Source organism: Ostrinia nubilalis, chromosome 4, assembly GCF_963855985.1.
Source record: "Ostrinia nubilalis chromosome 4, ilOstNubi1.1, whole genome shotgun sequence".
NCBI lineage: Eukaryota > Metazoa > Arthropoda > Insecta > Lepidoptera > Crambidae > Ostrinia > Ostrinia nubilalis.
The window spans coordinates 535593-679771 of NC_087091.1; the positions used below are offsets into that span (position 1 = coordinate 535593).

The 144179-nt window shown below is 36.5% G+C and overlaps 1 long non-coding RNA gene and 2 other non-coding genes across 3 annotated transcripts; 2 read left to right on the top strand and 1 right to left on the bottom strand.

Moving 5' to 3' along the window:
- Positions 1 to 21443: 21443 nt before the first annotated feature.
- LOC135088472 (uncharacterized) lies at positions 21444 to 102368 on the top strand. Its single transcript, XR_010261044.1, has 3 exons — positions 21444 to 21808; positions 81340 to 81494; positions 100683 to 102368. It is a non-coding gene; the product is annotated as an uncharacterized LOC135088472 (long non-coding RNA).
- Positions 25474 to 25545, bottom strand: Trnam-cau (transfer RNA methionine (anticodon CAU)). Its single transcript has one exon. It is a non-coding gene; the product is annotated as a tRNA-Met (tRNA).
- Trnaa-ggc (transfer RNA alanine (anticodon GGC)) lies at positions 47659 to 47731 on the top strand. The gene has a single exon. It is a non-coding gene; the product is annotated as a tRNA-Ala (tRNA).
- Positions 102369 to 144179: the final 41811 nt, after the last annotated feature.

Consider the following 144179-nt stretch of genomic DNA (forward strand, 5'->3'; position numbering starts at 1 on the left):
GATTACATGAGACGCTCGCGAGGAACTCTATTGTGAGCCAATAAAACCATCTCTGATTGATGAAGTCAATTTTTTGTCAAAACTCGTGCGTCCATTTAATTTCGTCGTGAAAAAAGTCCAGCGTGCAACAATAGGTGATTTTTTCATCACAATGCGAGTCTGTTGAAGCGATCATCGATTACTTTTTTATCGTTAGAAATATCAATAATCTGTTTACGCCCACTGTTAATATCGACGTTAGTAAAATTGAAACTTGACACGTGTTACGGAGCGAAAATAATTTTGTGGGTGCGTGATGGTGCGCTTTTGTTACTTGTGTTTGTTTCTTTGGCCGACGCCTCGGCGCGGCTAGAGGCATTTAGTGCGTGACTAGCGCTTTTTTATTGCCTTACGAGTTAAAAAAGTGGCCATATCTCTGAGTGGCGCACTCCACCTGACTATCTCCCATTTGATCCGCTCAAAAAATTGACGTTTTCTCCCAATAATTGGCACCCAATTTGCCGAAATGAAGGCCGAACGTCTTCGCATCTGTTATTAGTGTCACATCTCGTAATGGAGTTGTCGGGGTCGGGCAATAATTTCCGACGTTTTACTAGCATATTTAACAGTTTTTATCGTGTTAAGGTATTTTAGAATATGGCAGCTCGTTCCGATGGTATTTTTATTGCTCTCTCGTGGTAAAAGTGATTCGTTTTTCAAACATTTACCTAGTGAGATTGAATATCATCAGGGTAAAGCCGTAATAGCTATCGGTTGATAGGTAATGATGGGCATATACAGTTGGATGTATCGATATTATTTCAATTGGTAATTGATCGCGCGGTGACGTCCCGCTTAGCGGCGCTCATTGCGGTGAGTCGCGTTCACACGGCTCATGCCCCGAAAACATTCAATAACATAACTTATGCCTCGAAAACGAGCCTTCAAATTACACAAAACTGACAGCTTTAATATTTGCCCTTAGCCGTGCATCGTGGACGGCCAGCACACCTCATGCTGAGCTTTTAATTTGTTCCATATCCTTTCACGTGGTTTTTTCTGTGTTTTGTTTGAGGCCGGCGGTGATCGATCGTTTGCCCGCTTTTTTACCTTGTTTAATTTTGGAAGGAGTTTCGGTTTCGCCAAGTCATTAGGTGTGCTATGTGCCTCTCCATGGGACTTGTTTCTCGCTTTCTATCTTATTGTTCTGATTTGACAGCGCCCGTTGTTTCGTTTAGTATACAAACGTTTGTACTACAAAGGTTTGGGAGGTGGTGTGTTCAGAACCTCCTTTGAAATTCCACGTAATTTGGAACACTCGTTAAAATGTTAAGTCGTCGGTAGCCGGGAGATAACATAACCCAGATGATCTTGACAGGAAAATTGGAAATAAATCACGTTTTAATATCTTAACCTTTGCTCGATCTCGTGTCGATTTCTACCGATTATCTGGAATAATTCATGGGCTTTCTCGTTGTCAAAATGCATCGCGGGGAAAATGTCAATGATTTGTTGAGGATAATGATTGATTTGAGCGCGTTTCGGAAAAATGGCCGTCGCAAAGGAGTGCGACGAGGATAAATGGCGGCCGCGGGCAACCGCTGATTTTACTCGCGAATTTGCCAGTCTTAAGTCTTAACTGATGAGTGATACCGAAACTCAATAATACCATTTGCAATCCTTTCATTATTATGTTCAACTCGTGGTACCTACTCAGTCAATTCTACTTGAATTAAAGTTTAAATTTGGGAAAATATTCGTTAAAAAAAATTAAGAGTCGTATTATTTGATGGTTCATGAAGTCTACGACTAGAGTAATGTCTTCTTCAATACCTATGCAGGGCTTTTAGTAAATCATAAGCAATCTGGCTGGACTAGATAACTAAATTTACAACAACACAATGTAATAACAGGACTAAATAAAAGAATTAACAATATCGTGTGGGTTGTTTCAACAAAAATAAAAATTTTCCAAGAAAATTACTTAAAATAAAACCCGTATCATATTTCTACAGCTCACACATTGTACAAATCTTGTTTAAACACCCGCACGATTTACAGCCCAGCCGCTTGACGCAATTACCGAAGCGACGTGTGCGCAGTTTATTTGACTGCGAGTGGTGCGCAACAAGCTTTACGCAAATTTAAGGCCGGACGCGTCTCGTATTATTTACTCTAGCCCGGTTGTTTAGGGGCACCTATAACTTTGCCTGTAAGGAGGCTGCCAATAACCTAAAAAACAAACTACGCAAATGTAGAGTTGAAAGAATTTAAATTAAAATAGAAAAATACTGGTTTCGTTCTTGTGACTACGACTGCAATATTACTGCTGAAACGTCAAGCCATGAGTAGGTACATTATATGTAAATCATATAATAAAATTATAATAAAAAAAAAACTTAAAAAAAAAAAGCTTTATTCTGAAATGCAGTTGTACTAAAACGAAAAAAATAATTGGAAGCTATGTTCAAAATAATTTCAAAAGCTTGTATCGCGCATGGAATTTATTGTTCTTTTTCAATTGCATTTCAGAATAAAGCTTGTTTTTAAAAAAGAATTTTTTATTATAATTTTATTTTACACTTTTTAGTTGTATTGTATCTAAATCTGGGCCCTGGTCATCATTTAGTATCAAAGTGCTCAGGAAGACGAATCCAACGAACCCAAACTTGATGAGTTTCCGCCGTTTCGTTTAGGAGTTCCTATGGCCATCTCCCGAATCCATCATCAGGACCCTGGGCATCATCTAGCACTAAAGTGCTCAAAAAGACAAATCCAACGAACCCAAATTCGATGCGATTCCGCCGTTTCGTTTAGGAGTTCCTATGGCCACCTCCTGACTGCATCATCAGACCAGCTCAATGGTACCATAACATTGCATTGTCATCGTACTTACATAAGTATACCAAATTTCAGCTCAATCGGTTGAGGAGATAAATACAAAATACAAAATGTAAAAACGAAATTATCTTCCTTTATCTACGCGCTAAGAGAACTAAAGAAAACAACGGACAAAAAATCAGCTTTAACTGCGTATTATGCCTACGCGTACGGATGGTTGCGATACGGAGTAATCATGTGAGGTAATAGCACACATGTAAATGATCTGTTTATACTCCAAAAGAAATGCGTCCGCATTATAGAAAATATTGACGAATCTGTTAGTTGCAAAGATTACTTTAAAAAACACAAGTTATTAACCCTTACTTCGATTTATATATTCGAAATTTGCAAATTCGTAAGGAAATACCCAGCGTTCACTACGAAGATCGTGGACCAAACACACCGTCGTTACCCTACACGATACAAGAACAACCTAGCATTACCACAATCCAAGTTAACACTACACACTAAAGGGCCACTTATTATGTCAATAAAAATATACAATCACCTACCTGAACACCTAAAAGCTGAAACAAATAGCAGGACATTTGAAAATAGATTAAGGAATATACTTAATCAGAAAACTTATTATAATTTGAAAGAATTTTTAGACGATAAGTTTTTGACATGATTTAACATTTTGACATGATTTTACATTTTTGACATTATTTAATTTATACACATATTTATTTATATTTATTTTGAAAATTTCTTGACATTTAAGGATTTTTAGGTTATTATTTATTAATGTTGACCTGAATAATAAATTAGTAGGACCTAACTGCTTACCACTTGATATTTAACATGACATTTCAACACTTGACAATAATTAGCATGACATTTTAACAATATTTTTCCATTTTTAATAATTCATTAATTCTAACTTTATTTTATAATTATCGAAACGTTTAATAATGACATTTCCACCAAACTCAATTTGTACATTAATTTCTTTTGACTAGTAAGATCGTCGTTCTGTCTCCTTCCTAAAGTTGCTGTGCCCTAACTGGGTCCACATTGTATAACTGCCTAAATTGTAAGACCTATAAATGTGAATGCTAATGTGGTTATGCAATAAAAGTATTGAGTATTGAGTATTGAGTATTGAGAACTGGTCTTAATTTCAGTTGCAAGATTTGTCCCACACATACTAACAAGTGAAGTCAATTTATAGCTTGTAATAAAAATATGGCGTTGAGACTCGTGTCTCTCTATTTTAAAGGAGAGTGAAAACTGGAATCAACTGGAAGTTGATATTTTAACAAAATTAATGCCGCTAACATCTTTTAAAATAATATTAATAAGTATAATAACAGCATTTAGGTAGACCCATAGCGATTAAAAGATACGGCGAAAAGATACGGCCACTTACAAGTTTAGGTACGGACACTTTAATGACACCATGAATATTACCTACCAGTGCAAAGATTCAACACTAGCAATTTTTTTCTTTATTGAATTATTACGTAATATGCTATTGTGTTAGAAAGATCTTAACAAGATGCATTAATTAGACCTATTTTATTTGTTGAAATTAAGTAAGCCTACTATAAGGATAATAATTATTTTCTTCACAGTTCATACGATGAACATTTTTCTGTCGGACAATTATATCATCCGAGTTAAATCGTCAGGCTAAATGCTATGCGAGTGCAATGCAGAAAGAAAGTTTATGATGCTTTAATTGCCTGTACGAATTTCAAGCCAGATAATTCATCATCCAAAATTATTGGTTCAAAAGCCTTGTTTCGTCAGAAATTAATCCCAAATGTCGATTGTCTCAGTTCTTGGCATTCATCAATATGTTTTGAGTTTCGCAAGATGGAAAGTGGGCCTTGTAGTCGCATGGAGCCCTCCAATTAATATCGTATCAGGGCGATAGCATCGGCGCGCGCGCAGGCTGCGTTATTGAATATTACGGTAAACGTTATGACACGCCGATTAATGGAAATATTCGTAATCAATTATATTCGAAATCGAAAATCGGTGGGAAAAGTCGAGCGGGACAGAAGCGTGGAAATTTTAAATTTATACGCTATTTTAGAATCTTCTTGATTTAATTATTATTTGAATGATATCTATTGCCTCATTGTTTCTAGATAGAAGGTGTCGTATATTGCAAATGTCTCGTGAATTACTATGGTAAAAATGACAATGGTTATAGCATGAAACATGAACAACTGACAATTAGTGGGAGGGATTGAAGCCTAGCATAGGATAAAGATAACAAAATGACAAGTAATGTTTGCCTAATTGAACAGATGATTAATTAAGAGCTAACGGGAGTCATTGGATGACGACAGTTATTGGTGATGTTAATTAAGGCTCTTCCAATCGTAATACCTAGAGCTGACAATTTTTAAATTATAAAACATTCTACAACTTACTGAAAAACAAGTAGGCATACTTCAATAAATTTTAATTCGAAATGAAATAGATTAGGTATAAGATTTTACAGGGCACAGAAAGAATCGAAGAATCGTGGCGATAACGATATTTAATTTTTGATGCCTTCAGAAATCAGTTCAGATTTTGAACAGAACACAAAACTTTCATGTAACATCGGATAGTAGCGTTTATGCTAATTTCCCCGAGCAAAACCTTTCAGTACACTCTGACATATTTCATTGAGCCCGCCAATCTCCCATCTTTCCGTGGAAGCTCCGCATGTCTCAGCTCAAATGTATTTATTAACCGCCCACTCATTACCGCTATCAGATCCCGATACTACCTGCTTATTATTTCATTCACTTTTCACCGAAACTGGTTAAGAGGTGAATGAATAAAGGCAGTGAGTTGTTCTTAAATTATGCTCATTCGGTAGATGTAAAGCAGACAGAGATGAATCGTGTGCGAGGTCTTGGGAGTGGTAGAATAGTAGTAAAAATAGAAAAAGTTAACATGAATTCTGGGTTCTCGTAAAGCGGTTATGAGCTGAAAGACAGTGGGTAGGCCGCCGGCCGTCGTGCGTCGGCGGTATCCACTAGGATATGGAAGTGGCTATGTCCAGCCGTGTACTTTTACAGGCTGATTGTGTTGTGATGAAACGCAAATAAAATGTCAAAGGCAATATTGCTAACAAATATAAAATTAATTGAGCATTGACATAATACGTGTAACGGATTAATGAAATAAAAATTTAATTGTGGATTGTAAAGCTGATAATAATAATTTGCAAACTTATTTCAGTAAAATTCAGCAAATTATATGTATAATAATAATATTTCGAATACTGCACAAACCTAACTCTACGGATTAACCGTCTACATATTATTTACTGTCCCATTCGTAAACTATGGGGATTTAGGGGATTATATACCACCACCTACACCACGTAGGCGAATTGGTGAATTGAGTGGGTAAGCTAAACAGCTAATTCGCTTCTTATAGAGCTTATTCTTCACTCAGGCCTTGGATCAGGCTTAATTACTAGATAATGCCACGTTATCTAAGCCTCAGTAAACTAAAGTTTGAATACGCTCACTGAAGTATGATGGCGCTTTTTCGAACTGTAACAAAATTAGAACATTTGCTTCTGAGCTTTTGTCACTGCTGGATTAACCACAACTTCATAAGTATACATTTTTATCGTAACGCGAATACCATCTTAAAATTGTTAAAGTATGGAACTGCTGTTTTGAATGAAGAATTTGAGAAAATCATTCTCCATACAAAAAATTTTGGGAATTTTTAGATAACTACAAATCTGAATTTCATGAAATTTTTAAGAAGAAAGAATGTGGCAACACTAAGCTACAGGACACGTAAAGGTAAAAAATATAAAAAACCTAAAATGTTATAGGCTTCCGGCGACTGGGACCGCAATTAACTGGGACCGCGGTCCCAGTCGCCGGATGCGTAAAAATTAAATAATTTTCTTCCGGCGACTGGGACCACTCATGGATTTTAGTACTGTACCGATTTTGGATTGAATAATATTTTCTTTAAAGTTGTCTATGAGTGGTCCCAGTCGCCGGAAGAAAATTATTTAATTTTTACGCATCCGGCGACTGGGACCGCGGTCCCAGTTAATTGCGGTCCCAGTCGCCGGAAGCCTCATAAATACGAGTACCATTCAATTAAACGAAATTTAAAATATAAATAGAATAATGCCATAGCTATTGAAATAAAGGAATTATGAACTAAAATCGGCAATTTCATACTTTAGTTACTAGTAGGTATAATTGGAAATAAAATATAAATAGAATAATGCCATAGCTATTGAAATAAAGGAATTATGAACTAAAATCGGCAATTTCATACTTTAGTTACTAGTAGGTATAATCTATACTTATAATAAATCTGTAGAGAGGTCAATTCTGTACATGAAATATATTTTCAAAATAACTATCAGGGGGTGATTAGTGATCGATACTGATGCCAAAAATGCAATCAGTAAAATTTTTGTCTGTCTATCTGTCTGTCTGTCTGTCTGTCTGTCTGTCTGTCTGTCTGTCTGTCTGTCTGTCTGTCTGTATGTTCCTTATAGAAACAAAAACTACTCGACGGATTTTAACGAAACTTGGTACAATTATTCTTCATACTCCTGGGCAGGTTATAGGATACTTAGGAATTCCCACGGGAACGGGCATTAGCGGGAAAATCCTTTTGTATGAAAAATCTAAACCGCTTAAGTTAGACGCTTGAAATTTGGTATGCAGGTCCCTTAGTAAACTTAAAGCTTAGTTACAACAGGATATTGCGAAATTCCAACGGGAACGGGAGTTAGCGGGAAAAAACATTTGTATGAAAAAATCTAAACCGCGTAAGATAGATGAAGGGGGTAAAACGGGATCCACGCGTACGAAGTCGCGGGCGGCCGCTAGTTGGAAATAATTTTATATTTTTCCTTAAAATTTGTAGGTTAATCCACAGTCTGATTGTTAACGAACTCGCTCACCGAATTCAAAATTGCATTTAATGCATTCTCGATTCCGCGAAAACATCATCTTCGCCACGTTAAACGTGTAAGCACCTCTTAAAGCGGCAGTATAGTATCGATACACGGCCTATTTGCTGCCCACGGCCTTATAAATATCATCCAACATGGATATGGTGGGCAGTCCATCACCCGACCTGCTGACAGAAATAGTACCGAGAGACGTCACCTGCGAGGGGACATCGATATCGATAAATAAACGGTGTGCACGAGTGGTGCACATGTCGCGGTGTAAAGTGATATCGATTAATTATTTTCAAAAATTAATTTACATGAAAGTTGTTTGGAATACTTGTATGAAAACAAGGTTTCGGACTAAGTCCCAAATAAAAACAAAACGGCAAAAGGACAGAAAAATGTCAGATTGCCATCTTGCTCCATTTTCTCCGTCAAAGTAAAAAAACTCCGTCAAAGTTCCGCGTAAAAGCAAACACCCACACGAGAAATTCTAAACATGGTTACGCATTTGATTTTTCCCCTGACAGCTTGCCTCTCTCCTAGCGCTAGGTTCTGCATATGCATGAACGCGCTCTAATTATGGCAATCTAGTTCCAAAAGTGATTTAATTTTCAAAACATTTAAAACCTCAGCATGCCAAAATATTTGCTCTCCCAATTCCCAGTTCCAATAACGTAATCCGCATCCTTAATTAATTTGATCATTCTATTTTTAGTTGCGGCATCACGCGACGCGATTTATCGAGTGTCGACACAACAGCGCACCACTAGGGGGCCTCACGCGTTGTGATACGTTGCTTGTACCTCGTAATTTAAAATCTCTGATTTATAGTCCAACAGTAGCATTAAATTTGTAATCATATATTGATTTACAGTCGCGATAAGGCTCGCCCGCTGCCTTCCCGGAAAGCGCTCTATAGTCGCGAGGAGTCGCTGAAATTGACTTTTGAACATGTGGGATGCTATTCGATGACTATTGTGCGCTATTGTTTTGAACGCTCGAGTAGGAAGAGTTATTGGCCTGATAATGCTGGCTTCGGCTCCGTAATGGCTTGTGGGGTGCACTGAGATTTGTGTTTTGAGGTGGGCAGACACTTTCATATCAAAAGTCAATAGCAGTGTCAAACGGCTTTATTTATGAGACTATGATTTTGGAACTGTAATCAACTACGAGTAACTTGATTCTGGCCAATCATCATTAAAATACTACAATTTATTGATGTGGTGCTGTTGATGACAGAACCCTTAACTGTTACAAAGCTTTCTACGAGTATATGCTCTATCTCTAGCTAAAATTGTTTATAAGCTTTACCAATGGCTTCCTGGTAAATTATTATGAATGTATGTTAGTATACATTCTGTTGTGATTTTTGTGTTACCTATTTAATAGGTTAAAAGACTAATTGCGGAATGCACATTATGACAGTACGATTACAAATAATTTATTTTTAATTTAAATGCAACGATAGGTGCCAAAAGGGTTCATACTTATTGCGAGTTGAAAAATGAATTATGAACCTAATTTATCTATCGCTTGTAACTAAAAAAATGTATACGGTGACAATGGGTTAGCCCTTACAGCGCTGCTTTACATTAAAAACAATGTTTAATTTACTTTGGAAGATGTTACTACTGATTTCTAATTTATTTTCCATGTTAGCACGAAACGAACCAAACAAAACGATAATTTCATCAACAATGATGGCGTGACAATCGAACTTAGGGCAAAACAAAAAAGGCGGATTCAAATAAAAAGGCCTTCAACGCGAGACAATGGTGATATTAAAAATTAGTCCGTATGTCCGCGCGTGTAATTCGATTTAGTCGACACTTCCTGCGCATTGTTGCTGTCTGCGGCGCGGGCGCAGCGGCAAAGAGTAGGCTAGGACAGAAGACAATGTATAAGGGTAAATAGACTATACTCCAAAACATACTGAAGTTTTTTTTTATGCTAGACAAGGCAGGTATTTGACCGCAATCGCACCTGGTGTTAAGTGAGATGCAGTCTAAGATGTATCTTATAAGTTATTGTAGTTAGTATGCAGATTCTTATTTGTAATTGAAGCAAAATATAAACGCTCATTTTTTCAATTGGAAAACTCTACAAGATTTAAAAAAAAAACATTATAATAGAGTGTGGAGTGTAAGTATAATTTTTTACCCTAATGATAATAAATACCTTGGCAGGGTTAGGGGCCTATGTAATAAGTAAGAACTTTTATATACCAATATGGAGTAATAAATAACATTTGAATTTACCTTACTTGCTTTCTCAAAGCCAAAATAAAACAAAATGGATTTTAGTAGTAAATTAATTAGTCGGTGATGATGATTTATATTTTTTGCCTTGAGAAATATTACTGTATCTATAGAACTTATTACTTTTGGTTTATTTTGTAAAAAGTCCAATCTATGCTTCTTTCATTAATCACATAACACACAAAATTATTGCTTAACAAGCCGTCTCTATCTATCCTGAATCAATTATAATGCCTATCGGACCTTCTAACAAAACAGTCTTTGTCCCGATTGAAAAAGGACCCAGCGGGATGTGGGTGTCAGTGTGACGCGCGAGGACTATGATTTGCGCCATGCTCCGCTTGCGCCCGACAAACGATTGGGACTAATCTTCACATCGATGTAATGGTGAAATTTAAACTTAATTCTTTTGTGGCCTCGTTAGTTCCATTGTCAGGTTGATCAAAAAACGTTCGGAAATTACTCTTTCGACTGCGGTCATTACGCGATTTTAGATTTGTATTGTAATTTTATAGAGGCATTTTGGGGTTTTATTTTGGTCACGCCCGTGACGCGAAAGCCAATTTAATATTTGTGAACAGTGAGATACATGATCATTTAACTAAAAATAATAGAAATCAAAATGGAATACCGGATTAAGCTTTATCGGATTAACGTTTTATGAGTTTGAATTTGAACCGCTTGCAAAATTACGTAGACGCTCTATACAGTTGACCTAACCCAGCATTTTCTGCTGCTGGATGTTGTGAAATGCCAAAAAACAATCGACATAACTTTGCTTATTTATTGGAGTATCTTTTAGATACGTCCGCGATGGTAGCTGTCAATGGGAATCTTGCACCACAGCCATAACTACAGCCCACGCATTCGTCTTTAAATCTTCGATTATAATACCAATACGCGACGAAGATAACCGCTTCTCGGAACAGATGAAAACATTATCAACGCGGCGCTAACGCGTGAAGTCGTAACCTCCAATAATAAAATATTATATATTCTCGACCACGTGCCTGTAATGACAAAACGCGCCGCGAGGTAACAAACGTCGGCCATTGTGCGCTGCAGCTTTATACCGGCACCTCGCGCCGATGGTACACTCACATCGCTAATTTCATCACCGACAACTTGTAGAAGTGCTTCCTCTATTACTCAACAAGCTAGACGCCTCTGTGGTCAAGTGGTAACAGAGTTATAAATAACCAAATTCAAAAACTTTCGAGTTACTAGGCAGTGCAAAAAAATTGCCCAATGTTTCCAGAGATGATGAACATTATTCCATTTATACTTAAGTGGTTGGTTAACGTTAGTAGGTTTTCAGTCAGTTATAGTCAGTTAGGGTCAAAGATCGGATTCAAGTCGCATACTTAGCGAAATCAAAGAGTTCCTGTCAGCTAACAAAGTAGTGGTCTCTCGTACTTACACAAAATGTACGCGCTACCAAAGACAAAACATGTACCTATTATGCGGCACAAAGCAGGTATTTGTCTGCATCTACATCTGATGTTAAGTGCGATGCAATCTACGATGGTATGGATAATTTAAAATCATTTACTTAGTAATGAGTGTCAAAAGTTATATGAAAGTGATATGATGTACCTACAAGTAATATTGCAGAAATTAAATTAGCAGCGTGTGAAAGTGATTTCACAAAGCACACTTAATTGTGCAATGGACTGTACGAGACGCGGCCTAGCGATGTGCATAAACAAAAGACGACAATTTTTAAGAACTCTGCGGTCTTCATTGAAGTCGGGTCATAAAGTTGTATGTAATACAAGTCTTTGATGCATTTCAGAACGATCAGAAAGGTCCTGGGTAAGCCAGCTTATGATTTCTAGGGTTGTTTATAATATCTTGACCATGTGGTCAAATCACTGTTATTGAGACCAGGTTTTGGTTGGGATTCCCTGGCAAACATTATTATTAAATACGCTTATAATATAACAATACTAGTGCTTTAGTTTTTAAGGTTTCATTTGTCCAGGTAATTGATTTATACCACTCTCTAGACTTTGCGAGCTTTCCTTTGGGAGACGATTACTATTAATGATGTTCAAGTCATTTTATAGATACGATTCAACTGTCACTTTAGAAATACGATTTCAGTTAGTATAGTAGCACAATCATCCTTACTTAGACAAAGAGGTCTTAGATTTAGGACAAACACCTATTTGCTACTCTACAAATAAGGGTCACATTTCATTAACGTAGCTTTAACAGCATCATAATTAAAAGGGCAACAACTTCCTTAAATTATATTTTACGGCGTAATTACGAGGCAATTTGTGGACACGGCCCGTGACGCAGCACGCGTGGTAATTGACCAATAATGTCATTCTGTTTACTCGCCAAGTTTTTGTGGAACGATGATTGATAAGAATTACTAAGTAGTGGTAGTGCGATAATTGTACTACCGTCACCAACAGGCGTGAAGAGTAGGTAGGACAGTTAAGTTTTTCCTGAATAACAACAGAGAAAACCGTGTATGATATTATGCCCAGTTTTTCCTGAGTTAGAACGACTAATATCGAAAACCGTTACAATAGATCAGTAACACTTTATATCTTTGTATTTTAATAAATATTGGTCTGACATACGAGTTCTAACGATAGAATAATTGATTTAGAGCTTAAATTACCTTCAATTTTAAGTTTTCTGCAAGCTTATTTTGTTGCTCATTAAATAAATAAATAAATACACTAGCGAACTAACTCTTATAAGGCTTTTCCTAGGCTGTGTCTCTACAATTCAAAATGATTTAAAATTCTTCTGTGGAAGCCACATACTCAAAGACTGATATAAGTATCCAAAAGAAATATCAACAGAACTGCTCCTGCTTTAGTTTTAGATGCAGGTAAAACTTTAAACTATAAACGCTACGATACTACTTGAGGTTGGTAAAATAATAGTAGTTATACAGCAGAGAGGTTTATACAGGTTGGAAACGTTAAGTGATCTCACTCGATTATTTCTAAACTATACAAGATATCGAAAAACTGATTACTGATTCTGAAAGTGCTTCACGAGCTCCATCCAACGATACCAATATACGTCACAAAATAAACTGGATCCATCCGAAAATTCAATGTTTCCAGCTTCCATACATTTAGTACAGCCACAGTCATGGCACTCAAGTCTTGATAATATTAAAGCAAATAAAGCCTAAAACAAATGTTTTCCGAGAATCATTTTAAATAAGAATGCAATTGACGAGTTAATTTTGAATGTTTTTTATTTAATAAAAAAAATTATACTTCCGATATTGTTTGGCTGGCATACATTTAGTATGGAGGCTGAAAACATTTAATTTTCGGATAAATCCAGTTAATTTTGTAACCTATTATTGGTACCATTGGATAGACCTCATAAAGCACTTTCAGGATCAGTAACTAGATTTTATATATCTTGTATAGTTTAGAAATAATCGAATGAGATCACTTATCGTTTCCACCCTGTATACAGCATTAAGCTGTAATAAGGACTGTGAGAACACAAGTTACTACAACCTTTCGTCACAAGACAAAATCACTAAAACGCGTAGTGTTCCAAGGGGTGATAATATCATGACTCCGCCGTACTCGATCCCAAACACCATGAACAAAGCTTAACCTCCCATCAAACCTTCGCCTTGCCAATCTTGATGGCTCGCAGCTCATAACGATCGCATCTGAAGAGGTCACTTCGGCTGGGGCGGGAAGGGCGTGATAACCGCGTGCTAAATGCACTAACTGTTTAGTGGGTAGTGGGTCCTGGCTGGTGAGGGTGGAAGCGGCTTTTTTATCAGTAACATAAAGGGCTTCGCGTTAAGAAAATAGTATTTCTGTAAGTTAGGCAACGCCGTTACACGAATTATTTTATAGTAAATTTAGAGCTCACATTAACCAGTTGAAGTAAGTAACACCCGTATTCGCAAACATTACTAAGAGGTCTCACAGTGCGCGTGGACATACAGGGTTCCAAAAATCTATTCATAGACGTCATGTAAAATTTTTACCGCAGTAATAAACTGCTGTTTTACAATTTTCTTACCGCGAATGGACTATAGTTCTGAATGTATCCTACTACGACAACATTTGGAACTTTGTTTTTCACTTTAATTTTTCATTGCATAAACTGAAGATACAGAACCTAACATTATTCATGCCAATAAAGAGACCCGCTCCACACTAACCAACTGCGAAAAGAAAGCAGTCTTAAACGACAGCCAGGCAGATTACAAGGCCGGTGTCAATAAGCGATCCGGGCTTATCAATCTCTATTAGGAGTAGTGCTGACCGGCGCCTCCCCCGATAGTTTTAGAGGGCGTTTGACTCCTGCTCGGGACATTTGATGACAGTGTCGGATAAGAAATCGTATTTTCAGGAGTCGGAAAATCTTGTTCGACTGCAAAAGTTCTCACGCGATTGTTTTTGGAAGTGTTGATAAAATCGCAGCAAAAATGCATACCGTTCTCAAATAAGAAGTAAAATATAAAGTTAGGAAATAAGTCAATGTGTCTTTTTAAATGGTTTAAAAAAGCTCTTAAAATGAAATTAGGGAGAAATATCACATCACAGCTTACGTTAAAATTACAAATAGCAAACGATTAAATAGTAGGTATGTAGTAGGTTTAACGTTTAACCGAGTGAGGATGTTTTTGTAAGGTCAAACATCGGCGAGACTTCAGATCTCCTTCAGATATGTATGCTCTGTCTCACACTCAGTTATGTACTATACTTACTCGTATATTAACCTATATTTATGTCGTTCACTCATGACCATTGTTCAATGCTAAGTGTTCGTCACACTGAAATTTTCCCTAAAGGAATTCGCTATGGTGGCCTATTTATTAGCTTTTATGTAATTAAATTCCTAAACAATTGTCCTTACATACTCGTAGATTGGATACTAATTACAATTAACGGCTTGCGAACATTTTCATACCAGTTATTTTCTACAATCTACATAATCTGTTATAGTGATACTATCCTTTCCAAAAAAATACAATCTTATCGACATCCTGACTATCCTCCGCAATCTATCACCTCTCCTTAGGGAGCTAAGTCAATCCTTAGGCCAGTTGCAATAGATATCTGGAGCATTTGTCAGGCGCGGGCAGTCGGCTGTCCGGCTAATAGAAAAGGACGGCGGTAAATTTTCGAGGTGTGAGATAAACTGGTGGTTTTGGTACGGTACGGAATTATGAAAAACTGATATAAATGATTTACATTACCGATGAAACTACAATAAAATAATATCGTATTAATTTTAAAATATTCGTAGGTAGGTATTTGCTATTAGACTCTTATAAGAATGTTGTAAGAACTACATAATTTAAAACACAATGTCACGATTTAAGTCGTAGGTAAGTATATGAAATCATTTTTATTTTTAAGATTAATAAAGTGTTGTAGGGACAGATAATCTAACGAAAACGCATTTTTCAGTAAAACATTTTTGAGTTTTCTTAACCCAGGAACAACAAACCAAAATTATATTTAGAAAAAACAATTAAAATAATTAATTCACAAATATTGGGAAACATTGGCAATTTTTAGGTACCTAAGTCCTGTTATTTAATTTGATTACCTAAATAATTATTCTATTTTTGTACCTAATTAGGTATCTTATTTATTCTTTACGTTGGCTAAAACACCTGAATACTCAAAACTCTTTCAGCCGACAATCGCGACGATCTCTACCCCCGCCATCTGTCATGGCGGCAGGACAGGACAGGGCAGCCTGCCCAGCGGCTTCCGCCGGAAGCACTCCTATGGCCCGCCCGCCTTCCGCCCGCCCAGCCTTTTACAATAATATGTTTATTTGTCCCGTTTATTTATTGTTAGGGAAACCAGGGGGTATGCAGAGACTGGTTTAGGTTAATTATAGCATAAAATGAACTGAACGTATCTGAACAAGTTACTACTGCAAAATTATATCGCTTAATCTTAGCACGTAAAAATATAAGACTTGAACAATAGTGATTTGTAATCTGTTATAATAACTGTCGTATAATTTAGTATGTAATTAATAAAAAAAGTCTGTCCCTATCTAAATAAATAGGTAATCACATAAGTGGAACTAAGAAAATGTTATAATCACAACAACAAACATTTCTAAATAGGTATGTTTAATTTCTCTAGATATACTCTTGTCGCGTGATAGATGCTAATAGAGGTATAGGTATGACATATAAACAAGGATGGAGTCGCTGAGACAAATCAAGTTTTCAGTTCTAAGTTATTCATTTCAAGCGCTTCTGATAACTTTTCGTGCCTTTACATGGTTCGATACAAAATAGTTAAAGACAAATTTGATCCACCTTTAAGTAATGTAAGAGGCTAACTTATACGAGTACCTACATATTTGATTGGTACTAATAAAAACTATGTCAGATAATCATAACTTAATTATAACTGGTAAAAGTTTAAGAACAGTTAAGCATTACTTATTTATTATTAACTATTAACAGCTACAGTATGAGCATGAATACAAAATTCGCCTATATTTTGGGAAGCATGTCAGTGTCGAACTATGGAAGAATCAAACATTTAAATGCCGAGAGTTTTCCAGCCCACACAATTAATAGCACAAAAGGAATAGGTACGAGTATATTGTAAAAATCTCTACTTTCTTATTTCTGGGATGTTGTTATAAACAAAGGTCGAAAATCTTCCAACTGATACGAATGCAAAGTAATCTTGAATCTAAAACGAAGCATCTTAAGTACATAAAAGTTATATCGAACCATCTAAAGGCACTTCGTACATAAGCCGACGCGAGCACCTGTCTCTACCCGAAGTTAATACATAACCGTCTCTATGGACGGATTTGTATTGAATCCGGGCGATAACTTTCATAATTACCCTGAAGGCAATTTATGTCTTTGGCACAAGTCCTGGGGTTTTAGCTGTATTGAGATAGAGTGATGTTTAGGCAACTTCCATTAACCTGAGAAGTCTATTAATAGAGAATTAGAAGAAAGTCTAACCAACTTTTAGAAAAGAGTCAAGCCTATTTAAAAAATGGACAGAATAAAACTATTTTGTGTGGGAAAATGACTATGTAGAGTCAAACTGTTTCATTATTCGATATTATATTTTGGGGTCACATTTCCCATATCCTCGATGGCCAACATTATTTACGGCCAATGTTTGAACAATCGCGGAGGTCTCTCAATACGGGCACATAAATGAGGGCTTTTTGTCATGCGCTTGGACCCTAAAAACAGTATCTCAGCTCCAAATATGGCCGCAGTAACTATCCTAACAATTTTCACCTTAAATTACGAGTGCTTTGGAACAAGGGTCACGGATTTGATTCTAAGTTAAAACAGTTCGGGTAAGACAGGTACGGGTTTACGTATAAATTGATTCAGTTCTCATAAAACAACTAAACAAATGAAACATATTTTTAGCAATTCATTGTTGAAAAGAGTTTAGGTACCCATTATTTGTAAATATATCTATATCAAAAAGTATATTTTGTGCATTGTCCTCAGTTTAACGTCTTTAAGTTATCGAATTTTCTGTAATTGTAGCATTTACCCAACCCATTTCCACTTCAGCCAACTTATCTAACGCTACAGCAAAACATATAAAAGGCATTTTCATTGTATTATTTACATGTCCAAACATCACATCCGCGCGGTCAGTAGTGACGCGCGTCCCTCTCTATCGACATCGATACACGCTCGCGCCGCGTACGAGCCGCGCGTGACGTGAATATTAAATAACCACCCCCTCCCCTGCAGATTTTAATCAGCGGTTGTGACTGTGACGTTTGATAAGTTTAAAATTCGAGATGAATGGTGTTTGCGTGTAGATGGAACGAGTTTTTAAATAGAGGTAGTTTGTCAAGAGAGTAAATTGGGCGATTGTTGCAGATTATAATGGATATTTTTTATTGTCTCAGTCATAGTGAAAAATTTAATTATTTGTAGGTATAGACTTAAAAAGTGCTTACAAATCGTCAAACTTTTAAGAAAATAAAAATAAAAGACTAATGAAAAAACTTACAGTTATGCTCTTAGGGAGCCTACATATCTCATTTTTCTTTTTGCCCTACGAGTACTAGCGCTTCGAGACCAACATTTGGCAAGTGCTGAGAAGAAGCGTCGCTACAAAGTAAGTGAACATCTTTATATTGTTAGGCTAGACAAAATTACCTAACACAAAAAAAGCTTTCTACGAGAAGCATCATTTTAATTTCCAGATCACTACTGAATTAAAAAATCATATGAACACAATTTGTTATGTCGTAAATTACACGTGTCTTTAGTCAGAATGTTGCCTACTTATTTTTCCTGCTATCAACGTTTTTTCTATCACTAGCTAAGACATAGACCTCATTTCTTTTATCTAGAGACGTAGGTACTTTGAATTGCACACAGTCCCAACACCATCAAACATTACACAGGCCTTTAACAGCTATTCTGAAAAAGTAGCGATCTCAGCGCCGAAGCACGCGCCCGGCTTAGGCTTAGCGACCGATTTGAATACATTTTTACTAGTTTATTTTCAAATATTAATGGCGCTCGCATTAAGAGTATTACCACCCTTGTTTTTGCAGCGCATTTGCATGTTGTTCTGCAGCGGATCAAAGAGATGCATTATGGGAATGTATGAGCCAGCACGTAAATAAATAAAGGTAAACATTGCTGAGCGGTTTAGATCCGCTGCGTCGTGATAAAAGTGCGCACTTATCTGTAGGCGCGTATGCAAATTACGTCAGCAGTTTCAAACTCAATAATAGTGGGAGTCCAAACATTTCGTTGTGTAGTTTTTTTTTGTCAAATAAAGATACTTTTGAATGACGCAGGTTGTAGGAAACTCTATAGTTGCAAAACGTGACTCTACACAGATGTGTAGATGCGTTGAGATCAACGTAATGTCCTTAATTTGTGAAAAGCTTATACATTGTTTCCGGGGAAGTAGTGATCAAACTCTAAGAGTCTATGGACAATTTTATCGATGAAAATACTAACAAATTACCCTTTACACATTGTATATTAAATTGTACTGAAAAAACATATTTCATATTTGTCTAGAGTTCTCTAAGTACCATAACGACATTTTCATTGCACAATTCCTCATCACAATGATTACGCCGCAGTTAAATTTAATATCTGTTTCAAAATGTAAAAGTAAACGTTAGAATTGAAACGGGACTTTTGCATATTAAACTTGCATCTCCCACTTACTCCCAATGTGGCCCCCGGGACGCCGCGGATTCAGGGCACTCGTGCGACGAAAAAAGATGCGTAACTTCACTACGAATATGTTTTTAAATTAAAAATAAACTCGAGTTGTCTGCCAAAATTTTGGAGATTTGAATACTTTTAGCAATTAATATGAATTTATATAATTCATATTAATTGCTAAAAGTATTCAAATTACGGCTTAGTGCGACTTTACATCACACGTCATCGCTAGCGACTACGTAATAAATGAGATTAAATGTATACGACGACGTTCCTAGCAGATACTTTCAAGAACTAAAATCTTCATAGATTTTTTTTGACTGTTTGACTAAGTTCATTGCAAACTCGCACTAAGCCTTAATTAAGTCAAAATTAATAAAAAAATCGTTTTATAAAAACACGGGCACATGAATAATGGTAGAAAGTAATATTTCAAACTTTACCGTGTGTAAGATCTGAGAAAATATGTTGAAAACTTTCCTTGAAAGAAAATTCACCTGGGTGAAATAAACTACTTGATTTGCACTCCATAAAATGTTTGGCAGTAAACAATATTGACTCTACATTTGTGACAAAACTTGTGAAAGACACCAACTCAACAAGTTTTGACCTGACAAATAGCTACTTATCTCAATTTTTATTCATTTTTGAGATTTTTCTTCTTCTAGATACAGCTAGCAAACGTTGTTAAGTAAAACAGTTTTTTGCTGGGGACATTGTGATAATTGTGACAAAAGGTTTTAGTAAAAATTTACTATCAAACATTTGTATACTACTGAACCAACTATCAGGAAAGAAACATGGCAGCAGCGCACAAACCGCCCCAGCAAAACACCGTTTAATAAAGCAAAACGAAAATCCGACCAGTGTTCGGTTAAAAGATCAATAAAGAGCCGATATGAGCCCGTGGATATCTCCGCGTACAGCGATATATCTATCCAGCGATAGTGGAGCTATGTCTGCCCATAATATTCTTTGGGGTGCATCTCATTTACTGTAAGAACCTGCCTTTGTCAACAAAGTTGGGGGCGGACGAAAAATCGATACTGCCCGCAAAACGCCGCCTCGATCATCGCGCGCTTGTCTCAGTAATTCGCGTCTCAATTTAAATTGAGAATTGTCAAGATTTACCGACGTTTTCACCTTTAAAATCCTCCATCGAGACATCGTTTTACTCGAATATTTTTATCGATGTCGGATGAACTCGGGTGTTAGTCGACAGACGGAAAATTTCACATATTTTTTATTCTATAAAACCGGCTGGTAAAATATTTTAATTTAAAGTATGTAAGATTCTATTCAACTTCCTAGAACATTGTTATCTCTAAACATGATCGAGCGAGATACTCCGCCTAACATAGCATTTACAAATAGCATTTTGATATCGTATTTTATCTGTGGCTATCAATACCAACATAAACATGTTGCGCTTCTAAAGATACCACATAACAAGCCACTTGATATGCCGGTTAAAAATCACAACACTATCTAACAACTCAATACAAAATTTGAATTTCAAATCGTAACAATAAAATTTGTTATGCCATAACAGAAGCCGAGCGTTTATAGAAAAACTTTATCAAGTGATCTTGCACGTTATTCAATAGTCTAATAGTTCTTAAGTATAATGTAATTATGCGGCCATTAAGGTGATCGCTAATCATCAGTTATCTTGATGTGCTTTGCATAACTGTGAATTATTAGCCGTAATTATGCGCAAACCTTTCATTAAGCATTCATCGATGTTTTTGTTCAACGTGGGCGGAAATGTACATTAAATGTTGCTTACTAGACACTTATTATGTTAAGAAATTCATTTATCTTTTGTCTGACACTGGATGACTTTATTTCTTTGTAAAGCTCAATTTGATTTGATTCATCTTTGAAGCACTTAATTTATAATGAATCTACGTTATTATTATTCAAAAGTTTTATATGAATCTTTTTACAAACAATACATAAAAGATATAAATTCATTTGCTAATGAAGTTATATCAACAATTTACCATTTCATTATCTTACGAACGACAAGCAATCCATATTCGACGAGAAACCTTAAAATAAACCAAAGAAACCGACCTAATAAGCGAGCGTTTTGCAAAATAAAAATCCATATAGGTACGTGTTCAGAATTCAAATCAGCACCCGCCTGGTTTATTACGTCGATATGTAAATTTTGTACAGCGTCACTACCCTTATAAAGACCCTGTTTGAATTGAAAATTTAGTTGAACGAGCGAGAGTAAGCCGCATTCAGCCAGTACGGCCACGTCTTTCAGCCAACTCGCTGCTTTTCGACGCTTCTACCGCGCGAAAACAAAGAAAAAATCTCAAATTCGACCACTGAGAACGTTTGAAGTGATTACACGAAAGAGTGACGCTCTACTCCTTGAAAACTGACGGTTTGTGCGAAAAAAACAAATGACAGGAAAATGCGCGCCAAAACTGACATTTCACAGTGCATAGATTAAAATGATTTATGTTTTTTCCGACGCGCGTTTCCTGCGAGCGATACACTGCAAGTGACGTGTCACGTGGTGTTTCGATCTGTCAAAATGTGACAGAGATAGAAGATAAAGGTGGTGGGGGGAGTTCGCGTGCTGCGTCGATCGTAAGTAAACAAAAATATAGCGTTTCAGATAAGACCTTTGTGATTCGATGTCATAAAGGCGTTGTATTTTAGTTTGCCGTGGAATTTTAATAAAAGGGAAGGTATGTGTGTTTGGAAGGAGGCGTCAGTGGTAGTGGATGACCTCATCTAGGTTCGAGAATGGCATTTGGTATGCGTCATGGAGTACGTGACATGCTATGCAGGCTTTGTCCTAGTTTTCGTTCATTTGTGGCGTTGTACGGTAGCCTTGTGTTTATCATTTTTTAGATAAGTGAAGCTAGAGAATGGGTTTTCAATTCAGCCTTGGAAAAACATCGACTCTATCGACAGCTAGGATTTTTTTATATTAAGTTATTGTTAAAAAAAACCCTATCTTGCTAAAATTCCTAATTTTGACCTGATGATGTAATTTGTAAATAATAGACTCCAGTTATAAAATCTAGGCACTGTAAAAAGTTTACTACGGGTACTAAAAACAAAACAAAGTTTTAATGACATCATTGAATCTAACACGCTTATAATAATGTTCGGCCATAAAACTATAATTAAATTTAATCCCCAGTAAATTATATTGGCATGAAATATAAAGATGCTCCGCCGATCGGACATAATTTCAGTCGTCAAGGGTTCAACCCTTCGCTGTGGGGAGGCCTGATGTACCTACGGAAATATTAACTAACTTTTCAACGCCATCCGTCATATTTACCCTGAGGATTAATTTTCAGCATTTTCTTACTCCTATTGTTTTAGATTTAAGGTTACAAATAAACGATTGTTTACTACTTACCTACCTACTTACCTAACATTATTGCTTTTTACAAAAAAAGCTGTTTTACATAGACGTTACCTAACTGAAAATGCGTTTTATGTAAAAACGAAGCTATACCCTATAAAATTCATTCAGCAAATCAATATTCAAAATTACCGTATTAAACAATTGCAAAAAAGCAGAATGAACTTTTATATTTAGTTCGTTGTTGTTTTGGTATCAGCTAAGTTTCTGAACGTAAGCAAAGTCAAAGTCAAAGTCAAAATTTCTTTATTTGTTTGGACTAATAAATAGTTCTTACAAATCGTCATTTTGCTCTTAAGGAGCCTCTACATGTCTCATAATCTTTTTACCCTACCAGCGCTTCGAGACCAACATTTGGCAAGTGCTGAGAAGAAGCGCCGCAACAAACTCAGTCACCACTGTCTGCCGGTTAATATAAATAAATAGAAATAGTAGTAGTAGGTACATTCGATTCAGGAGCAGTTCACTGAATTTACCATGCATTCTTGTATGGTGTATCAGGTATCTTATAAGAATGGGTATACAAGATTGCGTGGTATATTAAACAAGGTAGTGACGTGCTAATATCTAGACTTACATATTAAGATACTAGTAGAAATGACTCGCATACATAAATTTGAATAACTTGGATTGACCAGTCCCCGAAAGCAGCGCCTGTTCACAGACATGACGAGTGAACCAGCCATCGCTTCACTCGACCATATTAGAGGGAATGTAACGACCCGCCTCACTACGCCACCACCCCAGAGACATTTTAGTGAGAATGACAATTCCAAGTTATCTCTTTAAAATAAAAAAACTAATAATAAAGCTAAGTAACAGTCCAGATTGAGAAGCATGACACTATAACATTTGAGAAATTATTATGAGTTTATACATTACTTTTCATTTTAATTCTTTTTAGTGCGAGCATGAGAGGACCATAATCCTACTCCCAGGATGACTTATCATTAAGAAAATCTCGAGTTGTATAATAGGCTTTTTTAAGCATGTTTTTTTAAGCATGCGCAATGCGTTTTGCAAGCACATAATAATAGCTGTAAGCACTATAATCACACACAAGAAATAAAACACAAAAATAGAGAAACAACAAACCTGGAAATATTAATTGAGGAGCATGCCCACTTACCTGAAACAAAAAAGAAATCACATGAGCGGTGCTTATTAAGAAAAAAATACAAGTGGGTCTTTATGAAAACGTCCTTCAAAATTCGCCAACATCCAAGAAGAGTGCTTATCGAGCGCAGTCGAATCGATTAATTGAGAAATCGATGGCCACTCCGATAACCGTCTTAGGCAGATGCACATCCCTTGCACGCCCGAGGCTACGATTACCATAACAAGCACCCATTACGCATCTACGGCAAAAGCTACATTCGCCACCACCAATTTGCATTCGAAAATATCCCAGCCATCCCTTATTATTTAGGCGATAAAGTCTAAAATAAAATTTCGTTGTACTTTTTCGAATTTGGCGGTACCTTTTGTTATATCGAAAACTAGAATTTGACAGTCCAATGCTTCGTTTGTCAATTGGCGTAGATTATACACGGCGCGGTAGGCAGCCGCAGGGTAGTGGGGTCGGTAGGTATTTTTCGTAACTAACTATGTAACAAGTGGTTTAAAATTGGAATCTACATAATAATGCGGGAGGTAACAAGGTTGGGGCGAGGGCATGTCACTCCGAACGCTTTCTCTGCACACAAATGCAGTGTAATTATGTATGCACATCGACAAATTTGATTTTGATGATTCAATAGACGGTGATGGAACAAAAATACATTTTCTTGACGTATTCGAGTTCAAAATTTACGGAATGTTTTTTGCAATATTACGTGAATACTTAAAATTTCACTACATTGGTTAGCTAGAAGCTTGTATGGTTGATATCAATATTTACCTACACAATGTTCATTGGTTATAGATATAGTTCATTGTCTTGGTTGGTAGTATTGGTACTGAAATATACATTACAAACAAAAATATTTTGACCGATGTTTTTTTTTTCGATATACCTAAGTCACCGTTCGTTTTTAATTGAATTTCATCTAACAAACTATTGTTTTTTTTATTTAAAAAAAGTAAATAATATGAGTTTTTTTTTTCATTTAGGTAGCTTACAGTTTTACATAAAAAAAAAACAAAAAAAACACCGATAGTCTGCGGAACCACGCAATTAACATAAAATGTTACTCGTCCAAAAAAAGAGCATGTAAAAACAAACTATTTTACCCTGCAAAATTATTTTCGCGAAAAACGCACCGGTGTGTGGCGCCCTCCAGCGGCTGTGAAAACACGCCTCTGGCCGCCGCGTGCGCTAAATTACCAATATCCCATGATAAAACAAACCAACCTGCTTGTTTGTGGGTTGTTTTTAAATACAACTTGCCGTCGTGCCTGCTCATGTGGAGGAAAAATATCGCAGAAATAATACGAAGGAAATAAATACGCAACAAATCAGTTTGTGTAAAGCGAAACGAACATTAATTGATAAATTCACGGACAAAATTGTATTTGTTTTAAATGTTTAAAAGATTTTCTGTTTATAACAAGTCTCTGAAAAATACTCTATTAATTTATAACGTAGGTAGGTAATATTAATTTATTGTTATTTGACATAATTTTATTATAAGTTTTTTCTTCTATTATATTTTGTCAAACAAAATTAAATTATAATTCCAACCAATTTTCATTCCAATTGCCTCATTGCTAAAAAAAGTTTTTATTTTGTTCCAAATAAATTTTAAATTTTAATAACTTACGGTTTGTGGTTAACTCAAAAAAATAAAACTTAAAATAATGACAACAATACAAAAACAAAAAATAAATAAACAAAAAAAAACAACAAAAAATCAGCACCCGCTGACATTCATAGCAGAGCGTAGTTTCGATCTACGGACCTCTGGGTTATGGGCCCAGCACGCTTCCACTGCGCCACTCTGCTCTGTCGGTGTCGGGCGAAATTAACGTACGGTTACTCACTGCGTTACGTCAGCGATTCTTCTACGAGTCTACGAGCGAACTTCGATAAGAATTTCTTATCTTTTTTGTAGGCGCGTTATTTTTAGATAAGTAGGTATGATAAGTATGAGAGTTTTTATAGGTCAGTGCTAAAAATAGAAAGCCATTAATACTTAGGCTTAGTTGCACCACCTAACTTTGATCGTAACTATAACGATAACCGGTGTTTTTTGTATGGAGTTTCACAGATTTTTGACGTTTGTCAGAGTTAAAGTAAAATGGTGCAACCCAGGCTAACCCAGCCTTTAAGGGTTATTTTTAACGGTGCCTGAAATATGTAGTATTAGATTAATAAGTAATCTGTAATGTAAGGCCATCTAATAAATAAAATTTTGTCGATTAACGGTAACTTCATCTTCTGTTTATTTTTATCTCTGTCTCTACGAGTTGTATTTTATCTGATAGATAATTGCGCTATCAGGGACTTTATCAGCAAACCATAATGGCGAAATATCTAGCTATGCCCTACCAATTAAGAATACGAGAATAATTAAACATTTTTCTTCTGTACTTTTCCATAATTCAGAATAATAACGACTATAGAGTCATAAGTAAGTATTACCTACTCAAATACACATAACTAAATAGCATAAAGTGTTTCCCAAACCACTTCACATCCATGTACGAGGCACTAGTCCATCTGGGAGCGAACCTACGGGACAATGTATGTGGCCTGAGGCGGTCACTCGACTATGAGTGAATGGACGCGAATTAATACTTTTAGAGCCAATTTGTTCGATTGCTGAATTTTATTTGTGGAATAAGTACCTACGTTACTCGAGCTTTTAAATAAAGCAGACGTTAGTTTTTGGAATTTTAACTATTGACGTCGTTCTTTGAAGTTGAAGAATGTATCGTTTCAGCCAAATGACGTCCACTGCTGGACAAAGGCCTCCCCCAAGGTTTTCCACAATGAACGGTCCTGCGCTGCCCGCATCCAGGCTCTTCCCGCGACCTTTACCAGAATTATAGCAGAAGAATACATATAATTTCAACATTTTAATAGAAAATATTGTTTTTAAAGTTAATTAATTACACAGAAACTAATAGTTGTGTAGCAGAAAAGCTGAAGTTAATGCTTAATTAATCTACGAGTAAAAATTGTTTTCGAAATAATTAAAAATTAAACAATTGAAAGATTTTTTGATAAATGGGAAGAGTTATTTAGTGATTGTAATGTAATATGATGACAATGATTTCAGATTGGTTATGTTATTAACAAATAACTGGACAAACCTCAAGAGGATTTATGACTAAAATAAATAAATAAAATTGAAAAAAAAAACTCAAGGCTAAATCGAGATGTTTACAGACTACAGAGCTTTTAGGTGTCTGTTTTGATATTGACCTAGGGCCTTCAGCATGCTACAGCGTCATTGCCTAATCAGGTGATGTTATTGTCAAGAAAGTGATACCTACCTATCTTACCGACAGTCTAAGAGAAAATGTACTAGACAACCTTCAGCCTATTTATGGAACTACGAGCGTCAATGTGCAATGTCCAAAACAATATTAGACGTCATTATGATCACCCATAAAATATAACAGCCAGCCTTTATTAGCGTCATGCGAATTAACAAAATACGTATCATTTCCCAAATTAGGGTAAAGGCGCCTATGATCGTCCTAACAATGCCGGGCACCTCTGGGACTGGTGCCAATAAATGGCACAAAGGCACCCCGCGGGGCTCCACTGCCCGGGGCAGCCCGGCGAGAACAGCCACCTAGACTGGAGTGCTCTTACCCGCACATTGTGTGGATTATATGAATTTTGAAGAGTCAAAAGCAACGAGATGATACCTATTCAATAAAAAGCAAAAAGCTACTCAAACTTCATACAATGCAAGGTAACAAGTGGGGCTAAAAATTATTGATAAAAAGGTTAAGCAATGTTGCAAATCTTAAAAAACTGCTAAAACCTTAATAAATGCATTTTTTTATTTAAACTTTCAGCATAAAATGCACTTTGATTTATAAACTAACTAGAGTTAACATTTATTTGGAAGTAATAACAGGTTAATATTATAAACGCATATTATGCAAACATCTTTATTCTTTTACATACAAACATACAGCAAAAGTAAGTGACATAGACCAGCGTTAGTGGCCTGGCTGTCATTTCTGTGCTGCGCCAAGTCCTGTATGGCTTAGAACGCTTAATCTTGCCTAGGACGAGGGTGTCGACATTATTGCTTTTCGCCAGAGCTCATTTGGGTACAGCGCCGATCACCCGCGATCGGACCCTATCGGCAGTGGGCTTAGCGATTGGAGTTTTAATTTAATTTAACTGTCTCATCAGTTTTGGATGTGTCACGGTGGCTTATTACTAGTTAGGATGATTGAAGATAAATATTGCTGGTGGCAGATAAAGTAACAATGTTATCATGAGATCTTAGAATCGGCAAATCATCGTAAAGTACTGATACATACTGACTACATAATAGTTTTTTTAAATAAAAAGCACAAAGCTCTAAACTACTGTAGGTTTTTAAGATTAAAGTAATTTAAACACCATTTTATTTTTATAGAAACCATAGCAATATCTTCAGCCAAAGTTAGCGACATACGGTAGACTTGTTCAAATTATCCACGGGATAAGCAATCGCAAAGGGTTAGTGCTACCATGGGGCATTACGCACGAACCATAAACCAAAATTAAAAGTTCTCGTTACATTGCCCTCGCACAATGCAACCATTCCTGGGGGTCAATCTTACAAAAAAATTGTAATACAGCGACTCTACCCTTCTCTCTTACTATGCCAGTGACGCAGGGTGAGTGAAAGAGACAGATAAAGTCGATATAGAAATAGTATTTCAGAGTGGGGTCTCTGACTAAATACGCCACATTAAGGTGTCGTTAGCCAAATGACGTATTTCTAAACTAATAATGACATTAAACCATCCAACAAATTTTCTAATTTGAGTCTTCACGTTGAGTATTTAGGTTGAAATTCAAATGTTATCTGCTCTGTATTTTGGAACGCGTTTGTTGTTTATACAGGCTGATAAAAAATCTTTATGAATGGGGCCGCGTGTGTCGATGTTGCCCTATTTATGTAAACGATTTCTCTAATTTTGACGATTGTTTTATTGCTACTAGACTACTTTTGTATAGCTACTACTACTATTTTAAACCTACCACGTTTTTTAAACTTAATAACTATTAAATTGCAATTAAAATTAATCAGTCACTTTACTAAATAAAAGCATACGACATTTAGAATTTTATTTTAGTTTTGCATTTTGGTGTGCAAACGTAACAATCCAGTAATTAAAACCTGCATTTATTGTCCACTCTAAACTATAAACAAAGACCTAAAAATCTAATAAAACACGGTCACCATTAATTATTTTCTTTTATCGCGTTTGTCGTACATTCGAGTCGCAAAGTCGCGGCAAAACGCTTCACTCACCCGGCACACTCGCCGACATAATTCATAAAATAATAGTTGCCGTCGTCAAAAGGGACGTTTAACAAATGATACGGCGGACTTCTATTGTTAAACCTTTTGTTGTTTTGCTCGTACTTACCACCCTGTATAACCGAAATGTCATAACTGGTGCTTTGTCATTAATTGAATTTACTCTTTATAATATAGTGTGGAAAGTCGAATTTAGATTGTATACAGATTTGCAACGAGTATTTTTTTATTTGCGCATGATACGAAATGTGTACAGCTAATAAGTCAGATGTGTATAATTATTATTTTATTGCGAGCGATTCGAATGCGAGTCATGGACGCTTGTGTTTTGGTGCAGTGTCTTTACTTTTTGCTTGTTCCAGGGTTCAGAGTATACGGTTTAAATTATTTATTATGACATGATGATTGTGGTCTTGCTGTTTTTTACTTGGTTTCGCTTGAAAGGAAGTGGATAAAATTATAACCTCAAAGGCTAACAAAATTGAAGATTAAATGTACGGTTTAGTTGTTTACATTCCTCGAAGCAACTGGGGAATACGTAGAAATCGTGTACCTACATAAATACATAAATTTTATCAAAATGTACGCTGTAGTGTTCTCGGGTTTCAGGCAAGATAATATTAATTCTAGAAATTAAATCAATAATACCAAGATATAATATAATTTAGACCATTTTGATTTAACATTTGTATTTTTGAACGTAAGACTAACAATATACATTTGGTTTGTTGTTTTATATCTATTTTTAAATAGTATACACAAACGTAACGGGTCAAAATATCCATAAAGAAACGAATAAATATAGTTCGCCTTGTTAAAAAAATCACCCTATATCCTACAACTACTTTGTTGTAACTATTTTGAATCATATTTACTTAAGAAACAATCTACCTACCCTGCATTCTTTACTATTGTCATTTAAACGAAACTGAAGTCACTGATATTGACCTCTATGAAAAAAATCAGGGTCAAGGGAGTTTTTTCAGTTTTTTCTTAAGTTACATCACATCTGTGTTAGGTATTTATGCCACTCTATTGCAGTCTACGGAACCCTGTTCCAAAAGAAACCCATTCATACTTGGTCGGTCCATTGTTTACTCGCGCGTAGGCCGCGCCCGGTGTGCGTCGGCGCAGTCGCATGATGATTTTATGTCTCACTCGATAATGGAGTCTGGTGGTTTGATTACCTAACAAACTGCATAATAATATGCAGGTTCTAATCCCGTTAGAGACAAGAAAGTTACTTTAAAAACTTCAGGAAAAAAATGTGGTGTAGCTGCAATTTAAGACGTTACATCGAGGGGTTGTTCCCAACCCAGTTTTGCGGGATTCTGTATTACTATGTGTATATGTCAAAATAAATAATCTTCTAGGGTTGTGTTACACCATCTTACTTTGACTTTAACAAACGTCAAAAATCTGTCAAACTCCATACAAAAAACACCGGTTACCGGTTTAAAGTTACGATCAAAATTATGTGGCGCAACTCGGCCTTACTTAGCTGGTTTTTTGCGGGACACTGCAAACGGGATGCTCGTGCGAACATTCCTTAAAACACGTATACTATACTAAACAGGATCCTGCAAAAAACGGTATGTCCCGGTGGGAACAACCCCTTTATGTAATTATCTAACTGAATAAATACGCGTTTTTAGCAAAAAGTAAACATTACAGATCCCATCTCTTTAGATGTTTAATTGGTATTGATTGTCATGGTACTATTTTTACTCTAACTACCTACATTTTTAAGGAAAAAACAAGAGTTATCAATGACTTAGTAAACGATTGTTTATAAATGCTTTGTTGCTGTTTTTATTTTAAGCTATCTGTCGTTCAAGATGAAAAATTTTCCACTTCACGTTATGTTATTTCATATTTTTTTCCGAGGCTTTTTTGTATATTTTTATAATAATAATAATAATAATAATAATAATAATCATTTATTCGCCTTAAATAGGTGGTTACAGAGTAGTTCTTATTTGATTACATATAATGTTACTTAAGACCTATTTAGTCATAGACTATGACATGCAAATATACAGAGTGGTTACAGAGTGAGAAAAATTAAATATAATGTCAATTATGATAAGTCAATAAATCCATGCATCAACCATATTATCCATACAACATTTCAAGTTATTCTTTGTACTTCAAGAATTCATCCACTGAATAAAACGTATTTTTTATAAGCCACTCTCGAAGAACTTTTCCAAACCGGGATTTTGGTAGCAGTTTAATGTGTTTAGGTATCTGATTATAGAGCGTGATACACATTGCATAACAATTTTTTTTATAACGCGTTGTTTTTGGTATCGTGTCTAGTACTAGTCTATCTGGGTTTCGAAGTTGCCGGTTTGTTTGATCTTTTGCCTTTACGAACAGTTCTTGGTGTAAGTTTACGAACTTTCCTACCTCGAAGATATAGAGGCATGGTAGAGGAAGTATATTCAAAAGTCTGAAATACGGTTTGCAAGAAACGTCTGGGGCTATATGGCATATTGCACGTATGCAAGCTTTTTGGGCAATAAAAACTTTCCTGCTATCCGTACCGTTTCCCCACAAAAGTATTCCATATCTTAGCACCGATTCCACGTATGCAAAGTACGTAGTTAGCGCCGTGCTCTTACATGCCACGATTGATAACTTATACAGAGCGTATGCAAAGCTATTTAATTTATTGCACACCTTTCCTGTTTGCTCTTTCCAATTAAATTTGTTGTCAATAATTAAGCCTAAAAATGTCACGCATTCCGCATTCTTGAGAAATTGTCCGTTAAATGTAATGTCAATTTTATTGAGTTTAAAATTATTGAAGTTAATTAAATTTGTTTTTGATAAATTGATTTTTAAATTATTATTTTGAAGCCAGTTAGTCAATAATGTCAGTGTGTCACTAATATCTGTTTTATGTTGTTCGATAGAATGCTCTGCATCAGATGTCACTACTATAGAAATATCGTCCGCAAACAGGATCGTCTCGTGCTTTGTAATGTTGACAATATCGTTTATGTAAAGCAAAAAAAGCAATGGCGAGATAATTCCACCCTGTGGGACACCGCATTTGATTTTTTTGTAGTCAGATCTGACAGTCGTGTTGCTATTTAGATTAAGATAGTCGATTTCCACGCATTGATACCTATCTTTTATATATGTGTAGAGCCACTGGTATGCGGGTCCCCTAATACCACAGGTCTCTAGTTTTTTCAGTAGTGTGTCATGGCAGACGCGATCGAAAGCTGAAGACATGTCCAGGCACAGTACTGTAGTTATACTTTTATCGTTTATGTTGTGCAAAACCTTATTTACTAGGTGAAACGCTGCGTGAGTTGTGTTTTTATTTTTTTGAAAACCATATTGGTTTTTCTCAATAATATTATGATGACTTAGGAACGAAGCAAGTTTATTATACATTACTTTCTCGAATATTTTGGAGAGTATGGGTATAAGAGTGATCGGTCTATAGTTGGCTACTTCGGTTACATCACCTTTTTTATGCAATGGCTTCACAATGGAATATTTCAATTTGTCTGGAAAAGTACCCTTTTCTAATGATAGGTTCATTAAATAAGTTAATATACGCAGGAGGTTTTCTCGACATGATTTAATAATTTTAGTGTTTATCGAATCATAGCCCTCAGACTTTGTATTTTTTAACGAGATTATTATCTGGCTTATGTAGTCTTCACTAACAGGAGTTAAGAAAATTGAGTTTTTGTTGCACTGAGCGAGTGATGTTTTTTTTAGGTCTCTATTTGCTATGTTGTCATTTTTTTCAATAAAATAATTATTGAATAAATTTGCTATGTCTGAGGGATTCAGTATGTCCGATCCATTATATGTCAATTTATTAATTTGTCTTTTTGTACTGTTTTGGCCCATTTCATTTTTTATGACCGCCCATGTTGCTTTACCCGTATTTTGACTATTTATTACAAATTTTCTGTTTGCGAGCTTTTTTGCGACTGAGGTGCATTTTTTTAATAGTTTATTGTAAGCTAGGTATGCTTTTCTATCACTTAATTTTTTACTGGTGTAGTATTTATATCTGAGTTTCCTATTTGTTACACAGCTATTTTTAAGGCCCCTAGATGTCCACTGCAACCTACGTGACAATTTTATTTTTATTTTCCTTATTGGAAAACAGAGCTGATAGATTAGGCAAAAGGTGTCATAGAAACCGTTGAAAGCAGCATTCATGTCGGTAAGTGTGTAGACCTCCGCAAATGAAATGCTCCCCAAATATTTTTTAAAATTTTCTATATTGTCCTTATTGTATGTTCTTTTGTAAATATAATATTCCTTTGGGGCGGCTTTAAAATTTTTTAACTGAAATTTTAGTATCTGTGCCGTATTGTGGTCGGATAACCAAAGAGGTATAGTAGATCCGCACCCATTTGGGATGTTTATTTACTAATGCAAATAATGAATAAAAATTGCGTTTCTTGTATTTTGTGTTTGTGTGGTAAAAAAAATAGTATTGTTATACGTGCGTGTCAAATACAAGCAGTTAAAATATCTATCTGGGAATTAATTATTATTGTTTTTCAGTTACAACAGTGTTGATGTAAGTAAAGTATTAAATTCTGCCTTTCTAGAGTAAAAAGATTGTCAATGCGTTCGTAACATTGCATCCAAAACCATACAAAAAATATCTACCCCAGTAAACAATCTGATATCAATAGCGGGTGCTGCGCCCCTTCATCAGGCATAGCAAAATATTGGCCGGGCCGGTGGGCGGACACTATTTATTATTTTTGTCGCTTTGTGCCGGGATTAGAACCGGTATTTAGATGGAATTGGGGATAAGGTCGGCTAATCTCGCACTCGCTATTGTGACCGCATCGATTTTTGTGACGCTTTGCAGTTATAGTCGGAGCGCGCGCGCATGTAGGTAGGTTTTGGTAATCGAAATAATTACGAGTTAGTTGGTGTAAGCGACTGAGCTTAAACATAATAAAAATATTGCAAAGACGAAAGTACGTAAAAATAAAGAAGAAATCAAAAGAATAATAGGAAAAACATACGATTTTGACGATAAAATAAAAACAAATTCGTCAAACCTAATCGGCTACAAAATGTGCTAAATAAATGATTGACAAAATTATTATGCTCAAGAAATACAACCCTTCTTCGACAGTTTGAAACCAAAGGAAAACTCTCAAAGCAACCCAAATACAATGACAACTAATTAAAGAAACTGACTTGCAAAGTCAAAATGTCAATGGGTATTATTTTTTCCGTCAAGATCTATTATTTAAATCATCCCTCCTTGCCAGGACAGCTTGAAGTAGCTAGGATCGACAGCTTCTAGCTGCGCCTACCAAACTACAGTATTCAACGTACACACATTTTACTAGCTAGATTTAACACTCAAAGGAACTATTTTACATAATACAGCACCAAAAGCCAATGCCCAAGTTTCATCAGCACTAATAAGCAATGGAGCTTGAACAAATCGTCAATTAAGCGCAATTCCGTCATAAAAGCAGTCGAATAAAAATAAAAACGATTCCGGACACCTCCCTCACGCCTAATCTCCTAACAAAGCGATGTTGGAACATTTTGGCGCGAAAATAATGAAGTACACGTGCCAATGTTGATGCCCCTGTCCCCGATGCTAGGGGGCTATTTCGAAAACGACATCGATATTTTGGCTGTCACTGACAACTAGTTAGATAGAACAAACTTTATTGTACACACAAGACAAGAAAAGAAATAAATAAACGAAAGAGACGGCACAATTCAAGCGGTCCTATCGCTATAAAGCGATCTCTTCCAGAAAACCTATACAACTGATGCGATTTCGCATGTAAAATATTTTAAAATATTGCAGGTTTTTTCTAAAATTTTCCTGAAATTATTCCTACAAGCATAGACATTTTCTCTTCTACAAGTTTCATTTAGGTTTGCTATTTCTACATCGAAATCGGTTTCCAGAGTAGGACCCTTCTTTCGGGCGTTCCCCAATCGCGGACTTTCGCCACGTGCCGATCGCTATCAATGCGAGGCTGTGTCGGACGCGCGCGTTCTTAAAACATTAGAATTATGGCCGCCAACAAAATGCATGGCGTTGTTTTCGCGTCGCATTAATGGCGTGGGAAGTGCTGTCTGTTTGGGGCAAAAAGCGCCATGGGAAATGCTGTGGCTAGTATTAATTGGGGCGGTGATAAACAGATTAATGTCGACTCCTCCTCATTGAGACTACAATGCCCTTTCTCAGTAGCTCCGCTTGTAATTCATGTTTGGCACCAGGATTGTGCCCTCAGTAACCCTCACACTACATATAAAAGAGCAGAATTAAAAGACTTTGTGAAATTTGAGGCAGTGATGAAGCGAACATACCCAGAAGAGGCCTATCTACTTTTGAGGATGTTTGATAGCTTATCAGTAAACAGATCTTAATCTAGTGAAGGTCGCAAGAAAGAACTTGACGTGGGCTGCGCAGGACCGGTCATTGAGGAAACCCTCACCTTTGTCCAGCTGTGGGCTGCTTTTAGTTGAAACGATAACAAACCAGATTTTCCAATAGAAAGGTAAAACTAACAAGACGATCCTAGCTTGAACAAACAAAATAGAACATAAGAATCAAATTGATTTCTGAATCAGTGTTTAATATGATTTTGAAACGACTTCAGCACAGATCGTGGCAATCTGTCGCATCTGGCCAGCTGAGAAGTGACATTGACGTGACAGATGACAGACGTCAGGCGCGTGCGACGGCCCGCGCTAATTGCCGTTTGTGCGATTGCCAGGCATTTATGTAAATATTATGAAAATATAAGCGCTAGTTAAGAGCCGGTGATTAAATTATCCAGGTATCACGATCAGCCTTATTATGAAATGACTTTCTAAGATAAGGTTAATTCAATTTGTAAATGATTTAGTTCGAATGTACTAAGTACTAATCTATTCTCGGATTCATTATGATTTCAAACAACAGAGGCCTAGTAGTCTCGATTGAATCATATTTAAAGGATATTATGGTAGCTCTAAAGCAGTGGTTCTTAACCGGTGGTCCGCGGACCACTGGTGGTCCCTGGAGGCATTTCAAGTGGTCCACGAAGACATCGTAATAAACAAGTGACGTGACGTGATGAATCGAGTCAACACAACGCAAACGGCGCACAGTGGGTGAGAATTTCATAGGATTTTGAAAAAAAAAAGTGGTCCCTGACAAGACAGAAATTTGGTAAAACGGTCCCTCGTGACATAAAGGTTAAGAACCACTGCTCTAAAGTCTGATGCAAGGTTTGCAACTTGATACATTAACAATAGTCATTTATTATTTTCAATAGTATTTATTTACGTAACAATTAGCCAACAAGTGACAGCCCAATATTTGTCTCCAAGCGCGGCACTGGCGGGGCGCCCAATTTAATTTCATAGTTGGACGTTATCCGACGCTGCCCGCGGAGTTACGGGCACGTACTACATCAGCGCTGCACCAAGCTGCCCTTGCTGTTGCGACGCGGCCATCTAATAGGCCCTTCATTTCATTTGCTATAGTTTAACTATATTGTCACAATCGCATTTCTCTTAAAAACTTGTGCAGAATAAAGTCTATCAAGCAATGTTTTCTACTACGCTAAGTTTTGGCCAGTGCCAAACTAAGTATGTCTGGTACTATGTAAAGCAAAGAAGGGAATGGCAAACATACCATAAAAATACGAGAAACTTGTAAGAAACGAAATAAATACGTTTTTAAAGCTCAATTTTTTTTTTTTTTTTTTATGTGATAGGAGGCAAACGAGCAAACGGATCACCTGATGGTAAGTGATTACCGTCGCCCATAGACACCCGCAGACCCAGAGGCGTTACAGGTGCGTTGCCGGCCTTTAAGGTAAAGATACGCTCTCCTCTTGAAAGCTTGCAGGTCGTATCCGTCCGGAAACACCGCAGACGACAGTCCATTCCACAGTTTGGTTGTACGGGGCAGAAAGTTTCTAGAGAAACGTACTGTTGTGGACTGCCAACCATCTAAGTGATGGGGGTGGAAGTGCTGTCGGGTAGATCGGTGTCGAAAAGTGGCGGCAGGAATAAGTCCGGATAATTCTTTGGAGCACTCCCCGTGATACATGCGATAGAATATGCACAGTGAGGATACATCTCTACGCAGCGCCAAGGGGTCAAGCCGATCCGAAATGTCCTGGCAGTCAACGATTCGAGCTGCTCTCCGTTCAATGCGGTCCAGAGGGAGAAGCTGGTACTGGGGCGCACCTGCCCAAAGATGAGAACAGTATTCCATATGAGGCCGAACCTGCGCCTTGTAAAGTTGCAGACGATGGGCTGGAGTGAAATACCGTCTCGATCAATTACCACTCAATGACTAAAATGTAAGGCTGGGTTGCACCATCTTATTTTAACAATAAAAAACGTCAAAAGTCTGTCGAACTCCATACAAAAATCGCCGGTTACGATCATAGTTACGGTTAAAGTAAGATGGTACAACTCAACCAAAATTTTATAGACAAAATAATTAAACTAGGACTTTTGTAGGTTACTACCGAACTACCGATACTAATTTTAATACGAACTACATACATCACATTCCGTGCTAAATCCAAAACCCCACTAAATCTAAAACATAACGAAACCTGTCACAAATTTGGCACTTGAGACAGTACGTAAAAGGTCACTGTTGGTTAACACCACACCAGTAGTTATTTACCTACTTGTGTAGTTTAGCAGCACATTCAGCCACGTTAGTAGTACATTAGCGCTATTAACCCTTACGTCGCCCGGGTCGCGGGGACCCTTCGCGCACTATCAGATCTGAGACAGTCTTAAACGACAGTTACGAGACTTGAAGGTTCTGATCTCAAAGGGTATCTGACGTAGTTATGTGCGAGTGTCTAATGAAATAATAGGAGGCTATGAAAATTATTTAACAATTCACGAGACACCAAAGAAGACTGACTTATCGAAGGCATCATTATTCTGTGTGACCCACATAAAATTAATAATTAATGAAAAATCTTACTAATAATAATTTATGCTCATGCCGATATTTGGTTTTCTATTGTATTTGCCACGCACACGCATATCGTTTTAAATAAATTATTGGATAAGACTTAATTAAAGACTTTAAGCTTATCCATTCGAATGCTACGAGTCTTCGTAATATAAATTTTATTGAAGTTAGAACATCAATTTATTAGTAGAAGACTAATTAAACAACACAAGCAACTAAATCTTCAAACAATTAATTGTACAACTTTTATTTGAACTTCAATCTTTGCAAATATCAGTTCGCGATCTTTTCCAATCTAACTTTCATGTCGTATCATTGTGAAGACGATGCTCCATCAAAGTAAACCCTGTGGCATTTATGCTAGTAGCTATATTAGGTTTAATTTTGCAAATAACATCTAATGTTATCGACTGTACTTTATTAAGCCCAAAAGAATCGAACTACCCTAAATAATGTAATTAGACAATTGAACAGTTCCATTAATATTTTCACAATTAACGACGGACTCGGCAGGTCGGGACAATCGAGTTAGCTGATATCTCAAGGTTTACTTTGGTTGGATCCAACTATGAATTTGAGATTGGCTTCTTAAATAAACAGTTGTGAATTAGTATCAATTAAGCGCCAAGTTTGTGAAATATTAGCAACTTTATGATAACTAGATAACTCAATAAGATATCTGCACAGTAACCCTATAGATTCAATAGATCTAAATATGAATGCAGGATGATTATTACCAAACCATGTTCGAAATAGAATCTAACCTAACCATTTAACTATGCAAGGTGGATTTTTATTGGTGGTCAAGCTGTAGAACCTGGCTATACAGAAGTTTCAGTGTTGGGAATAGTCCCGTAACAATGTAGGTAGATCCTCTAACATCAGAAGCTTTAGTTATGTTTGCTTCAAAACTTGAGGGAGTGTGAACAGCACTTTTAATTCGCCACCTATTCCAAAGCCACTGGCGTAATTAAAGGTTAGTGTCAGATAAATTACCAGCTAAATTGTCCCTTAGAAGGTAGAACCACAGAATAAGTAATAGTACAGGTACAGAAGGATTACTCCGCAAGACGATTTAAATAAATGCGAGTCTTGCTACGACGCGATACAGTGGAATTCAGCTCGCACAGCACTACGTACCTACAATTTTATTCACCTACAAGTTTTGTCTCTTTCTATCGCGTGCCTCTGAACTCTTCTTACGTTGTTAGGGTTGCTGTCTAGTGAAAAATTAATTAATCTACTTATATGTAATGAGGTACGTATGTAGGTAAGTACGAATTCATTATGGAAAACCTTGGGAGAGGCCTTTGTCCAGCAGTGGACGTCATTTGGCTGAAACGAACGAACGCATTCTGAGCAGTAGTCATGGTAGGTTAGGTTCCTATACTATCCTAAGAATTATTGATTACCTACATGACCAACATACCTTTCAGCATCTTTGGGAAGCGAAAAAAAAGATAAATCCGGTGTAGATTTCTTTTCGAATTTAAACACCCGAACCCCGCACAATATTTATTTCTCTTTATGTCCATTTTTAAATAATACTTCGATCATAGAATTAGGTACTATCGGGGACTCTTCCGCCTGACCACTTTGTAGAAATTTTAGCGTAAGCGCATCGCTCCGGTCACGTGCTCACCCCGTCTCTAATTGGTTACGCATTTTACTATATTTTTACTACGACCAATAAGAGACAATCAGGGCTTAGATTGCAATACGAAATACCATTGTGCACTTTATTGTCATACGGTTAAGGTCTAAAACGAAATGTTTCTTTTTCTTCAATCTTTCTTAGTTTTAGGCTGAGTTGCACCACCTAACTTTGACCGTAGCTATAACGGTAACCGGTGCTTTTTGTATGGAGTTTAACAGATTTTTGACGTTTGTCAAAGTTAAAGTAAGATGGTGCAACTCAGCTTTAGAATTTTAATAATAGAATTTGTTTACAAACAAATAGATAATAATACATATTATGTAAAAAAAAATACATATTATGTATTTTTTTAATATTGTATTTTTATACGAGGTCTGTCTGCTTTTTGCTTTGGCGAACTGTCGACATATTCTCTCCTTTGTTTTTTGTGAAGTTTTGTGATCCCTAACCGATTGATTTTGTTTTGTGTTGACCCGTGCTAGTAATTGGACTGTTTGATTGCCTTTTTATTACTGAATCATGGCCTCTCAAAATAATTCTTAATTCTTATATTTAATTACAAACTTATCTATCTATACATTGTTAACTGTTTAAGTATTATTTAGTTTGAAGTTTAATTTTTATTGATTTAAAACCTTGTGTAAAGACACTTAATGTGCAATAAAAAAATTAATTTGAAATAAAACTAACTTAATATTATAATATTTATAATAACCAATTACCTGGATCATTGCTACCTAGTTACAATATTTGTATTAAATTGTAATAACGTAGATAAGTGTTTCTTTTAAACGGAAAACATAAGTTGCTAATGTATTAAAAATAAATAGAAACCTATTATAGGTTTTTATTTACATTCAAGGAATTAATAAAGTTATTATGTAGCCAGATCTTACAATAATTGTTTTTAAGCCACAAATATTCCTTAACTATTTCCTAATTAATTCAATAACATATAGTTTATAAATTATAAGTTCCGAATAAATTGAATACCTATTACACAAGTAAAATTCGAAAGTGACTGTATGATTTTGCATTTCTCGCCTTAACTAGCTAAACTAATAACATGAGATTTACAATCTTAATATCAACAATAATTATAGAAAGGGCTACTTTTTTCTCAGGAAATTGCAGTTACCTCGGAATGTGCGATAGCAATTTTGTGACCCGAGCGGGCAATCGCTAGTTCAATTTTTACACGAAGCCCCATATAATATTTTGTAGCGATTCTTTATTGGGTTTCAAATTTACTAAAATGCGACGTTGCCAAACGAGCGCTACGGATGCGGGTAAGCTAAGCAATACTCAATCCTAAACGCTTTACATAGAGCTTGGTTTGCTAGGGCAAACATCTACAGTGGTGCGCCGACGCTGCTTAGACCCGAAACATGAATGAATGGGGGCGTAGCTTAATCGAGCGTGTGTGTGCAAACAATTTAGGCCCTTAAGGTGTCAAGGCGTCCGAGTCCCCGATAGTACATACTACAACGCACGCCAGCTTCCTGACGGGCGCGCGCGTGACACTCGACTGATATAATACCCGCCGGCGGGGCGCTTCGCTGTAGGTAATTATCGGATGTACCGCGCGGAGTGAGCCAGGCCTGGTAGAACTTCGTTATTTATTCGCAGCAAAACATTGAATACGTTCCATTTCAATAATTCCGGCAACATTCGTCCAGTCGGAGGAAGAAAGCAGAAAAATCATTACTCTGTGGATTGTTTTGAAAAAGGCCTCCCTCCAAGGGCCGGGCAATCAATACGGCCGCACTCCGCCGGAATACTAAGCAGCCCTGCACGCCCTAACGCATCGATGCAGATACTGCTGTTGAGAGGAAAATGCTTTGGGCTTTGAAAATGTAGTTCGTGGATGAAGAAAATATTGTGTTCGTATTGGCAAAGATGCCGACTATTGTGGTTATCCCCGCGTCACTTAAGCACTTAGAAACGGCCATGAAGGTTGAGGTTAGACAATGATAATTATGTAACCGATTAACTATTAACATTTTAGCCCATATTATGTTGTCCCGAAGTGGTGGAAGGGCAAGCTATATTTGGGACGTGTATAAGTGCCCTGGAAAGGGACTATGTACTAAATAAAATATTTGAATTTGAACAAAATAAATGTGATTTAAATGAAACGATGTGGAGACTTTCAGTGAAATGTATAGTTACTTTATGTGCATCTATTTACATGAAATCCTGTCTCTACTTATATAAAAATTTGGTTTAACGGCCTTGTTAACAACGTAGAGATATAGACATACTGAGGGAAACTGCAAACCACAGAGATATCTAATATACAACCATAATACGAGTACAACAATAAAAATAACCGTCAAAGAAATTCTTTCCAAGAGAAGTCTAGAAGGCTCATTACTGTATTCTCTCAAAACAGTATCATCCTTCTCATCGATAAATAAGAGCTCAAAGCAAGCACTATCCACTATTCGGCAAACAGCGAGGAACACTCATCTCGCCAATCCAATCATCTCAAACAGTAACTGAGATAACAACCGTAACCCTTGAGACCAAATCAACTTAACGTTTCGTTCGCCCTTGTTGACTTTTGACGTTACTGTATTGCCAATGTTATCTTAGTTGACTTAATCAGGAACGCAACCGATGCTAGTGATGGGATCGCTCGAGTAGTACACTATCGATTTCACTTACACTAGATAGCTCTGCCTATTGATAAGAGTTAAATGGAAGTTTTTGCATTCTATAGGTTTATGGAAACACTACTGCGCTTACCTATTACAACCTAGGTCAGCATTATTTCGATCTGACTGAATACAAAATAAATATGAACCCATAAATTATGCTTAGGGCCAATGGGGCAGCAAGGTTCTGGAGTAGAGGCCGCGTACCGGAAGACGCAGCGTGGGACGTCCACCCACAAGGTGGACCGACGACATCATAAAGGTAGCAGGAAAGCGCTGGACGCAGGCCGCTACCAACCGGGCAACATGAAAAGCATTGGGGGAGGCCTATGAGGAGGGGGAGCATGGCTGAGATGATGAAATTATGCTTGGATGTTAAAACTTGATAGTAGGATAATTAATTTATAGGAAATCTCTTTTAATGGTTATCGAAGAAACGGACAGACTTCGATTGTTATGCTAATTATTTTTTTATTAATTTATGCAGCGTCTTACATAATTTCATTCAAATTCTAAAACTCCATAAAACAAAACTCGATCCCTTCCGCTCTCGATTCCTACCGAACTCGATTCATGCGAAACTATCCGGCGCATCCCTAGCCCACAATCGCAACCGATTCGTGTGCAGTCTCTAGGGCGTCGCTAACGCTAACCGGCCCCGTGCGACCCCAGCACGCAAAAGGGGTTTCAGCGAAAGGAAAATATTCCTTATCTTTTTAATTATAACGCGGGCCGTTCCGCTAGATCATCTGTTTTAATTTTCCTTCGTCCCCCGGGAAGATGGAAGCGATATGTGGACGCAGATAGTCGCTGGCTGTTAATGTGCGCTCTTAAATAAACATAGTCGGCCATTTAGGAGAAGTGTAGCTTTTAAGCTTTGTAGATCAAATTTTAATGAAACAATTAAAAAACACTCTTGACGTAACAATAACACAGTGACGATGTGTGGCATAGACTCTACATTAATTAAGCTACCACAGGAATTTGAAGAAGACTACAATGAAAACGTGTCCTTGAGAAATACCTATTGCCCTGAAAGTGTTATGGTGTTTTAGACTGACTTAAGATACCCTACCTTATGGAGAAGACACCGTGATAATTATTCTGTAGTTGTCTAAAAACGACAGAGTCAAAACAAGAAGAAGACGTTCGTGTCAAGAATGGATGTCCTACATCATAAACTATCTAGCCCAACCATAAAAAAAAACTCCCGATTAGAAACGGCACTAGCTCCTTCTCTCCTTTCCACGATTGATAGTCACTAATGAAACCCAATGAGAACCGATGCTTACGTCACTTTCGCAATTGAATTCTGGCCTTACAATCTCACTCAGACAACATAACAAAATATGACCACTATAAATTTCCAACAATGTAAAAAGCCGTCAAAGATTTACGCGTACAAATAACCGGGTGCAACATCGCGAGCGATTTGTTCGCATACCCTCAAATCTGGTGTCAAACTACATCCCATCTGTCACTGCTCGCGCCACCATAAAAACTTAATAAGCGATCCGTCACCATAAAATGGCCATTAAAAAGCCGTCGGACGCTTTTAAAAATGCATCAAGAAATGAAATCGGTAGTTAATTACCAAGAGAGTTGAGTATCGGGTTTCGTTGGGGCATGCGAGGGGACCCTAACACGCAGACTCGATTCGACTTCGCAATAGTAAGTGCTAAAATGTCACCAGCTACATTTAAAACTAGGGAATGTTCTTTGCGGACCGTCACTCCCGCGGGAGTTGAATTTGAAAGCCCTTCTTTAGTGGATACCTACGTGACGCAATGAATCTTTACTTGACTAGAGGTACAGGATTATTTGGAACTCTAAAACTGTGTACTAGACGTCAATAAATTCTCCTAAACCTACTTAAAAATCAATTGCCATTTGTTTTTTTTTTTAATAAACTTATTATATTGTCACTTAAACTTTTGTTTATTTCTGTGTGCTGTGTAATTATAATGATAGACAAACTTTGATGTTAAAATAATTTGTACTCTTTTATACCCTATTTCAATATTTCGATTTTAATGACGCTTAAATTAGGCTGGGTTCCACAATCTTACTTTATCATTAACAAACGCCAAAAGTCTGTCAAGTTCCATAGAAAAAAACTAGGTTATCGTTATAGTTACCGTTAAAATTTCGTGGATTAACTTAGTTGTATAAAGAAGTACCTATACCACCATAGTGAAGTACCATATTTAGGAAAATTGAAAAACAGACTTACATAGCGCTGATACACTCTTAACCCCTAACAACCCACGTATCGGCGTATGTATGCAAATATTGACTATTTACTATAGCACATAGCGACCCCGCGCGACGGTTCAGTGGCTTCTAACGAATCCTCCGGCCCTCGGCCTGCGTGGCAGACGCAGGTGTTAAGGGCAGGACGTCTGCTGACGAGGTAGTGGATCAGAAGATTAGAAATAATGCGAAATGACGCTTTCAAAAGATAGGAGAGTGACCCATTTTGGATACAGTTACGAGTAAGAAGCAAGCTTTGTGCTGTTCCAGAATAGAACATGCCTAATACTAACATTTCAGGCTAGGCCCTAAAGTTGATTTGTTTTACATTGGATACCACAGGAATCATCAGAAATCCCCAAAAAAAATTTCTTTAATAGCTAATTCCTCGACTGCAAAAGGCTTATTGCGGAACGGTGTTTAAAACTCGACTATAGATTGAAGCATACGATCAATTGGCCAAATAATTTTTGGACCACTGACAGATTTAAGACTATTTCCAAGGCTTATATTCATGCTTTCATCATAACACTATCTTTGATCTTGATTAATCTATAAGAATTAAACTTATTTACACGCCTACATATTCATTTACATCATGGAGATCATCGAGTATTTCGCATAAATCTACATCCTACCCTTAAAAGCGGGTATTTACCTACGGGAGCACGAGAGATGCAAGCTCCAATTTGAAATTTGCACGTCTCGGTCGGAGCCCGTCCAATCGGAGGGTAGGGTGTTAATTGTGTTCTTGTCGGTAGATATGATTTATGCTGCGCACTGTTTTATTTACCCTTTAGCATTTGAACTTCAAGATGACAGCCACAATTAAGTTAGCTGAGTATGAGAAAATATTGAGTTTGTTGTTTATGTTTTAGAAGTGACAAAAACGTGCAACTTTTTACACAACTAGGTATCTACTCTTTGAGCTTACAGGATAAAATAAATTTAAAAGCTCACAAATCTGTACTAAAATACAGTGTGAGTCACGTTAAAGTGTACATATGAAAATATATAAAACTAGACCTATTTTTATCGACAGAAAAGAGGTCAAAAATTTTTTGAGATTTTTTTTAAATTTTTTATAGAATTTTTTTTCTTCCAATTACTTATTGTAAAGAAAACGTAATAACTTTTAAACTAAGCGGTATATCCTGATAAAATAAAAACAGTAATAATGCTAAATAACAGGCAATACTAAAAAAATACATAAAACACACAAAAAAGGCCAACAAATAATAAAAAATGACACTTTTTGAAAAAAAATCTGCTTTTAAATTCGTATTATTTTGGTTATTTGATAAATTTCTCCAAAAAAATGCCCCCATAACCAGTAGTTTTTATTACTTTGTATTATTCTCTATCGTATTACCTTCGTAAAACCAAAAATCGCATGTCTCTATCTCTATCACAACGTTTACAATGATCGTTTGAACTAAGCCTCTCCGGGCGCGCCATTCAACGCTTCGTTAGCAACGAAACTGAAAATGGCTCTAGATTTGTAATTTTGATAAAGACGAGTTAGATTTCAAATAAAAACAAAAGATTTCGAAGTAAAGTAAGCATTTTAGTTAAAATTAAAATTTTCTCTACCTGTAGCGGAGAATAATGTTGTGGCAGGCCTTTGTTCAAACGATCATAGCAAATGTTGTGATAGGGATAGAGACATGCGATTTTTGGTTTTACAAAGATAATACGATAGAGAGTAATACAAAGTAATAAAAACCACCTGTTATAGGGGCATTTTTTGGAGAAATTTATCAAATAACCAAAAAAACACGAATTTAAAAGCAGATTTTTTTTTCAAAAAGTATCATTTTTTATTATTTGTTGGCATATTTTGTGTATTTTATGTATTTTTTTAGTATTGCCTGTTATTTAGCATTATTACTGTTTTTATTTTATCAAGATATACCGCTTAGTTTAAAAGTTATTACGTTTTCTTTACAATAAGTACTTGGAAGAAAAAAAATTCTATAAAAAATTAAAAAAAAATCTCAAAAATTTTTTGACCTCTTTTTTGTCGATAAAAATAGGTCTAGTTTAATCTAATTTCATAATGTACACTTTAACGTGACTCACACTGTATAGTAAAGTAACTAAACATATTTTTGGAGCTTTGAAACGGACTAAATTTGAAATTCTCACTTCAATTTTGTATTCTGAATTAAATAACACGAACCCATAACAAGTTCCTTTGATTACACAGAACTATGATTAGAAATTGGTGTTAGCACGTAATCCAATCGCGCATCTCATTATCGGTTGTTTTAAATAAAAGCCCAAAGTCCCTTTGAATTGACAAATAACACCCTGCCGACTTTCTTATTAGCGGATCGACTAGGGGACACTGATTCGACAGTGACAAGGTTCCATTACGTGCGACACAAACATGTAAATTGAAACATACTGCGTTACAAATAAAGTTTTATGTCCTTTGAAGTGATGGGACGTGGGAGGACTAAAGCGAAGTGTGGGCTAGTTATTTTGTGGTGAACCGAAATAGAGGTTGTTTTTAGCAAAAGGCGTCAGCTTGTATGATAGGATTTGTGTATGGAAGTATGAACTAATCTCCCTCCGCAGCGTTTGATAACTCAATAACGGCATAATGAGAGCGGCCTTTGATGGCCTGTGGGGGAGGTGACGAAATCCTAATTGCAGATAAAAAGATAACTCGAGTGTTGGGATCAGGAATATTGATTAGGGCCATTTTCGTCTGCTCTTTTGAAAATCTCATTGGGTTCTATTCCCAGTGGGAAAGCACAGCCCTTTTAAAATACATACATATAGATGAAAAACACGAAAAACCGAATCTCATTTAGATGATATATCAACATACTGTAACAGTAGCCATGCGAGTGGTAGAGAGAGATACGAATTACGAAGTCATAGTTTGCGGTAGTACAGTCTGAATGTTTTTAAAGGATCGTTCACAAGTCGAAACTATAGTTATTTAATTTTTAGCGTTAAGAGTCGCATCTCAAACTAATTTGAAAATTATAAATAACTTGAAAAAATCGAACTGTCTAAGGCGGGAATTGAACCCACGACGACGACGACGGGTTCATCCAGTGTCTAAGTAGCTCAGTTGGAAGAGCAGTCGCCCGGCAAGCGAAAGGTCGTGGGTTCAATTCCCGCCTTAGGCAGTTCGATTTTTTCAAGTTATTTATAATTTTCAAAAAAAGTCGAAACTAATTCTGCACTGACCTTAAACATGGCACTTAGCATAGCAGCTTTCTAAGCAAACCAATTTTATCTTAAAGTGCTTAAGGTACACCACCCCATCACCGTCCGTACCAAACCGTGACACTTTCCCATCGGTTCTTCACAGCTTCATAAAAAGGGATAAGACTATCAGCAAATGAGATCTAAAACATTCGCGCCTGCATCTGTCCGTCTGTCACGGGCCGGCGACAAATTGCAAAATTAAAACTCCCATGATAATATCGGTTGGGGGATGCAGGATGACAGGCGACGTCAGTGCGTGATTTAAAATCATAATTTAAAACATATTACAGGACTCGTTAGACAAAAATTATGATTGAAAGCGATGACTTTAAATTTAATCAATAACTAGCATTCTTAAAAAAATTAATCGATATTTTCCAATGATATCTTTATCAATGGAATGAAAAACTAAATTTAAAAGTAGTATTATGGAATGATTTGAGCTACTTATTTCCCTTTCCTATTAACTTTAATATAAATAAATAAAATAATACTACTTATACTAGGCTAAAACATCTGTCAAACAAAAATCTATCAAACAACACAATTTACACCTTAAAATCTTACGAAACAAAATAATCCGTAAAATCTGCTGATCTATCCTCTTATGCCGCCTCATTAGTTACACGCCCTAAAAAACTATCGGCTCCAAGAAGAAGAGTCCTCGAGCCAAGTGCCGATATCTGGCTTTGCTCGCAATTCGGCTCGCCCATAAAACACACGCCTCCAAAAAACAGTGTCAGCAACTGTTCCCGCGTGGGACTGACGTGGACAAGTGTAGGAGTTCTTACCCTAATGATATGCAGAAATAATGTATTCAGTTTTAGTTTCGAATTTGCGTAATAGAACTCAAAAGCGAGAAGTAAGTGAATCAAAAAAGTCAAAAAAAAAAAATGTACAGTAGTGTACAAGTAATTACTAAGCAGTGAGCATATACGAGTCACGTTATTGTACTAGCAATCGTGTAAATTAATTAAGATAGAAAAGAAATTCACTCTCAAAGCGATTGATAACCTTAGTATCCATTTCAATCAACGATAGTATAGTCACAAGTACTCAAATCACAGACCATAATACACAAATATAATCATCTATACTTAGTTTATTTGTTTGCAAGATTATCTATTTCTATTGGCACAGGCTTTACGAACTAACACGACCCCCTCTTTTTTGTTTTCTGTAATAATACTTAAAGAAATTATAAAAATACGGCTATAGAACTGACCTCTTAAAAGTGAACTACGTGCGAACTTTGTCCCTCACCGACTTTGACCAGCGACTCTATCAAATCAAAGTAAATTAATACAGTGTAAGTTAGGTATTTTCGTCAGCATGACTTTCACATTTCTGAACTAATATATTCCACATCAACGTTTATTACTTTCCACTCGGTACCCGTGACCGGCTGTCGTCGTGCCGTGTTCCTTACGCCTAATAATGGGGGGCATAAATTAAGCACGGTGGAAAATATAGTTGTCACATAGCGGGCGATATAATTAGAAAACGCGACAATCTTTGTGTAACGATAGCAAGGGATTTACAGGGCACGCACGACTTCATAAGTAGGATCGGACCCTGTGACAGTAGAAAATTACTCAAATGTTACTGAGGATGTGTAAAATTTAATTGTAGCTCATCGGTAATTTGCAGTTCAATCCAAAATAAAATAAAACTTGGTAGTGTGGCAGATGTTCATATTATGCATTATGCCAAAGAATGAGTTGTTTTGATTCTATGATGATATAAAAATGAAACCTAACTACAACAAAAATAAACAAAATAGTTCGTTTATCAAAATCAATGTTCTACAAATCGTACCGTGTAAACGCCTGTTTACGCACAGTTAGCTAACATTCTGAATACATTACCGTTATGGTAATAATTACTACTTATTTTTGGCGTTTCAGAAATTGTTTTCTGATACGAAATCTTTTGTTGCGTGGACTAATTAATAATGTTGTTCTTAGATGGCCGATGTGGGGTTTATGGTGTACTTTATGTTTAGGTTTATTTTGTTTGATTTTGATGTGAATATCGTACGAATACAATTTTTTAGCCATGAACTGTATTAATTTAACCTTCAGTGTTTTCAAAAAAATGTTATTTTAGAAATTTAGGCCTAGAGAAGTCTAGTCTATAGTGAAGTCATATAAGAATAGAAGACTCTAGAAACTATCCAAGAATATAGAGATGACAATAGCCAACGGTGTTGTGTTAGACAGCTATTTCGAAGTTCTCTAGTTCGATGCCTACTGACTACCTGGACCCACCTGGATTTTGAACCCACTTCAATATTTTGCTTAGAGACTTAGACTTAGAGACCTCTTCACTACTATTTATGGAAAAAGGAAGAATAATGCATAAAGCGTATTCAACAAACCATTGACTTATGAATGGTCACTGCGCTTTGTCCTATCATAATGGCATTTCTATAATATTAATGTGCTTCGAAACCGCGAGCTAGGATGACTGGCGGCCGTGGGCGATCATGGACGTTATTTTTCTCATTATTTTCCAACAGACTCGCCGCTCCATGTCATTTCCCGCTCCTATAAGCCACGGCTAGGGCTACCGAGTCGTGGAAATTCTGCTAGGTTACTGTACGTAATGGTATTTTCATCAACAAACTGCTTTTTAATTTGGAGAACTAAATGGAGTTAAGCCCGTTTACTTAATACCGAAACTAAAGAATTGAAAGAAAAACGGGAGTAACAGTTTTATTCAGTTTATCGTGTTATAACTGGCACAACCTGTTTCCACGCCTGCCATTTCCCGCCTGGCTCGTCAACCCTAAGCTACCAAATCAGCCGTTACACAAATTCAAAAAACGAATCTCGCCAGAACGTCCTTTTATTGCCGGCGTGTTATCACGTGTCCGGCGGCGGACGCGTCCGAAAACACGAATCGGGTTCATGTTAATATTTGAGGTATTTTTATTTGAAATTTCCATTTACACGCGCCCGTCACCCCCACCCCGCCCCCCTCATCCATATTCATGGGATGCACCCCACTTTCTCTGCACGCCACACTTTACGCTATATTTCGTGTGATCTGCTCTCTGGAATCTCGACGACTAATGGCAATGATTTATGCCTTTTTTCTCTTCTGTTTCATTATTTTCCCGTCTTATTATCTTTAGATATGTCGGAGGTATCCCCACTTCGGTTAGATTTATTGGTGCAAAATAGAATTCGTAATGCCAAATATTAACGGTTGCTGTTTGGTATAAAAAATGAATTAAGAATTTGAAATTTTCATTTCAGGAAATTTCACTTAACCAGTCTAAATAAGGGACCCACTCCTATCCCTCCTACCTACCATTGCAACTACTGTATAACCATATAAATGTACAGTTGGTACCTTTGCATACAATACACAAAGTTATAACCAATAACTACCTAGTATTGAGAAAACTAGCCGTTTGAAACAGCAATAAATAAATAGCAGAAATAGGACGAGAAATTTTAATTTCAAAAAGTTTTCTATCTCTAATAAGTCTAAATAAAAGCCTATTCCTACCCCTTTTTCCTACCACTGCAACTCCTGTATGATGATAAAAAAATTCAGTTTATACTTCTGTATAATACAACATACAAAGTACAATCAATACCTAGTATCGGGAAAACTATAAGTTTGAAATAGCAGTATGCATATAAATAATTATGAAGAAACTAATAGACAAAGAACAGGAATACAATAATTTCTCAACTATACAAGACAAAATGTTTACCATACCTAAGTCCCGCGAGCTTTGGACTGAAAACCGTTCCGGGACCAACAAACAGTACAAAAGTTCCTCTGTTTATTTATTACCAAGTGTGTTTGTCCGAAATCAGCGTCGCAGCCAGTCCACCATTTAATATTTTAGTTTTACAACACACATGAATCCGCGTTTTGCGCCGCGAAACTTCCTAACAGCGCAAAACAAACGCCCTACAAACCGCCAACAAGTTAGCGTATCTCCACAACATATACGTTGAAACAACACTTAAAAACCGACTCTAAAATTGGGGGGTAGGGTACAAAATTGGGTGTACAAGAAAAGGGAAGTCGTAAGCTATAAAACGGCCCGATATCGCTCTCCAAATGAAAAACCGCAACATGTGGCTGCGGCGGAATATAAAATAGTTGATACAGCCTTTGAACATGAGTTTTTTGGCTAAACGCGCGCGCTGTCACTTTCAATCGCGCAGGTTTGGGACACAACTGAAAAATACAAAACGCATAACTATCCTGAAATATGGAATGAGAGACAGCTAACATGATTTCAGCCTGTGATAACTACTGCTGCCTACCTCAAGGACGACGCCACAGACATACAAATGAAAATATACCTACGACTTCGATGAAAATTCATTCAGTTAAAACTGAAAATAAAATATAAAACCTCAGCTTGAGCACCCAGGGAGCGATGCGTTTATATGAACATGTTTTACGAAACAAAACAATACTCGTAGATTTATGAATCTCTTTACAAAGGCACCTGAAAAAGCTTTACCGCTACCCTCATTTTACTACCTTACGGGGAATTCCAGTTATTTACCCTACAATTAATGCATCGCATATTACAAAGGCTTCAAAGCCGAGTCCAGCCGGAAGTGCGTCACCGGTGACGTCACGGACGACGCTGCCGCGGCCGGAAGCGGAAGCCGCCGCACGTTATCGTCTTGCGGGTGAACGGCCGAGGCTAATGATGATGTACGGCCATCCTTGCATTGTTGTTAGGAAGTACTAATGTGAGTATATCGCACATGTACATCTAAGCTCGGAGAAGTCTAAAAATTTATATGTATTCAGGAAAAACATTAAAGTCAGCTATCTCAGGTCGTAAGATTAGATAGGTTACTTGGATTTTTATTTTACTTGGACAGTCGAAGTGAATGAAGGTAAAATTCAAGTGGACACTGCAGAGAACTGAGAAGATTGCAAGATAGCTTATTGTAAGATTCAGGCAATTTAAGCCCAAATTATGTAATGAGAAATATGACTTGGATTCGCACATGTGAAGTTGTCATTATACTGTTATTTCTGCATTCGCAGCGCTAATTATACGTCACTTGAAAGAGGCGGTTATGAGTTTAATGCTCACCGGAGGCTCTCGATTTTTCAAGAAATTGTCGTGTTAAGTTGTCAGTTTCGGTTACTGCCTCCGGTATACTACACGCGAGTCAAGTCACACCTCGTTTAAAAACTGTTAACAGGCCCGTTTATTGCGGATACGTTTTATTTCGGGCTGAATGCAGTTGTACGATCAGTTTTCAGAATAGTAATGATTGAATTTAATATGCCGGCGCGATAAAATTTGACAATTCTTTTGTTCGCAAGAAGTTTAACGGGAATTTTAAATAAATTAATATTAATTGTAATTTGTGAATAATGGAGAAGTGTGAGCTCACACATAATTTAATTTTGTTATGACTAAATAGATGTCTACTAAAAGCCACGTATGACCTATTTAGGCAGACTTCTATGAACAGTAATAGTTAACAACAATAACAGTTAAAGATCAGTAATTTGCGAACTCAACTTACTATTTAGGTAAGCAATATTTAAAATGATTGTAACACACAAAGTGTAATTTTACAGCTGAACTCAACTATCCAAATTTTAAGGTACACTGATAAGCAGAAACATAGCATAAAGCACCCGAAACGACACGTGAAAATGATCCTGAAAGTTTCTGTCAGAATCGCACACTCGTAAACAATGCACACACTCAAGTGGTAGCATTACCTCTTTATAACATATAAAACAACTACGTCATCATAAACCTAAGACTCAGTTCAATAACCCGCAATCTCGAAATAACAAATGAAGACTACGACGACACAACGTAATCTCTACGACAACGAGCCGATCCGGGAGTTAGAACTCGCAGGTCGTAAATATTGTTCGCGATGCCGAACAATAATAGCAGGAAAAGTGCGAGTCGGATCTAAAGAAAAGATAAATAAAAGTTCTTTTATAGGAGCTTTTATTTAACTCTCACCTGAAACGAAATGAAAGCTCTCTACATTTTAGAGTCTAGAAAGGAATTGCAGTTTCAGTGGGAAAAACAGTCAACAGCACATAAGGCGATTAACACTCAATAAAACTAAATGAAAGCTAGACCAAATAATGTACCTATTTCCAGAGGCAACGCCAAATCGTTATTCATAGCAAGCAAACCAGTATAACAACTTAAAAAAAGATAATGCAGAACAGGTTACTATAATAAAATAACGAATTCAGAACTATTTTGATTCAGATGTTTTAATTTTCCAGCGGAAAATAAAATCATTTTTGATTCAGAATCCATAGTCAAGTTGTCGCCAACCTGTCACTTGCATCCGCTATAAAGGTAGGTACTTATTAGAAGTTCGATCCAATTAATGATAATTGGAAATAATAATTATTATCTTCGTTCCTAGAGCATTGCATCCTATCTTTTAGAACAGGTTACTAGACTACCACAATTAAGTGGGTGTATTTTTTTTCGTATCACTGATATTAAACTATAATAAAGACTTCATTAAATAAGGGAAGAATAAAAAATGTTTTGAACCTATCACAAATATCCGTGTAATTTCAGCCTTCATATTTGAAATCGTACCTAGCCATCGTATATAATTAATCCATTTGATCTTATCTCTAATTAGCTAAATATGTAACTACGAAAGAAGTTACATAACGTGTTTTTTATAGAAATTATCAAGTTCTAACCACAAAATCTAAAATGTAAACAACGTATATGAACAATTTAAAACTTAGTGGACTATCAAAGGATTTCTTAGTAAAAATATCAGCACGTCTATCTAAAATAATAAACACGTTTTCCTGTCTATTTCATCGGATCACTACAACGTGTACTGACAAGAGAAAATCCCACAACAACAAAACCAAAGCGAAACTTAGCGTAATTAATTTCGAGTACCTACTCAACGCTTTTGTAATAAGTCGTTTCATCCGAGTATAAATTTTGTCCGTTCACACCGAACTTCGCGAGGTCCTCCGTCCCTGTCGCGCGCCCCGCGATTTGCATAATATCATATCGGCCGTCCTTTTCTAGGATTCACAAATGATTTCCAGTTTCCCGCTTTTCGTTAATCACTCGTCTTAACAGCCGTGTGTCGCGGACTGGAAACTGAACTCAGTCGCGTGGGTGGTAGGTTTGGGATTCGTGTGGGAGGCGCGGTTCCGTCTGAGGGTGTTCGCCGGTTAGGTAAAGTTTGTCGAAATAATTTCACTTAGATATCAGAGAGCGAATAGACGAGTCGTCGGCTCAGTGTGTAGATAAGAGGCAATAACTCTCAATCTCGGAGGGAGCGGGTCGCGGCCAAGACATTGTTTCGGAACAACCATAATTTCATACTCGCCGCGAAGTTTCTACGTTGAACTCAAATAAATATTGCTGTACAAAAATAGACGTAAATTTGGGGTACGTTTCGGCGAAGTCGGGAAGTGCATCCGTCTTTATGGGGTTTTATTGTTTATCTTTTAGTAAGTAAGGAAAAAAGTAAGGGAATCGAAAAGAAATATTTTTAGTTTACTATAATAACTTTCATGAAATATTATGAACATCATCATAGTCGTTAAATAGGACTTTAAATATTTGTAATAAGTTGATCTGAAACAATGTATTCGCCCCTATAATATCTAATAAAATATTTTCAGATACTGAAATGTTGCCTGTACCAACCGGGTAACATGGAAAGCATTGGGGGAGGCCTATGTTCAGCAGTGGACGTCCTGTGGCTGAGATGATGATGATGACGATGATACATAACTAGCAATCAAGTAATGAAATTGGGTCATGGGTTATCACCGATTAAACCTATGCTTGAATTTGAATCGAATTCGACCATTGTTTCACAATACGAGCCTGGAAATCCTTCACCTAAAACTACACTATCCGAGTGTTACAGGTCGCTCTAATATTTTAATGCCCTCGGCCACAGTTTACTGAAGCGAAATTGCGAGCTATCGCATTCCTGCAAACCTTTGTTTATACCTAGGTTACGAGGCTTTATTTATACCTGTAAAACTTGCAATACACGTTGGCCGAGCGTCGCCGAGTGAACGCCAATACCAAAGTGTAGACAGTAAAAGACAATGCCGGAAATTGTCGTCTTTTTTTTTCGCGCGGTCATCGACCAAACTTAGTTTTTTTATTACAAAATAGTGAAATAAACCAAACTTACTATGGCATGTATACCTCTAAACTCAGTCTGAACTGAGTTACGAGCATTAGAAGTTGATGATTTAACTAGATTTGCTTTTTGCGCGCAAGTTTTGTAAGAAATTGCAACAAAATATTGCGCTGTTTTCTTATTGCGCTGATTCTGCTCCACACTGATATCTGGAGCCTTTAATGGATGGCATTGTTTGTTTACACATACAATGTCACTATTTTGTTGCAATTTCTTACAAAACTTGCGCGCAAAAAGCAAATCTAGTATGTAAAATCATCAACTTCTAATGCTCGTAACTCAGTTCAGACTGAGTTTAGAGGTATACATGCCATATTAAGTTTTGTTTATTACACTATTTTTTAATCAAAAAATAAGGTTTGGTCGATGGCCGCGCGAAAAAAAAAACGTAACCTTCCATACAAAATCTGGCATTGCCATTTGCATTGTCTTGCCGTCGCTCGGTGTCGCTCGCCTAGTTGGCCGAGGCAAGTCAACGGCCAACGCGTATAGAACTCATTTGGCGAAGCTTGTTACAACTTGCATCACTCGCGACCACTTGCCGCACTTCGGAAAGTTGTCGGTTTTTCAGCACAAATCAAAGGCTCGCACGCACTCGGCCAATAGTGTTCGCATGTTTGTCCGCGTATTTTGGTTCTATATTGGCTCACATAAAATTCTAAATCCTATTCTTTGTCTTACTACCAATTTGTGTTCATAATAATCTCTCTTCATAATTTTATTTTTCATACTTTTTTTATTCATACATTTTTATTACTACCATCGGAGCTCATAACAGTTAGTAATCATAATTTTTTTATCAATACTGTTACTACCAAGAACCATTTAAAATACATAATTTTTATTTTCAGATCTTTTTTCTTCATAACATTCATGGATCATATTGTTTTAATTAATAATGTTGTTACTAAGAACATACTTCAACTCATAATGTTGTTGTTCAGAATAATTTACTTTATAACAGACATACTCGTATCTTTAAAAAAATCATATATAATCTAATAGAGTAGATAAGCATGCAGAGCATGCAGCATGCATTGGTATCTCCTCGTCTCCGGCGCTGCGGGATGTGCAGCCCTTCCGCCCTTGCGTAACGAGGCTCAGGCACCCACGCTTGCTTCCGCAGCTTCGGCTTTTTGGATCGCCATCGGCGCCTTCGGCGCCTCGGCGACCAGCCTCAGCCGCTCCAGCTCACCCGGGCGCGTCTCGTTACAGCGGGCGAGGGCTGCCCTCCCTCCGCGCCTCCGGCTTTTAAATTACACTCTAGGGGTAGGGCAGACAAGACTACGTGGAGTCGGTTTTGCAGCGATTCGTTTCTGTCACGTTAGTTTTGTGGCACAAAATATTGCCTGTTTTGGACCATTTCAAATTAATTTAATGTTAAAATACGATTTAATACGAATATAGACATCATGATTTTCAATAATATGGATAAATACACGTATGAGTAATAAATTTATGAAAATAAATATTAGGATACATCACATTTATGAATATTATAGTTATTTATTCGAATGATTATGAGTTTCGATCATTAGTATAGAAAAATATATGAAAACAAATATTAGTAAAAACTAAGTGTATGATTAGTGATATTATGAATATCAATGATTATGTTTTTAAATATGTAGGTTTTAAATTTTTTATGAAGAATGATCATTATGGTATCAAATTGTATGAGAAATATTTTCGGACCTCCAATGATAGGAATTGAAAAGTTATGTAAGAAAACGCGCTACCCGTATTTTGTATTGGTTTTCGACAAACTTGCCAAACGTCGAGGCAGTACCACAGAATAATAATAAGTATACTACGGTATTTAAAAAAATGTATGCTCAATGTCATTAAAAATATGGTGTAATTTAGCCTGTCTCAAGAGTCAAGCACCATTTTGTTGACAAACGTCAGTGATCGGTACTGCGCCGAAGCTATAGGGCTGACTTCGGTAAAATGATGTGACGTGAGGTGCCAAACTGCGGAAAATGGTGGAGGAAATACATGATTTAGCATGAATTGTCATGAATAATATTAACTACTTATTTACCTCTCAGTGTCTTGAGGCAACTTAAAAAAGTACATTCTGTGTTTTTATTATTATTTACGCAGTTAAATACTGCACAGTATTTAGTACACCATTTTCTTTATTTTCTTCCATCATACACAAGAATACGCGTGCGTGAGTCAATGTTCGCTCGTATGTGAGGCCTTGTCGAATAGTATCCTGTAGGTGGGCCATCGTGCGTGTTTTGTTTTCGATGTGAACTCGCGGAGATGAACAGGCCTGGCAGTACCACTTGCCTTGTATTAATTTGACTACACTCGCATTGGCCTAAACTCGGCCAACGTGTGTTGCAGGCTTAATGTAACTTTGTTTGTACCTAGGCTATGAACCGTTTAAATTGCTTGCTCAGTGCACCGGGACGATGGCGCCGGCAAAGTTATGGAGAGAAATTAGCTTCGGTAAACTGTCCTCGATTAAAAAGCGGTGCTATGAAATACTAACTGATTTCATAGTGAAATTAAAAAGGTTACAGCTACTTAGGCCCGGTTTTTTTAATTCGTAGTTAAAAATAACCAATAGTCAAATTTGACAGATGTCAAGTGACAAGTGGTTAAATAAAAGGAAAAAATGATTTTCGAAGAATGGTTAACTTGACTCTAGTACAGTTTTTAACTTAATTTACATTTTGTTAATATTTAACTATTAGAAGCATAATTTGACAAATAGTTATTTTAAGTACAGATCAAAAAACTGGGCCTTAGAGAAGCACTAACGTCAATAAAAAAGCTGGTTATAGGATAAAAAAAAGCTGTCAAAACTTTAAGCGCCTAAACAAAATAAGCTTTGGTTTTTTAGCTTGCATAGTTTTAAGTTCTAAAAGGAAAGTCAGCATATACCTACTAGGTACCTAGATTAAAATTACACGCAAAGAAAGAATAATATTATCTCAAAGTACACATAAGCGATCTAACAGAGCAACCGAAAACAAGCGTACTTGTAATTCTTAACCCACACAAGAATAACGCACGGCGAGAGGTCTCAATTCCCCGCAAATTGCCCGACGCTCCTTCAGAGCAATTAAAGCCGAATTTGAGAGAAGAATCAACCCACAGGACAACCGGAGGGCACAAGACATAAGATAAAAGCTAGAAGCCTTTAAAATGTATCCTACTTCCTACTAATATTATAAATTCGAAAGTTTGTATGGATGTCTGGATGTTTGTTACTGTTTCACGCAAAAACTGCTGAACGGATTTTGATGAAACTTTACAGTACTATTGTTTATAACCCAGATAATTATAAATAGGCTATAATTTATGCCGATCTATGACACTAAATTTCACGTGGGTGAAGTCGCGGGCAAATGCTAGTCAGCCTATAAGAATGTATATTTAACACCCTACCCTATTTAAATAAGCAAATAAAGAATCTGAAAAGCTCGTTTGTAAACAAAAAGCAATAGAAGCTTAACAAAATAAAACCAATGAGTCGTGTAGCAAAATTGCATGTGCAAGAGTAGTACATAAATACAGTAAAAAATGTGGCAGTTAATATAAAAAGAGCACCTACCTTGAATTCTGCATACATCGCAGCTACAGCGACCTGCTACTTGCTACCGGCACTCAATCACTTTCATGTGGCCTGAAAGTTAGAAATAGACAAAAATAAATAAAAAGGTAATATTCCAAATGTTAGTAAAATATAGGGGTAGAATTCAGCAATCGTACAGTCACTTTGGTTAATTCTGAATTTCAGGGTATCTTTCAGGGCAACAGCGTAAAAAGTTGCCTGAAATTTAACTTTGAATCCAATGAGTAATGACAGCTTTAAAACTAATTTGACTTAAACAGTGAAATCTACTCTATAACTGTTAACAACGAAATATAGAATCAATATAGAGCACTATTCAAATTTTAATAACTACCTAATTACTTTAGGTAAAACCGGTGAGTTAATGTCGCAAAATTAGACGTAGGTTAAGTGGTAAACATGCAAATGCAAACCAGAAGCTTCTTCATTATCTATACTAATATTATAAAGAGGAAAGATTTGTACCTATTTTTGTATGTTTGTAATGAGTAGGCTCAAAAACCACTGAACGGATTTTGATGAAACTTTACAGTATCATTGTTCATAATCCAGAATAACATATAGGCTATAATTTATGACGATCTGTGACAAACGAAATTTCACGCGTGCGAAGCCGCGGGCGGAAAGCTAGTAGTAGTTAATAAAACGAATGTGTTGACAGTTGAAAGGTAAATTATTATGATAAAAAGAGCACTCACATTAACATCCACATAAGCAGTGCAGCAGCGACTAGCAACCATTCAGAATTTTATATTCTCAGCTCAATATTAAACAGTGCGACCTGAAAATGAGAATTAATAACTTTATACAAGAAAGAGTGTTAATTACCGACGAAGTCAATATGTAATAATATTCTGGACGTAAATAGCTAAAACCAAATTAGAATTTTTTGAGAAATGAGAAAATGCTTTTGACATTGGACAGACAAAAATAGAATTCATAAAAGTATAAATAAAATAGAAAAAAATATGAATAATTATTAAAAAAAGAATTGCTCATGTAACGACCAGACATGCCCGTATTCACAAACATTACTATGAGGTCTCACAGTGCGCGTGGACGCACAGGGTGACACACGAACCAATCACAGAGCTCCATTCAATGCCGTGCGTTCGATTTGCTGCTTTACTTAGGCAAGCATCGTTTGTGAATACGGGTGTGAGTTCGGCTGGGGTAGAAAAAATAAAACATTTACCTTGACTACTGCATAATTGCAGACCAGTTGCAGAGACTCGCAACTTCCTCAACAAGTTCCATCCTTTTCAGGCCTGAAAATGAGAAATAATTTAAATTTTAGTTACTGCAAGCACATAAAACTCGAGTTCTGACTGTTTATGGATTTAATATCCTATTATATCAACAAATAATTTACATGGTTGTTATAAACTATCGTTTCAATTAAGACTTATTAGTAAGCAAAAATATTTTCCAATTGAAAACTTTAAACGATAATACTTAACTTACATAAAGTATTATTCTAAAATTATTTCCCATAAACTAGCACTAAGTAATTTTCAAACGCTAGCTCCCAAGTAAGCTAAATAGATAAGAAGGCCGAGCCCCTACGATGGTTCAGGCATATCATGAGACGCCCCAAAGACCAGGTCGTTAAACAGGCTGCAGCACTGGCAAAAAATAACAAAGCCACCTGCTTGTCCACGGTTGCCAAGGACTTAGTTTGCCCAAACAAATATTTCGACAATCCAGGACAAACTATCCTGACGCTGCAGAATAAGGAAAGCCGATCCCAAATAATGGGAAATGGTTAGGACAAAAAAAAAGCACAGAGTACGAATTAAACTAATACTAAACCTAAAAAACAAGCAAATACTATGAAATTATACAAGTAACTCAGTGATCAGTCGAAATTTAATTTCGAACTCCTCCTATGTTCTTCTGATTAATTTCGTTGCGGGTCCAATGACAGTTTAACTCTCCCCCGGGACAAACTTGACCTTCATTGGTTGGGTTTTTGTGGCGGTCAAGCTGTAGATCCTGGCTACACAGGAGTTGCAGTGGTGGGAACGAGAGGTGGGAACAATATAACCTAATTCAATGATACAATATTCAATTACACTTACCTAATTTGCCATGCAGTCGATGATAAGAAAGTACTTCATTGAGGTAGGAGTACTCTCAACTCGCATTGAGGAAACTGATGTTATAAGACAATGCAGTATGGCCTAAAATTCACGAAAAAACATGTTAAAATGTAAACAGTGCAGTGTTCTAGGCATAATTTTGTGGGTCTAGGCAGTTATTATACTATTTTAGCAAGTTAGTGTGTAGAAGAGAGAAGTGAAAAAATTAAGAAATTAATATCACTCACAAGTAATGTTAGCAATTCAAACTGTTAGTAAGTAAAGACCTAAGATTATTGTCCCGAATCAATGGTGGGGTTAATACTGGGACGTGTAAAAGTGCTTTTTAAAAGCCTATTTGCAAAAATAAATTAGTTTTCATGCGTTAACTTTAACTTCCAAACTGTAAATTGACTAAAGCTGGTTTACTAAATCCCTGTTCAAATCCATAATTTAACAGAACCTTTTCGATCAAATTAATGTACATAATTTTCGATGCTTTTATACTTTCATATAGCTTAAATAGTCTTATAACAAAATGAAAATGTAAAAACATTGAAAACTGAAAATATTTTGATCAAAAACATTTAAATTCAGTTGATGGACGGATTTGGTTAAGAATTGGTTATAGCAACCCGTCCTATATGAATATAAAAAAACAAGCGATCACCATAAAATTCTTTAACGAAGAACTATAGCAAAGGTATGAAATAATATTAATTTAGGTACACTAACCTTATTTTACGTGAAGTAGATAGGTAGTACTCGGCCATGGTGATCTCGTCAAGCCGCTTTGAAGCAGAGCAGTCTAGCAATGTTTCATGCGATAGTGATTGGAAGAGGATGTTTTCAGCAATGAAGCAGTATGGCCTGAAATTCATGAAATAAAAGTTTCAAATGCTAGCATGTAAGCAGTGCAGTGCTCTAGGTATATTTAGGCTTAGGTACATAGTTATTTTACTATTGTAGCAAGTCAATAAGCAGTGAAGTGGGATGTGAAAAAATGAGAAATTAAAACATAATGAGCAGCGCGCGCGTGTAACGCGTATAACATTTATAACACTTAATTAATGTCAGCAATTCAAACTTACAGTTAAAAAACAAACAATTTCCAAACTGTCCACTGAATCTAATATAAGTCAATTACAAAAACAAGTAATCACCATAAAATACTTCAAGTAACTCAGTGAACTATAGCAATAGCAAAGTTATGAAATAATTTCAATTACCTTATTTTACGTGAAGTAGATGTGTAGAACTCCACCATCACATGGTGATCTCCACAAGCCGCATTGATGAAACAGATGTTACGATGTAGAGCAAGCAGTCTTGCAATGTAATGCCAAGGAGGATGTTTCAGCACTGGAACAGTATGAAAAAATGTTTCAAATGCTAGCATATAAACAGTACCTACAATGCTTTAAGCTATGTGAGGCTGGAAGATTATTTTACTATTGTGGCAACTAAGGCTGGGTTGCACCATCTTACTTTAACATTGACAAACCTCAAAAATCTGTCAAACTCCATACAAAAAACAGCGGTTATCGTCATAGTTACGGTCAAAGTTAGGTGGTGCAACTCAGCCTAAGTGTGTAATGAAGGGAGAAGTGATGAAAAATAGAAAAATTATGGTCAACAATTTAAACTGCTAGTTAATGCTTCATAACCATGATCCAATAAACAAGCAAACTTTCAAGTTATACTTAACCATAAAAAAACAAAATCACTAAGAAGAGCGAACTACAGCAAAATTATAAAATAATTTAATTTACACTAACCTTATGATGGAGGAAAGTAGGTATTCCACTACGAGGCTACTGGCACTAGGAAGGCCAGTCAAGCAAAGTTCATTCAGCAGGATGTCTCGGTACTGGAGAAGTATGTAGCCTGAAATTTATGAAAATCTGATTTGAATGTTAGCTATAATTTAATAGTGCAGTGAGCTCTACACATGTGCCAAAAGTGGTGGTAATTTTACTGCTGTAGCAAAATCAGTGTGTAGTAATCAAAAATTGCTAAGAATAAGTAATTAGTGGTTCCTAAAACTCAAGTTATGCCATAAAAATGCATTTACTTTAAAACTGTAGTTACTTAGCTAAGTGAACTATAAAAGGAAGCAAACATCACACACAATATTACTGAAAGTAACTCGGTGACCTCACAAATTAAAATGATCTTCATTTACGCTTACCTTTGGGTGTCTGCCTGCCTCCCAATCGGTGGACCGACGATCTGGTGAAAGTCGTGAGAAGCACCTGGATGCAGGCAGCGCAGGATCGCTCGATGTGGAAATCCATGAAAGAGACGAAACGAGAATAGGTAGTATAGAAGAACGAACACTAACCTTATTTGACATGAAGTAGATGTTTAGTAGTCCACCGAACTGATTTTGACAAGAAGCTTTGATGAAAATCTTGCTACCAGGAAGAGCAGCCAACCAAAGTAGTAGTTCAGCAAGATATCTCGACACTGGAGTAGTTTGACCTGAAATGTATGAAAAAATATGTTAGATTGTTAATATGTTAACAGTGCAGTGTGATTTAGGCATGAATGTGGTGGTTATTTTACTGCTGAAGCAAGTCAGTGCATAGAGAAAGGGGAAGTGAAAAATTGAGAAATTAGTATGAAGAAGCAAGCATTGATTGCTTCGTTCCCTAAACACAAGAGTAAACTAAGAAAACAAGTTACAAAATAGATAAATAATGTTATTTTACACTAACTTTACTTGAAGTCAAGTACTCCACCGAGGTGATCTTGCCACGCAGCTTTGATGAGACGGGCGCTACGATGAGCAGTCGACAAGTAATCACTCAACAGTATGTCTTAGTACTGGAGCAGTAAAGTCTGAACTTCATAAAAAAAATATTAGCATGTGCACAAATGTGGTGGTTATTTTACTGTAGCAAGTCAGTCCATGGTAAAGAGCGAAAGTAAAAAAATGAAATTCAAAAAGAAGAAACAAGCCTTAAATTAATAATAGGTAAATAGTTTCCAAAACTCAAGTTATTGCTGTCCAAAAAAAGAAGAAGCATTTACTTTCACAAGTGAATAAAAAAGGAAGAAAAGAGTATGTATATTACAAGTAACAAGTGACCTCTAGTGATGTTATAAAATAATCTTTATTTACCTTAGGGTGTAGATAGGCCTCCCACTCCCTCTTTTACAAGACAGGTGAAAGTCGCGGGAAACACCTGGATGCAGGCAGCGCAGGATAGGTCGTTAGATCTTGCCACGCAGCTTTGATGGAGACTAGCACTACGATGAGCAGTCGACAAGTAATCGCTCAACAGTATGTCTTAGCACGGGAGCAGTAAGGCCTGAAATTCATAAAAAATATTAGCATGTGCAGTAAGCTTTAGGCACATGTGGTGGTTAATTTGCTGTAGCAAATCAGTGCATGGTATAGCCTGACCAGGAACATAAAAACCCTCGCCATGTTGCGGAAAACTAATGGTACTAATTTCTTTTAATGGCAACAGTAACTGAAAACTTCATTGATATGTCACCTTGCATGTCAGTCTATTGCTGTCAAAGTGTAAACAAACTTTATTTTAAATGTGCGCAATTGATTTTGTGAATTAAATTGCTAAAATCTTTTTATAGTCGTGAAAGAAAAGTGGGTCACAATGTGTTAAAGTATTTGTCGAAGAGAAATACTAAGGGTTCGGACAATATTTTCATTGAATAATGTTTCCGACAAAGGTTGTCAAATTGACTGACATGTTTATCGTATAGTACAGTCCACTATGAAAATTAGCTGTGGTTTGTTTCAACTACCTATTTTAAAGATTTTTGTCACTTTCTAAGTGTTGAATTTTATGGAATTGGGAAACAAGTACAGAGTTTGAAGCGTTCATGAGCAGACATTGCAGTGGAATATTCAAGTTCTGAATTTGATTATTGATGAATAATAAAATAAATCCTACTAGCTCGATTGATGGTTTCATTTAATTTATTTAAACCAGGTTACCTATACAATCTTTATTCGTTAATTTATGAAAATATCAAATTAGGACGTAATCCTGAATCCTGATACATAAAGTTAGGCTATTAATTTAACACAGGTACGACTGTACTCAGTGTTGCACTATCAAATGCAATTGACGCGCCTCTATGCCAGGGTTTTTATGTTCCTGGTCAGGCTATAAAGAGGGAAAGTAAAAAAAAAGAAAATTCTAAGAAAACGCAAGCATTAATGTGTTTCTTAAAACTCAAGTTATTGCCATCCAAAAAAACAAAAGCATTTACTTTCAATCTGTACTTAGCTAAGTGAATAATAAAAGGAAGCAAACAATATTTGTATTACAAGTAACTCAGTGAAATCTAGTGAAGTTATGAAATAATCTTCAATTACACTTACCTTTGGGTGTCCGCCTGCCTCCCAATCGGTGGACCAACGATCTGGTGAAAGTCGCGGGAAGCACATCGCCTGGATCGATCGATGCAGGCAGTGCAGAATCGGCCATTGTGGAACTCGTCAATGGGGGAGACGAAACTATAATGTAGGCTAAATTGAAACGAGGACGAACACTAACCTTATTTGACAAGCAGCTTTGAAACTGACGCTACGAGGGAGAGCAGCCAACCAAAGTAGTCTTTCAGCAAGATATCTCGACATTGGAGCAGTTTGGCCTGAAATGTATGAAAAAACATGTTAGCTTATAAACAGTGCAGTACTCTAGGCATATTATTATGTGGCTCGTAGCAGATGTGTTACTATTGAGGCAAATTAGTGCGTAGCGAAGAAGCTAGTAGTTTCACACCCAAGCACAATTAAAAATCTTTGAGGTTGTAATGGAGACATTGTAATTAAGGCAAAATAAAAACCAGGATTGAAGTACCTTTACTACCAAATTTTCCGGGAAAAACATCACGAAATTGAGAGGACAGGATAGGTTATGTGGGGCTCACCAAGTCAGAAGGACAAGGCATACCCACTAAGACGACCTCAGTGCTCCATCATACGTCTTAAGTCTGAAGGAGCTGTGGAATTCCGGCCAAAGCCTCCACTACCACAGTCCCTCCCAGCGATTTCCCGCCTGCACGGCGGGCCCTACAGGCCCCCCAACGGAGAGCGACGGGAGCAGATGGGAGCACACAGCTGTTCCCGTCCGACGGTGGTGGTAACCTGTGCAATGCAGGCCACCACCACCGCGACCCCAGCCCACTGGCCATCACCGAAGAGAGGAAAGTGGAGGCGATCATATTGTCGCCTCCGCTGACCCCTCCAACGTCGCCGGAGCGAGGGCGCGTTTGAACTATTCTCGCGCTCTCGCTCCATGACCTCCTTCTGTGATTCGCAGAAGGAAGCCATTGCCACCCAAGCGCGATTGAACTACCTACCTCAACATTTCAAAACAACACCAAAGGAAAAACTAGGTTTAAAAAATCGTGACATTTCGACATAGTGCGTAATGAGAACCATAAGCTCACTTATCTATCTACCTACTCTTAGCTTGTTGCGAATTACAGAAACTATTATAAAGAATGACGGTAGCTGCGACTGTATTTACACATAAACTACCTACCCGCTATCCTCTCGCAACTTCAGCCAAGCCCGAGGGCCAAATACTGAGGATAACACACCCCCTTGACAAGCGCCGAGACGTGTACACGCCGCAGTGCGAATGTGGTCGCCAAGTACATGTTGAGGCTCGATTACCAGCGGCTTGTATGGGGTACTGCCGAAAATAATGTTGAGGGATGGCGGTACTTGCGACTAATATTGTTTGAATGTAAACCTACCTCCGCTTGTTCACTTCTACAAAAAGTACAAATTAGGATAGATTTTACGCAGGCATAATTTTGGAAAACATGAAAGAAATAGAAACGGATGCCTACACAAGCATTGCCTTGCATTTGTATACCTGTGTCTTATGAAATATGAATAGGAATACCGTAGAATCTACCTACCTTTACAACCTACCTACAAAATCTACCAGCCTACGATTTTCCACGCGGCCGGTTCTGCGATGGTAAAATAGCAACCGCCCACAGTTTTGAATATTTCCATAAACATTTTAGAAATCACACGATCCCAATAATAGCAATATACGTGCATCTGAAGGATGAAACATTAATAGGTATACCGTAGAACCTACCAACCAACCTTCACAATCTAGCTACCTACCATTTTCCACGCGGTCGGTTCTTCGATAGTAAAATAGCAACCACCCACAATTTTGAATATTTTCAAAAAGATTTTACCAATCTCGCGATCGCGATAATTGCAATGCCCTAAACAACGACACACCTCACTCTAAAAATATCGCGTATTCGTAATGGTACCTAGACCTACCTACCCAAAAATACTAAAATAAAATCCTATTAGGAACTGACATTTTAAATCTTTTCAGGGCGCACGTTCTTCTAGTCGTAATACATTATCTTAAAACCACTAACAATAGCAAAAAGCAAAAATAATTACTAATTACCTTGATTTCTATTGCTAGCTGCAAGCTCCAGCCTCCAGGATCTGTGCGCAGACGCCGACGCCACACCCGAAAAAGAACGAGTTGGGGTTCGCACGAAACTTTTATAAAGACTTGCGTTCCATTTTCAAATTTCATAGAAGCGTCGTAACCCAATAACGTTAAATTTTCATTTTCAATAACGTTATTATGATAATTATTTTTGTTTATCAATTAAATAAGATTTTCATGGAAAGAAAATATGATAATAATTTTATATTACAAAAATATATTGTAACATACTAATGTTATTTAAGAAAAATTACTGTTCAATTTTAATAGCCGGAAAATATTCTAAAGAGGAAAAATTTGTACTTTTGTATGTTTGTAACGAATAAACAGAAACTGAATTGATTTGAAAAATTATTTCCCATTAAAATCCTACATTTATTAATCCTACTAATATTATAAATGTGAAAGTTTGTATGGATGTCTGGATGTTTGTTACTCTTTCACGCAAAAACTACTGAACGGATTTTGATGAACGAACTTTACAGTATTATTGTTATAAACAATAATAAAACCCAGAATTACATACAGGATAATTATCATTTGTGACGATCTGTGACAAACTGAATTTCACGCGGGTGAAGCCGCGGGCAAAAGCTAGAATTATTTAAATTCGTGGTTATAACCTCGCTGATAATTTAATAACATATTTTTGTTTAACATATGATTTACAATATGCAATTGAATTGCATTACTTGAAATTATTTTTTTATTTATATGTAAGTAACTGACCCGGCGAACTTTGTACCACCTATGTTCATCAAAATAGTGTAGAATTCTAATGGTGAAAGAATTTTTCAAATCGGTATACTACTTTTGGAGCCTATTCAATACGAACAAACAATCAATAAAACCTTAATATTATAAGTATAGAAGAGGGAAGATTTGTATTTTTGTATGTTTATTGATTTAATATAATACAATTCTATCACTAATTTAATAAAATTCTAACTCTATTAAATTGCTACATTATCCTTGTGTTACAGCCACCGACATTCTGCGAGGCCGTAAGCAAAAGCTGGTCTTGAATACTGCTAAAACTGAAAATGGCCCATATTTAAAATTTCAGGTGCCTCTAATTTGGATTATTCAATTTTATAAAGGAGGCAACATTTTGCTGGGGCACCGCAGACTTTTGATGGTCTCTTGATCGGACAATACAAACCCTAATACATACTCGTCGTAGTATTGCAAGAAAGGATTTTACTAGGCGGCTTGGTGACTGGAATTGAACCGCCACGCACCACCGCGCCGTTGCAGACGGAGAAGGTACCTAGTGTGAGTTTTCTGTACGATAATATCGGTGTAGAAGTATAATGTGTCCGGCTTGCAGAAACATAAAGTATTCAAATTCAAATGTCTTGTCAAAATACCATCTCTTGTCAAGTTAATAATAGTTAAAAATAAAACAATTATCTTTTGATTGTCACACTTTATAACAGTTGTACGATTTCTTAAGTGGTTATCAACTATAGTCTTTTTCACGTAAGATGATCCGTATGACACTTCAAGGTTATCCATATTACGCATACTACATATGCAGAATATTTTTGTAAAAATATTTGTATTTTATTAGCAATATAATAAAAATAAATTAACTACTTGTCTTGAAATATATAGTAAAATCTGAGTCTATTGATTATATTTTAATTAAATACGATGTAAAAATATTTTTTATTTAATGAACGCAATGTGTGAAACGGAATAGATTTAGTGCTGGGGTATTTCTTGTATAATAAAATCGATTATTTCCGCGGTTCATTAATCGATTGCAGTGAATACTTAGTTATTAAAAATATCACAAAAATCAACTATATTTTTCGATTATTGACTTTAATAAACGCATTGAAAATAAATTAATAGTTTTTAATTTAAAGAAACAGAACCAGTACTTTTTAGGAATCGTTTTTTTGAACACGAACCATGAAATTTTAATATTATCCATAAAAAATTGTTACAATAATATTTGTAATTAAAAAAACAAGTTTTTTTTGTTAAATAACACCTATACAAAATATTTCTCTAAAAGTAGGTTTTACTAACTCTTCGAAAAAAATCGATAGATAAATCGCTATGGTTTAGTTATGTGACATCTCTAAATCTTTCAAACTCGAAACGTCATACGGATCATCTTAGGTGAAAAAGACTATAAAGCCATAACTTAAAAATACAAAAGATTTCCTATAGGACCAATCTCTATCACATAAAGCTTTTGAGACATCCGTATTAAATTGTCTATCTCTGGGTAAACTTAGTCATGGAAATCTTGCGATTCGGTGCCACTTTTTTATGATTTTAAATCAATGTTGCTGGCGATTACATTAAAACAAATTATATGAACATATCAATCTTCAGTTACTTACAGGCCAAAGATAAACCTATATCGTACAATCTCACCATTCATAATATCATTCGGGTGTACAGTCCTTGTAAATTGAATGAACATTGTCCTCGCGCTTAGCGTAATGCCGCACTGACAGCGCGACCATTTGTCAGGATACATGGAGAAACAATGAAGACAGTCGCGCGACGAAATATGTTACACGGGTTCATGTAATCGGGACAGATAAATAATAAGAAAATAACATAAATAATCGTGATTCAATATTTTCAAAACAGAAACAAACATGCACGGTTGACACCGTCTTGTTTTTAGCATTTAAAATGCTTCTTTTTAGTATGGGCTGTCCCTCTGAACTTGATTGAATAACCTAAATATTAAAAAAAGAACATAGTACACACGAATTGATAACCTCCTCCTTTTTTTGAAGTCGGTTAAAAATAATAATAACGTAGTAGTTATTTTTGGTCTATGGTCTGGGTTAGCGTCGTCCAATAGTGCCAATATTCGTAACAGTAATGCCAACAAAAGAAAGAAAGGAAAATGCGACTGTGATTTGAAATGGGTTAGCGTCGTCCAATAGTGCCAATATTCGTAACAGTAATGCCAACATTATAAGAAAGAAAGGAAAATGCGATTGTGATTTGAAATGGGTTAGCATCGTCCAATAGTGCCAATGTTCGTAACAGTAATGCCAACATATTATTATAAGAAAGAAAGGATAATGCGATTGTGATTTGAAATGAGTTAGTGTCGTCCAATAGTGCCAATATTCGTAACAATAATGCCAACATTAAGAAAGAAAGGAAAACGCTACTGTGACTTGAAATGGGTTAGCGTCGTCCAATAGTGCCAATATCCGTAACAGTAATGCCAACATTTATAAGAAAGAAAAGAAAATGCGACTGTGATTTGAAATGGGAATAGCATTTTGTACTACCTACTTTTTTTAGTAATAAAACAATTTAATTGGATTTTATGACAAAACTTGAAACCTCAAATATTATTGAGTAATCTAGAATTAATTTATAAAATGATAGCTCATAAATTAAGGTACCTGCGCATCGATTTGCAGTGAAAACTATCCAGTTGAAATCTGTATCGTAAACATTGGGGGCGTTTGGCTGAAAATAGCATTGTTAGCGCTAGGCTGACGTCCTTTCAGTGGTAGGTGCTACTACTTCCAAAAAATGTAGGTAAAAAAACGTCACTTTTGAAGTTAGCAAACGTTTCCTCGCCGAAAAAATGCTAAAGTTTTTGGCGGTTGCCATGACGATCGCAATTTTGCTAACAATTTAAGTATAACAAATTCTATTTTCGGCCAAACGCCCCCATTATAGCATTTGTTTTAAGCATTTAAAATAATGATCAGCTTTTTTCAGTCCTATAACTTGAAGAAAACTAAAAAGCTCGGAGATTTATTAGGATTTTATTGAATGCCATTTACCTACTCAAATTTCTTATATTACTTACCTACAAAACAAACCTTTCCTCAAATGTTTTGGTTAGTTTTCGTGACCTTTTCAGGAAGCGAATTTGAAACCAGACAAACCTTCTCATTCAGCCGCTCGTACATGTGTGCGTTGGGCTCACGCAGTGAAATCCTGTCGGCGATGATCAGATAGCGATGGATAAGTAAACGAGAGGTCCGTCTCTTGGGACGGCTCCGTTCTGCCGAGGGAACACGGGGGCGATGGAGTCGACTGCGTGCTGCGTTTTATTTAAAGTCAAGAATTTTATGATTATCATTTTAACGTTTATGTTACTACGACTACGAAGACCCTACGAACTACGACCGTAGTCGGCTCTTTGTAGTTACATTTCTATTGATTTAAAAATGGTTTTCAATGTAAAATGCATTCATGTTTAACGTTACTACCCTAAATTAATAAAGCTTAGATGGATAGTCTCCATACAAGTGATTTGTCTAAAGTGAGGCAAAAATCTTGTCATCCACTGTCATGACATTGTGAAAAATTTACAAAAAAGGTGATTTTCCGGAAAATGTGAGTTTTATCATTTTAAAATTGTATTATTTAAAAAATGTCTTATTATTTATTATAATTAATAAAAAAATCATCGAACTTTTTTATTTGATGTGACGTATCAGTCAGTAGTGAGGCCCATTCGGTATTATTGCTTCACTTTTCTTACGCTTAATATCTACCTATCTAGGCTTTATTATTCTAAAGTTGCTACCATTACGGTCTATGATTTTAACACAGACCAAACCAACAAATTTTGGTTTCAGGGTTTTCCTTCACAGTAGATAATATTTAAAAAAATGTTTTCAGTAGTTTTGGAATCTAATTATGTAGGTAATCAATAAAACCCAAAAAGATATAGTTATCTTTTTGAGTTTATTCAATTACATACATACGACCCTTGTTTTTCCTAATGTAAATCAATACTGATTGATATAGGTACATTAAGAATTACAAATCGTAAAAAGACCTATGCTATTATAATATTCATCATCATCATCATCATTTCAGCCACAGGACGTCCACTGCTGAACATAGGCCTCCCCCAATGCTTTCCATGTTGATCGATTGGTAGCGGCCTGCGTCCAGCGCTTCCCTGCTATTATAATATTAAGGCACGAGAATGTCAAAAAACATTTCACATCTCAACGACTCCATTGCACTCCTAGTCGCAACATCAAAGCCTCGCTACTAAATTAGACATTTTGCAGATACTAAAAGATATTTAGCCGTGCCGTGCCCCTCCTCCCCCCACCCCCGTCTTGCTAATGGCGCACTATTTTAAAGGGTTGTTTACACCCGAGACGCAACAGTCGAAACCTTCCAAATGATTCCCCATTTACGCCTGAAGACGGAGATAGGGTGGTTATTGTGTAATAGGGGTTTATGAGATTTAAGGATCAGGTCTTAAGCTGCTTCGAGTCTTGGATGTAGCTACCTATCTGAATAGAACAATGAAACATTAATGTTAAGTGTAGGTAGGTAATAGCGAAAGGGGTTATCACTTTTCATAATTACTTAGCACTTACGTCAAACTACCTCCATGTTTGAAAAAATAGAGTCCTCTTATTAATATTTGCCTAAATTTTAACTATCACTCTTGCCAAGATAACATCAGTTCGTTCGTTCGTTTCAGCCAAATAACGTCCACTGCTGGACAAAGGCCTCCTCCAAGGTTTTCCAGTAACATCAGTATTTTTCAGTAATTTTAATTTGGTTCACATTCAATTTAGAAACAAAGTTAAAGAAGACAAGTAGTAAATCAAAGATAACTTTTCTTTATTTTTAACCCTTTATCCTCCAACTACTTACTTACTGATGTTGTTAAACAAACTAAAAATAGGTATGTAGGTAGTTCAGGTAAAACAATGTTTTTTAATGTAAACTCGGTAAATAAACCTGCTGTACAGGATCGATAGCCTTTCATGTGAAGCGCCGATGCACATTCAATATGTTTCCCCAAAATAGATGAAAAACCGTCAACTCAATCACAACACTACAGGAAAATCGTCGAAAAAGGTCCACATCAAACGCGTTAAAATATTCCATTTGACAACTGACACCCGTCTGTCCTTTGAAGCCTAAAGGCGCCGCCCAATCACGGCGACGGGGACTCTTAATTACGTAGTGACCTTTCATAGGCGTGGCGGACCCTTAACACTCGAATGGGTGCCAATTTGGACGAAGACCAGTCGTTGCGACAGATCGAGGCTTAATTGGCCCGATCAGACTGGGTTATTGGTTTGAGACGGCGTGTGAGGTAAAAGCCTAAAGGTAGTTAATATCGATCGTAGGTACAATAATTTAACATCAAAATACGACAATAGCCCGATGGGGTCGACGTTGAACTGCAGTCCATTAGAATATTGTAGTGAATACACTCCAAACACAAGTATTATATTAGTTATGCTAGAGAGCTTTAGTTACTTAAAGACATAATAACTATTTAAGTAAGTAAAGCTTAGTTACTTAAAGACCTGTTAATATGTCCATGAGTTCCCTCAACACACTCATTTCTTAGAGTACAGGCCGTGAAGCAATCATGTTTTACACGTTGAAATCCGATATGTCATGTCAATAGAACTAAATGCCGAATAAATTCCAAGACCAGCTATTACCTACCCCTTTGCCCCCGGAAGCGACCTGCCCAGCGGTCATTAGATGCTCGACCCAATCAGGCCGATCGGCCACCGGGCCCATTGGCGGGTCAACCGGGATGTCCGACTGGGGACGATTAGGTGAAGAATGCGGGCAATTCAGCTTGCAGCAGTGAAGAGGTTAAGAACCCTTTCTTACAAGTATAATTTGATGATCGTTTACATAGATAATTAGTTCAATTTTAGTTTTAATTGCACGTGTTTTGTAATTAAAACTAAAATATAACTTATTATATTCTATCAATCCCTTTTTTACAACATAAGCCTGAAACTCAGTGAGGTTTTATTTATCAAAATAATTGTTCCAGTCTTTACAAAAAATAGCTTTTCATGAAAATCACAAACATAATAAATTAAACGATCATTTCGAGAGGACCATGTAATTCTAATGTAGCTTCACAGTGATTAATGTCTCTACTATTGTCTAAAAAACATACGTCATCCCTCCCTCAATAAAGAACGCAACTACAAATTCCAAATGATAAACATAAGTGTCTTCATCCACCATCATTTGTTATTCCCATACATTTAGTTCAGGATCGTACATTTACAAATCATGGTAAAACATTGTAACGACTTATGATTTCAAGGCTATGAATTATTTATTAACGCAGACCTCCTAGGAGCTAGGGATAGGACCTTTAATATTTTATACTTTATGGAATTCACGGGGCAGTAGGTATTACAAGACTTGCTTAACTTTCCTCGATGGTAAACCGCTGAATGCTGAAGTAGCAGTCAAAGTACAAGTTTAATATTTATATCGGCATAGAGATTTAAAATTGTAGTATTTTAATTTGTTGGTCATCAATCCATTTTAGTAAGAGTAAAAGTATGGATTGATATTTGTTACTCCCTTACACAATATACTTACAGAACACAGGTTTACCTATGTGTATGTAATTTGTTAGTTCTGTGTTTAAGTTACCTATTTCATGTTCAAACATCTTGCTGCATTCAGAGTAGAGCTGTGGTAGAGCCGTCGTCATCCTACGTCTTACGAATCATCTAAAGATTACTTTGATTTTCCCACTTTTGTCGGTGTTTAATTGATTACTTACATAAAACAATAAACATAAAGACGAGTAGAAATAGCGTCTATTGTTAAATAATACGAGTAAAAAATATCATAAAAATGTCGTCTGGCAAATATATTTCCCAACAGCCTACCTTCCACCAGTCGTGCGGACAGCTGACGTCTCAGATCAATCCGGCTGCTCAGACTGGTTCGTGGCTACATGTGCTTCATTTATTTATTCCATTTATTTTCGCCACAGCTCAATAAATTCCTAACTCGAGGGCGATTGTTCTTAAAAAACAGACATTGTCTCCGCTTTTTGCTCCCTTATTGTTCAAACTGGACCCTCCGAAATGAGGAAACCCGATGGAACTTAAATTGGCTGAATGTTATCTGATCGTTACTTCGGTTATGCAATTGGCAGTTCGGAGATTTGTTTGAATTAACTGTTCATTTGGGACTCTATATTTTTATAAGAAGTAGATCTTGTAGCAAAAAATTAAAGCAAAATTAAACGAAATTAATAAATGATAGGTTTCAAAATGATTGAAATCCATGATACTAGGTAACTTATCGAGGTAAGCGCTACAACGACTAGAATTTATACTTGAGGAATTAGCTTCAAAATAGTTATTTTAAACCAAATCCTCATAGGAGACCTTTTCCAGCAACTTTCAAATACATAACTATCAACCAACTGAACTTCCATAAAGAAAAGATGCAGAAGCTGATTCCGCCCATTCGTGATCCATGATAATCTTGAACCGCAAATGCTTTTCCCTGTACCTTTAACTTATCACCAGCTTACTCCTTTACAAGCACTAATTGGCTAAAATCTGTAACGTCTTACTCTGAAACACGTCCGAACAAAGAACTACACGCCATCTACTTACCCCCACTCCTTTTTAGGCGGGTGTGAGCCTCTAATTAAACGTAACATGCGCAGGCGCCGAACACAGAGTTGCTTTTAGCCGGCGATGTTGCGGTAATCTAAGGAATGCCCGGCGCGCTGTTAATAAGGCAGGGTGTTAACGGTAGCCGTGATTAAGTGAGCATCAGCTTTTTGTGAGATTAAGTGGGGTTTTGCCCATTCATGGGCTTCGAGGTTCATTGGCGTTGATTTTGGTTAAAAAATATATTTTTGTGCCAATAACTTATATGTGATGCCCCTGTCCTTATCAAATTACGTCCATAGATCAAATGATGTAACAATAGCTAGTTAAGACAATAATTTAAAATTGAATTAGATAAAATATATGATGATTACAAGTACATAATTTCACACTTTGCTAAGCAGGTGCTTTATTTTTATACCAAACTAGCTTTCCGCCCGCGGCTTCGCCCGCGTGGTTTGTTATTCCAAGTCTGATTCTTTTTTGTTATACCACGTTTTATAGTGACTGACGTTTCATGTCAAGTCACACGGGAATGCTGTCGAACGGGATAAAAAGTATCCTATGTCCTTCTCCTGGCTCGAAACTACCTCCCTGACAATTTTCAGCTAAATCCGTTCAGCCGTTCTTGAGTTATTAGTGGAGTAACTAACACGACTTTCTTTTATATATATAGATTACGCTTTGGTATTTAAAAAAAAGTTTAACCTGTCACTAAATTCTGAGAAGTCATTCGAAGAACTTCAATAAATGACAATAGAGCAGGAATATTTCAAAACTTTAAGAACTCCCAACAATTTAATTACAACAATTCCAGTCTCTGCATCGATATCACAGTTACGTTACATCATGAACTGGCCATAAAAACTTGATGTGGCAAAAAGAAGCCTCAAATACACAATACCTCGGTTCATTCCGAATGCTACTGTATGGGCACAATGCAAGCAAAAAGCTGCGCAAGCGGCCAACGGTAGCGAAATAATAAGATCGCACAACAAAATAAAGAAGTGCCCTCGAAACAAAAGGAAGGCTAGTGAAATAAGGCGAAAAGGTACGGAGTGACGCGGTGTGGGCTGCTCATTGTCTGCCCGCGAGCGGAGCACGGCTGGATGCGGCTTCTTAAGGCTCTGAAACATAAAATGCTGATTTTTAAATCCCGCAGAATTTAAAATGTTAACATTTTTCAATATAATTTGGTGTTTGAATCAACATGGGCGATCCGTTTGCTCGTTTGCCTCCTATCACATTAAAAAAAAAAAAAAAAAAAAACATACATAGTTACTTGTCCAAAAAGAAGGGCTTCAGTGCTACGAACTTAGGCTACGAGAACACCTGTAGGCCAAGGATGCGCACCGCGATAAGCTTTTATCGCGTCATTTTATCGATTTTAGGCAATAAGCCCAAACATTTGTCGTCTAAAATAATCTATAAGATTTGATCACTGCGTGCATCCTAGCCCGGCTGAAGACTGTCTGACTGATCAAGCCATGCCACACACCCACTGTTTATGACTATTAATGATTATGTTGTTGGTTGCCGATTAAATTACGTAATTTACTAAGGCTTAGTGCCTATACCGCCAGCTAAATAGCTAATACAAACGATAAAATCGTCTGAATCTTTCCCAAATGTTATGAAAATGCACAGGTGTTACATAATGATTGTTAGTACCTACTCCTGTAAATAGATTTCGCTGTGCATATAATACATATAGTAATAATGTCACCTTGAACTGGTAATTCTATGCTGTACTAGTATGTAAATATGTAAATATTCTATGATGTAGGATATGACGAAACATCTTGTACTTACTTCCTCAAGCAAATCTAACTCTAAAAAAAACGTTGTTTCCTTACAATGGAACTGAAATAGTGATATTAATTATGTTTAATTTTGAATATGTAGGATTTGTAATTATTATTGATTTTGATTAATGATAAATCACTCTACCGTTGCATATCTACAATGTATATCAATGTAGTGTATTTCCGAATAGGAAATTAAGAGTCTTGTATGATTTATTAATTATTAATCAGGACGCCGCATCCATAATTTGCGTAACTCCACTCGACCATCAGGCAGGAGCCTCGTGAAAAAAACTGCAATCTGACTGGCCCAGGTACATCATTGTTGCTTCCGATACTGCCACCGTCTTCGCGCGCCGCGGCCGTATGTCTTAACCTTAAGGTCCTCAATCGCTCGGCAGCTCCTACGACTGGGGATACAGTCTATTTTTGTTGTACAAGGCACCTGACAAACGGCACGTACGACGCGCCTGTTAAGGGAGGAGGAAATTTAAAGGATTTTTCAGCAGCCACAGACCATATAGCCGTAGATGGCGCTTTTATGAAAGTTATTTCATTAACGAAATACTCGTACCTGATTTTCTGATACGATTATTTTGGTGGTTCTTGACCTCCTTATCAGCCATGTAAGTCGAACTTTTAAGTCTGCCTTTCAGTCCACTAGAAGAAGAAAAAATAGATTTTAATTTATTTACTAAAAGTAACGCGTAAAACATAATCATGAGATCACACAGTCTTCTTGATACATCTACTACTTCTAGATACATATATCTGTAATATTATTTTTAAAAGTAGTATCCTGTCAAGATAAGGGTGTACTTATAGTATCTATTACCTACAACCTAGCCTATCAATACAGTTGCTAAGACCCGGTGTTAATTTGCATGTAAATATAGAGACGTAAAAAGACATCAACGAGCTTAGTGTGATACAGATATTTACGATTTTGCCAAACCTTTGGTTACAGATTTTAAGAGACTAAACACTAAACGGATTCCCAGGACACACCCACCCATCTGCGTCTAAACAATTCATAGTCTGTGGCAAGTCAACTTCAGTCAAGTTTTTGCGACAAAAAATGGCATTCGTCGTTAATGTTTCTTGTGACGCGGCCTGAGCTTGACAGGATTCCTCGTCCGATGATGTTATTTCGGATTCCCGACAAATATACTCGGGTTTTAATTTGACAAATTCAATTCAATTAATTTCGTCACACACTGATTAGATGGAGTCGACTTGACAGTGATTAATGTGATTTCAATAAGAAAGAAGTCTAAGGCTTAGTTGCACCACCTATCTCTAACGGTAACTATAATGTTAACCGGTACTTTTTGTATGGAGTTTGACAGATTTTTTATGTTTGTCAAAGTTAAAGTAAGATAGTGTAACCCAGCCTAAAACTTTGTAGTGCAATATAATTTACTGACTAATATCCGAAGCTTACCTTATCTCTATCTAAAGCTCGATCTAACGCCCGTATTCATAAACATTACTATGAGGTCTCACAGTGCGCGTGGACGCACAGGGTGACACACGAACCAATCACACACACCAATCACAAAGCTCTATTCAACGCTGTGCTGTCGATTTGCTGCTTCACTTAAGCAAGCATCGTTTGTCAATACGGGCGTAAGAGTGCATTCCATTGCATATTCGTTCGACTCATCACTTAACTTAAAGTTTTCCATAGGATGGTTGAACTGTGCGTCGACCAGTTTAAATCTAGACAATCATTGGCCCAAGAGACTCCAGCAGTTCCCAAATGCTGACTCGTCATAGAAATCTAACGCCCAGAGCAAGTTCAAACAAGAGTCGTCGGTGTTTGGGCGGCTGCATGCACGGCGGAGCTTTTACATTACAATTGTCGCTCCAACCTGCTCTGGAATATGATAAATCAGCCAATGCGCGTATACTCGTGCACAGAAGTGGTATCGCTCGGAATAGATTTTTCAATTTAGTTCCACACGTCCTGAAAAACAAGAAAATATAAATTAGTACACATAAGGCTAAGGGGGTGTATGTATAACTTTTATAATATTTTCTTGTGAAATACATAATAAATAAATTATACGTACTACATTTCGTAGCTTACTAGCCTGCTGAGGAACACAAAGTCAGTGCCAATTAAGCCAGATTGTTGTCGGCGACAATAATTTTACCTACATTTTCACAAATAAATTGATTCAACTTTGGTAACGCTGTGAACGGTCGTGTTGTTTTTATTTCTTGTTTTTAATATTCACCTGATGTTCCTGACATACGAGTAGATAAATAATTATTCGATTAACTATCGTTTCAACATGAGCGACTTATTTTCCAAAGGTTATTGTAAGCGAGCGTACTCCACGATGTATAGCGAGCATGCATATCATCATATCAGCCAAGTTCCTAACTCGCGCCGACGCGACGGCCGCTGCGCCAGCGCCTCTATTACTGCACTAATCCGATTGCACGCCGTTTTGTTCATGTACAACTTCATTTAGAAAAGTTGAAGTTGAAACTCCAGCCTCTTACTTGCTCTTCTTTAATTTTATGTGTACTTTAGAGAGCCACCGGTGGCTGTGGCTTTCTCTCGAACTTGCTAAGTTCTCATATTATTGAATTTTTTATTTATTCTTAAAAAAGATGCTTATTTATTTAGAAAAAGTCTATAATATTGCTTCAATATTTCTATGTTGGTACCTAAGAAGCAAGATTGACTTTTTCAGCAACTTTCGAATAAATGATAATGAAGTCCTACAATCTGAAATTTGGATTTACACCTTCTTAAAAGTTTTGGTGATTATAGGTTTCATTATAAGTCTTTGACCTCTGATTCCCTAAACTCAGTGTAGAACTGACATCATTTTTGAGATCTTATGTTTGCAATAGCTATATAATTTATCAATTAACGAGTAGAAATAAAGATACGTACCTATAGTGCCTAAAAGCATAAGGCGCTAAAATTTTTCGTTCTCTCTCTAATCGTCCATTTGTTTTGCTCGCAGGCTCGTTCGCGGAAGACCTAATGAAGATCTTAATTGGCGCGCGTGTGTTCACGCCCTTATCGCTGCCAGTACGAAGAACTTAGTATCGGGGGCCATTAAAAATATCAATGACACATTCGAGGTCGAGGGCTTCAGTCTAAAATGGATGGGAAAAGGTAAGCAAAGTCAAAGGTACAAATCTTAAATCTATTATATAAAAATCAAAGGTGACTGACTGACTGACTGACATCTATAGTTATCTAACGCACAGCCCAAACCACTGGACGGATCGGGCCGAAATTTGGCATGCAAGCAGATGTTATGACGTAGGCATCCACTAAGAAAGGATTTTACGAAACTAGGTGGAGTTAAGGGCGTAAAACGGGATCCACGCGTACGAAGTCGCGGGCCGCCGCTAGTAGTAAAATATAGCTAGATAGTGGATAGTAGTTCTAACTCTACTAACAGTATGTGATGGTTTCAACCACGATCCACCACCAACAAGTGGTAAACAAGTTGTTAAAGTAGCCAGCCTTATTATCAGATGGCTTGTCATCTACGAGTACTTAGGACTCAACCTAGTCACAAGCTTTAGCTTAAAGATAGGTAATCTATGTAGTTTACGCCTTCGATCATACATAATAATATACATATAAAAGGATATCTAAATATATAAAAGGAGAAACTGACTGACTGACTGACATATCAACGCACAGCCTAAACGGTTAAACTTAAAATTTGGAAGGGACGTAGCTTAGGTACGGTAGAGATGCACTAAAAAAGGAATTCCCGAAATTCGAACGGGAACGGGAATTAGCGGGAAAATCCTTTTGAATGAAAAATCTAAACCGCGTAAGATAGATGAAGGGGGCAAAACGGGATCCACGCGTACGAAGTCGCGGGCGGCCGCTAGTGATTTATAAAGTAGTTGGCTTAAATCTACGACAAATATTTTTTTAATTTACCTGTCTCATTAAAGTCATATAAGTAAATGGCTACTGCCTGCAGATATACAAACAGTAGACATACAGTATTTTTTGCAGAGGATTTAAGCTTCTACACCTGGATATGAAAAATGTAAAAAATTACATCATGAAGAGTTTTCGGAAATTATATGAACGTAGAAACATGTGAATGTAGAGCTTGCATGAATATGATTTGTTCAGACGTGCATGTCTATGGGCACAGGAACAAAAGCTTAACGAAAATGTAGGTCAAAAAGTTAAATCATAAACAGTTTAAGCTTATTGTAGTTATTGTGTACGATGCATTTAAATTCTAAAGTTGATCTTGAAAACACACAGTGTACCTAACAACGAATGTTGCCTGGCAGCGCATTGCTCTTCAATTGTTCTGAATATTGGTAGGGTTAACAAATACGAGTACATCTTTCAAAAAGACACTAAGGTCTGTCATCGTATATCGCTACAACACATCGCGAATTTGCAAGGCCGAACAAACAGATCTTAGCATCGATAAATAAAACCTTCCACGACTGTATGAATACCTTCGTACAGAAAAAAAGCTATCGAGCAAACAGCTCGGCGCCTTATCAGTAGTATCAGTAACTATAACCGAAACGAGCCCCCTAGTGAATGAGACGGAGTCGCGGCCAAAAAATAACAACAGTCGAAAAACTCGGCACGCGAAACGACCATTACAAAATAACTCCTCCGTGTACCGAGTGATTCGATTTACAAACGCAAATAGGAGAAGCGACTGACATAAAATCAATCGGCTGGCACGCGACGCTTAACACCGAAATAATGTAAATTATTGCTCGTAAAAGTGTCATTTTCGACGTATACGTGACGTCACTACCATCCCGTAAACGTATCAACCGCCAAACTAACATTTAACCACTTTCAACCCTAAAACGCCGCGAGCAAAGTAACAATTGCAATGAATGCCACAAGTTCTCGTGACCAAACGTCACGCGACCGACGTTTTTGCTCAAACTGCCCTCGCTTTGTTATCTTTGTCATCAGTTAGACGTAGCATTTGCATGTCTAGCGTATCACGGCTGCCGCAACTCCAACTGCAGCGTAGTCGAGATACGGAAAAACGACAGGCCATCTCTAGGACGTCACCGCGTCAAATTCGAAATTCGTATTTAAAATAGGACAAAAGCCAGCAAACCTCGCGGGTTCTAGTGTGCGAGCGACGTCCGCACACAGAGCGTCGGAGACGATCATTTACATACGGCGGGGGTGGCGCGGGGCGCGGGGCCGGCCCTGGGGACCGCCGCGACGCCCGGGACGGCCACGCGCTAGACAGAGACCACTATATTATTATCCTGAGCTAAAAAAACGAAAAGTGGGCGGGGGATTACGTTATAGTAGCGAAAGTAATCGATATTCTGTTTTAGTACGAGGTTGTTAGACCTGTGCAACGCTGCAGCCTAAATACGTAAGGTGGTTAGGTCACGGTGCGGCCGCGGTGCGAGTTCTGTGCGGCAGGCGAAGGGTTAAGTTAAGTTACGTGCGCTGAAGATTTTAACGCTCGTAAACATTGCTTTTGTTACGGTTTTGGAGGGACAGTTTTGGACCCTCCGTCTTATTAATACGCGATTCGGGAGGGTCAATGGGGTATCAAAGATGCGTCCGGGGCAAATGAACCGTGGGGCATTTTGCGCATAATTTCCCGAGCATCCTTCGGTCGTAGTTGTAAAATGGATGGGTCCAGCAAGACGGACGGCGGTGTCGTAGACCTTTTAGTTAGTAATCTGACCAATGGTTTGGGGGTTGGACGCACGTTTGAACAAATTCATCATTTAATTTGATTGCTTGGGCTTTTGGAAAGCTTTTGTAGTCGTTCGCTTTGAGAAGTGTTCGTTCTGATTTTGTGGCATTTTAGTTTGCTATTGTTTTAGATTGCAAAGTTAGTAGTAGCTTCTTTAACAATCACTGCTGTTATTGTGTCTGTATCTATTAATATTGAAACATTTTGTAATTTGAATAAGTTATGGCATTTAAATAATCTCATAATATGAAACTCATGTATCAATGGACGTTAAACTAAGCGTAAGTATCTCTGCTACGAGATTGTTCTTCAGATTGAGTATCTTTCTATTTGGCTAATAAAAGTATAATTATTTTAAAGCTACCGTACATACACGTCCAACATCAATACAAACCTACATCTGCTCTAGGGCAATAATATCTAAGATCAGTGTAAAAAATCACAACAGCCATAAAATCCAAATTAGCTTTGTGTTCAAACCTATCGTGCCACTATACCTACCCACTTTGAGCCGATATCCCATCATACCCGTCGTTACGTGCCATAACGCTTCAACGCTGTAAAAGGATGTTTATACAGTGAAAAGTAAAAAGGGGGATATTTATATAGTGATAAAATCCATTTACGACGAGACGGCACAATGCGGGCCGAACAAACTTTATTTCCATAGCTTTCATATCTAGGAGAAGCCTGGGGACGATAATGCGGGGACGGCTCTATCGCCGATGTCGATATCGATTGATTGGACAAACTTTTATTTTAGCTAAATATACTTTAGCTCGTAGTATTTAAAGACACAAAATACTCCGAAACATAAACAATAATTAGATATTAGTGGTCTTAGATATTTTTATGCAGCTATTTATAAGTAGAGATTAAGATAATAATTCAAGAGTAACCTTATAAAACTACCAACGTAAACTAAATATTAATTTAATTTCTAAAGATAAAAAGATCTTTTCCGAAATAGCTATCTAGCAACATTCACAGCATGTTGGCCACGAACCAAAAACTGAATTCAAGGTTTTATTACACCCATTCAGTATCGATACTGCCGACGCGGCGCTTCCCGCCTCTACGTCCAAAGCCACCCTGAGTTTTTCCTTCAATTTTCCTTTTGCTGCGATCTCCACTCACTTAATTGACGAAGAATTTTGATTGGTCCCCGTACCACCGCCATATTTCTATGCATCCGTCGCGACGGCTTCGTTTTTTTAATTTCAGCTTCATTTATTATTCCGCTCTTATTTTAATGGTTAGCTTCGTTATTGTTCGTCTCCGACTTCTCGATATTATTTTCGTCTTAATTGCTACGGGCGTATTCGAGTTTTTGCTCGTACAACGAAATCCTACATTTCGTTCCGTTCGTTTTGGCTCCGTTTACTTTTTTGGTCGTGTTCTATCAAAACAATTGAATTACACTCGCGAAGAAATACTCAATAATAAACATTTTAAAGGGATAATTATGCAAACTACTTCGTCAACATGACAAATAGCAATCGCTACTAATGATTTAATGCCAAGTCGATACATTAATCATCATAGAAAGATTCTTTTAAAAAAGCACACCAGCGTCAAAATAAACCCCACATCCACCATTTAAAGCCGTAACATTTCAATCCCAGCAATTACTCGTCAAAGGCGGTACAGTTGAATGCTGATTAACCAGTACCGCGAAGACAGCACTGACAAAACGCACCAGCGCGGGCGCAGCCAGCGAGCAAATTTCCCAACGGGCGCCCATTCAAACGTCGCCGCGCGCGCATTGTACGTCCCGATACAGCCAGTTTTTGGTATTCTCCTTATTGCATCAATGAGCTTTCAATATAAAAGTACCTGAGTGAGTTATAGCCGTAGGTTTTACCACCTGCGTAAGAGCATTATCATGATGAGCATACAATTAACAATAGCTATGCTCTATCCTGGTATTAGAATTGTACTGAAAGTTAATTTTGACATAAAAATACTAAATACTTGTCTACAGTGGAAAGACACCTTTTATAGTATGCGTCAACACAGTTGTGCATAAAATTTACATTCATAATTTTTTTTTTAGGCTAGGCAAATGACTAAAGAGCAATTTTACAAGCGACTCTACATTACCTTCCAAAGTCTAGGTGCAAACAAACTACACGCTCAGGGCACGGCAATGATTGTGGTAATCTCTACTTATACAATATCCGTAGCATAAATCTGTATTTATGATCGAAAGTCACGAATAACTTTTCAAGTATCTGAACTTCTGAACAACATCTTCAATGTTACTTAAAGCTAACAGCAGCAAAGTGACGTTTACCAGCTCAGATTAGCAGCGTCCTGGTGTACAGGTGTTTTAAGTGAAACTGACCAGCAGTCGGCTGATATATCCACGTCTGATTAACGGCCATTAGCATTCCGCCCGCGACTCCACGGCATGGCTACGGGGTTCGGATGTTGGGCACCCTGTATTAGCTGTAACAAAAGGGTATTGAACATTTAGCGACGAAATTAATATGACATTATTATGATCATACAATCTAGAGACTGTCAAATAAAAATGCTAGCTCATTACTTGCTCAAAGGAAAAACATAGCTCCAGCCAGCAAATAATGTATCCAGCATTTTCGTCTACCCTAAGAGTAATCTCACTAAAATCTGATCAAATGTAATAGACCCACCTAAGTATGTCCTCCTCTGCAACTTTCGAACTGCAATTATGTTCAGTCGAACCCAATGGTGTGTAGAGAAAATTTACTAGTCCTGGACTCTCAGGTAATAAGCATGAGCATTCCTTCTGTATCCGATGGATCCTTTGATAACTGAAGCAAACCATTTGCAAAACGTTACTACTTATTTCGCTTTCACACACAATACTCAATTTGTGTACCGCGCAGCAATCCGTTGCAATTTTTCCTTTTTTCCATTAGACTCATTTATAGGCGATATTGAAATTTAGGAGAGATTTTATTGACTTGGTTTTATGTCTATTGGATTTCCTTGCGAGACAAATGTTTGCTTTCGAGATGGTCTTAATTCCTACCAATAAAAGCGTGCACGAGTAATCGGAGCTTACAGAAAATTGGAAAAATAAAAAAGACAGAAAAAAATTCCTGAAAGTAAAATAGGTTGGATAAATAAATAGTTAAGAGACAACTATTTTTAAAATGATGATGACGCTCCACTATAGTGGAGGAGGCTGGACTATGTCCAGCAGTGAACTGTAAAGGGCTCTTGATGATGATGATGACAAGATGGTCAGACGCGGTGAGGAAGAAGATGGGTAGAAGTGCCTATACATCATGCAGTCCACACAGCTTATAACCGGAGTCTATGGAGGAGCACTACGAGTATACGTGGTCGCGATCCTCATCGCTGAGGGACTGCTTTTAAATTGCTTGTACTTGTGCTTGTACCTGATAGAGCATTATTTATTCGAATTATGCTGAACTTCAGCGTACAAGAAACCTATTTAGTTCATTTGTTAGAGTTCTTACAACTATTTGTTGTAAGACTTGTTAGTTCCAATTAACTGTTCCTTTAACAAAGCTAATTACCATCTTTACCCGCAAATACTAAACATTTCGCTTCGTATTTCAAGGCAAGGATCCAAAAACACCCCTTATTTACAATACAGCCCAAACAAGCCCAGTCAAACTCCAAAATTTGGGATTCGCTACACCAATGGCGGCTTTAATTTGGCCTGAACTAATATTATTGCGGAATGTCCGCAGACGTGCATCCAGGTTCATTAACCTCCCCCTCCCCCTCCACCCAGTGCATCTAGTGCACCCCCGCCAGATAAATACTGCTATATGACTGGTTTATTAAAGGGAAGTGAAGGGATGTTTGGGAATAGTTCGAGCTTTGGGCTGGCTTGTAAGCGCAACAGAGAGGGAAGTACTTTGAGAACTTTTTTTATGCTGTCTCTGTTCTACCACTGTCTTCCTGAATAGCCTTTTAGTGTCTTTTGTGTTTTCTATAAATTGGGATAGAGAGTGCAAATTATAGAGAATTTGGCAGTCACCTAGTCACTAACATTGTTTCGTTAATGGAAATCAGTGGTTTAGTATTGTCAAGAACATTTCCTGCCCCATAGGCTGCCCTCCACTGGATAAAGGCAACGTTTGGGAAATGAATTTGTGCGAAGAAAATGTTTTGATAAAACTTACAAAACCTTTTGCTTTATAGAATAGGTAGGTACGAAACATTAATTTGAAAACTAGTACCTACTCATGGTAGAGCTAGAGTACTTTACTTTCACGGAAAACAAAACAACTATGTAACAGTATAGGCATGTCATAGCAACTAACAGTAAACACTGTCCTAAAAAGGTGATGTGATACACCAATAGTGAAGAAACTGATGAAGATGTTGAACATCTTCATCAGTTTCATAACTATTGGTGTATGTCCAATTCAAATAACTTCAACTCTACATATTTATATTATTGTTTTATCACAATATGCTAACAAACTGTTAGCCACAACGACAATTTTTCTATCAAACTACAAAAAACAAAACGCGACTCGGTTCGCGGGACCTTAAAAACTTCACGAGTCAGTACCCTTGGTCGACGACGTATCTCACACCCCGCGCCAAAATGTAAATGCGAATGCAAAACTCTGGCACCCAAACAAAAATATGCAAAGCGGGCCCTTGACACGGGCCTACTTCAAGACTTCAACACGCGCACACGTGTTTACAAACAAGTAATTACAATGAGTGTGTGGAGGCGGAGGTGTCTTTGACGCGAAGTCAGGCAGTTAGAGATTGACACTAATGTTTTTAGGACACCGAGGGTATGACCTCTGAAAATGTTGAACTCACTACGATGCTAGAAATTACACGAGAAAGTAATGAGTCTGTCTACTCACGGACATTGCCCGCGGGCGGCGTGACCGGAGGGAGCGGCGAGCGTTCGGCGAACGAACGAGCAATGTTCGGTTCGCGAGCGAACATCTAAGAAGACGATCCTGACGCACTCTCTTCAACGACTTTGCACAAAACGGTCTCGATAACATTGTTAATTTATACCGAATAGACAACTAATTGTATACAGTCCACTCTTTCATTTTATTAACTTCCACTACACTCACTATCGAAGTAACAGAGTCGAATACGAGTACTGCCTTCTGAGAATTGACTTCTCATCGTAACTTTAGTTACTTTCAGACGTTTTTTTATTAACAACATCACTATTGTTCAAACACTATCACGTTTATTATTCATGAAAACTCAGACAGTAGCGCACGCCTACATCCATTGTTGCATAAGGTAACCATCCAGCATTTGTCACTTCGTCGATGACTGTGCATTTTCTAAGCACGAGTATAAAAACAATTGAGCGTTTTGGTATTAAAACCGGTGCCGAGCCCTAGCGCGCTCATGTATAATGCATAAGGTACACTTTCGTAGTCTCGATTGTGTGGGTACGCACTAACAGATGTCGGGAGAAAGCGTGGCCGTGAAACGGTGCGCTGAAATTTTGGGAAAACGTTTTTTATTATTTAAACGCGCCTTGAGATGCTCCCTTAAGCTTTAAAGTCGCTTTACGACTACGTTTTTGTGGCTTGTTATTTTTAGACTTGAGTCGTGCATACGATGAAAGAGGAAAATATGATGAAACAAAGATAATTCTTTAGTAGATTGAAGATTACGTAAACCGTAAACGGTTTCATGAGTAACGTAGACTAAATTAGGTTACTGAAGAATTAGTCAAATTAATCTCGCAATTGAAAAACAAGAAGTTTTTTAACAAATTCACAAACTTTAAAGATAAAACTGAATTTGCGCAATTCAGTCGTTTAAGTGTTACACCAATTAAGAAATACTACAATCATATAACATGACCACCATGCTCAAATACATCCGCAGCGACGTCTCTCTGAAAAGCAATGAGCGCGACCCCATCCGCGCGTGAACTGCATACATTCATCAAGGTCAGCATCCTGAAAGAATCAAGGACAAGTAAACAGTTCATAATTTAATCTTGGGGCAATTTGTTTTGTGTAAAACCGTTGCTTGTTTATGGCAGCTTACAACAAGCTGTTTAAATGATCCACTCAAGACGTTGAAGATGCTAAATATTTTCAAACGGTTCCTTGAAGCGACTTCTACTTAGTCTACTAAGACTTCTTATAAACAAAATAAATTTCTCCTGGTAGATAGTTTATTACAATTCTTGGTGACTTGGCAAAAGCATCAATAGTGACAATGACAGCTGCGCCAAGCGATGAGCGTGACCTTATTTCGCGCGCGAGTCGCATCTAAATTACAAGGTCGGCGCCCTCCTAGACGCTGCAAAACCGCTGCTTTTGGTATGTTACACAGCTGTTATACAGCTGATATATTCTTTAACACCGTGTCCACGTTCTAGTGTCGTAAAAGGTAACGGCCCTAGTGTTTAGTACTTTATAAGCCGCCATGGTCATCTGACAATGCTATCGAGTCTGACAAAAGAGTCGGATAGCATCGATGTTTTATGCAAACAGTGACTTTTGACTATCTACTAATAAGTCCTGAGAATCTAACCTTAGAGCTACGAACACAACCTATTAACTATCTACTATATGTTATTTCTAGTTGTAACGAAACATTCAGTCTGGAACTGCCTTACCCTCACTGAGTAAGTGGATCAGCATCAACAGCCTGTAAAAACAAAAGCTAGAGAAAAATATTAAATTAATTAATGCTAATAATTATAGGTCTGTTACTGAACACTAAATACTGATCTAGATAGATTGAGATAGGTTGAAGAGTGGGCAATATTACTCATTAAATGTTGAAGCTATAGGGATGTGTATAAACAGCTTTAAACATTTGGCAATGTTGCAGACACACATGACGCGCACATTGGCTATCCATGCATGGCCGTTATTTGGCATCGCTGTTGTCACGTGACACTCTTACCCTTTTGGCAACATTGCAAACTATGCCTCAATGGTTGCTGAAGTCCACATCCAGTCAATGTAAATGTTATTCAGTACACAAAACTTTTTAGCATATTTCGTCTCTTTATTTATATCGAAAGACATAAAAACACAGTTGTATCCAGCATTCGAAAGTACTAAAGGAAGATTGCAAAGTTTTTTGTAGTTTCTTAGTTGCCTTGTCATAGTCTTAGTCATTTTCATCAGAACATGTCTGTCTGTTTCCTATACAAAGTACATTGACACTTAATTTAAATCTAACAGCTACAGTAGAAGTGTTTAAACAACAGACTTCAATGAACAAAGTGGAAGGCTTACAATATTTTGGTTTCTGGTGAAAGACGAACTAAAGGATGACCCAGATTTCGGCGACCTACATTCTGCTGTGGTGTGTAAAGCATTCTTCAGTGTACGCTTACCTACTGTATTATTATCACTTTGAACTCGACCCGGCAGCGGCGGAGTAAAATGGAACGGTATCTCAGTTTTGCTATCTCTGCACAAGTATTTCGTGGTAAAAGGGGTTGTAGAAAATGTAGATTATTCTTATTCGAATTAAATTTCGTTATTTTGTAGGGACGGGCGCGAAGGTGAGAAATGATACAACCGAATGCTGGATAAAGACTGACTATATTGTCCAATAACACACAAATATATAGGTGATTTAAGTACTACATCTCATCACCATCCTTTACAAAAAAAATAAAATAAACGTTATTTATTTTATTTTGATATAGGTAACATGTTACATGTGTATATAAACTGATTACATTTCTTAAAACGTAAGTAAAGTGATAATATATTTGTTGTCATTTAATATAGCATAACAACGCATAGTATCTGAGTACCTATCAGTGTTTATATTTTAACTAGACACATTATGAAATATATAATTTTGTCCTATTCTTATGTACTATACATGTTTTATTATCCTTAATTATCTCGACATTAGGTGAACAATCTTTAATTACCTTATATGGACCTAAAAATATACTCTGAAACTTATTACCGGTTTCATTTTTTAACAAAATTAAATCATTGGGTTTATACAATACAGGATTCATAGTACGATCATATTTAATTTTCCTATTTACCTTACTAGCTATTAAATTATTTCTCGCTTCATTTTGTGACATTTGTAATCTGTATTTTAATTCTAATGGGTAACTTTCAACATTATATAAAGGGTCAACATGTCCTGAAATTAAATTTGTTGGTAAGCAACATTTCTTACCAAAAACTAATTCATAAGGCGTGAACCTAGTTTCAGTATGCACCGATGTGTTATACGAAAAGCACCAATAAGGAAGCCACGTGCTCCAAGCCTCCGGGTGATTATCAGTTTGGATGCGTAAATAATTACCTAAGTGTTTGTGCGAGTTCTCCAATGCACCGATGCTCTGGTGATGGTACGCCGTTGACTGTAATTGATTTATATGTAAAAGTTTACAAACCTCCTTTATTGTTGATGACAAAAACTCGGTTCCCCTGTCGGTGGCTATTTCTTTTGGAATGCCATATCTGAGAATAAAATTATTAACAAAACTCCTTGCTACTTCGCCTGAACTTTTAGAATATAACGGATAAGCTTCTATGTATTTACTAAGTTCGCATTGTATTGTTAATATGTATGTATAATTATTTATATCTCTATCCAAAGGACCTACTACATCTAAAAATATTTTCTCAAATGCTGTATGTGCTGTGGTCGTTATACACATTGGCTCTTTAGTATAATGTGAAGAGTGCTTTTGTTTTTGACATTTACCACATTTTCTAACGAACTCCGTTACGTCAACCTCAAGACCTGACCAAAAGTAATATTTTTTAATGTTGTTAATCATTCGTCTTATGCCCGCGTGGCCACTAGTGGGCAAAAGATGAAAATCATTTATAATAACTCGTTGGTCGTCTTTATTATCTATCCTCTTAACGTCTTTTAAAATGCATATCCTTGGTCCTGACCACGTTTTACAACTTTGAACTTCATTTATTAATTTTTTTATAAAAATATTATTATTATCGTTTTTTATAAAATATATTTCTTTTATATCAATTTGATTACAAAATTTATTCAGTTCTCTCGCAAATTCGGCTGGCGATAATTGCGATCGAGAAGCTGGATTAATAAAAATTGTGTTAATATTAGGTACAAAACATAAACATTTACTCTCGTGTCTTATTTCATTTAAGTTACGATATCGATTTAATTCATTAGCGCTAATGAAACGTAGTTCCGTGAAATATTTCGGTTTACTATGTATTTCCACAACTTTTGGGTGATCAAGCCAATCGTTCTTGGAAACAATAGCATCCCGAGCTTGCCTAGCCTTTTGACCTCGCGTCATAACATTCATAACACATTGATTCATCTCTTTTAATTCGTCTGATGTTAAAATTAAACGAGAAAGCGTGTCCGCGGCGCAGTTTTCTTTACCTTTGATATATTCTAAAGTGAAGTCGTATTCCTCAATTATTAATCTAAATTTTAATAATCTGCTTGAGGGGTCTTTCATACCAAATAAATATATGAGTGGTTTGTGGTCTGTTTGAATTTTAAATTTTCGACCGTATAGATATGGCCTAAAATGTTTTACAGCCCAAACAATCGCAAGTAACTCTTTTTCTATAGTTGGATATCTTTTTTCTGCTTTATTTAAACTGCGACTAGCGTATGCCACAGGTTTTCTATCGCCATTACATAATACTGCTCCGACGCCATAACCAGATGCGTCGGTTTGCAAAATAAATTCGTTATTTTCTGAGAAATTGGGATATTGTAATACAGGGTGTGCGATAACATTTTGTTTTAAAATTTCAAATGATTTTTGACAATCCTCATTCCAGTTAAATTTTACATTCTTTCTACATAAATAATTTAGTGGATATGCTTTTGTTGCAAAATCAGGAATAAATTTACGATAATAATTAACGAAAGCAACGAACCGTTTTATTTCGTCTGCATTCGTTGGCACTGGATAATTTTTAACTGCCTCTATTTTATTTGGATCTGGTATAACGCCATCTGAAGAGACGACATGACCCAAATAAAGAAGTTCCTTTTGTAAAAAATTACATTTTTGTGGGTTTAATTTTAAGTTTACCTTTCGTAATCTTTCAAAAATATCCTGTAAGTTTTTTATATGGCTGTGTAAATCTCGACTAAAGCATACTAAATCATCTTGATAAACCAGACATTTTTCATATGTTAGTCCTGTCATAGCCATAGTCATCATTCGGGAAAATGAACTTGGGCTAGTTTTAAGACCCATTGGCATCCTAGTCATTTGAAATTGACCTGAACAAAACGCTGTATACTTGCGACTGTTTGGATCTAAATTCACGTTGTAGTAACCTTGATGTAAATCTAAATGTGAAAAATACATGCAGCCAGATAGAGAATCTAGTATTTCCGTTATATTCGGAAGCGGAAATTTGTCATCATGAATTACGTTGTTTAGTTTTCTATAATCTATGACCAAACGCCACTTTTTATTCCCTTTGTTATCTTGTTTTTTCGGTACTAATAAGATGGGGCTAGACCATTCACTTTGGCAAGGTTCTATGATCCCTTCTGTTAACATATTATCAATTTGACATTTAATTTCTTTTTGTAAAGCATGAGGTAATCTATATGGTTTGGAATAAATTGGCTGAGTGTTTGGTTTCAATTCTATTTGATGACTGTAAATATCTGTTGTTGATAACTTATCACCCTCTATATAAAATATATCTGAATATTTAGCACACAAACTCTCTATATTTATTTTTTCTTCTTTATTCAAATGAGTTAAATTTAATTTGGAAAATAATTGTTTGACTCTCGATGCATTTTTCACATTATTATCGAAAACACAAATGTTATACTCCTTAGAACTATGAATATCGAGATTTATTTCTGATAAAGTTATATCTTTAGTATTCGTATTCAAAATTCGTACGGGTATTTTACCATTACGAGGAGTTACTAATGAACTTGCAACAAAAACTCCTTCCGATATTTCATTAGTGCATATAACACATTCCTCAGTTAAGTTCGTGTTTACATATTGGATGGATTCTGACCTTGCTGGTAAAGTCATTAAAAAGTCTTTCGAACTAAATAATTTAATGATAGTTTCAGTTGAATCGCTATGTCGTAACGACAAAGTTTCATTATTAAAGTCTATAACAGATTTATGTTTGCCTAAAAAGTCTTGGCCGATAATTCCATTAGCCTTACAAGGCAAGGAATCAAATACATAAAACTTGTGTTCAATGCACTGCCCGTGTACTGTTAATTGTATAAACACGTATCCGATTGCCTGAACTTTGCCTCCTATTCCATTTATGATAATGTTGTCTCTATGCACTGGAATACCTAACTGGGCAACATGTTTATATTTTAAAGCAGAAATTGATGCACCTGTATCTAAAAGGAAAGTCAACGCATAGTTGTTATTGTAATACAGTTCTACGAAAAAACTACTGTCACATGCCAAAATATTATAATTATTAGACTCGAAAAAACTCATTTTCTAACTCATAATTATGACTTGAAGTACTGGGCTGTGGCTGTGAAGTCTGAGAACCTTGTGAATCATTAGTGACAGTCCTGATTTGCCCTCTAAACTGTCTATTACCCCTGTAATTATTATTAAAATAATTATTTCGGTAGTTACCTCTACCTCCTCGGTGTGCAGGGTATCGGTATCCGCTTGGCTGCGACTGAGGCTGTTGAGCATCCTGCCGAGTGTCTCTGGACAGATGCGATCTACGGTCGTAATTACGACCACGGCCTCGCTGTCGTCCTCGGCCCATGGTTCCAAATCCCCTGTTATTGTATTGTTGCCTTGAATGGAAATTATTATTATTACGAGTATACCTCATCGACATGATTTCAGGCTGTGTATTTGAGGCCGCTACGTCTTCGTCGACTGCAGCTTGTATCGCATCCTTCAGTGATCCGAACCTCTGAGCTGAAATAATCGTGCTGATCCTACGATTTCGCAATCCGTCACTAAATTGTCTAATGGCTTGTTTTTCATTAATTTCTTTCAAAACATTGTATTTTTCGCTATTTCCATCGGATTGAGAAACCGTTAGGTCAACAAACATTTCGGAAAGCTTTTTCCCATAATCGTTAATCGACATATCATTTTGCCGAAAATTAAGTAATTGCTTTTGCAAAGAACTTGCCGATTTCTGTGGCAATAAAATATGTTTCATATCAGTCAAAAGCTCTGAAATTGTGTCGTATTGGCTATCTAACTTTAGTTTCGCACCTTGTGAAAGTCGACTCTTTAATACAAAATTAATTAATTTCTTATTGGAATCGTTATTAATGACTGAACTATAATATTCTATGCCATCAATTAGTTGTCTTGTCACCGTAATTTCGTCCGTCATGACCGGCAATAAGCTCAAAGCAACTTTTAAATCAAAATTCTCCATATTTGCTAAATCACATATAGCATCGATTTGATTGCACAACTCACAAATCTCCTTATATAATTTAATAAAATTGTCACAATAGGTATTTATTAATGTTTGTTCATCTGTGTTTAATCTCTCGATTCTACTTATATTATGTAAATAATTATTATATTGATCAACAATTAATTTGGCCTCGTTAAGCTTTTTATTTATTATTTCTCCTTTTCTTTTAGAAGGGCCAATTTTTATTAAATAAGTTCTTATTACTAATAAACTGTCATACAATTCCTTTATAAATTTTGCCATAAAATAATAGCAATAATCAGATCATAACTGAATAGAAATATACTATGATAATTATTTTTACTTACAAGTTTTGGAAAGTACCTATTTCACATGTAAAACTTAATGTTCATAATATTTAATTTCTTGTAAAACTTAATGTTCATAATATTTAATTTCTTGGATATCGTCCGCGCACCGTAATTGAAATATAAATCACTGATAGTTATACGTATCACTTTATATCACTTTACACTTACACTTTACTTTCTTCTGTCGGCGGGTTGTTGGAGTAAATGTACCGTCGTCGAAAAAAGGAGCCTCTGTTATTATTTTGCTGGAACTCCTGGCGAATCCATCTCAAGTGGCATTTTCGATACATTCGAAATATCATGTATAGCACAATGAGCGCCACACAAAGCACCATGAAGATCATCAAAATGTTGGTAGTGGTAAGATGACTGTGCAGTAGTTTAAGATTGGCGTCATTAGAACCGCCTGCCGCATTTTGGGCGATTATGACCTCTTCCTTAGATTGTGATTTTCCCATTGTTTGCTTTTACAAGGTACACACCCGTTGTCACAAAAATTTAGAATGTATTTGAACATGATGAAATATTTTAATTAGTACTGCAACAATGATGATTACGCCAATGAGTCCATATTCGGCACGGTGCTAGTGTTAGTTTCACTCGCGTAAGACGATACCCATAGGCAGGGTCGCCATGTAGGGACGGGCGCGAAGGTGAGAAATGATACAACCGAATGCTGGATAAAGACTGACTATATTGTCCAATAACACACAAATATATAGGTGATTTAAGTACTACATCTCAATTTCTAGGAGATTACACAAAATTGTGATGGGACACTTCGTCACGTATCTATAAAAGACATTCATTGACTTTACACTCGAGAATTGTTTTATGAATCGAGGCAATCGATACCGATTCTTAAATCTCGTTTGGTAGAACAGGCCTCAAACAGAAACATGCTCTATAAGAATGATGATTTGTTGAAAGAAAAAAAAATGATGCAAGTAGGTAGGTACAGTCGCAGAATGAAAAGGTTCGTCACCTTAGTGTCGGTTTTCGCTTGCACTAGGTACTGTAAGAGTCAAACCTGCCAACATAACAGTGCAAGAAACAGTGCTGCTAACATTTTAATAAATATGACGTTTGCTAACAAATAAGGTTTTGCTTGTTTATTTTTCTATCCCATCAGTGCAATGCAATGATGACATTGACCAATTGACAATAGTTTTTTTTATTTAATAGAAATAATAATGGCAGGTTGAACCAACAAGAAGGTTTTAGTTTATCAATCATAATAATCTTCTTGACAAGATAAATCGTCAAACAACTTTGATCTGGATAATTTTGAACTTTACTGACGAACAGTTAAAGATTATTTTCTCTAACTCGAGATTATTCTGTAACATAGTTTCAAAAGGTAATATGTGCTCGCGATTCGTTGAAGGAATCAATTTGAAAACTGACGAACCTTTTCATTCCGTGACTGTACATCCTTACAATTAGAGATGAAACGGATATCCGGTAACTATCCGGTAGGCCGGATATCCAGCCTAAATATACTATCCGGCCGGATACCGGATAGTAACTCACTATCCGGCCGGATACCGGATATTAAAAAACTACGACATTTTCCTATTAATAAAATGAAATACATTAATCTTTGACGTAAATATCAATAAAAATGGCTTATAATAATGACTGCTTTTATTTAAAGTCCAAAAAGTTGCAAAAAAGCCATATTCAGGCCTTTAAAATAATTTTTTTTTCTGGGCAAATCACTAATGACGAATACATAAATAGTAAACATCTGTTAATATCAAAATATTGCCAAATAAAAAGGCGATCTTCTTTTCACTTATGGTCTGGTGACAATAAAATATGATGCATGCAGTTCAGTCAGATTACGCAGCAAGTAAACTAATTTAATTTTCGCTATTCAATCACAAACTCACTATAGCAACCGAAATCACCTGAATTGATCTGCCCCCTAGACAAGTGGCAAAATCTGACATTCTATTCGGACGGATTCGATTTTCGAAAAGTGTGACTAGTCTAGTCTACTAATAGACCACCTGTGCGGCGCTAAACTCGTCATCGTCACGACATGCAACGAGACAATAGGTCAACTATCCGGCCGCCGGATATCGGGCTATCCGGCCTAGCAGCTGGCCGGATATCCGGTATCCGGTATCCGGCCAAACAACTATCCGTTTCATCTCTACTTACAATGTAAGATAACATTTTCAACAAATATGTTGTGATTAGTAACATAACACAAAAAAAAATTAAAGATCCCTACGTAATAAATATTCAAATAAAAAACTATTTTTATGTAAACATTACTAGATTTCGTAACTATGACAGGACATACCTACCTATCACTTAAAATTGTAATAGTATAACGAAGTGTGTAAACATTGCTAATACGTTTCATAAAACCCTGAAGTTTATGCGCTGAAATCACCAACTCTAGGGCCTATAGATAGAGAGAGGCAAAGGCTCTACCTTACTGCTTACACACTTGTGCGCAAATAGACATGACGTGTTGGTGTCTGCATTGAAATATATTTTGTTCATAACGTCCGGGTGTTCTAGGCTATTGTCTATTACCAATACCTATCACTATTGACGTGTTTTCCAAGTTTTTTGTTGCGAAAATGTAGCCTCTAGTCTACTGACGTGAAATAGGAGTGTTCTGTCAATACATAAATAATCATGCATTGTTATCGTTCTAGAAAAACTGTTATATAAGAAATGTATATGAATAACTCGAAGGCAATCCATTGTCGAATCGTAGTAAAAGTTTTAGTGGCTTTTACTTCGTACTTATACCTCTAGTGTAGCGTGTTTTATATTGAAGTTAAACAGTTATTTTTATCGGTATTTGAAGGATAATGTCGTTTTGATCACATTCACCAATCATGTCGCGTGTCTTGTACGGCATAAAGCTGGTTGTAACCCTTCTGTGTATTGTTAGAAAGAATTCTTTATTATGCAGTCTTATGGGTATTTTTTCGTAAAACAATGTGCTGCTAATCATTTATTACAGCTTGTTTCTGTTAATATAAAACATTCAACTTGACTCATTCATTCTTTTAAAATTGCAGTATCACCATGCGAATGTTATATCATTTTCAAGGCAATACAGGGACAGCAAATTACGAAAACATCATCGTAATCTTGCAGTGCTTTGAGTAGCAGATCAGTGATTGAATTTTCTTCAGAATAATTTGGCGGTAGATTTATAGAACGAACTAAATACTGAACTTGCCTCTTCTAAGGGGCACCGTGAATTTAATAGTTCACACTTAGCTCCAAATAAAGAAAATGAGATGACATAACGAGTGTCACTATCACAAGCCCGCCATTTATTGTTTTGTTCATTTCGCCAGACGCGGCTGTGTGAGAATGCAATATCCGACGATAGCTCTTCAATCTTCTAGATTGCGCAAATGGTGAGATTGTTAACTACTCAAATACTCCGAAACTAAAGGACTTTGAGTTTCTATAAATGAAACAATAACCATAGAAAGTTAAATCGTCATAGAAAGATATTATATCTGGTCATGATGATAATAATATTTAGGAATAAATATCTCTTTCTGGTCCTGAAAACGTATCTAAATTTTTTGTATCACTTAACGCGTAGGTACAAAGAGAGAATTTGACCCGGTATTAAGTAACTGCTGACTACCAATTTCTATTTTGAACTGGAAAACCTTATCAGTTTAACCATACAAGGTACATGTACAGAAGAATCTACAAAAATACGACATCTCAGACGAAGCAGCGGTCTGTTCCTAGTTTTTTAATAAACACGGATTTCACACGCACGTTCTTTCACCAAACACTCGCACCGTTCGGTAACAGCGACACATCTGCGCGTTGACGGGCGCGGAATAGTAATCGGCTGCTTGTACTATCGGCTTTCACGCACGATAGCCTGATTGTCTGCGATATTAAAAGCCTTTCTTGTTTACAGGACCGGGACTCATCATCGTTAGCCAACGTGACAGCATTGGGAATGCAGAACGAACGCGATCCTCGAGTTGTTTCTTCAGCTGCCAGCGATTTTAAGGAGTCGAATGTGTAGTTGTGAACTGATTGCCAAGTTTTGATTATCAATAGGTACTCGCATTTCTCATCAACCTATAATTGTCCTGAAAGGACATCTATATTTAGAACATGTTTATAAGTATACTGTATTCTAATAAAGAATTTGTTACTCGTACAACATCCTTAGCATACATAAGGAGTTTAGGTCATTCCACTGTCACTTGCAATAGCTTTCTCCAATACAGTCACTAGCCGCTGTCTGTGCCTTCTTCTTTTAACAGTTCTTTTGTACCACTTGAGACATAATAAATACTTCATTCAATATTTGTTATTTATACTAAGTTGATCCTCAAAATGAACAGAATTAATTTAAGTGTCTTGTAAAAGACATTAAACAAGCCTATACTTGAGTCAAATTTGCGTCTAGACTAAACAAATTAGCCAAGATACTCCGTGACCGAAATATAATCTAGATCTTGTTAATCATCCTACTAAGAGGAATTTTAGAGTCCTTAGTGAGAAGTTAAATAAACCTTATGAAAGCATATTAAAAAAAGTATTTTTATTCAGACTTTTTGTACATCATGGCCGCTTACAAACAAGGCTACATTTTTTCAGGAAATAAATTAAAAATTTCGCCAGCTTAGAAACCGAAGTCCTGACACAGGTTGCGAATTAATGCAATTAGTTAATTTAGCTGCAATTCCGTTGCGCCGCAATTGCATAAATACTATACACACAGCTCAAAAAGTAGAGCCATTTCATTCTAAGCAAATACAAATCATGCATACGAGTACCTATTCAGAAAAAGAACTTATTGTCTTCGCCTCGCGATGTCATCATCCTTGATGACTGGTTGGTTATGTTATGTTTTGTATTACTCCAATACAGATAGATTTTTGCAATGGAGTTAGTTAATATTGATTTCCACAAGTTGAGTATCGATAATACAAATCTAAGTAACAACAAACCATCCATGTTCTTACATGATCCTTCGTTTAGATGTTGGTAGCTGTATTTTTTAATAATTACCAGTTCATTTTCAGGAAATTTATCCAGCAGATTGTAATTCCACCACATACTGAGCCCAAAAGCAAAGCAGCAACATTATGCTTGCTGTTTTATTTAGTCTTTGGCCACGAATACTTTTTACTAACACCCAATTAATGCAATAAAGTCGTTTCAATCGTAGTGTGGTGACCAATGAAACGTGAAGTCCTATAACGGCTCTATGGCCATTTAAAGCGCCTAGGAAATAACTGATATTTACTTACGAGGATGCCATGTCTGGATTGCAAAAACTTGTTACGTATAATTTGTGTTTGTAGGTATAAATAACATGTCTTAATTCTCAATGGGATGACATAATTTTAAGATTCAAGTGACATGAGATATTGGTTTCTACAAGACTTTATTTGAAAAAATATTTTTGGGCTGCCAACGTCATTATAATCAAACTGTGTAAACCGAAGGCCTACCTATCTGAAAATTGTAACAACAAAACTTATCCTACTTTTTTCTATTTTTTTATGGATAACAATGCAGGTATTAGACCTCAATCGCACCTGGTGTTAAGTGAGATGCAGTCTAGGATGGTACATTCTGCCCTGTAAGTGCCTATGTAACATTAGTTGTTAATAAAATTTATGAAAATTTATGAAAAGTTCTTTAACTTCTGAAAATTACCTGACCTGACACACTTGACAGCAACGAAAAAATCGTAAAACCAAACCCATTGAAACTACTGAAACAAATACGATAAATACCTCCTGAAAAACATTTCATATCCATTGTCATGCTTACTAGGTAGGTATTTTAACATTTCGTTTTTGAGTTCATGACACTTGACCGGTTTCCTATTAGGCTAATGTGACGCAAATTAATTCTGCACAAACAACGCGCAAAAACACTTCATTGTAACCTATCCCAAACAAAAATGTGGAAAGGTTATGAAAAATGGTTTGACGTCATTACTCGTACTATTCGCAAACTTTAGATAATTTGTTTTTCGTGTGTTTACCTAGTCCATATCATTTACTATTGTTATTTATGCGAAGTACTCATCTCTCTCAGTTTTAATAAGTTTTCATGTAAATATGGATCTTAGAAAGACAAGGACATACGCTATTACCTAAAACAATTTATTACATTCTCACGTTAGAGATATGAAATCTTGTTTTTTTTTTTGCTTAAATGATTTAAACTAGTAAATGTAAGTAAATTTTTCTTCAGTGAACTTAATTTTACCTGTAAGCCAGCAAACACCAACTTAAACTAGCCCTTTCTGACAGAGTCTTGGCACAAAGCATAGAGCAATCGATCATGGCGAGTTGTACGAAGTGTCGCGACGAGTGTTGCTGTCACCTGTACAATCTGACCCTAACTCTCCTTTCCCAAACCTCCTTACTAGAACAGACACCCAAAAAGTACAGTCGACACAACAAAATCGCTAAAACTTAAGGGCGACGACACCGAGCGCTGCGCCGCACGGAATGTATTCAAATATATGCACGATTAATTCAGACTGCATAGCCGGTGGGACGGTGTTAGTAGTGGCAGTTGGTCTCACTTTCTAGCGGATCGATGGGGCCGTGACCTTCGCAATGCCTCTTATTTGGCTTCTGGATCGATTTTTTTGTGAAGAAACGAGGTTTTTTGGTGATGAGCGCGGTGGAAACGCGTTGGCGCTGCCGCGGGCGCGCCGTCGCGCTCCGGAGGCTGTCTGCAGAGCTAAATATCCATGACTGAGGCATTTTGTGAATTCCATTCATAAATATTCTGTTTTAAACTTTATCTAGCATAATCATTGTACATATCTAAATTGTTTAAAGACACTGTAGATTGTTGAAACCATGTGTTTGCTAAAATTTTGTCGAGAAAAATAATTATGGTTCAATGTAGAGTGCGTAAACAATAAAGTTAAAATAATAATACGAGAAGGAAGGTGAAAAAAGTATATTTGGAAAAATCTTGGTTTTATTCGTCAATTTAAAAAAGATTACGTGAGTAAAGTACACAATGTTTTATTTACCCTTCACTCAAACTTATTAGCCTCAGCAGTATCATTTATACAGCACAGCTCAAGATACAACCTTATCTATTACTCAACTGGCTTCCAGTCCGTATCTAGCTTTGAACCAAGTATTCAACCTTGACTGCCAAGAAATACACTATTCAAGACAAGCAAGTACTTCGTGCATTACTAAGTCTATCCCAATGCTCGTTTATAGTGCACTCAGCCCGAAGCACCTTTGAGGGAATATGGATTTTTTATCAGGTTTACGATTACGGCCGTCTTGGGATGCAAAGTACAAAGGCTGGACCACTAACTCGTATCAATCCATCCCTTTATAACGGTTCGAGAGACGTTTTACAGCGAAAGGTTTGCGTTCAAAGAAATGACGCCCTTGTAAGGTTCCTTTTCAGGTCTCCAAGGGGTTTTAGAGACTGGCGAGTGTATATAAAAGTACCTACAGTGTGGAGAGCTGGGCGGGTCGCGCGGCTGTGTGCGTGCGACGTGACACCCACACAGCGGCGCGCCGGTGTGCGCCGTATGCGATACACAGGAGTACGTGCCGGTACAGTGCGGTCGCAATATTAATGTAGGAAGTGTGACGTCACAGTTTGCTACCGGCATTTTTAACGGTTTATTGACACTAAGAAATAACAACTTGTGAAGAAAAACTCTACAGGGAACAAAGAGGTAAGCAAAGCAGAATGAAATACTTTCTCCTGAGTACGTAAATAAGTGGAAAACCCAAACGTTGACAGTACGTAAGTTATGATGAAATACATTTTGAAGCAATATCAAAATTAAGAACAGAAAATGAGAATTAGTAGAAATTATAAAGAAAGTGCTAGAGTGCCTTTTGCTAGTAGTCTGCTTCTCATGAAAGATTAAGGAAATGGACATAGCTTGTAGGCACTACAGAACAATATTTTATCTCAGTTCGCTTTAGTAGAGTATATTGTTAATTTGCTGTGGGTTCAACTCCCATTGTGTTCTTTGTTGCTGAATTTCGCAGATAACCTATAATGAAGAAAAAAAAATTGAAAATATAGGTACGCATCAAAAAAATAACATTCAGAAAATTGATGATAGTTATGCAATGCAATAATTGAGACAAGACAACTTTAACTCGACGTCAGACATTATTTTATTTATGTTAACTTCAAATAAGTAGTTCAAAAAGCTTTTTTTCATGCTATCAAACAATTGTTATCATAGATTCTCATCACTGAAACATTTGAAGATTCAAACAACAGTATCAAACAGAATGCCTTCGACTCACCGCAAAATTTCCATCCAAAACAAAAATCAATTTCCTTATCCAACTGTACACGCACACAGGCGCGCGCGTACGTGCCGTCGCCTTGGCAACGGCGCGCACGCGCGGCACCGCCTACCGCCCCCCCGCGCCTCGTCTGAGGTCCCTGTACGATTGGCCATCGGTCGCACCGCGACGTGTAATTATCACTTTTTGCGAACTCGGTTATGTCATTCATGTCTGTTAAACCGAACCGTCAAGGATCAAGACTTGTTGAGGTGTTCTGTTGAAGATAACAACTATTGATAAAACTCTACCTTTTATTGTCTGAAACAGTTTTCTTTTGTTTATTGCTTTTTAACAGTATTTTTAGTTTCCTTAATAGATAAATAGGATGTTAAATAATTACGAAACAATAAATTACCATAAACTGTATGATGTCCATAAAACAATTTAGAATCGCGACTCTATTATAAAATAAAAAAGCTAAACGTCACCTCTAATTGAATATTTGATTCGTTCGTAACAACCAAAACAAAGATACAAGTTTTTATCCTAATTTGAAATAACCAGGAGAATTGTATTAAACTTCATTAAAGAATCGATTGAAATGTAAAATAGTTATTGAACTAGCAATAAATACAGAATATGAGTTAAGTGATGTACCCGAATGATTATGAAACAAATGAACGCTCAGAGAATATCATTATGCAAATTAGCAGACTTGGAAATTAGAACTGTAGGAAAATGCGAACACTTACTAGAGTAAACTACTACTTATTGCATTGTTGTTTTATTTATTAGCACCCTTACACTGCAGTGAACAAATTTACAACGATTTACTTTAAGACAGAAAAGTAATATCGAAGCGATTAAAGATTAGGCTAAGGACAAAGACAAATACACAATAACTAACTACTACTTATGCATTATTGCCCTAAAATTCTAAATAACAAAAAATGTAGAGCTTGCCTAAAAGCATTTTCAATACCAAAAAAACTTGTAGAGACATAATTTACTGGCAAAAATCGAAAATCAAGAATAAAACTAGTATTTAATGCTGTCGAGCGCTCTATCAAGTCTACATTAACGTCTATCTTGTCACGCTTCAATGAAAATTGATAAACGAAAAGTTAAAGCCATGAAACACGCGTTTACGTTCAACGAAATTTATTCAAAGTACCAACTCTTGTTTGACCTGAATATTTCGCACGAAACGCGTGAAGGTCAAATTTGTTTAACCTGAAAACTGAACCTTTTCCTCAATCTAACACTGCGCTGTAGAACACACAAATCACGAGACGATCCTGGAAACCACTGACATACCTCGCTCATTTACGAAACAGGAGTAAGCATACAATAATAGACTTCTAAACAACATATAGTGTGGAAATAGTTAACTATATGTCACAGAGAACCGTCCAAGCGCATAGCAACATGTGCGAGAGAGAACCCCCTGGTGCAAGAAAGAGACAATGTCACAACGCACACTAAGTTCAACTCACACTTAGACAGAACGGGAAAATCGTACTCGCACATGAAAAGCTTTGTGTGTTTACCCGCGCCTGTGTGCGTGTAATGTGTATACGGGAAACGGAATGTAGGTATTTGTGAAGCCGACGAACGTCACTTGATAACGATTGTAACGTAGAGATATGATTCGAGCGTACACTTACGTATACCTATGTGTAGTACACCGCGGAAGGGTTGTAGTGATTTCCATATACTTCGCAATCGGATAATGGAAAATATTAATTAAGGTGCGTCGGCGGATGCTGATGATTTGCGCTTCGTTTTCCACCGTGTTGAGTTTGTTTTCGGGTTTTCATTGGTTAGGGGTTCACAAAAGATCAGGGTGCGAGAAACGAATAAATTAATTTTATGAGGACGACACAAGTTTGGTGCAGGCGTATAAACAAAAGACGACCCAAAGACTGAAGGTTACTTCAAATTACAGTTATGAGTACGCAATCCGGATTCATTCACAAGTGTATAATTATTTAAATTAAAAACTGTTGTGGGACACGTCTGTCGCGGGGCCAGACAAGCGGGGCGTCTAGAATAAACACGAAACAAAGTTTTATTAAACGTCTGCGCGGCGCTACGTGGCCGGCGTGCGAACGAGCCGCCAGTTTCGGGACTGGCGCCGCCATCTGCCGGCGAGTAGTCGAACTTCACCAAATATGGTTCCGTTATTCCGTCGCGTTCTTTTCAAAACAGCAAACCACGTTTTGAATACGAAAAAAGTGATGTAATGTTGCAAAGCGGTGTTAACGTACGCGAAGGAAATGAATCTAAATGACCTTGCTTCATTAAAGCCGTATAAATTAAACATGAGAGGCATTATCATTGTGTCGGGTTCGCCAGCTTTTTTATAGTGTTTACATACACTGTTACTGCACTCATTATTCACTATTATGTTTTTATCATAATATTTCACAGTTAGTTTAAATGGGCTTATAAATATTGTATTAAAATGTGTTATTATGTCATTAATTATGAACAATGGGAGGTTCCGGTGAATGGGATAGGTTTCACTTTTAATAGATCATGTTTTTGCTACATTTACATGTGTATTATGACGTGCTACGTGTTACGTAGAACTATAAAACTACGACAAAAAGCACGTTAGTTAACGATAACTTACAATTAATCTGCTCAACTGGCGACAATAATTTGTTATCTATATATATAAAAGAAAGTCGTGTTAGTTACTCCACTTATAACTCAAGAACGGCTGAACCGATTTAGCTGAAAATTGTCAGGGAGGTAGTTTAGAGCCAGGAGAAGGACATAGGATACTTTTTATCCCGTTCGAAATTAAAAAAAAAGTCTGCTTATTTATTGCCATTAAGGCGGAACAAAGTTCGCCGGGTCAGCTAGTTGATGATAAATACTACATTTTAAGTATCATTTTGTATTTACGGATTATTGTAATTAATCTATAATAAAAGAATTAGTTTGTTGAAATCATTTAATTACTTGCAACTTGCAACAAAATTATTTAAGTGTCTGCTGTAACATTAAGTTTAAACATTTTAAATGATTAATTAATCATACGCAATTGTTAATACAATTACCTACCTAACAATACTAATATCTATTAAGGTATCTAGCGATTAGCAACGTGTTTAGATATTTTTTATTTTATAAATTCGACAGTTTTAATCGTAAAACATTGTAATAACGAGTAATAATGACAGTTACAACAGAAAAGTTTGTACAATCGAATCACCGAGAAACAGTTTTTCAATTAATAAAACATTAATCTGTCTTTTTCTCATGATTGACGTCAAATATCATTTCTATCAATTACAAAATTCAAACATATTTTTCTTATTAAACCACTGACAAATAAAATAATTGGATAAACGTTAAGTGGACCCGGGTTAGTTGACAACAGTTTCTATAAAACATTAATTTACTTTTTAGTAAGGACATGGAAATTACTTGTAAATTACTTAGTACACACTAGCTTATTTCTAATCTCAGGTTTAATTCCATTTCAATTAATTTTCCACATTCCCTCTACTAACTGGCAGAACTTTGAGAAATCCTGCTCAAAAATTTTGACCTGTCTGTGGCGTGAACTTTTTTAAATAACAAAAAGCAGTCCAGTTCTGGCTGAGTACATAGTTACTGGGTAATTTGACGTTTATGTGTTGTGATAGAGAACGCATTGTTTTCGTGCCGATTTACGCGCTGCCTCAACCGTGAAATGAACCCAAATAACTGCCTTCGGCCGCCGGCAACCAGTGAGCATATTAGGACATCTAAATAATGTAGTGAGCGTACCTATATCACGTAGGTACTTAGTTATTAATAATATCTCGATCACCATTATTGTAGCATTTTTATATGACACTCATATTTTTCACAAGACTGTATGCGTTTCATTTTGCTGTTATCACTAATATCTATGATACGCTGTGCTCGTATTCTGAAACAGAGTTTGAAAAAAAAGTGCCAGCTCAATCTATTCGCCCGTGAAAGCTCCAACTAAATCGCCTACGCAGAAACCGAGGTCTATTGATTTCTGACACTATTTCAGCTTAGATCCTAGTACCAACATAAGGATACAAAAATAGAAGACTAACATTTCAAGTTACAAAATATTCTTCCATCGTTTTACTTTATAGTGTAAAGAAACGTTGTGGTTGTGCTTAGAGTTACTGAAAAAAACTATCATTTTTCTCCCTTCATTTGATTATTATGAAATTAACTAATTTATAGTGCACAAATTACTAATATCCAGGTATGCTTGATTTTTTTATTATTTTAATTCATTTTTCTTTATTAAGGAAACAAACAGCATGTGTTAAACAAAATATGTAGTACATAATAATATACGAATGGTCAGCAGTGGGTTCACCTCAAATTCAATACTCTAGTCATGTCGGTGAAAAACTAGCATTTCATCATTCACTAGCATCAAATCGGTGTTTCGATTGCCTAAACCATATTCTACCTATTGTCGCCTCATACTTACATAATATTATATATTTTAAAGCAACCAACCTACATGTCCCACACCGGCGCGTACGCACGTAGGTACCTATGCGTTTTGTGCGCACCCCCATGCGTGAAATGGAACTGATAACGGTCGCGGCTCGCGGCGCGCACCCCCCATGCGACACCGTGGGTAACTAGAGGTTAAAACAATGGATTTTTTAAATACTCGCTGCGGTAGAGTCGACCTAAAAATTATATGACCCACCGAAGACGGTAGATTTTTCAAGTTAAAGTTATGGTTGTTTTACAACCATTTTTACGCATAGATAAAGCAGTTTTTATTCTTTGCAAATAAATTAGTTTCGTAACTCTAAGTACTTTTGTTCCTCAATTATGGAAACATAAAATTATTTAAGTAAAAGAATTTCCTAACTATGTAGGTAGCTAACCCCAGTCCTATGCACAACAAAATCCTGAAAATCGATCCGACAACTTTATATAAAACACAAACGCAATAAATCCCGGTGTTCGTGAATACAATTAAGGCGATCCGCACAATCCCGCGGGAATTATGAATTCCGTGGGAAGGGCGACAGGTGGCGCGGTAATCGCATGGAGCGAATCATACCGAAACCTACCTGCGATAACTATCCGCATAGGCGAACTCGAAACGCGCAGAAGAGACGTTTCAGTTTCAGCCTAATATTGAGCCAATATGATTTTGAAGCATGCGTTGATCTTGCTCAAAACAAAGTTGTGGGTATAACTACAGAAAAGTTCTCGAGTGGCGACCACGGGGTGGAAGACGTAGCGTGGGCAGGCCTCCTACTAGGTGGACCGGCGATCTATTAAAGGTCGCGGGAAGAGCCTGGATGCGGGCAGCGCAGGACCGTGCATTGTGGAAAACCTTGAGGAGGCCTTTGTCCAGCAGTGGACGTCATTTGGTTGAAACGAACGAACGAATGTCCAGAGTCCAAACGTTTCATTTCAGCAAACTGTAGGTAAGTTTGCTATAGGTAACTGTCGTAAAAAGGAAATATGCTGAAACTTTTTGTCTTTATAGGCTAACTAAATTACAGTTAGTTCGATTTGATGATTCGATAGTGACTGACTTGAAGAATTAGGAAATCAAGATCTAGAATCAAATCAATGTGACAAACACAGCCCTTGTAATTTCTATCGCTTGCACTGCGAATATTCACAAACAAAACTGGTGTTATCTCTATTTGGGTAATATGTATGTAAGGTCTATGAATGGAGTTGGCTTTCTATCCCTAATTAGTCTATGCCGGGTGTATGTATAATTGTGCCGAGCTGACTATTTGCACAGTTCGCCACGCGACGTGAAATAACAGCGGAGAGATAACACAGCCCCCTCCCCATCCCTCCCCTCCTCCGTCAACCCATCACTATTGTTTTTACTGGGCGTCACTATTTTCAGAGATTATTTTTGGACCATATGAAAACTCTGCAAAACTGAACCGGCAGCTGACGTAGATTTCTGTGGTTCAAATTCCATCTTTAAACGTCGTGTTTTTTGTATGTAGGTATTGGAAAATGTTATGGGTTCAGTCGTTTTACATTTTCAGACACTTTTGGACGTATTTTTGAAATATACATATTACATATTTGTTTAACATTATGGACACGCTCTGCTTTTAACATAATTATCCTACTGAATATTATTATCCTAGCCATATTATATTAGTATAGCTTGGTGATTATTATTGGAAAAGAAATACGATTTTGTGTTTTGTAAATACATGGGTTCCTACGATGAGTGAGACACATACTCGTAAGATACTAAAAAAGTCAGACACCAGGGTTTAGACCTCAGTTATTACAACCAACGAAATAATAGAAGAAGATTTTGTAGAAGCAGACAGTAAAAATCGTGCCTGTCATCTTCTACCCACACAGCTTAACTTACACATCACTATTATAACCTGTACTAGTTAGAGTCATCTAACTCTCTCCTTCCTGAATTCTATTCCAAGTCCCTCTAAAACAATAGTCTCCATTATATACCCGTCCAAATGTCGCTTACGCTTTCATTAGCGGTTGGTTATTAGTGAAAACACGGCCTAATGGGGTCCCGTCACGCATTCTCCCTGTGCAGTGTGTACTGTCCTTCCACCCCAAACTGGTTGGAGCTGGTTCCAGCCGGTTGGGCCGGCCGCCCATTGGTGGGGCGCTTGACCGCAGATCCTGTCATATAAGTCGTAGGGGTTGCCTTTATTGCATGTGGAAATCGAGTGCTCGTTTGTATCTATTTATGGAGACGAAAAGAAAATCACGTTAGCCACGACTCTACCAGCGAAAACTCTACCTACTTATAAAGTCTATAATGTCAATCACATCACTACTGACAACTGACACCAATCAAGAAAAAAACATGCCTTTCGTGACTGATATTTATCAACTACTTATTAAATCAACCCTCAAACGTTTAGGAATTTAGTGCATTCGTTTAGTAATAAAGCTTTAATCCTAGACTGTAAATTGTTTTGTTAAGCAGATAAACTAACAAATTTTACTTTTGACTTAAGTATTACTTAGAACCATCCTACAAAAACAGTCATTATCATAATAATAACCCATCTATAACACCGTCATTACGGTCAACTATTAATTGATTGTTATTAACCAACAATTGCACACAGTACTGTAATCAATTTGAACACAGCGATATCGTTGTAATTAATTTAGCATAGCATCACTGAGTGATATGTCAGGGCACCTATTCTCATTAGTACTAATGACATAGTACTGGCGTAGGTTCAACACGGCGTAATAGTGGGTGGTATAGTTTGATTAATAAGAGCAAATTATGAAACAAGAGTAGGGTAAATTGACTGGATTTTTTTATGTTCATAATCAATATTAAAACTTATTATTGTTTATACGTATTTATTTAATCGTAAGCTCCCTGATGACTCTACATGAAGATTTAGCGTAAGCTTATTTGCTTGTCTATTAACTTTTTACAAGATAACACAATATTGTTCATATTTAACGTACCCTACCAACTTTGCTGTTTTAAATTATCAGTATCATATTCTGGAAATAAACGTGCCATATATCATTTTTCGTTGCGCAACATTACCCTTATTAATAATTCAATTTAATACCAAAACCTGAATTCCTAGAACACGCATTAAATCTGCATCCGACGCACACGAACTATTGCGAAACAATGTGCGTGGGGAATAACTAATTTTGTTTGTTTTTTTGCCGTTTTTCAGCGGATTTCGAGGCGAATCCCGTCGTTGATCATTACGGTATCCACAAATCAATATTCATTAACGTGCGTGTAGAAATCCATCATTTTTTGCCACAAAGTGCGTTTGCGCACATCGTGCGTTACGCACGGCGCCAGTGAAGTGCGTAATTTATTATCGATATCGACCAAAAAGCAACGCAAGAACTGGTAGCGAGAAGCGTAGCGCTTGGCTACAAAATTCCTGTCTCTACTTAGAAATATTTTTTCTTCGCTGACTGGAATATGAACATGGGGAAATTAAACAAGAACTAATTTATTGCAGGCTTGACGTTTACAATTTTCAATATTGATGCGAGCGTTTAAGGTGTCGTTCATTAATATGTCAACAATGCAGCGTTGTTTATCCAAGCAGATAGAGGCTGACATTTCCATTAAAAGACAAAATATAGTTGGTAGTTACGGCTCTAATTTACGCACCAACATAATAACGTTACGCGTGAAAGAGCGCCAATACTTGTGGAGAAAACCGAGTTCCTTTAAAGGCGTCGAAATAATTCCTGAGAGCGTTCTATTACACAGTTGTTTTTGCGTGAAATACGCACGCATGTATATGGAGTTCTTGACATGGTTCGCCGGCGGGCTGCGTACGCGCCGACGCCGAGGAGCGCAATCCTTTGTCAGGTTTAGCCACGGTCTGCTGGGTGCGAAACGTAATTGGTACTTGTCGATATCTGGATTTTGGAAACGAGGACGTACTTTTTTGAACTTTCCGTTGAACTTTCCGTTGAACTTTCCGGTGCACAAAAAGTCGCCATAAATAATAAATAACCCTCTCAACAAGAATATGAAGGCAAAGGTCAACATGAAGTTGTACATCATGCTTTTTAAATTGTTTAATTCTGTTGTTTCATTATTACCTATAGTCTTTTTCACGTAAGATGATCCGTATGACATTTCAAGGTTATCCATATTACGCATACTACATATGCAGAATATTTTTGAAAAAATATTTGTATTTTATTAGCAATGTAATAAAAAAAAATTAACTACTGGTCTTGAAATATATAGTAAAATCTGAGTCTATTGATTATATTTTAATTAAATACGATGTAAAAATATTTTTTATTTAATGTACGCAATGTGTGAAACGAAATAGATTTAGTGCTGGGGTATTTCTTGTATAATAAAATCGATTATTTCCGCGGTTCATTAATCGATTGTGCAGTGAATACTTAGTTATTAAAAACATCACAAAAATCAACTATATTTTTCGATTATTGACTTTAATAAACGCATTGAAAATAAATTAATAGTTTTTAATTTAAAGAAACAGAACCAGTACTTTTTAGGAATCGTTTTTTTGAACACGAACCATGAAATTTGAATATTATCAATAAAAAATTGTTACAATAATATTTGTAATTAAAAATAACATATTTTTTGTTAAATAACACCTATACAAAATAATTCTCTAAAAGTAGGTTTTACTAACTCTTCGAAAAAAATCGATAGATAAATCGCTATGGTTTAGTTATGTGACATCTCTAAATCTTTCAAACTCGAAACGTCATACGGATCATCTTAGGTGAAAAAGACTATAGTGCACAAAGATATGTTCTGTTTCAAGCAATCCAGCTAAATTTTAAGTACGGTTCAAGCAATTCTGGCTCATCATATTTTTATGTTCGATTATTGAGAATGAGAATCAGAATAGCGAAAAAAACAATATCGCAAAGATCTCGGACAATAAAATAATGGAACCTTGCCATTGAGTAACAATTTAATTTCGTTTCGGCCGTTACGTTACTAAGTTAATGACTCTATATGGACAGATTTTCGTACACAACATCCACATTAGATAGCATCAGAGCGGGTGGATGTGTGAGTGTGGCCAAATTAATTGTACAAGCATTTCATTTTGGTAAATTAGCTGTAACAAAGCGGGAGATACGCATCGACAAGGGGATGAACAAAAGACTCCAGTGACGTCATAAAGTCGGCTGGTTTATGAAGTCTATTATGTAGGTGTTATTAAAGCGTGTATTTAATACGAGACAAATCTGAAACTTTTTGTCTAAGCATAAGCCTTTTTGGATATTTGTCGCACTAAAGCGACATCTCCTCGTACATAAATCAGGTAATGTACTGGCTATCGCTTCTCGGCCTTTTGACTAAGATCAAAGTGTAATGTACTGGCTCAATCGTATTACGACAATTTCAATTAAAAAACAATTGCCGTCTCCATTGATTAAAATATATATTTTTATATTTTTTCAAATTTGGAATCACAGAGTCAGCCAGCCAGCCATCGTCAGGAGCGCAAGTCCACTCGGCCGCGTCACGCGGGTCGCGCATCCAAATGCATGAGGGACGATCGCCATATGCCGGCCGTGACTTGCACTGACATTTTTCTTGTGCGTATGAAAATTAAGGAATGACGTTAGTACTCGAAAATTGGCAGATAGTACTTGTATTAAACGATAGGTTGAAAATGTGTCCTAAAATCGACAACCAAGCTCAATCGAAAAGCATTGCATTTAAATTACTATGAACTTGGACTACTATCCGAGAAAGGATTCTATAAAAAATACATGGATGGATAGATGGAAACTATCAATTGCATGGATGCATGGAAACCTTCAATTAATCCAATATTATCAGTTATTAGTTACAAAAACTCATAGTTCGATACCTATATCAAACCAAGTTAAGAAATTCAACACTTAATTGAAATAGAAAACACCGTGCCTATACTAACTAACGTAACTTTGAAAGTGGCAAACAAAGAAAGTAACCGAAATCTGTAAACAGTAAGTTAAATATAACCTCAGCCAAAACTTCTAGCACATTTCTCCGTCCTAATTCCGTAGACTCAAACAACTGTTATTACAGGTCATTACTTTATAATATCTTTCGGCGCTGCTATTTCATGGCCCGTCACGGTGCTTGCTCCTTTTTAATCTGCGTCGTAAACACCATAATTGGCTTGACAAACAGCCGCACTATGTATTTTTTAATAACTTACAGTAATGGCACGCCTGATACGCATGGCTAAGGTGCCTCATCACTCTCTAGTATTCAGAAACAAAAAAGAGAGTGATTTTACAGTAATTTGGCTTGGTTGGTTCAATGACTGTGTCCAATTCTATAAGTTATCTAAAGAACCTACACACCACTATAGCATAACTTAACAGATGGCAACCAACTCGATCTCAGTCACATACATCAGTCAATGTTGCGCAAAATCCTCTTCCAATCCTAGATTAAACATTAAACCAGAATTTTAGGTCATTCTTCGAACTCTAGACTCAATTTGACGTAATATCCCGGTTGGCCAGACGTCAATCTGAGCCTAGAAGAATACTAAAAATGTTAATTCTTGAATTTGAACAATTGACACCTGGAACAAAGTTTTCGAAGCGCTGCGGTCGTACCGTGACGTCTGCGCACGCACCGCGCGGAAGGAAGTGCGCGCGATGGCGGGATACATGCATTTGCATCTCATTTGCGCACCCGCCGGCCGTCATCTGCCGTTTTACGTTATGACCCATTTGGAACCGTTGTTATACAGTTTTAACTGTTTTTCGACTGGTACCGAAATGTTTAGAATGTGTTGTAGTAGTGGGTGAGGAGTTTCTTGAAGGCTGGTGACGTAAACGTGAAGTATATCAGAAACGGAAAAGTTCTGAATAAAGTCTTCAAGAGCAATGCCCCTTTTCTTGATCTCTACATTTCTTTCTCATTAAAATGATGTTGAGGCATTATGTCCTTTTTTTAAAACCTACTGTTGCTATACGGTAGAGAACCCAAGCTTCTTCTCATATCCACAAATGCACTTATTCACTTGCCTTAAATTCAGAAACACAAAATATTAAGGCTGAGTTGCACCACCTAACTTTGACCGTAACTTTAACGATAACCGGTGTTTTTGTATAGTTTGACAGATTTTGACGTTTGTCAAAAATAAAGTAAGATGGTGCAACCCAGCCTAAGTGTCATCATTATGATTGGGTAGTGGGTTCTTACCATATTTTTTTCATGGAAGAATAGGCATACCTACTCGTATATTACATGATAAGGAATCATCGCTGCTCATATACATTTAAAATCCATTTATTATGTATCCAAGACGTGTAATACCTTCCTTACAAACGATTAATTCCATGTTGTGTACATACACGCGTATTATAGTGTCAAACTGAAATAGCTGCGCATGTTTTATGCCATAATGAGTATTGAATAATAATCAGAAATTAAAATAATTGTTTAATGACAGCATTCGTATTAGTTTTGACAGATGTTTGTAAAAAGACATTGCGTGCGAAAGCGACACGCCATGGCACGCTCGTCTCAGTATCTATCAATGATAAATCATCATCAATATTGCAATTAAGCCTACAAACACTATGAACTGCCTTGGATTGCAGAACCACTTTCGAAGTACCCACTATTTATAGGTTAGGTTCTGTTTGACGTGACAGGCAAACGCAAAAAACCTGTCGCAGTGGCAGCGCGATAGATATTGATACTATATCAGAAGGAGCCACGATTTATGGTTATGGCTATTTATAAAAGTCCGGCTGACATAACGCTTTCAAGTATTTTACTTAATTATTGGGGATACTCTTCTGAAAGTAGAGTGGGCTAAACTTATAACTGGCAATAGTTTACGTACGAACTAGCTTTCCGCCCGCGGCTTCGCCCACGTGGAATTTTGACTGTCACGGAAAAACATTATCACGCGCGTCCCTGTTTCAAAAACCGGGATAAAAACTATCCTATGTCCTTTCCCGGGAAACTATCTCTATGCCAAATTTCATCAAAATCGGTTCAGTGGTTTAGGCGTGAAAGCGGGACAGACAGACAGAGTTACTTTCGCATTTATAATATAAGTATAGATTCAAATTGCTATTGAATGAATGAATGGTTATTACTTTATGCGCCATTCGTATTACAATTTATTATTACGTATTTCAATATTAATATTTACAGACATTACCTGAGTTACCAAGTGTTGAGTTGTGAATTCAGAAATTATTTATATTTTTGATATTAACATAAACTATGTACTTAACATGCATGATGACTAGCAACATTCAAATATGATTTTCATTACGAAGAATATATTTACGACTTCTTGTTTAAGTATTTTTCGTGACTTTTCCTTTTATTCCTATACCCTGTTGTCCCCAACGTCTGTCTTCCCGATTTGCTTTAATCTGGATGTGTTTGAGTCTGAAGTATCTCACTAATGAACCACCTTTATCCACCTGAGATCTCATCATCACATATCAAAGATTATGGTCAAACGCAGACTCAATTTAAAACAAAATGTTAAAAACACTTTTCCGAAACTTTTCATTGATGTAGGCTTCATCATCTTAAATTAAAAGTACTGACAGTTCTACAAACAGAAAAGCTACTGGGCTTTAAGTCAGTATCTTTAACCACCAAATCAAAGTACACACCAAAGCCATAGTTTGATAGTAAACGCTAAAAATAACCTCCACAGTCCGCACGCAACAATCGCCCGAGAATTCCCAGGATTATTTATACATGCGCCGTGCTGTACTCCTCGAATTAATTTCCCTTCATTAGCGCCGTGGAACATCTTTTTTGTTTGCCGCCGGTAATTGATATTAATATTTGCGACTAATAAGCTCGCGCATATTAAGTTCACGTCTTGAACGCGGTATGTTAAAAGATATGTCACGGACGTTGATCGATTGCGTGTTTAACGAGACCAATCAAATTGATTTTCATTATTGTAACTGTAGTTCGTTTAGCAGTTGTTAGTTTTGATATTTGACAAAAAACATGACGATCGTTAGTCTCTTCTTGATTTTGTAGGACGTCTTCGTAAATTACAATTGCGATCGAGGCCCACCAGGAACAAATTGAAAGTGTAAAGAGAACAATCATTTTGTTCCCTTAGTCAGACTACAATTAACTAACTTTTACCTATTTTACCTCCGTGTATGTATTTAAGTATGTTTACCTATGTGTTATCATAGAGCAAGCTCTATTTACTTCAGGGCTAGGCAATAGGTGTGATACTTAGTTGACACTTAATCATATTAATCTTTCTATAAAAAAACCAGTCACTGAATCACTGCATATGATTAAAATATACTACATTAGAAACTGAGAAAGAATCAAAACAAATAAAATAGATAATGACAAAATATTTGGCGAAGATACTAATTGTTTTGTAACTGATGAAATTGCAAGTGATTTATTGTCTGAGTAAGAAAGTGCCTTTCATAATTCTCTCGCTTTTGAATAAACATAGGAAGTTACATTATTAAAGTTAATGTATTGTTTACATTAGATCAGATCAGTATGCTAGCGCCATCTATTGGGGAGCGGCAAGACTACGTAACTAATAAATTAAAATCGTTTTGTTTCGTAACAATTAAATTTAAAATATGCACAAAGTAATGAGTAAAGCAAATAAGAAATTTACATGAAAATGATTTAAAATAAATCAAATTACTGCTTTAAATAATAAATTACTTAAAAAATAATGAGAGCTTAAGTAAACAAGTAGGTAATTAAATTAATTGTCATTTATTATTTTGGTTTTGTTTAATTTCAACTGCAATTACTGGTATTGATTTTAAATTTTAATAATATATTTTATGTGTGTTGGTTATAACAAGTGTACCAAAGCCATGAAAGTTTTACTTCATTGCCTTATAACTACTTAAAATGATTCTAATGCAATTTTAATGAAAACAGTAGGTAAGTAATGATACAAATTACTTTATAAAATAATGGATATTTATTATTCTAGTAATTCTTCTTCTTCTTATTAAGGTCTTATATGAAATTTATTTATGTAGGTAACTCAAATACAAACGGATCTCTGAATATCAAATCTGTTTAATTATTAAATTATGTAAGGATAATGATTAAGGGACTATAGAGATTAGACTCCTGAATTCCTGATGGTACCAAAATAATTAATAGTTTTGTCAATTGGAATTACTGAGCTTATTTATACCTAAATAAGCTCAGTATTTCATGACCTACCGGTCATGGAAGTTTTACAGTTAAGTTTTAATTGGATCATAGATTAGATTATTTTTATCATACATCAAGTTATCCATAATCATAATTGAGAATTAGTACGATTACTAATGGTTTCCAATTTCCTATTGTCACCAAGCACATTTCTTTGCTCAATATTACTGGCCGGAGTCCAACGTAATTGAGTGTTGTTTGTGAACCTATTTCTAGAGATCCCAGTTATTTTGGCCAAGAAAAAAATACCGAGCAAGGTGTCACGCTCCAGCCATCGGCCGTTGGAAAGCGAAACAGATAAAAAAGTAAAAACAACGGTTCAAAAAAGCGACCCATGTGCGTCTAATTTTATTCCCCTACTCACTGGTTATGAAATGAATGCAAATATATGCGTAGCGGGCGATCCACGGTATCGCCGATGTGTGCCGATACCGCGGTTGAGCATCGTGACCTGCGCGACATAGCCAGGGAACTACAGTAGGCGAGGTGACAGATGTCAACTGTGCTGGGTGACAAGCCCTTGACTTACAAGTCAAGCAATATTTAGAAAACCGATATGAGCGGGCGTGTTTTGAAAATTACATTATCCAAGGCAACCCTGATTTCGCCAATAGGTACAAAAAAGAACCGCTTGAGTGGAATGAAATTAGATGATACGACAGTTGGAAATATGTTTTAAAAACTACGTGTACTTAGTCGTTCAGTTTTTTTTTTAAATACTTATGTAAGTGTTACGCAATTACTCAGTTAAAGCATCGTTGTATTTCGTTGTTGTTGTTTTTTTCAGGAATAATGTAAGTTTCCTTTTTGTAGACGATTGACGCAAGTCCCAAAACTATTTACGCACTTATTCAAACTGACAGTAATACTCATCTTAAAGACAAAATTATTTACCTACCTATTCATTCATTTATGAAACACAGTGGCCTAGTGAGATCAAAAACTATAAAATTATCACTTCACGGGATTTATTGCAACAATATCTATTTTAACGGTAAATAATATTTACCGTTAAAATAGATATTGTTGCAATAAATCCCGTGAAGTGATAATTTTATAGTAAAACAATGCAACATAATAGTTTAAAATATTATCAAAAACTATGTTAAATCCGACAATGTTTCATAAAAGTAATTTGCAACACTGTTCTTATGTTAAAAATAATGTAGGTACCTTTTAGAGACGTAATATTCAATTGGTTCAACTAAAGAGAAATGGTTCAACTTTCGCGTTCCATTTCAACTAAAATCTAACGTCAAGCCGTGTGTACATAACGTAACTCATTAATAAAAGTCGCGTTAAGACCCGTGTCTTTCTATTTTACGTTAGAGGAGCCCCCAAAAATGTATGCACCAAATTTTTTCTTCTTCAAAAATACTCCTCTTATTTCTATTTGAAAAGACTCCATGATCAAACCATTCTACTTCGCTTCTGTCTTCTGTCAAACTTACAACAGTTTCAAGTTCTCGCGCGTAGCCTGTGGCCGCGGCTCCGGACACACAGTGAATACAAAAACGTCGGATTGTTTTCGGTAGTTGTCCGGAGACCGTTAGCGAACGGGAGATCCCATCACACACGCTCCGACTGATGGTAAATACTCAGGTTTGGGTACGAATGTGGCCTACTCTGAGGTAGCTGACTGGTTGTCCAGGAAGCGTCGTCATTGATAGCAATGAAGGATTTTTTTTTATTTTAGAAAGAATGAAAGATACATTTATTACAATTGACATCACACAAATACATTCAATTACATAGACATGACAGTGGCACATAATAAGGGAAGAAGAAAAAAAATATAAAAACAAGAGTAAACTGAGCAGTGCCACCCATTCACCAACATGATGCCCACTGCAACGGGACCCCACTCAGCATATGCCGTGGCCCACGGTGATGAAGGTTTCCAGTGTGCCCCATGCCCCATAAATTTTAGTTCATTGCAATTGCAGCAGCAGGCAAATTATTTGATTAGACATAACACCGAGCACCGAAAACTAGACAAAAAAGTATACCTACCTACTACAGATTGGTGTTGAATTCAAAGTTCCAGCTGGAACAAAACTTTGATGATTCCAACAAATACCTATAAGAAAAAGTAAAATACGCATATAAAGTATCAATAAATAAGCAGATAACGAAACTCTACCGGCTATATTGACACTTTGCTTCCAATTTTATCTTCATTAATACCATTTACAGTACAAAATATGCGCTTCATTAATCAACACATTTCACTTCACATCCGCAGCAGATTTTTATGTAAATATTTTTAATTTGCGCACGAGTCGTTGATGAATTTCCACCTGAGCGGCCACTAGATAACTTACGCTCGTTGTTTTCCAAATTACGCCGGATTTACATATCTGCGTCTGGATTCGGTCGCCGAAAACTTTTCAATTTACCTCCGGTACCACGGCGAATATATTATTATGGTCGCGGATATAAATGAGTAGAATACAGGAAATTATAGCAAGTCAAAATGTAATGTTCATAATTGACATGAATTGCTTGAAAGTGATTTAAGTTATTTTTCAAAGGTTTTTTAAAAGCTGCAAGCAAAGGTAATCGAGTTTCTTCTGTCTCTACTTTTTTTATTATACCTAAGTGATGGTAGAGCCAACTATACATTTGGACACGTACTAGTGCCCTGAAAAGGGGCTACATACCTACTAACAAATAATTTCAATATCAATTGCCTTTTTTCACGTGAACGTTAAAAAAAATAATCAAAAGGAAATTAAAGCTCAACTGAAAACTGTATATCTTTGTAAGCTACGTCAAAAAGAAAATTAATAAATGGGAAATTGAAAAAAACGAACCCTCAGGATAATGGGCAGACAAACAGAAACTTTTAAAAAATTACAGTAATATATTCAAATTCAAAACTGTCTGTCCTTTGTCAATTTGAGTGAGTCAAGAAAAGTTTGAGAGACTCGAGTTTGTTTGTTTGATTCTACCTCGGATTTTTTATTTTTAGGAGCCAATCAATCTATTTGTTTAACATCACTGGGGGAATAACGAAGACAATTTAACAGAAAATGTCTTTTCAGCCGAAGTGCTCTAAAATTCTACATAACAAAGTCTAACAACTCTATGATATTAGAGTAGATCGAATGAAAAAATGCGAAAATGTTTGGGTTAACTCTAAAGATAGTTTTGATATCGACTCTACTAAACCATATTTATTCACCTTCTTACGTCTTTCGCTAGGCCTATAGATGTACATAATCTGCAATCTCAGGCCTATAATAACCTTCAAAATACGCAGCATACAAATTTGGTACGTTTATAAATGTAATCTTTATTCCAAAAATTCGGTGTTGATCTAAGACTTAGGTTTACAAGATCGCCAATGTATAGATAGAGCGAGAATAAAATCTAATTATTTTCTTAATCTCACAAGTATTATACCGTTAATATTACAGCTGAATTATTTCCAAACATAGTTTTTATGGTAAACAACCCTTATCCGAGGCTTGGCCAACGCCAGCTTCCTCCCCTCGCCGCTAGATGCCGCCAATTACCATATCACGCAATTAGCATTGCTTTGATTCCGCACCCACTTTATCTTTTTTGTTAAACCTTCTTAAATTAGTTAGGTGTTGCCATTTATAGATTTAAAAATCGCACTTTTTAACACAGTTATTTAACATAAAGTAGGTACCTACTAATTAACTCTCTGAATTGTCTGGTCTGGAAGAGATAGCTTCGTAGCTATAAGAATGCCTAAATTGTGACATATAAATTTTATATTTCTTTTTTAACTTGTCTGTTTTGAGTGGTAGGTAGATGAAAGGTATATTCTATCTATCTACCAACCAATCAATGATAAAGGTTTCCCTGGATGTCTTTTGTGTGACTTCTTATTTACCACAAAAACTTACGACTTTAACCAACATTCTTCCTTAAACCAGCGGTAGTTGCCCAAAATGGCAACACCGTAAAGTATCTTAAATTCTCCAGCTTTTTGCAAGTCGCGGAATGCAAATTCGAAGGCATTAGCGTGTAAAAGATAAGAAATGGGATTAAACTACCCTCACTAAGAGTTGGGGTATGTTAATTGGCGTAATTAGCTGCAGATCTTTGAACGGGTGTCGAACGAGCTTGTGAGTCGTTACCGAAATTTATATGTGTGTTCATAATTATTACTGAGACATCTGGTTGTTGGTGCAAATGATGTATGACTATTTTATTTTATTTTTGGTTAAGACAACTGTTATTATATTTCAATTAGAAAATACTGATAATGCTAACGAAAAGTTGTTTAAATGTAGATCTCATTGACTTTCAATCATTTAATTCAAAATCATAAATAATTAAACAAAATAAACTACCGACAACATAATAATAATGGGTCATCCCTTTGATGATGAAAACTAAAGCTCAATAGACAATTAGGAAGTACTTAATTTAGTTAATATTTACTAATTCTGTAAGAGTTTAACAAGTAGGTAGATACGTAACTTTTATGCTAATTTCAAAGGCGATGTCTTATCCCCTATTTTTCTTTCATTAATAATATCATCTTGCACAATATCTCCAAAGAAAGCTCTTGGACAAATGGACCATAACCACAAAAGCAATCCAATTCTTCTAGTTTTCCCGAAATCATCAACAGTCGCTCCCCTGTGTTTTATCAATAAACGCTCCAGAAAAATGGCGCATTGATAAAATAAAAGGATGGTAATAACAATAAAATATAACGGTCCACTCGGATCTATAAATTCCCTTTATTTTCTCTGGCCAGGGTCCAGCCAGGGTGCATATAAAGTGAGCTGGGGAATGTTGCTTCTAATTTGGGAATAAGATGGATTGGGCAACGGATACTTGCAATTTATCAATATTGACTCCCTTTGTTTACGGGTTTGTTTGTGGTCGATTTAATTGGGGAGATACTTAGTTGAAGACAAGACGTAACTAAAGTGAGTTGAGTTTTGTTGAATCTCAGACCGCTTAGTAATGCTTTTGAATGAGTATAATACCACCACCATTTCTCAACACATTAGTATAATTTTATTTGGAAAATACATTAAAAAACAGATTGTCTTTGCTGAGTTTATATGATGAATTTTCACTGCAGTTTCATTTTATCACATAAGCAATTTTCTTTATTTTACAAAGTGTACAGCCACGGAATCAAATCCTTAACTATGCAAGCTCTTTATTCTCGATCTCATACGGTCCTCAACGATGGCCATCTATTGGCAAGTACATGGTGATAAAATTTATATTATTAAACTTACTTAAATCACACCAGTTACTTATAGCAACATCTTGACATCATAATCGAAGCATTATTTAAACATTACTTCCCTATTATGTATGTACCCGTAAACAACAAGCGGAATATACAATCGTCTCCCCATTATCTTCCCTCTCATCCCTTCACACTCGATCAGGTCCAATATTCGAAGACGAATATACATTTAGAATTTAGATCCCGACAATTTTGAGCCCCTTTGACCAGCCACCCGGATTCCATTGAAGTGTAAATACAAATCGTATTTTTTATTTATATACTGTCCGACAATATTTTCCAAAGGAAAGCTTTGAAAGACTACAGTTGCTTGCATAAATAAAGCAAACGAAACGGTCGAAATCACAAAGACGTTGACAGAGATATGGTAAAAATAAGGGATGAATAGAAGACTCCGTAGTTACATTTTCTTAGGAACTGAAACTTGTTAAAATAATTACCTAACCAATAATTCCAAGCGTCAACTACTATGAAAAATATTTTATTTCAGTCCTGAAAACCCAATTAAGAACTTTCCATTAATCTTAACGTTACATATTTAGTTTCTTTGAAATTACTAAATATTTAGATGATGAACAATTGATATTGATATTTTTTTTATATATAAAATTGATATCGAGTGTCACTAAAGGTTTTGGCGACTTCTTCATAGAGTGAGACAACATAGGCTACACACACAAAGCTATGAGAGACTTGCCTAACATCAATAATTTGCTTGTACAAAAAATCTTAACCTAAAAGTACTCGTATAGTAACTAATTAAAGTTACTATTTTTCAATACTCAACATACTCATTGTTGAGTAGGTATTAACATTTTCTTTTAGAAATGAACCAACTACATCCAAGTATAAATCTTAATTAAAACACGTATCTGCTAAGACGGCACCATTTCGCGCCCGACCAGAGGTCTTGGTTTTATCAGGTCATTTTTCGCGTAATCTCCCGACTTTTGTTGCCAAATATTCTTAAGAAAACCAGGGGGAGCGATGCTAGCGCTCATTACGGCGGTCATCAGTATGCATAATATATTAGGATACCGCCACCTAGCGGCGCGCGGCGGAACTAAATAACAGCGGAAAACTGAAAGATTGATTGCGGGGAAATAGTGACGAATGGACCGAGTTGGAATGCGGATTTGCGGTTTATTATTGTTTCTAAGTAGGTAATTGATTGTTTAATTGCTATCAATTAATTGTAAAATAAAAGGATCAATTTTTATTTTTATTCCATTTACTTAGACTCAAAAGTACTTAAAGTAAGGACTTGTCTTTGTACTTGTATATCATTTGTCTTTGTTTTTGTGCTACAAAAGATTAATATCACGCTTTTATGACGATCCACTCATCGTCAATCTTAGTAAAAAAGTCGTCATCATAAACTATAATACTAGTTTGTATAGTAATATTATGGACACTTCAATCCTAAACGGCACTCATTGCAGACTCTCCGATATCAAGGCGTTATAAAGCTCACAAACATATTTCAACAATGTAACAAAAAGCATCCCAGATAATTAAGTCGCAAATTTATCATAACTGCGACGTTACTGTGGCTATTACTTGAGCTACAATGTCTCCCTACAACTTTCCTGAAGGTACTAAACCTTATTCTCTTTCGTCAGTCGAAAAGGCACCTTGTGTCTATAGATTTAAGGGTTGCTAAAATGTTTGAAGTACAGCGTAGTGCACATAAGGGGACAATAACTAACAGACACGAAAGATGGCGCTCGAGTCGATTTATCACAGGTTCTTATGACAAGTGCCGTCCGTCGCAGGCGTCTGGAGGCGCTTTTTACTGTTTATATTTGGGACAAGATGTAAGCAGCATTTTGGAGACGTCACAAATATTATCTTGAGAAAAAAGAGCCTTCGTTTTATTTTACCCATGATAAAGCGTTGATTGCTGTAAACTCCAAAACTTTTGAAAAGCTTTTGAACATTTTTACAACATGAAAACTATTTTGGGTAAAATATCATGATTTCTATCTTGGGCACAGCTAAAAATGCTAAAATCAATTCCATTCCCAATAAAAATGTAAACACAGCGTCCCAAAAAGCACGCTGTTCAAAAGTACGTAATTTATTGCCAATGTTTACCCAAACGAAGTTGCCAAAACTCGGCAATTTTAAACTACGCACCGGCCAAAGTTGCGCGGGCACAGAGTATGTTAATGAGGCTGTCCTCAAAGGCAACAGAATCAGCACCTTCCCTCAAAGTTCTGTTACGTGGACATCTGTCGGACGGATTGATTTATCGGATTGTTTATCGTGTTTCGGTTGTCCGTATTTTTCTGGATCATTTGTGGTGCATAAATCAACATGATGTTATGTTGGAATGGAAAATACTCCTGTAATATTTTTGATATCGAAAGACCTAGTTTACTTCTACTGCTGTGAAGAAATGACTTCTTATTTCCATTTAAGAATTTTCAAGAAACCGTCACGACAATGTTTTAATGGCCCTTTGAAGGGAATCAACTTATTTAAGTAAATTAGAATTTTCGATACTTACCATAAAAATCAGATCTACCTATGTATTTTGTATGCAACTTTTATCTTAGGACTCTTTCTTTCTTTTAGTTTGAAATTATTTATTTCTAAACTATGAGTAGGTATACCTACCCCATTTCTAAAGAAAATTCCGATAGACCATGAATAAAAGAAAAACAAGCTAGAAAAGTCCGTACAAATTGATTAGCTAAAAGTTGTAATAAACACAGTTGGTGTAGGTACCGACACTAAACCTCTTCCACTCGAGTTGTCGCCATAAAATTAATTAACAATACGTCCCTATGGCCGTGCGGTCTGCAATAACATTAGAGCAGCGATATAAAAGAGGAATGATAATGGGACGCCGCGATTTTCGTCAGGTCACCGTATCTCAATGAGCTGGCGTCCTGTGGTTGCGGAGGAGGAGCATGAGGCAACTGGTATTTTTCATGTAACATTTGGAAATAAACGAAATGTATAACAGCAAAAAGCTTGATTACATTTTTAGAATAAAGTCAGAGAAAAAATTTGACCAGCTGGTAGGTATGGGCAAAATTAGTGTCAACCTTTTAATTACACAGACCGCAGTCAAGAGTCTCGTGAGATCGAATTTCTAAAGAGAAATATGTGAAAAGTAGTATGCTTCCCAGATTTAAAAATAAAAACACCCAGTAGATTCGAAACACCACAATAACCATTTTTATTGAAAATAAATAAGTTTTCCAACAATATACCTAGAGTTTGGTAGCTAGACGAGCTTCCCTGGATTTATTCGATTAACCCTTAATTACTCGCATAAAGAATCTTACATAACTGCTCGCATGGGGTCACAGATGACCCCAAATTGTGTGAGTAGTTTTTAATACATAATGAAATTTATAAGTAAATAAAACTATATTATTATAAAAATGCTTTATTTATTCTTTAATATCTATAGGTAATAACATGAATTTCTTACTAATTATACAAAAACAAGCTAAATTAAAATAATTGTCAATAATTAACAATTTGTACTTAGGTATACTGAGATCATAGGTAATACTAGTATTTTTTAGGAACTCTCCGAATCATTCTTGTTACACTGTTGACAGTATATTTCAGAGTGATCATTACACACAAATCTTGTACATTTCTTGCATTTTCGATTCACTTGATTGTGCGGAGGATTGCTCGATATCATTAGCGCTATCATTATCACTTTTTGTTATTTCATCTAACTCTGGCTCAGAACTCGACCCTCCAACTTCTTCTTAATCAGAAACATCATCCAACCATTGCACAATTTGCTATTTTTTCCTATCTCTACTAACTCTGAAAAAAAAAAGACAAAGTAGTAGTAAAACTGAATTTATCAATATTTTTATTGTTTAGAGCTGTAAAAACACATTTATAACAAACATTTATTCACTGAATATACAATAACACAAATATTATTCATAATACACAAAATAAATACATAAAACAAAAAACTTACCTCTTCCAAAAAAGTTACGTAATTACTCGCATGGGGTCACCACTCAAGAGCGCAGCGACGCATCCTTCCACTCCCGTGAATTAGTCGCTATCAAAATACAAACTAAGACGTGTTTTATGAAGCTACCGAGGGCGCGGAGGAAATCGGGCCGCGCCAAGTTCTTCATTTTTGAATCCGAAAATGCTTTGACCCCATGCGAGTAATTAAGGGTTAACCAGTAAGCACAATACGTGAATTTCTTAATCGATCATGTGAAATATGTGAATATCTTAAACGATCCTAGAAGAAAGTGCTAGAAAATCGCAGTTACCACATTCCCCGTTACACCGGCACCAGTTTCAGGGAAAACGAGGCTTGCACTCGAGTCTGTTCGCAGTAAGCTGAAGGTATCCGAGTGGCATGAATAATCATGGAAAAACCACGGAGTTTCATTAAACCACTCGACCCTCCCCGCGTCTGTTTGTTGCGCGACCGCAAGCCACCGCATCGAGTTTTGCATCTACTTTCGGTGGTGCAAAATGTTTTGGGCAGTTACGCGGTTTTTGGAAGAGAGTCAGACTATTGAAGTCATTTATTTTTTGTCTTCGTTAAAAAAAATAACTGTTTATTTTGTCTGATTTCAGCGACTTTTCTAGTTCAATAGAATCCTAGTATCATTGTCACCGGCTGTCCTAGTATCATTATTTTAGGTTACAAGGAAGTTTTTATGGAAGTTTGAAAATAATTTTCATTTGATAGTAAGGATTATTCACTAGGTACCTAGCTAGAATCTTAAAGGCAACCATAAAAAATAGGCTTTTAGCAAAGGCTACAAGAAAATTTGGTATGTACTATGTAGGTATCTTATAAGTTCGCATTTTTGGCGAATTTTCTTTACAAATTCAATTCTTATGAAATCCCAAACCATTCAAAATGCAATCATACATTCGTATTCTGAGCTATAAAACCAGATTCTACTCTCATACAAAAGGACAGAAATCGCAGCATCAGCAGTAAGATGGTAGTCTGCGAGCGATGACGCAATCTTAGCCTGGAAGTATTTGTTCCTCCAGTGTTACCAACATTTTTCGTTTTCACATCTTTATTTCATTATTAATTTTCTTGTATTTTACTCATAGATGATTCCGAGACTGGATGTTTTTAGTCTTTTACATAAAACGAAATTTTGAGGAAATTAAAGTACCTAATATACGTAGCTACGTAGGTAGGGAATTTCCGAATTTAAATGTCAAAAAAATGTATTAGCAGATACAATTATACAAATATTTTATCAAATGTAGAATGTAGAAATAGTTATTCTGGGATCAATAACTGGCACGCTAGTAATAAAATGGCCAACTGAACAAAGTTACAGACGAACACATTATCCACAGACTTACAAATAAATTTCTCTCAATTCCACCGAAATTCCACAAAAAGCTATAATTGATTCAACTCCAGTTGGCAACACTGGAGCCAGCGAAATGTTGCAAAGAAGAGAACACTCGACCACGATTGTTCATGTATGAATTCACCACATTACGAGTCAAGTAGGATAAAAACGAAAGCTTCGGCTTTGAAGAACAACCCCGTGTTCCCGACTCGAGCACATTTTATTCCTTCGAAAATAAAGGCCGGATGTAAAAATAGAAGGATCGGATAAGCGATTTTTTGATAAAAAGACTTCGGTTTGTTTTACTGATTGCTAAGACGAAATTGATTGCGTCGCCAGCCCGGGATGCAGGGGTTTACATTGGTAAGACAAATACAGACTTTGGTTGAGGTTAAACTTCATTAAAGTATGCAAAGTTCATCCATTTAAGAATCACCAAAAAGTTTATTTTGATTCTGTACTTAGTAACTAGGCCAGTAGAATTAAACACAAAAATTAATTAAATCGGAAATAATTCCTACTAAAGATTTTAGTGCTTTAATGGCTTCATTAGTTGCCCATAAAGACTCTCCTAGGTTTTCGACTTCGACGGAGTTGTGCTTAAGTGGTGGGGGCCCCCGAAAGGGGCGCTTTTTCGGTTTTCCGGTTATACCGCGTAAAGGACTTACCCTATCGAAAAGTGTTCTTCCTGACGGTTGAAGGGCATTTAATCCTGCATTAAATAAGACCAAATTCATATGTTTTGAACAAACCGTTCTCGTGCAAATGTTCGGCAAAGTAGAAAATATGTGTATAATTAATGACCCTCTCCACGTCCAGTTGCTCGTTACCCGCAGGCTTCCAAGCCTTGAAAAGGAGCGCCTTAACCAGTGTAACCCTATCAAGGCTTACGAGCTGGATGCGCCTATCCTTGTTCGTCCCAGCGTTCCTTAACTGCGGTTGCTGCACCTCTTCCTGACACTCACCTGAACGACTCTGTGTTACCTACTGTGGCTGCCCCTCTTCCTTGTATCCTCTTGCACGACTACGTTGCCTAGCCGTATGCCTGGTCTAAGATTCGACGCCAAAAATCAACAACAACAAGTTCATATTAAAACGCTGAAGAGTTTTTTGTTTGTTTGTTTGAACGCGCTAATCTCATGAATTACTAGTTTTATTAAAATAATTATTTTTGTGTTGAATAGCTCATAAATTAAGGAAGGATATAGGATATATACAATCACTCTGCGACTAATAGAGGCAAAGCAGTTAAGTAAAATGTTGCAAGCACGGAAAATAGTATTTAAACTATTTTCACGCGTACGAAGTTGATTTTGTGGCGTCGAACCTTGGACCAGGCATATGGCTAAGCAATGCAATCGTACAGGAGGGTACAAGGAAGAGGGGCAGCCACATTAGGTAACACAAAGTCGTTCAGGAGAGTGCCAGGAAGAGGTGCAGTAACCGCAGTTAAGGAACGGCTGGGACGAACAAGGATAAGCGAATCCAACTCGTGAGCCTTGACAGGGATACGCTGGTTAAGGCGCTCCTTTTCAAGGCTTGGAAGCCTGCGGGTAACGAGCAACTGGACGTGGAGAGGGTCATTAATTATACACATATTTTCTACTTTGCCGAACATTTGCACGAGAACGGTTTGTCCAAAACATATGAATTTGTTCTTATTTAATGCAGGATTAAATGCCCTTCACCCGACAGGAAGACCACTTTTCGATAGGGTAGGGCCCCCACCACTTAAGCACAACTCCGTCGAAGTCGAAAACCTAGGAGAGTCTTAATGGGCAACCAATGAAGCCATTAAAGCAATAAAATCTTTTGTAGGAATTATTTCCGATTTAAAATCTAATTCTACTGGACTAAACGTAATTTATGAAAATAAAGTGTACCTAGTGAAATATTGTTCGCAATCTTCATTAAAAGTATTTCTTAAATGAACATAGCTTAAAATCGATAAATGCTTACTTCTCTGGTAAATAAATTATCAATAAACAATTGTAAAAAAAACTTACAATATTTTAATTTTCTTTTGAATGTTATTCAGTGCGTAGTAAAATTCAAATCATGCCACTCACCTCCCATAATGAAGTCATACACTCAAATGGAAAACCTGTGAACCCTGAACACACGTCTTTTGTATCCAATTAAACTTAATACTTTGTATTCCGTAACATACAGTATAAAGCACAAACGGTAGGTACATTTCAATATATGCACAGATAAGTATAATACTCGTATTATCTAGAAACGCACATAATACATACAAACTCATAAAGCTCATTTTATTTTTTCAACGAAACTTTTAAAGAGAACTTTTATATGTCCCAGTATTAACTCTACCACTGCTTCGGTACAATATAGGGGCCAGTGCTGGGAAGGAGCAGCGCAAGAAACTTAGTCACTATTTTGTACGAGAAAAAACGTAGTAATATTAACAAAAAAAAAACGATTCGCGACCATGTCAATTCTACACCTTACTAGAATTCAATCATATTAGAATATCTGTAAGTATTAAGTATGCAAGTCCTTTTCAGGGCACTCATATGACACATTCCTGTAAAAGCTTAGGCCGTTGTCATGTCCGTGGTCGCTGGTGACCGATGGTCCGTGACCCTCACTCGGCATGGGGCACACTGAAAACCGTGGGCCACGGCATATGCTGAGTGGGGTCCCGTTGCAGTGGGCATCTTGTTGGTGAATGGGTGGCACTGCTCAGTTTACTCTTGTTTTTATTTTTTCTTCTTTTATTATTATGTGCCACTGTCATGTCTATGTAATTGCCTGTATTTGTGTGATGTCCATTGTAATAAATGTATCTTTCTTTCTTTCTTTGGTGCTGAGAAGAAGTAGAGAAAGAAGTTAATAATTTTCTTTAACGATAAATCTGTATAAGTACTTCATACTAATTACGTTACTGACTGCAACTGCCTTGTGGCTCAGCTTAGGCTAGTATCATGCGCACGTTATGGAAATTTTCCCGATCCGGGGTATTTTACCCACATGGGGTAAATTATAGCTTTTCTTATTCTGAGTGGGTGTGAATTTGATTATTGGAATGCGCATGGACAAACAGTCATTCCGGAGGTGTAACCTGTTTATATTCATCGCGAAGTGCGAAAATGTTTTTTATTGATCAAGCAACATCATTTTGTTCCAAAAGTAATTTGTGTCTACGATGTTTTGCGCTGTAATGAAAAGCAAATATGATAAAATCGTTATTTATGTACCTACCCAGCTTCTCCATTATTTGTCACTTAATAACCTTTTCCTATAAACAGTAAATAATAACGTATGGACCGTACAATCATAGCTCAGCAAATTAGCTGCTCTATTAACCCAAACCTGATCAATAATTTCTTTCAAAATCTTCTTACGATTCGCTGAACATTTTGAAAAACATGCTAACTTGAAGAATAACTTTGAACACCAATTAACCCCTTAACTGCCTAAAATGGATTCGCAGTATTCGCACTTCACCCGGTTCTACCAGCGTAAGTTGGGCGCGCTCTCCGCACTTTGCCCGTTGAAACTTGGCCGTAATCCGAAACATGAATATGGAGATGACGAAAGAAAAGAGAGGTGTTAATCTTAATAAAACTTTGAGGGAATCCGCTTTTAATTAATACAATCAAAACAAACCGGCCGGCTTATAATAAACAGGGGCGGGTTGAGATTCAATTAAATGTTGGGTTAAACATTGAATAAACATTAAAGTTTTAAAAAGAAAACAACCTTTTAAGTTTGACGATCACGTTTATCAATTTTATTTGTAAATTTAGTTTAGATACCAAAAACTTGGACGCATAGAGATGGACGGACAGTAGAGTAATTATAAGCAGGTGAAGGTTATGTGACAGCAGTGGGAGACGGCGTATGTGACTGCACCAGACAGTCTGCCAACAGAGAGAGATGGAGGGAGATCGTGCGGAGAGTTGTATCCGCCTCTACAACCGATGTGAACAACGCCTCAATATGACCACGACCGCTCTGCCAAGAGCGTAACGAAGAAGAAGAAAGGTTATGTGAATTGATTGAAATGTAACGATAACTGTAGGAAGTGTTGAACTCACCTAAGCAGAGACTTTAATCAAGTTAACAATTGACAAATTTTAAAGATTTTGCTATCAAAACGATTGGAGTCCGTCCCTGCGCAGGCGACCCTTGAGCCTCTTAATAAAAACCTTTCATTAGCCCACCCGTAACCTATTAATCCGCTCTGTAAACTCATTTTCATACTTTTACCAGTCAGTGCGGCTGACGACTGACGAGGTGCGCAGCGAGCTGAAAAATAATGCTTTATATTTGCGCAGGTGGCCAGAAGTGAAGTATTTTTTAAGGATAATATTGATCTGTTTGTTTCATGGATAGGTGTGCTGATAGATTGTTATTCTGACTAAACAAAGCGATCTTTACAATGACTTTATAAAGAAACGAATATAACTAATAACATTTGGCAACAACAATAATGAAAACGGCTTTTCAGGATCAGTGACTGATGATGTTCACTGATTCTTTTCGCAAATATTAAACGAAGTATGAGGTAAATGTATAAACAAAATAACACCTACGAGTTTATAGCATAGGGCAACCTAAAGATCATACCTCAACCCACTAACGAAGAATAAACAAATAAATTACGCGAATAAAAAATATTTCAATCATTTTGTTTACCTCAACTCCCGAAAATTTGAATAAAACAACTGTTTATAACCAACCCAGTTTCTTCATTTAGCCGCGAGAAACTCTTCCAAAAACGTTACGGAGGTACCTCTAACCCCAATATTAAACTAAAAACCGCCTATGAATACGAAATGCAGACAGACAGACTCCTGAAATATGGCCCACGGAACGGGATAAATTTACATTTAACATTTTAATATACTCCTGGAGGCACACCTGGGTTTTTTTCTCACGATATAAAAGGGAAAAGTTGAGTTTTATGGAAGACAACCCTTTTAACGGGGGAAAACTTCATAAAAGACTTGATGTGTGCTTAAATTATCTTTATGGCACATTAAAACGCTATTGCCTTGCCATACACAAACATTATACTGTCTTAAAAAATTGACTATTACTTAAAAGCGAATTAATTTAGTTGTTTTTAAACAAATAGGTAATTTAATTCTCGCTAAATAATTCAGCCTGCTTATTTAAAGTCACATAATTTATTAGACAATAATAACGTCCTCTTATTTGGACACATATAACTGATCATCTACACTTCTGAGTATACGATTAAGTACCTAGTGTAGCAGGCATTTTTTTTTTCAGGATAATACGAGTACTACTTGTAAATAAAGCTTACAAAGCACAGTAGCATCAACCGATATGTTTCCCCAAACTGGTGGTAGAGCAAGTGATGTTTGGTACGTGTGTAAGTGCCCTGAAAAGTGCCATCACGGAGAATTTGAATAGTTAAAAATAGTCACGCCATACATAAGAGATCAACACTCTTGCTTTCAAAGACACACACCATCAATCACACTCGCTAAGACCTAGAAGCCAGCTCGAGTGGCGCGCGCCCTCAGCGCAATTTATGCGCATAGATCAGCGCGAGGGCACTTGCCACGCCGGAGTACCACAACCACAACACCTTTGATAATCATGATCTATTTTTGTATGGAAAGAATGTGTGGAAAACCTTTCAGGAAAAGTAGAAGATTTCTTAGTTTGTGACTGGTTGTGATTTAGGTAGCACGAAAGTAGATAAAAAGCTTAAAGTTTTTCGTTAATTTTTCTTAAGAAATAAGAATAGAAAACATGAACTAGAATCTGATTCTGAAGACATGTAGGTTGGATGATAGCTATAACATTTTACTGAAAATGAAAATTTAATGATTGATTGATGAAAAACTGAAAACTATTATAGTTGTTGCAATTCACGAAGGCGAGTGAGCTTTACATGTGTGGTGGCTCGTTAATGTTCGACTTTAAAAGTTTTGATAGATTATTACACTATCGTTATGTACACGTACACACAGAAGTCAATCTCACTCCCCTTCGTGAGTTGCAAGAACTATTTAGCATTTACTGAAAGCAGCCATAACAAACCAACACCAAGGAGACTAATAGCGATGTTAACGTCAAAAAATCCAAGGATCAAACGATGCTAACATGTAATGCATCTCAATTCCACAGTCCCCTAACACTACACGTCACTACATCCACACATACCGAACATAATAAAACCTACAAAAGGAAGACCTAGTTTATACCACTGGAAATTCGAGATAGGTCGCATTTTGGCTGAGGCCAATAATTACTAATGCCAAAAGAAGAAACACTGAAAAAAATAGTTATAGTTCCTGATAGCTAAACAGTAAGGACTTAATTTTAGCTTTAAGAACACTTAATTTTTAAGATAATTTGTGTGGGTTGTACGATGAAAAAATTGGCAAAGCTTTAACAATGTTATAGTTGATTGATTACCTGCGCAGAGCAATACCCGAAGCAACCCTTTGCCATTTCTTCGGGTGAAAATGCCCAATACGGCGTGTAATCCGCTTTTGATTGATGGACTGTACTCGTATATCTAAAGAACTCTATGTCATGAAATAAAATCAACGTTATATTTTGGCCTAAATTGAAACTTTTGTGCAGAAATAGATCTCTACATTCATGAATAAACAATGTATAGCTTCTATGAAATACAGTAAAAAAACTTCCATAGAAATAGTAAAGCAACATGTTTTTCGTACATTACAATAATAGTCATAAGAATAAAATTGGAATCGAATATGAACATAGGTATAAATATAGGTATGCCTACAACTTTTTTGGTGTCACATAATTAACTACGTCATAGAATTTTGTGAACTTATTAAACAATACTCAATAATGTGAGATAGCGAACAGTCAATAACAAAAAAATCGTTTTTGCCAAAACTTGTGTCAAATATTTGGCCAAACAATTGCAATTAGAGTTCGATCGTCTCGCCACCAGCCAAGTAAGCAATCAGTGCGCGCGGAGCTGAATTTTTGCCCCCACTTATTCATAGCATTACTTATGCATGCAGCAGAGAAAATATTACAAGATTTTAATGAAAGAAATATTAATTTTAAGGTAAGTTTTCTTTGCGGGGACTAAATTAAGTTGGCTGAGGATTCGCTCTGAAATATGCAGGGGTTAGTGCGAGCGTTATGTTGGCACGCCGATCTGTGAAAATTAAATGAGCCAATGTTTTGGTTTGGGAAGTTAATGTGTCTATTGGAAGGTATACAAATGACGAATTATGCTTTTGTCAAAAGAGATACTAGGAAAAAGGCTCCTAATGGGTCATTCAATAGTCTAGAATAATTAATTAACTAGAGCCAAAAGTGTGAATGTATAAATTACCATAATTAAAACCTGTAAAATTTTATAAAGGCTTTTGTCGCTTGTGGCTGGAGGCCGGAGGCGCAGATGTACTCTAAGCCCTATGAATTACAAATTCAATGGCAATTAAAAACCAAATGTTGTATACCTTAAATGAGTTCGTAGCTCATTACCATACATTATTTCCACCGAAACAAAGCCATTACAGCCCTCATTATGGGCTTCATTACGAAAATGTTCCAGCCTCTTTAAGTGCCGAATAAAAATGCGTAATTTCGGAATACACACAAAGTAATACATCATTATACATTTGAGGGCTCGTAATGCTCGGAGACAGAGTCAGGGTCTTTATTCAAATGCGCGTCGAGAACAGTCGAGGCGTAAAAAAATATGAATATGATTTCCTCACGCACTTAGAGAAGTTTCGCGCCAAATGAAGCATATTTCGGGCCATAACACTCGCATTATTCAAAAAAGTCAGGACAAGGCCCGCTGTTGAGGGGACGACTAGGAATGAGGCTGGTGCTGAAGTTCTTTAGAACTCGATAACGGTGGATGAAATTTGTTTAAATTAACCAATGGATACTTGTAACGCCGCGTCTATGCCGAAAAAGATCTTGCAAAGCTTTCAGTCCAAATAATTCAAATGTATTAATATTGAACTGACTGAAAAGTTCCAACGTAAGTAATTTAATATGGTTTTACTAAGGGTCGTTCCACTACCGACGCTGGTGCTACTCTCCTCAAACATATTTTTGGGGCTTGGGAGGATTCTCAGAATGCCTTAGGGGTGTTTTGCGACCTATCAAAGGCTTTCGATTGTGTTGAACATCAAACGCTAATTCGAAAACTAGAATATTACGGAGTCAGGGATTCAGCACTTTCATTAATTCTATCGTATCTCAGTGGCAGGATTCAAAGAGTAGATATAAACGGAACTATTTCATGTGGGTCACCCGTAAAAATGGGAGTTCCTCAAGGGTCCATTCTGGGTCCATTATTATTTCTCATCTATATAAATGATCTTCCATCATTTGTAAAGAACTCCTGTGAAATCGTATTATTTGCCGACGACACATCTTTGATTTTTAATATTAATAGAAACAAGGCTAACTTTGACGATGTAAATGATGCACTATCAAGAGTTCTAAGTTGGTTCACCGCAAACAATCTGCAGCTCAATGCTAAAAAAACAAAATGTATTAAATTCACTCTGCCCAACGTAAAATCTGTTGATACCCAAATAATATTGAATAATGATACAATTGAGCTTGTGGATACGACGATATTTTTGGGACTTACACTGGACTCTAAACTTCAGTGGGGACCCCATATAACAGCTCTAGCAAGTAGGCTTAGCTCAGCTGCTTTTGCAATTAAGAAAATAAGATCTCTAACTGATATTCCAACAGCTCGCTTAGTTTACTTTAGTTACTTTCATAGCCTGCTATCATATGGAATCTTACTATGGGGAAAGGCAGCTGATTTTGAAACTATATTCATCCTACAAAAAAGAGCTATTAGGTCCATTTATAAATTGAAACCAAGAGCATCCCTCAGGGAGAAGTTTAAAGAAATTGGTATTCTCACGGCCGCCTCACAATACATCTTAAATTGTATTATATTTGTTCACCAAAATATAAATAAATACTTGAAAAATAGCGACGTTCACAACTTTAACACGAGAAACAAAAATAAATTAGCTATACCTAATCTTAGACTTCAAAAAGTATATGGTACTTTTATGGGACAGAGTATTCACTATTATAACAAAGTTCCTGAAGACTATAAAATACTACCCAAAAATAAATTTAAAAGTATAGTTAAAGAACACTTACTAAAAAAAGCTTATTACACTACAAATGATTACCTTAATGATAAATTACCTTGGAAATAAGTCTCTCAGGCTCTCACAATGTACCTAATTAATTGTATAGATACATTAGTTGCCATCTCTTTCTATTATATTATGGTGCCTTGCTTTTCTGTCTGGAGTTTTCATACCTTGTCTACTAAATAGTTTTATATCTGGCACTTAGTCAGAAGGGTATCTTGGACTTGTCATGCTCACTAAAATGTCTTTGGGGTAGTGGCGTGTGAGGCGGGTCGCTACATTCCCTACAATATGGTCGAGTGAAGCGATGGCTGGTTCACACGTCATGTCTGTGAACAGGCGCTGCCTTCGGGGACTGGTCAAGACAAGATATACCTACCTTAAATTTCTTAACATAACAATTAACAATCAACTTAGACAGTGGCACGGCACTAAATATAAGTATATACAATTTATTTAAAACTACCACACGGTTTTGTTATGGTGCCTTGCTTTTCTCTCTAGAGTTTTCTTGCCTTGTCTCCTAAATAGTTTTATATCTGGCACTTAGCCAGAAGGATATCTTAGACTTGTCATGCTCACTAAAATGTCTCTGGGGTAGTGGCGTGTGAGGCGGGTCGTTACATTCCCTATAATATGGTCGAGTGAAGCGATGGCTGGTTCACACGTCATGTCTGTGAACAGGCGCTGCCTTCGGGGACTGGTCAAGGAAAGATATACCTGACATAAAATATATGTCTCAAAACGCAACAATTAACCTAGAAATTAGCACGGCACTAAAGAAATATATTCAAAACTGCCACGCGGTCTCGTGCTAGATGGGCGTCTTAAAGGCCACCTTCTATCAACGGGAGCGCGTGGTAAGTAACTTGCTTCTGAATGTATGTAACTTCCTACTTTTTTATATTTTTTTATATTTTTAAACCGGCAGACAGTGGTGACTGAGTTTGTTGCGGCGCTTCTTCTCAGCACTTGCCAAATGTTTGTCTCGAAGCGCTGGTAGGGCAAAAAAAGAATGAGACATGTATAGGCTCCTTAAGAGCATTTGACGATTTGCAAGAACTAATTTAATTAGTCTAAACAAATAAAGATAATTTTGATTTTGATTTTGATTTAATATGCTTAAGGGGGTGCAGCGCCGACGAAAAATTACGATTTGCTAGCCGAGATAGCGGTGGCGCAACGAACTAACACGATCGCACACAAACTACTTTACAGAGTAGAGACAAAAGAGACTCAATACAGAGTAAAAACACGCATTTCACTAATTTTGCTAAACAAAACGTGAGTTTATAATACTTTAATTAGGAAAAAGGAAGGATTTGATTTTTTGTTGGTATTGCTGCGAAAATTCTTACACAATAAAAATCCTAACTAATATTGATTCTTCTGATGAACAAAGGCGTTAAAAAAGTTTCGTAAAAGAGTATTTTTCCTAGACGTTCAATTCAAATAGGCTGTTAACGTAGCGTCTTTCCATTCTATATATGGCCAGAACGCAAGGGTGTGAAACTAATGGAGTATAGTTTGGAAATAACTTTTTTTTACTAAACTCTTCCAAACTATATAAGGAGTTACGCAAATACTGCGTACCTACTACTCTAAATAAAAATGTTATCGATTTATTTAATCCTACCTAATCAGTTTATTTTGAAAAACCCGCAAGAGTGTTAAAAATCTAGTTTTATATTGATTCGATAAAATATATTTAAGTAATAAGAAATAAAAATACTCTTAAATCTAATTCCATATTTTACTGAATAAGTATCAAACTAACTTTTTCACACTCTTGTCAAGTGTAAGTGGTGTAGTAGGTATAGTTGGAAACGGAGAAGCGAGCATCCACAATAAAAATTAAACACGACTGTATTCAGTACGCAAAATTCGTGTCTACTTTGTACTGTAGTCGCAGATTTACGACGAGTATTACAAAATATACACGAGCAGTTTCCTACGGCTGCGTTCTACCCATGTATACAGGGTGTGGTTTTGTAAAACAACGCCCATCTCTGGAGTGATAGTACACATGAAAGTTTATTGCAAAAAAAATATAAATAAAATTTTAACTTATTACTTTATTACTAAAGAACCTCGTTCAAAAGTCTCTTTTCTTTTCTCACTTCGCTTATTGTTTTGCGTTACTCATTTAGCATACTTTCTTTATACAGTGTGTCAGTCACGATAAAGTACACATATGAAAATAGGTGAAACTAAACCTATTTTTATCGACAAAAAAAGAGGTCAAAAATGTTTAGAGGGTTTTTTTTTATAGAATTTTTTTCCTTCCGATTACTTATTGTAAAGAAAACGTAATAACTTTTACACTAAGAGGTATATCCTGATAAAATAAAAACAGTAATAATGCTAAATAACAGGCGATACTAAAAAAATACATAAAATACTCAGGAAAAGACAACAAAATAATAATAAAAAAATGATACTTTTTGAAAAAAATCTGCTTTTAAATTCATGTACTTTTGGTTATTTGATAAATTTCTCCAAAAAATGCCCCTATAACAGGTAGTTTTTATTACTTTATGTTATTTTCTATCGTATTACCTTTGTAAAACCAAAAATCGCATGTCTCTATCCCTATCACAACATTTGCTATGATCGTTTGAGGAGAAATGAGGAGATCCGTAGGAGAACCAAAGCGGGCGTGGCACATAGCTCGTACAGCTGATGGCCGCTGGCGCAGGAATGTTCTTGAGCGGCGACCACGAGCCGGAAGACGTAGCGTGGGCAGGCCTCTTACTAAGTGGACCGACGATCTGGTGAAGGTCGCGGGTGGTACCTGGATGCGAGCGGCGTGGTACCGGTCTTTGTGGAAATCCTTGGGGGAGGCCTTTGTCCAGCAGTGGACGTCTTTCGGCTGAAACGAACGAACGGCAAAGAAAGGTTGCAAGGGTTTTCTAGCCATATCTATATATATAAAAGAAAGTCGTGTTAGTTACTCCACTTATAACTCAAGAACGGCTGAACCGATTTAGCTGAAAATTGTCAGGGAGGTAGTTTAGAGCCAGGTGAAGGACATAGGATACTTTTTATCCCGTTCGAAAAAAAAAAGTCTGCTTATTTATTGCCATTAAGGCGGAACAAAGTTCGCCGGGTCAGCTAGTTAACTATAAAATAAGTTAAATATTTTTTCGTAACAATCGAAGTCATAACAAAAGAGATACTATTTGCATGCTCTGCGCTCTACACTACTCTGTAAAGGATTGACAAACACACATTTGACACTTGACAGCTACGATAAAGCAAAACGCCTGATGATTTCTTCACGGCAAAGTTTTTTTGGGAAAATCAAAAATTCTCAATATTAATGCATTAATACCAAAAACGAAAAAGGGGGCGACCTTCAAAATATTAATTTAAGCATTTCCATATAAAAATTATTGCTTCATACGTTAAATTAACAAAGTTCTCGAAGAAATAAATTTTCCATATGTCTGCATTTTAAATGTTGTTTATCAATTTTTTACGTATTTATTCAAAATTTCGAAAAGGCGGCGACCTAGATCAAGGATTGGGCTACCCTACACAAGTTACTTTGATGTATTTAAGTCACTAATCGCAGAGCACTCGTGATTTAAAAATATGACAATTTTAAGGATTCTGTGCAGGACCCCCTTAAGAAAATTACCTGTCTAATTAAAGTTCGAACCACAAACTATAGCAGAAGTACAAGAATTTTCAGCAATCTTAGCATGATCTAGTTAACTTTAACCGTTACCTAAACTGTCTACGAACTTACAAAGATAAACAAGGGATAAAGACAAACACAGTTTATTTTACGGCATAAATTTTGCATCAGAAAGCCGTAACGCGACTGGGTAGCTTTATTCAAAGTAAGTATTAAAAACACTTGGAGGGAGCGCCTGAAGTTTTTACGTACATTTTGGTGGCAAATGAACTGAAACTGTGTCCTGAAGACGCTCGAGATACTTTTTACTTCGTGAAATATTGAGCGCTTGTAATATTGTTTTAAAACGTCTTTGATATTTTTCTTTAGGCAACGTTAGGGCTAAGGGCCGGCCAATCTTTTCAGCATAATGAGAAACAAAACACAAGGAAATAAATAATGATGATTAATCGAGCTATCTTTTCAGGTGTTCATTTCATGTTTTTTTGATATGAAAATCTTTAATATTTTGTGTCTAATAGAAAATAAGTACCTACCACTACCTCTACCACAAACTAAAGAATAGAGTTAACTAGTGTACCTACCTAATTAATTAAAAAACCAAATGAAAATAAAAGCCCCTATTAAAATAATCTCTTGACTAAGCGGAATTACCGCAACAAAATTTGAGGAATTGTGCAGGACACATTCTCAAACCATGTCCTGAAAGGTTGACCCCACAGAGGGGAAAATCCCACATACTATAGGCAGTTACAAAGTGGTTTACATAAAAAGCGGTAATTTGATAAAAATATTCTACTTTGAAACAAAAATTATTGCAGACTTGTTTTAGCAACACATTTTTTAAACCCCATTTGTAAGTGTTATGTAATTAAACTGAAAATATAATTTTAAAGTTTCGTTTTTTCGTGGAAACATTCACAGAATAACGCCACGCCCATTTTTCTACTATTGTGTGGGTTGTAACCTAACTTTAAAAGGCAAATATTATGGTGGGGATCATCATCACAACCCCTGAAAATATTTCGGTATACACCCAAATAAAGCAATTTTTTGTTGGTAGATATTTCCCGAAAAG